A 102,417-nucleotide genomic window follows, 5' to 3' on the forward strand; every position below is an offset into this window, starting at 1 on the left:
CAAAGCTGGGTTTCACATTTGTGCAGAACTAGCAGCACAATATAGGCCAAGAGGCTTAACCTCTCCCTCTGTCCCAGATTCCTAACTACAAAATGAGGTAGATGTACTAAATGTTCCTAAAGTTACCTTCCCTTTTAACGATTTTCTCATTTCAGTGAATTTACAGTTAAGACTGGTTTGTGATCTAAATTCTAAACACATCAATTAGAACAAACTGGGTAATTGATTTGTATGCTTTTAAAAGAAGTAAATGAGAAATTAAAAATTATTTTAAAGTATGTTTGCATCTTAAAATACTGTCTCAGAGTTTCTCTATTATCTTATTTTATAGAAACTCTGAATATTTACTTGAAAATATGTGCAGAATTTGGCTACTTATACTTGGCTGTATTTCTACGGGGATTTGAGGTGACTTCAGTACCATTTAAGGCATTTTCTTTTTAAATTCTTTTGAGTTTTATATTTTTTCATTTTTTATATTTTCCATTTGGTTATGCAAATGCAAACCCAGTCCAGGTCTCAAGGCAACATTTTTTCTTTTCTTCATCAAAGAGTAAAGAATGGAGACCAGCTATATCAGTATTATTCAATGATAATAAAAGGTGTATCTTTCAAGCAGCAACTTCAGTGGGACCCCAGCAGGCATCATTTGCAAGGGTTTATGGACTTTAGTCTCGGCAAACTTGATGCTGATGAAATGCACTCGCCTCAGAAACTGTTTTGTTAACGGCAGTGGGTATTGGTGGTCATCGGAGAACACCTCTCGGTTATTTTTTTGTGAACAGGGTGTCTGGGTATTTGCAAGCTCAGTTGCTTCGTCTTACTATTGGCAAACTGAGTGACACAGGGATCACAGTTGTGGCTGTTACCTCTGATGCCACAGCTCAGTATTCAGGCGGCAAAAGCATTGGGGATACACATTGATGGAGACAAAATGAAGTGTACATTTCAGCATCCTTCTGGTCAACAGACAGCGTACTCCTTACATCCTTAACAGGAAATGCATTTCAGAATTTTCAAAGCTTTCAGTTTATTAACGACACAGCACATTGCCAGCACCTTGAGGAGTCTGTAGCACTGGTGTAACAGGAATTATCAAACATAGAAAGAATCCCAAGAAAACTTGCAAATTTGGAAAACCACATACTGAAAATGAACCTACCTGCCAACTCTTCAGTGAGGGCATGGCCAGCACCTCAGAATGTCTGCTGTCAGTAGGCCTGCCTCCTTTTCAAAACTGTGTGGGTACCATCCATTTTTTAGGCTTAATTAATAACCTGTCTGATATTTTTAATAGTAGGAACTATTATGGAAAGGGACTTAAAGGACCTCTAATGCCTGAAACTTAAAAAAAAAAAAAAATCATGTGTTAATTGAAGCCAAGATGATTTCTGTTACATTATCTGACACTAGCAATAATCAAATAATTAAAGGTAAGTGAAAACTAGGCTTCCTGGGATTTTTGCTTAATGCTGAGAGCTTAAAATGGCTGTTAAAATTATGTTTTCCCAAAATATATTGCCTTTTCCATATCTTCTGACTTACAAATTCAATCAAGACCATCTGGAATTATTTCTAAAGATGCTTAGACAGATATTAGCAACCAGTTCTAACCCCACCTGCACAGACATTCCGGGTACAGATTACAAGATGAAGCTTTTCTAAGTGACATGAGCATCCTTGATATTTCAGTTGCTCGAAAGACAGGGATGGCCCTTTGGACAGTTCAACATCAACATGGTGTGGATCCTATAAACACTTTTTCACAAAGAGGATATTTGCCAAGATAGGTTTGATTGTTCGCTGAAGTGAGGCACTGCTAGACCTGTCATAGCAACAGGCGAAATCTCACCTGTTGTGCTGGCTCTATTGCAGGGAAGTTACCAGCACTTTTAACGTGTGAGGACTTCATCAGTGCACTGTATGCACTGGATCTCAAAGCCGCTAAAAGTGGGTCACTGTTGTGTGTTAAAAAGAAGAATGTTTGCATTATCCCTTCAGAAAGCTTATGTTCAGTCATAAATATTGACGAGCAAGTTGTGAGAATAGTGTTTTGTTAAATAGGTCTTTCCACCTCATTATGGAATAGGTCTGAAGGACCATTATGGTATGATCACATCAGAGTTCATGGTGCTCTGCTTGACCTATCCTCTTGCTAGGTAGCAGTTAGGAATGAACGACCAGAGAGAAATGAAAACAGGGGTCCTGCCCACTGCAATCTAACAAAAAACTTAGGTGGCTAGAAACAAGGAGACACGTCGCACCAATTAACTCAGCAGTCCTGAGCCTGGTCCAATAAGATTGCCAGGTGTTGAAACATCACAGGAAAAATCATGATAGCACAGGAGGAGGGGAAGAAAGCCTTTGATACTGTCTATTAATCTCACGATCTGGAAAGGGAAGGAGGAGGAGAACCTAGAAGTTGGCGACAAGCATAAAACCCCAGCAGTCGCAGCACTTGGACTAGCTGGGTGCCCACTTGCGCTTTGTGCACAAGTGTATTTCATAAATCAACTTGCCATCTCATTTTCACTATATAAAAAAGAGATTGGAGTTTACGAATGACTTCCTAAACAGGGAGTTTTACCTTCAACAGGAAATACTGTGAGCTTTCTGGATATATTTATTTTTTTGTAGATTTAGATGAGCATCTCCTTGATGGAGAAGTGTGTGCCATCAATCACTTTGTAAAGTTAAGAAAGGATATAATAATCTGTTTCTTACAGTTTAAAGCTAAAGATATAGCTCATTTCCCTATAAAATGCCATTCAGAAAGAACTGACATAAAAATGTCAAGGAAACATTGGTCACCTCTACAGGATTACAAAAGTTCAAGTTTTGCTAATACCAATAAATTCAGGTTATCTGGTAAGTAACGATGGATATCCATTCAAATATGGACCTAAAATATACTAAAATTTATATTAAGAATAACTGGTCAACATTTATTTTAAAGTTCAACTTACCATATTTTCAAAATAGACCATTCTGCATAATGGACACATTTGCATTTCTGACTTAGAATCTGCAATTTGCGTATTATAAAATCTGCTTGGACTTTGGTATTGCTTGAAGCACTCAGTTACCCAAACTGTACAAAGTAGTTAACAGCTGGCTAGCCAAGAGGTACTGTCTTTCAATTTACTACTGTAAGACTGAATAATGTGACTGGACACACTTTAAACTTGTTTAATCTACTTTAAAAATGAGGGAATAACAACTAGGAGTCACCAACATATTGACTCCTTTTACAGACTACATTCCTTAGAAGAACTTTGGTTTACGGCTCTTAAGAATGTTGACAGACTATGAAACCTTGAATATAATTTTTACGTACATATGAATATTGAGGTGTGGTTTGAGAATTGGCTAAACTAAAATATTCAAATGCCACAAAAATCCCTTTGCAAGTGTACATGAAAATAGAAATACTTGCGCTTTATCAGGCAGAAGGTAAACACATGAGCCATGAGTTGGTTCCTGGTCCTGCAGTGAGGCTGGGAATCTAGTTTTGGGGAAGTGCACAGGTGATGTAATTTCCATCATTCATTGCTTCTGCACTTTGAAATACTACTTTAATAGAGCGGATACTTACTTGACTCCTATTGGAAAAGCTCAATGCTAATCAGTGAAGAAGAAGCCTTTACTTCAACTTCTGCTCCTTCTGAAGTCTACTTGTGTTTATAGGGAAGCTAAAATAATGAAACACATTTCAGTGTTGAATGAATAATGAAATTTCATAGCATGTGAGTAATAAATTGGAAAAAGATGGTCACATTGAGACAATAGGTAGGAAAAATTTGCCTTATATAATTTTTTCAGAAATTTAGAAGAAACTTGAAGATGGAAACCTGCTAAGGGCAATTTTCTCCATTCTCTCACCCCCGGACTTGAAAAGGTAAACAGAAAAGAGGCACATGTACTCTCATCAATGGGCATTTAATGAGTAGAAGAGACAAGCACTTCTGTCACCTCCGTTTGCGGGCTGCTCTGTCACTGAGTACAGTCAATATGAAAACTGAACATTGCAAAAGATTAATGACTAGGTACAAGTTGAGTTTCATTAATTGAAATTTACCCTAAATAGTATATTTTGATATATTTCTATATTGGTTCTACCTCAAAGGCTTATGTTTTGAAAGTAACCAGAATTATACTACATTTTACATAAGCTGTTGCTGAGAAGTATGAATATATGAATTTTGCTTGCAACAGAATGAGTTTAGATTCACCAGGATAAACTTTAAAGGAAAGTTGTTTGTCTAAGCCACCACCATAACTTATTACTTATATACTCCAAGGTTTGTACCTGAACTTTACTCAAAACTAGGTTCATATCTACAGTGTCTTATATGTTCTTTGCTGTTACATGACTAATGTACTAATATATTCTGTATTTTAAGAAATTGGTGTTTTGTATTATTTAAGTGCTGGATAAATTGGACAAATATGGAAGATAATAGTTCCATCACTGACTTTAGTACAGTTAATTGCTCTTGCCCTAGTGAAAGTGTGATATCAGATTTACATGGTATGATATGCTTCAAGTGAAATTTTTTTAAATATTCATATTTGATTAGGGTTATTTAGTTTATAAATTCTACTCAGTACCTTTGTCATTTTTTTGTTTGGAGAAAACTAACATTCCCTTCAGAAATTTATCCTTCCTACTTTTCAAAAAACAGTGCTGGAACAACTGAATATCACCTGCAAAACTGTTAACTCTAAATGGATCAAAAACCTACATGTAAAAGGGAAAACTATAAAACTTTCAGAAGAAAAGAGAGCTGGGACTTAGATTAAGTGACAGTTTGTTTCTTAGATATGGCCCCAAAAGCACCAGCAACAAAAAACTGGACTTTATCAAAATTAAAAACTCGTGTTTCAGAGGACACCATTAATAAAGTAAGACAACCTACAGAATGGGAGAAAATTTTTACAAATATTACCTGATAAAGGATTTGTATCTAGAATATACAAAGAACTCAATAACTCAATAATAAACAACCAAGAACCCAATTTTAAAAATAGGTAATGACTGTGAGTAGACATTCTTTAAAGGAGGTACAAAGGACCTATAGGCTCATGAATATATGTTTTACCATTATTGGCCATCTGGGAAATGCAAATCAAAACTACAATGAGATACCATTTTATGCCCACTAGGAGGATGGCTATAGTAAAAAAGATAAATGTTGGTAAGAATGTGGAGAAACTGGAACCCTTATACACTGTTGGTGGGAATGCAGACACTGGAAACCAGCCTGGTAGTTCTTCAGAAGGTTAAACAGAGTTACCATATGACCAGGCACTTCACCTGACAGGCATATATACCCAAGAGAAATAAAAACACGACCATGTAAAAACTTGCATACAATTAGGTAAATAGTAGCTACATAATAGCTAATAGTAACATAATAGCTACAAAGTGAAAAAGATTAAATGTCCCACTAATAAGAAGTAAAAATGTGCTGTATTCATACAATAGGTCACAAGGTTAATATATTTTACTTTATAACAGGCAGAACTGTTTTTCCCCCCAAGTGACTGTATCACTTTGCATTTCATCTGTATGGAAGTTCTAGTTGCTCTACTCACTCCCCAGTACTTGGTTTTGTTTTCAGTTAGCCATTGAAACAGGTGTGCAGTGATATTTCATTGTGGCTTTCATTTTCCCTAATAGCTAATGATGATGAGTACCTTTTTGTAGGCTTATTTGCCATCCACATAATTTTAGGTGAAATGTTTGCTCAAGTCTTCTGCCCATATTTTGGAACATTGGTTTTATTCTTCCTGACCATTAGTTACATATTCTGGACAAAAGCGCAGTATCAGATGTTTTGCAAATTATTTTCTCCTCATCTGGCTTTTCTTATTTCTTAGTGTGCTTTGAAGAGCATACATTATTTTGTTAGTCTAATTTATTGATTTATTTTTCTTTTAGGGATCATATTTCTTAGTTTTATATCTAAGAAATCTTTGCCTAATTCAAGGTCACAGAGACTTTTTTTCCCTTTCTTCTAGGTATTTTGTAGTGTTAAGTTTTGCACTTACGCCATGATCCATTTTCAGTTAATTTTGGTATGTGGTGTAAGTTATTCATATTTTTACATACAGATTTCCTAGCACCATTTGCTAAAAAGACTACTCTTTCTTTCTCCAGTGAATTACCTTTGAACCCGTCAAAAATTGAAATATATGTATATTTCTGACTCTATTGTGTTCTATTGATCCTTGAGTTTAACTTTCACCAATACCACAGCTTTGATTAGCCTTAATGTCTTGAAGTCAGGTTGGAGTCCTCCAACTTCATTAATGATTTTTTCAAAAATGTTTGGCTGTTCTAGTTGTACCTTTCCATATAAATTGTATAATCAACTTGTTGAATTTTACAAAAATTCCCTCTGGGATTTTGACAAGTTATGTTGAACTTATAGATTAATTTGGGGAGAAATGACAGCTTAATGACATTGAATGTTCCAATCTATGAACATGTTATCTTTTGAAGGTCTTTGACTTTTTTTTAAGTCAATTTTCTACTTATACATATCTTTTGTTACATTTTATGCTTTGTGGTGCTGCTAAAATGGTAATTTTAAAATCTCAACATCTAAATGTTGACTGCTACTATGTACAAATGATGGTTTTGCATACTGACCTTGGTAAACTCACTTGTTAGCCCTAGTAGGTTTTTTTAAAAAAAAGATCCTGTGACTTTCCTATATAAGTATTCACAGCATCCACAAATATTGTCTTATTTCCAATCTATGGCCTTTTTTCTCCTTACTGTAGAGTGACCTCCAACACAATGTTGAAGAGGAATGCCTTGTTCCCAATCTTAGGGGAAAAACAATGTATTCACCATTCATATGCTAGCTGTAGGCTTTTTCATAAAAGCTCTTTATCAGGTTAAGGATCCCTGTTATTTCCAGTTTGCTGAAGAGTTGTGTTTTTATAATCATAAATGGATGTTGACTTTTGTTTGATGATTTTCCTGCACCTTTTTTTGGGAAAAATCTTGAGATATAATCGACATACCATAATATCACCCCTTTAAATAAGCATACAATTCAGTAGTTTTTAAAATATACTCAAAATTTGTTTTTTGCAACTTTTGAGATGATCAGTTTTTCTTCTTATGCATGTTGATATATAACATTGATTTTTTTTTTTTTTGAATGTTGGGTCAACCTTTTATTCCTGGGATAAACCCATCCTGGTCATGATGTGTTGTTTTTATATATTGCCAGATTTTATTTGCTAATATAATAAATTACAGAGTTACATTAAAGTCTGTGACCTTATAATAAACATTACCCTGAATATACATATTTTTATTGCTTTTGAGTAAAAACTAAAAATACCTTAAATGCTTTCATAAAACTATTCAGAACTACATTTTTAATTTAAAAAGCTTTAAAAACTTTGTAACTTACATTTAATAATAAAACTACTTGGATCATAAAAATTCACATTTGGTCTATAAAGAGAATAACAAAATGAGCATTAAAGAAGCCTCACAAAAAAATGAAAAGACCTGAGTAATTTACATAAAACTGCATAATGAGAAAAAATAACTGTAACAGTGAAGGCTTTCTAGTGACTGGCTTCCCTCTCTGGGTTGCTGCTACAAAATTCCTATGTGAAATGCTTAAAGGGATGCAGTATGATCACAGGTAGGGCTGGAGGTCCTGGTTTCAAGTTGTATTTACATAACAAGTACTCATTTTCTTAGCTATTTGTGTTACAAAATAAAATAGAAGACTTTTCTAAAGGTATTTTTATTTACACATTACATAGAAATTGAGAAAAATGTCAGTTGTCCATATCAAAGAATGGGGAGGCTAAGGCAGTAGTCTCTCTCAGAAGTTGCTGCTCTGCTTGTTTTATTACCTCTAACCTTAAGATTCTGGTTCCCACATAGTAAAGACGAGACCTACAAGTTGCTTTTAGTTCTTGTAAGTAGCTGTTTACCATAGGAACATCAAACATTATAAGAAAGGAAAAAGTAAGGAAAATGGAAGGAAAGTAGAAGGAAAAGTTTCTGCCCTTAAAAGCTGACACTGGAGCTCTGGCTGGTGTGGCTCAGTGCACTGAGTGTTGGCCTACCGACCCAAAGGTTGCCAGTCACTGGTTCAATTCCCAGCCTGAGTTATAGGCCAGGTCCCCAGTTGGAGCCTTGTGAGAGGCAACCGATAGACATTCCTCTCACACACTGATGTTTATCTCCCTCTCTTCCCCTCTCTCTAAAAATAAATAAATATTAAAAAAAAAAAGAATCAGTGGAAAAAGTGTCTCATTTCAAAACAATTTATGTTAATGATATTTGGGCAAAATGACAGATTTTTTTTTTTTAGTTGTGTGCTTTCAAAGGTAATGTTAAATTTACCTAAAATCAGGTATGTTAAAAGGTTTCTTGCATGTTAAGTGGTTAAAAGTGTTATTAAAGAAAAAGTGCAAAATCTTTTGTTACAGAATAGTATAAATGTTTATTTTTTTGTATGATTTATTTTGCTGTCTTGTTTTTACAATATAGAAAAGTGTATTCTTTGAATAGCTCTAGTAAATATAAATTTAATCTTTCTACTTTGGGATGTAAATAGAGCTAAAAAATTATATACCCAACCCTCCCCAAATAGTCTTTTAAAATCGTTGAATTAATGTGGATGTTAATTTTGTTCAGCAATTTGATGCAAATGCCTAAGTACAAAAAGTTGTTTAGTAAGTACTACACACAAAGGAAAAGACTTAATACTTTAGCTTCTTGAAAATCATAAAAACTAGTAGCATTTGATTGCACCTTGAAATTTTTACAAGCAAAACATTCTCAAGCAATGCCATCATACGTAATCTATAATTGTAATCCAAATTTAACAGACATTTTCTGCACACTGTATATAAATACACATCACAAAGGTGCAATTAGAATTGAACACAGAATATGTACAAAATGAACAAAGTTTAGGTTTAGACCAAAAAGGTATTGTAATCTTTTGAAAAATAACTTGATTAGATATTATTTTATCCTCTTACACTAATTTACATTTATACAGATTTTAATTAAACATACTAGACTGAGGTGTAAGAATGTTTGCACTATCTACATTTAAAGTTTACTGCACTATAGTTTTATAAATCCAAATTTCAAAAGGAAGATACTTTAATGAATAACGGAACCTTCTTTTGGATTACTTAATTTCTATTGCCTATATCTTGTGTGTTCATATGAACATATATACACAATACATACAACTATAGATTACTTATAGGAAATGTAATATTCATATACTAATAATTGTTGAGGATTAAGGTACCTAACAAAATGCCTGAATTCCAACATGGTTTTTCTTGTCATAAAATCTACAGTCCTATTATAACAGGCTCATAAATTCATAAAGCTTTTAAATTTCCAAAAATGATTTAGGTTATTTTAGTAATTATATGAAAACATTCATACCTTCTGCTTACCAAATCACTGGCTAAAAATGCCATATTAAGCTTCTCTTATATAAAAAAAATCCCACTACAATCCTGAAAGCTTTATTAGTAGGCCCATTTCAGTAAATCAAGTCATATATTGGTTTGAAAATTCTTAGTTCAAAATTCTATAGAGAGAACTGTTTGTATGGATGAAAAATCCTTTCCTAAATTCATCTCTTAGAGCTTCAATATTCTTTATTTCTCCATCCAAGTCAACTTTTATACCTGATAATTATATATAAAATTCTATTTTACCACTACCTAATAATATGTTTAGCTTCTCTTTATAGGAACCTTTCATTTTAATAGTACCCATTAATTACTGACAATTAACCATTTCAAATACCTACCACTTCCTTGAAAGAAAATGGAAACATCCCAGAGCATTTCTTAATCACTTAGTATAAAAACACACTGCCCATCCCTTGAGAATTATCTACTATCCCTTAATGTTTTATGTTTCTTTAAAAAAATAACTTTTATTTTAAATGTGTGCCTATGGATTAATTCCCCTTCTGACATTCCCAAAGTGACAATAGGATATTATTCCAGAATCCATCCTAAAAAGTCGATTTTTCTTTAAAAAGCACTGTTCTAAACGCAACGTCACTGCAGTATGTTTCATAAGATTTGTTTATGTAGACGTACTATCTGCTTATATTCTAGGTCTAGTACCAGAGAATGACTGGGTGACATCAATGCTGCTTTGGCTTTTTCTACTGAACAAAGTCATACAACGCCATACATTATAAATTATAGTAATTTATAAATGTTCTTTGTCAATAGAATCAGAAGGATAGAACATCTATTCCTTAAGAAACCCAAGCAAATTAAAAATATATATAATACAATAAAGAAAAATTCAATTTTAGAAGGGGCATAAGCAGATTTAACTAAGATTTAAAATGTACTAATTTCCTCATTTAAAATTTCTTCTCTCTCAATATTATAATTTCAGGTCTCACAAGGACTGAATTAACTATACAATAATTGTTAAACTATCTTCCGGAAAATCAAGTGTCCCTGCACCTTCAATTTTCTGTACAGTTCCACTTAACCAGTCTCATGTGCAAGAGTTAGCAATTCATAGCACAAGCGTCACTTTTTGCTTTTCCTGCAGAGTTGATGACGCTCATCAAACATCGTCCGAATTCCTCAAGTATCATCCGCTCAGCTGCTGCCTTTGATTTTCCCTTCTTGTCTGCCTGCTCTGCCTGGGCAAGAAGGCAATTACACGTGGCTTCAGCTACTTCCTTAGTTACAAATGTGAATGGCAATCTGAAATGATTTTTGAGAAAGAGAGAGAGAGAGATGATGATGGTGCTGAGTAACTGCAACAGTGGATGACATTTTTTCATTTGGGAATCTGCTGACATTTTCACGATTCACCAGCACACTGAGCACCACAGTTTATGCACTGAGTACAAGCACATCCAAAAAGGCTTTAAACACTTAGACCTGGTTTGAAGATTGAGCATATTTAAAAAATATTGTTCAGAAAACAACATTTTACATAAAATATATGTCTTCTTACCTACACAGTTATCTAATTAACTAAAAGATGTAATTCTGTATGTTGAATTGATATTTCTATAACAAAAGTCCTCCTGATTCATGAATGTAAGCTTCACGAGTGCAGTCTTTGTTTTATTTACTGCTCTTTCTTCAGTGTCTAAAACAGTGCCTGACACAGAGACACTCCATGAATATTTGCTGAATAAATGAATGAATTATTGCGAATTGAAAGCAGTATCTCCTGGTCAACACTGAAAATAAAGCACTTTCCCATATTTCCATTTATTTGTAAAAAAAAAAAAATTCAAGCACACCAAAATTTTGCATTGTTCCATCACAACAAACAAAGCAATGGGGAAACCCAATGTTGTTCTGTATTTCGTGTTTCATTCATAAAGACCTGAACTATTAAGTACTGAATTACAACAGTCCATCCTGGGGCTGGCAATACACAGCCAACTGTAAAAAGCCTTCGAGAGACAAAATTGGGCAACGTAAATCTAACCACTAACTCAACAACTTTTAAGCAGGAAACTACAAAACAAAAATAAATGAAGCCTTATGATAAAAGAGGTTAACTCAGGATTTAGCCTGCTATACAGTTTTATAGAAATCTTTAAAATACAAAAAGCACTTTAAATTAGAAAATGTAATATTGTAATCATGTTAATATTGCAATAATATTGTATAATTAAGAATACTGTATAATAGCAGGGCTCCTATTGCATTTGGAAATCAGAAAGGTAAAAGGAAAGAAAAAATTCAAAATTCTGCCATTCAAAGACAAATGTTATATGCTGGTATAACATTTTAAATAATTTTTACATAGTTTTCATTATAGTATATAATTTTGGGTTATCTTACATTTCTTAATATAAACATTTCCTCATGAAAATGAATTGAAAAATTAATTATAAATATTTGAGTGTAACAATACCTTTCATCTCCACATGGAGAGTAGATTTAATATCCCGATGGCTTACTGAAAGCAGATGACCAGAAAGGGATCCCTTATTAAGGTGCCTACCCATTTCCACTTTATTCAGTCAAGAATCGTTTGCTGGTGACAGTGCTCTTGGTAAGAGCTCTGTAGAACTAATATCTGAGATATTTTGTACAAAACAAGCCTTACTTTTTATAAGCATTGGGTCTTAGTTTCAACTTAGGCATTTTAAATGATACACATTTGCAAGGCTCCATTTAATAATTCCTCAAATTAACCTCAACTACTGCAGAGCACAGATAGTAGCCTGACTTTAAAGGAATCTCCACCTTTTCTACTCCAGAGCTCAGCTGTCTACGAAATACAGAGCTACAATAATGTAGTGTATGACTGGTGCTTCCACAGGGTGGAGAAAGTGCTACGAGGGGATGGAAAAGGCAAGAGAAGGAAAGAAAGTACAAAAATGTGGATGACACAATTAATAAGACGTATGAAAAATCTGGTTTTCTTAGAGGTTTGTCAAATTACATAATTGCTCCACTTAGTAGGGAGAAAGCCAATGAAATAAAGCAGAGGACACTGAAGTGTTGCTATGCATTTTCGAACTGCAATGTGTGTGTGACAGTGGTTTTTCTGTTGCCTTTGAATTTCTTCATAACAAATAACTAAAGATAATGCAAAGAAAATGCAAAAATCAGATTTTCAACAACCAAAAGCAACAATTCAATTTTTTTCCGAAAAGAGAAACTTTACCAAAAACGAATATTCATGTCATACTATAAAAAGAGATGAAACTACTGACTTACTTTCCTCCTCCACTGTTCAAAGCCGGTGTCGGCCTAGTAAGCAAATCCGAAATTTGAGAAGACAACTTGGTCTTTGCTGCTGTTTGTTGTTGTACCCTTACTTCAGCCGCATCTGCCAAGTGCATCAATGTCTTTCTTTCTGGGCTTTCTTCAAAATTTTTACAGCCAATACATTTGCATATTGAGGAACACATTATTTTTGCCTAAAAGATTTATAGAAGAAAAACTTTCAAATCAAAATCAAACACATTAATATAGGCTCCATGATCAAATCAACTGATAATAAAGTTAACTGGTCAAGTGACATAAGATTAGAGGGAAACATCTCTTGCTGACAAACACTAAATGGGGTTAACTTTCCATGTGGACAGGTAGGTATTCTTAAGTCTGAGAGTGGCTATGCAATGTTTTGTGTTTGAGCCCTTCCACGTCAACTCCCCTACCCCTCACTATAGATTTTCTATAAACTATAGATTTTCCTTCTGGTATGAAAAACATCTTCTGGAAGTACCTACTGTGTTCATGGATAGGAAGAATTAACATCATTAAAATGTCCACACTACCCAAAGCTATCTATAAATTCAATGCAATTCCTATCAAGATACCAATGGTGTATTTCACAGAACAAGAACTAATATTCCAAAAATGTACATGGAACTACAAAACAATCTGAACAGCCACAGCAACCTTGAGAAAGAACAAAGTTTGAGGAATCATACTACCTGACATAAAACTATACTACAAGGTACTGGCATAAAAACAGACATATAGATCAAGGGAACAGAATAGAGAGCCCAGAAATAAACCCACACCTTTACGTCAATTAATATTTGACAAAGGAGGCAAAAACATACTGTAAGGTAGAGAGAGTCTACTCAGTAAATGATGTTGAGAAAATTGGATAGATACACACAAAATAATGAAATCAGACCACCTTTTTTTACACCATACACGAAAATAAACTCAAATTGGATTAAAGACATAAATGTTAGACTCAAAACCATAAAAATCCCAGAAGAAACGTATGCAGTAAAATCTCAGACATTTCTCACAGCAATATTTTTTTCATTTATTGCCTCAAACAAGGGAACCAAAAGAAAAAAAAAACAAATGGGACCATATCAAAGTAAAAAGGTTTTGAAAAGGAAACCATCAACAAAATGATAACGTATTTGCAAATTATACATCTGATAAGAGGTTAATATCCAAAATTAATAAAGAACTTAATAAAACTCAACACCAAAAAACCCAAACAATCCAATTAAAAAATGGTCAAAGGACCTGAACAGACACTTCTCCAAAGAGGACATACAGATAGAGGGCCAATAGACATATGAAAAGATGCTCAATGTCACTAAGCATTGGAGAAATGCAAATTGAAACCACAATAAGATACCATCTCACACTTGTCAGAATAGCTGTCATTAACATAGCAACAAACAACAATTGCTGGCGAGGATGTGGAGAAAGGGGAACCCTCAAGCGCTGTTGGTGGGAATGCAGACTGGTGCACCCACTGTGGAAAGCAGTATAGAGTTACCTCAAAAAATTAAAAATGAACTGCTTCATGACCCAGCAATCCCACTCTTGGGAATATATCTGAAGAAACCCAAAACACTAATTTGAAAGAATATATGCACCCTTATATTCACTGCAGCTTTACAGTAGCCAAGATTTAGGAACAGCTCAAGTGTCCATCAGTAGATGAGTGTATAAAAAAATACTGTGGTACATTTACACAATGGTATACTACTTGGCCATAAAAATAAAAAATATATAAAAAAGAAGGAAATCTTACCCTCTGCAACAGTATGGATGGACATGGAGAGCATCATGCTAAGTGAAATAAGTCACTCAGAGAATGGCAAGTATCATATGATTTCACTCATATATGGAATCTAATGGACAACGTAAACAAACAAACAAAATAGACTCATAGATACAGAGAACAGACTGACAGCTGTCAGAGGGGAGGGGAGGTTGTAGAGCTGGGGGAAAAAAGTGAAGGGTTTAAGAATAAAAAAACAAAAAATAAAAAAACCTAATAGACACAGACAACAGTACAGTGATTACCAGAAGAAATGGGTGAGGAGGATAGAAGGGAGTTTAGGGGGGATAAATGATGATGGAAGGGGACTTGGAGTGGTGAACATAATACAATAAACATGATGAATTAATTATAGAATTGTACATCTGAAGCCTATATAATTTTTAATCCTAACCTGAGGATATGTTTATTGATTTTAGAGAGAGAGGAAGGGGGAGAGAGTGGGAGAGAAAGAGAGAGTATCTGGGAGAGAAACACTGATGTGAGAGATAAATCGACCAGTTGTCTCCTGGATGCCCCCAATCAACCTAGAATCAAACCCACAACCTAGGTATGGGCCCTGACCAGGAATCAAATCGGCAACCTTTTGGTGTACAGGACAACTTTGTTAGATTGTATTGTGATGACTGTCATAGCAGCATGCATTAAAAACAAAACATCAGAATTGGTAAATTTTTGAGTAGTCATTTTAATATTGATGGAAGAAAATATGCAACATTTTCAGCATATTGTACTTTCATATTTCAAGAAAGGTAAAAACGCAACTGAAATGCAAAAAAGAAGATTTGTGCAGTGTATGGAGAAGGTGCTGTAACAGATTGAAAGTGTCAAAAGTGGTTTGCAAAGTTTCGTGCTGGAGATTCCTCACTGGATGAGGCTCCATGGTCAGGTAGACCAGTTGAAGTTGACAGCGATCAAACCAAGACATTGAGAACAGTCAACATTATAGAGGGAGATAGCCAACATGATCAAAATATCCAAATCAAAAGTTATTGGTGAAAATGAAAAATGTGTCTTTTATTTTATAGAAAAAAGCATATGGACTTTTTGGCCAACCCAGTAGTTTGCTTTATAAAATCATATTCCTACTTTTCTGCATCTTCCTTTTCTCACACCATGCCTCAAGAAATCCCTTTTTCCACGTCACCTGACACAGACTGAATTCACTCGATTTAATGGGGGGCATTAATTCCTGGCATTGATGGGCCACATCTTATTTGGTCATTCCCCTGCTGATGGGCATTTATTTCCAGCTTTTGAGCAGCACAAACAATTCATAAAAATATTTTTGTATATATAATTTATGTATAAAATGGTTTTTATTTCTATGAGCTACATTTCTAGAATTGGGCTCACTGGTCAAAGGGTACATATATTTTAATTTTAATAGAAGTAGCTAGACTGTTCTTTCAAGAGGCTGTGACACCACATCTCATCAGCAATGTATAAGGGAATCCTACATTACACCCAACAATGTATATTATAGCTCTTTTTAATGTTTACCAATCTAATTGGGAGAAAATAAAGTGAGATGCACTGTCCTTTCATTTACATTTTGCACACTCCTAGTAAATTTGAGTATCTTTTATTGGCTGCATTTTCTTCAGTGAACCCATGCGAATTTAAATAAACTCTGTAACACCTAGCAAAATAAACAGATCATATTATGAACACATTTACCCTATTCCTTTCTTACAATACACTCATAAATTCCATTTATTAAGGGGAAAGATGAATCTACATTGTGAGTTAAGTAGGTTACTAACAGCCAATCTGGGACTCCTTACCTAAAGCAAGATTAAGAAGAACCTAATGATGAAGAGATAAAATCACTGAATGAATAACATAAATTTAGACTAAGTTTTAAGAACCATAAGAAAGGTAATAATATCTAACAGGAACTCAGGAGGGAGAAATTAGAATGACCAGGCATCCGTTTGGCTTTGTAATTCAACTCCTTTTGTGGCCAAAAATTGGGGGAGATGGGGAGAAAAAGGTCACATGAAAAGGCATAGCCATTTAAATAATATGAACAGTCACAAATTTAATCTACAAGCTCTGTGAATAGAACATAAAGACGCTATCCAGAATGCAGACCAACTGGACCGAAAAAGCCAATCAATTCAAGACCAACAATTCAACACAAACTGTCAGACAACATCGCAGGTAATTCATTGTGAGCCAATTAGCCACTACTAGTCACAGTTCAGTATATTCCAAGTTTTTCTATTTCTTGGTCTTTTAGAACAATAGATTAATTAGACATTGTATATGTCTGGAATGTCAAGGACTTTATTGCAACAGATAGGGAGGCTCTCTCTTTTAACATATTCAACCAATCTACTGCCATTTCTACTTCTACTGATCCAGAGATTTGTTAACCAGTTCAATTAAATTATTAGTTCACATATGTTTGAATTTCATATGCCTAGCATGCATTGATTGTTTACTGCCATATGCACGGAAGGGTTTCTTCAACATTTTCACCCAGCTTGACATCAGTTTCCATTTTTGCTCTTTTTGTGGACTTGGTTTTATGGCTTACATTTTTACATATACAGGACAACTTTTGTGTGATATTGGTTACAAACAGAAGCCCCCTATTTGATCAGAAGTTCAAACAAAAAGGTCAATCTCTTCCAACACTAGATGAAAAATGGCTTATGGGACTCTGAGACATTATTTAAGAGACTTTCAAAAATAATACTGATTATATGCAATCTTCACTCATACTGGCTTTAGGACTAACAAGATGTTACTATACTTCTTGAGTGGAGTATTTGACCTACACAATATATAAATGAAGACTTCACTACACAGGGAATTCAGTACACAAATCTTTACTCTGTCAAGTTTTGTACGAGAGAAGCCCTGAACTGCAGGTGCACACTCCTGGAGCAGAGTAAATCTCACCAGGGGAGAGTGCAGTCCTTCGTGGTATTACCTTACCAAATGCAAGGCTGGGCCTTCTGCCAACACTAAAAAGAAGGTCTCTCGGTGAGTATGAAATTTGAAAGAAGAAAAATATACCAGATGGGAAGAGCCAACTGTAGAAATGACTTCGGGTGCACCAAGAAATCAATTACAGTAACCTAGGACTAATCTCAGGCATGACTAGATTCTTATACTTAAGTTTTGAAAATAAAAATAATAAACTATATAGTACTTTGTCTGAAGCAAGACAGGGGTGATTTACCATGGCATCTGTCAAAGGAGAGTTTCAACTACATTCTTCAGAAAAGATGCTTGACCCATAAATAAAAACAGCAGTTAAGTGGGTTGGTAAAACAGTAAAAACAGATGTAATCACCTCACAACTGACTAATAATAATAACTTCCTCCAGCAATATTCTACATTCCTCCTTTCCTACTTTTATGTTCACAAAGCAAACTGCTTAACATAATTTAATTTTCCACTGAGCAGTGTCCTTCAACAGTGCACTATTGGCATTTGGGAAAAATAAATCCTTACTTTCAGGACCATTTTGTATCCATATGTATTTCTCAAAAGCCCATGGGGGACAGAATGGGTAGGTAGCACTGACCCTCAGTTGAGAATCACTATAGTTTCCAATCCACTTTGCTGTTGTTATTTTTATTGAAAATCAATAAGCTGGTGCTCTGATTTCCATACTTCCAAATATAATGACCAAGAAGTTATGAACTGGCAAATCAGCTAGTAAGAACTCAAACTGTAATGACAAAACCAAGGCACAGGCATACCTGAGAGATATTGCGGGCATCACAATAAAGCAAGATGTAATTGTTTTACTTGTGCAGTGTCTTGCCTTTAATTAAAAAAAAAAAACCCTCAACATCTGTGACTCACAATAAACCAAGGTGCAATAAAATGAGATAGGCCTGTATTGCTCTCTGAGCCTTGCTTGAGAGGCCAGAGGGTCTTCCTCAAATGATGGCAGCCAACTATTCACATTTTCAAACTGTCACAGCAAAGCAATTCCCCAATTTTCAAGTAAATTTTTACAGTATGCCCTTTCTAATGCTCTTTTCAAAAAAATGGTTAGATTATTTTCCCCAACCAGCATCTCACCTCATAGCATTCACAGTAGTTTTTAAGACATCCCGATCGTTTGCAATTACATCCTTTGCTATGACGTCGATCTGATTCTCCTTCCTTTCCTTTCCCTATTTTAGGTTTAAAAGCTTCTGGATTTCTGTCAAGGCATGCCTATCAAAACAGATCAAATATCAAGTGAAGTTTAATCACAGGACATAAACTCTAAATACTGCAAAGGGAATTAATTTTCTTTGCACATCAAAAAGTTCTACATAAAAGAGGTGAAAACTGAAATTTTTATCAGTTAAATGAAATTTAAAAAATCACCTTGATTGCCTTTTGCCTTTCATTTTCATGTTCCAAATTATTGTAACAATTAGTACAATTGCAGTTGTTGCAAAATTCACCATTTGCAAAGCAATCGCAGTACCTGGAATATAAAAATCAGTGCAAGTTATGTACAAAAGACACTTAAAACAAACACAACTATGAATTTTCTGATCTAATAGCATTATATATGTGGTAAAGCATTTCAGAAATGTATTCAGAGCTACTTAGTAGTTAATGTATATTGTCAACCACATGATAAAGCTCAAAATTAAGGTCACCAGCTCCTAGAATTTTAATTTAGAAACTTAGTTCCAGTAGCAACAGCTGTCAACACATGAGCTACACAATTTTATGTGACCCCAAAGTAAGTCATTTCAAAATCATGAAAAAGGAGAAATATTGGCTATATTCTATTAGTGGAAGCTTCTCACTTGATGTACTATTGTGCTTCTTCGGAGTCTAAACTCCCATAAGACCAATGCTTTTCATTTAATTGTTTCATATTAGATCTCTTAGTTCAGTACTAATAAGCAAATTAATCATCCAACAATTTTAAAAACCACTCAGATTAATACTTCATTCAGGAGACCAAACTATAAAGGTCATACATAAGGTCAAATTTATTATTATTAAGGACAGAGACTATGTCTGTCTCCTGCTGCTGTGATCCTAACCCCACACACCTGTGCCTCATCTATTGTAAAGACTCTACAATTATTTCTTTCTGAACAAATGAAAACAGTATTTTCACACTGTCATGTTCCCATACACACTCGTATATCTATTTAAATTACTCAGGCTTATGGAAATGGTCTGTTAAGAAATTTTACTAAATTACATTTGTTTTTAAAAGAATTTTCAGGTATGTCAAATGAGGAAACAATAGCAAAAAGACTTACAACTTCAAACACAACGATTTCGTACAGTTACAGGGTTTTCTGGGCCGACTGGCAGACTCTGATGGGATTATGCTACACAGACACACACAAAAAGATACACATTTTAATCAATTAACAGTTCTCAAAATTGGAAAAGTCCCTAACCTGTAAATTGTTCCTAAGATAAAGCTTTAACAGATGTATCCATTTCTAATAAAAAGTTTGCTATATTGCTCCATTTACATTAAGTTCAAAAGCAAGTTGTAACATATAAAGGGAGGCAGAGAGCCAAGATATGTGAGTTGCGGGGCAGGGCGTTATCATTAACTTCAACATAAGATTCCAAAAAATACTCTTCCTTCAGAGAACTAAAGTTGCAATCTCCTCAAAACTTTTTAGATTCAAATATAAAAGGTAGTGAGAAGAAAAGGGTATGTGGGGCTGAATTATTTGGAAGGGGAGGGAGTGGTAGACTGGTTCCATCCAACACTGCAAATGCAAAAATTAAGAGATTAAAAAAACAAACAAAAGAAGCAAGGACCTAACATATCAACTTAAAAAGCAGTATCATTTGAAAAGTATATTCAGGATGAGAAAGGGAGGGGAGGGGAGAGGAGAGGGGAGGGAGGGGGAGGGGAGGAGGGGAAAGGACAGGACAGAGGAAGAAAGGAGTGGAGAGACAGAGAATAATAAAGCATGTGGAAAAATTGGTGAATTTAAGAAAAAGATATTTGGGAGTTATTTTCTTTGATGTGCTACTGATATATTTAATACATGAAAATAAATACAAGACTTAAAATTTAAAAAGTCTACCCACATATCACTAGATTTCCCCTACCCCCACGACTGGATCATGCCTGGGAAAACTCCAGAGGCCTCCAGACTCAGCTAGAAACTCATCCTGAAAACAAAGCTTAGCTTGAAGTGGGGAGGGGTAGAGGCAGAGAAAAACCCTCCCGGTTGGCAAAAATACAATTATTCACAATGTGTGGTGGAGGGCTCTTATGGGGAGGAGGGGTGGGAGGGGGGAGAGGAGAGCACCCCGGGTTTGGCACTGATACAGTGCTGGCTAAAAGGACTAAAATAGGCATCTCAAGGGATGGCCCTCAAATAAAATATATGGGAGTTCTTTTGACTATTCCTATAATTTTTCTGTTAACATATTTCAAGATAAAAAGTACCACAGAGGCATTGCTCACATAGCTTTGGGGAAAAAAGAAAAAAAAAATCAAATAAATGATTTAATTTTTATATATATATATTTCTTTTTTTTTTCCATGCTACATTTAACCTGATCCAACAACTTAACTGACATATTTTCTAAATACTCACCCATTGAATGGAAGCCTTGCCTGGGTCTGGATCCCTGGTGTACCAGTAAAGTTAGAGTTGCTTGCTATAGACACATATGAAGACTGTTGTAGCTACATGTAAGGAAAGACAATTTTAGACCATAATTACAAAAATGGACAATATTCTCAGATATAATGATCAGTAAGAAGCACAAATTCATCTACTAAAATAGGAAAGACAGAATGAAAAATTTCATGCAAACATGCTAACTCATGGAGATTTTCTGAAGATCCAAATTAATATTAACTGAGGTGAAAACAATGTGAAAGTTTTATTTTCTTAAAAGATTTTATTTTTAGACAGGGGAAGGGAGGGACAAAGAGAGGGAAACATCAATGTGTGGTTGCCTCTCATGAGCCCCGCACATGGGACCTGGCCAGGCATATGCCCTGACTGGGAATCAAACCAGAAATCCTTTGGTTCGCAAGCTGGTGCTCAATCCACTGAGCTACACCAGCCAGGGCCAATGTGAAATTTTAAAAATACAACGTTGTACAAATATAATAAGCTTTTTCATAGAGGAGTATGTTATCAGAATTGGAAACTTATAAATGCCCTAAAAGTATTGTAGTAACATGTATTGGCTAAAAAAATGCTGTTATCTGCTTGTAAATAAAACTTACTATATTGATCACTCATCACACTGCAAGTTATAGAAAATGAGAAGTTACATGCACAGTAATTAAGTTCCTACTTAACACTGATTTCTAAATATAAGAGATGCTAATAATAAAAATACTGAACATTAACTTTTAAAATCAGTACCACAGATTTACATACTCCAAAGTACATGTCATTCAGTTTCTCTCTCTTACATTCTGAGTAGATCAGTTCAACAGCTTAGAATATGGTGCTAATTTGCTTGGTTCTTACATGAAAAAGAAAACTTCTGCTTCCTAGAAGCAATACTCCTAATCCAAGCCAGTCAATTGGGTATCTGTAGCTTCGATCTGAAGATGACCAAATCGCCCTGACCAGGTAGCTCAGTTGGTTAGAGCATCGCCCCATGCACCAGGGCTTTGAGTTCCATCACAGTCAGGGCACACAGAAGAAGCAACCAATGAATGCACGAATAAGTGGAACAGCCAATCAGCATTTCTTTCTCCCTCTCTCCCCGCTTCCCTTTCTCTCAAATCAATTAAAAAAATAAAATACTGAGTTAGAGGGTTTGAATAGTTTTCAAAATGTGACAACACTAAATATCTTAGACCCAATTATCCTTTTGGAAATGCAATGACTTCATTTTTGCCTCATACCTGAGTAACATACTGAGCTGGAAGCACCGCATAACCCACATTCCCTGTCCCCGGAGCTGGTGCCAGCACAGTGCCTGGTGGCAGGTTAGTGAGGTTTGGCTGGATCTGTGGCAGTGGGGTGGCAGGCATAATGAGCCGTTGCTGTGGTTGGCTAGTAGTAACTATTTGTGAAGTTGGATTGATTGGTTTTGGAACAACCTACACAAAAGAAAGCATATCAATCATTACAAAAATAAATTTTATAGCTTCTCAATTTAGTATATATCTCTTATAATTAAATCTTAACTTCTGCCTGTGGCTACCTAGGTGGCTGCTCTTGGTTGGGGTCCATTCTGCACCTAAGGCAGGAGATGGTGGCTGCAAAGAAAATGAAATAGTCACTGGAGTTGATCAACTCTAGACTCCAACTTGTTAGGGAAAGTGGAAAATATGTGCTGGGGTACAAGAGGACTCTGAAAATGATCAGACAAAGCAAAGCGAAACTGGCCATCCTTGCCAACAACTGTCCAGCCTTGAGGAAATCTAAAACAGAGCCCTACGCCACAAGGGCTAAGACTAGTGTCCATTACTACAGTGGCAGTAATATTGAATTGGGCACAGGGGTGTGGAAAATACTAGAGTATGCACACTGCTATCCCTGATCCACGTGATTCTGGTATTATTAGAAGCATGCCAAAACAGACTGGCTTAAAATAATAATGCAAAATGTTTCTTTAATAAAACTGGCCAGAGCTTAATTAAAACAAACAAACAAACTTAACTTTTAATTTTAAAAGTAAATTGTCTGTCTGCGAGAGACTGAGAAAAAAGTTATGTGATACTCACCTGTTTGACAGTCTGCGCAGACACAAGTGGGACTGACATCCGCACTGGAGTAGTGCTGACAGCAGGCTTTGCTTTTTTAAAAAGGGGGAAAAAGGGACAATTTACTTTCAGAAAATAATATTTAAAGTATCTTAGTTCTCTCAAGACACCCTCATGAAAGAGCTTAACAAATTCTACCTGCTTCCTATTTGGAGCAATCTTTAATCATGATAGTTACCTTTCAAAATTCCTTAACCCATCTAGTAGGGAACTTATATCAAAATTCCTTAGCCCATCTACCAGGTAGTTATAGTCACTTTATGAGAGAATATTTTCATTTAAGACATTCTTCCAAAAGTACTTCAATCTGTATTCAGATGATTTATACAATCACTACTAAATACAGTCAGATGAAACGTTGCATAAATTTAAAAACCTGCCTTTGAGGAGCTTGGGTAACAATGCTGTTCTATACTATTTCTAATTGCTATGTTTGTATTCAAACCAGAGAAAATATCATTCTTGTGTAATTCATTATTTAGAGTACCTACTAAAAGGCAGCACAGCATGAAAGTTAAGAATATGTATGGGTTCTTATAAATCACCAAACCCTAGGGGTTCAAATCCTAATTCTGCTACTTTCTAACTGCTTAAATTCTCTTTGCCTGTATCTCCATCTGCAATATAGAGGTAGTATCTCCCTTAAAGAGTACAAGGATAAAATATGTTAATTCACAAAAATTTATTAGGCCCCGGCTGCTGTGGCTCAGTGGACTGAGTGCCAGCCTCCAATCAAAGGGTCACTGGCTCGATTCCCAGTTAGGGCACATGCCTGGGTTGCAGGCCAGGTCCCCAGTAGGGGGCGCAGGAGAGGCAACCACACATTGAGGTTTCTCTCCCTCTCTTTCTCCCTTCCCTCTGTCTAAAAAGAAAGAAAATCTGAAAGAAAATTTATTAGAATAGTGCCCAACAAACAGTAACTGCTCAATAAATGCCAGATGACATTATTGTCAGTTTTTATTACTACAACCATTATGGACAGAGATCCAGGGAAACTAAAGTACGAGGTACCTGCTCAAAGAGATAACATACAAGAAGAGCCGATTAGACAGTACCCAGATAAAATAAATACTGTTTAAAATAAAAAGAGAAAGTGCTGTGGCAGTTCAAAGGAGACAGAAAATACAGGTGACTGGCAGAGAGTGGGAGTATGGAAAGAACACATTGAGGGCATTGTGTCTGAGGAGGGTCCTGATCAGTGGACAGGTTACAGAGAGGGCACACAGACTGGAGGACATGCCTTGCTGAGGATGAAGCTTGAGAAGTGGAAGCTGGATGCTGGGAAGCTGCAAAACATTTCACAAAATGTTGGTGAACAGAGCAATTTGGTTAGAATCTAGGGTTAAAGTAGGCAAGCACAGGCACAAAGAAGGCAGATTGCAGCCATTCTGAAGACCTTGAATGTTAGGGTAGAAATGTCTCTCTTAAAGATTTTACTTATTTATTTTAGACAGAGGGTAAGGGAGGAAGGAAGAAAGAGAGAGGGAGAAACATCAATGTGTGGTTGCCTCTCACATGCCCCGCACGGGGGCCCTGACCTGGCCTGCAAACCAGGCATGTGCCCTGACTAAAAATCAAACCAACGACCCTTTGGTTCGCAGGCCGGCACTCAATACACTGAGCTACACCAGCCAGGGCAGAAACCTGTACTTTTAATTCAGTAGGCAATGAGAAGTTTCTAAGGGTTCTGAAGTACAGAAATACTATTGAAATAGCACAAAATGGAATTGTGTTTGGAAGCAGTGTGTAAAACAGAATGGAGTTGCAAGAAACAAGGAAAATTAGAAGAATGCAAAAAATGAGGGTCTCATCTGGGGTGACAGCACTGGGAATGGAAAGAAGAGATCAGCTGCAGAGACATGGTGGAGGTGAAAGGGCATGAATTATCAACCGTTTGGATTGTAGAAAATGTTAAGTATAAGGGAAGAAAAGTCATTGCTAAGCTTTCAAGTAGCTGAGAAAATGACAGCTATTAAAGCTAAAATTTCAGGGAAGAGCACATTTAAAGGGAAGATGAAACCTGACACAGAGAAAATGCCATGAAGAAATTCAGGAGACAGATCGGCACTACACCTGTCATGTCTGGACCAATAGAAGTATGTTTCATACTGCCTACTGCCACTTCCAGAGTCTAAAAAAGGGATTTAGAAAGACAGAAAGAAAATCCCTTCAGGTTTTATTTATGCAAACAGTGTACAGACTGGTCTGGAAGACAGAGGTTAAGAAAATGGGCTCTAAACTGCTCTGAACCATAAAATAAAACAAGCAAAAAAAAAAAAAAATCCAACAGTCTTCCTTTGATAGAAAGGCTGGGAGAGTTGATGGCCAAAGACCAAAAGGTGAGAGAGTCTTAGAACATTATAGAGTAATGTTCTACCTAAAAGGGAGAAGGCTCCTGTAGCAAGGTGACAACCTAGGGAGAAGGGGAAGGAAAGCAACCTCCAGAAAGTGTATGATTAGTGGTGATAAATGCCTATCTCTGAATACACATACAAAAAAACCCCCAAAACCCAAAAAACTAAATGGTACGCTTAATAAGGATGAAGTTTGCAATAGGTATGAATTATATCTCAATAAAGTTGCTATATAAAGAGTGTAAGACCATAAATTATAGAAGCAGTGACATCTGATACCTGATTTGAAAGTTTCCTGTTCTGTTTGATTTTCCTCAGTTGCTTTATCTTTACTAAAGTTACAATAACTATTATAGACTAGTCTCAGCAATACATAAGGAATTAAAAGGTAAATTAAAAACCTGAATTCATGTTTGGCACATAGATGAGTGGACTCCCTACACCATTAGCACATAGAACAGCAATTATGAAACTAGTTCAACTAGAAGAATGTTAAGAACTTCCTAATGGCCTGTGAAATAATGGGAAAGGAGTGTGTGGACTGTCCTCAGGCTCAGATGATTCTTATTTGGATAATAAAGAAAGGGTAACTGACCCTGTGCTGGAGTGCACACAAAGAGTTAGAAAATTTGGGAACTATAGGTTTACATTAGCTTGGCATCTGCATTCTGAGTTTTAACTGAAACCTGGGTAATGAAGAAAACAGAACACTATAAATTACCTGCGGTGGGGGAGTCATGTTAATGTTCTACAATAAGTTAGCAGTCCATATTTCTCATCCTCTTTAATATTACTACTATTAGAGTTTTCACAGAAGCTGGTATAATCTTTTATTTTTTAGTCTTTAACAGGAATTATGAACAATCCTTTTAGAATAGCCCCTTGCAAACTTCAGAAACCATACCTGAAAGTTCTTAAGACTTTTTAATTTCTTAAATTGATTTCCTCCCTCACCAAGATGGTAGATTATATTCTAAAAAGGTTAACCAAGTACTCTTCTGGGTCTTCCTGCCAACTAACAGATGTAGCCTTTGAATACTGATTTTTGTATGGCTTTAGTGGGAAAACGTATAAAATGAGCCCAATTCCCTTTGGCATATGTAAATTGCTCATAGAAAATTAAGCCCTTAGAAAGGCATAATGATACATTTGATAAATTAGAGCAACTATTTAGTATATCTCTTAATAAAAACTATAAATGTAACTCATTATTCCTGTGAAATAATATATATACCCAGATCTTTTACGGGTTAGGAGAGAAAGAGAAAAATACAGGTGGTTATAAGGGAAATCACATGAGTAGTAAGTGTATCTGAGTGTCTGAAAGAGGTTATATAAAGAGAAGGAGCCAGAGAGACGAGAGAACAGAGAGGGAAAGTTGAAGGTAGAAATCAAAAAAGGAAACGGCAAGGAAGTAGAAGAGGGAGGAGGGTGGAATAAGGAATTTCCAGGAGGCAAAGAGAATAGAGAGATAGAGAGAAGCAGAAAAACAGACATGAAGTCGGAAAAGAAGGCCCCAGTAAATACACTAGAATTATGAAACGTCTAACCCAACCCTCTGCTCTTCCTGAATCTTCAGCTCCCTTTTCTGCTTAGTATACCAAAGGTTTATTCTTGATAATGAGTAAATTAGTCTTAATATTACACTGGAAATGGACACTCAGTATGTTGTGTACATACAAATACACATATAAAATATAACCAATTGTATCTAATGACTGCTTTATGATATCTAAGGAAATTGAACTTGTAGCATTGGATTAGTCAAAAAGTCCTTGTATTTTTTTTCTGTAAAAAGACAGTTTTCATTTTCACCAATAACTTTATTGATTTGGATATTTTGAGTATGTTGGCTAGTTCCTAGGCGGTATAACATTGACTGCTCTCCATGTCTTGATTTGATCAATGTCAACGTCAACTGCTCTACCCGACCATGGGGCATCATCCAGTGAGGAATCTCCATCACGAAACTTCACAAACCATTTTTGACATGTTGGATCGGTCACAGCACCTTCTCCATACACTGCACAAATCTTTTTTTTTTTCTTTTGCATTTTAGTTGTGTTTTTACTTTTCTTGAAATAGTAAAGCATAGTATGCTGAAAATGTTACTTATTTTTCCTTCATCTTCAATATTAAAATGCCTACAAAAAATTCTCCAATTCTGATTTAAGTTTTTAATTTAAATGCACACTGATATGACAGCTGTCACAACACAGTCTAACAAAATTGTTTCCAATGAAGTTAAAGACAATTAAGCGCTACTAGAGCCATCTTACAGAAAAAAGCAAATGAACTTTTTGGCCAACCCAATACTTCTGTTAGTACCCTGCTAAGTTTAAGTAGTAAGAGAATATAAAATCTGATTTCCCTAGTCAGCAATATGTTTCATTTTCCCTCTCATTAAGAGTACTGATTGTGGATTTTCTTCCACAATCAGTTTAAAGAGGGATTTGAAAATATAATTACATGTCTAATTTTAATGGAATGTACACTAAAATAGTTTCCCTCACGCATCCTCCATATTTCTCCCATCTCTAATTTAAAAATAGATTTCCCCTTAGGTAAACTAGCTGTAAGTAATAGATAGCTCCAACCCTCTCATTCCTTAATGAAAAGGAAAGAATAGGTCTTCAATTCTATTTACAGCCAGTAAACAATAAATCATTCACTTGCCATCAACTGCTTTTTGATGTCACTAGAATATGCAGCAGTCTTCCAAGGGAAAAAATTAGGCCCCAAATTATCAACTGCCCTGATTCTTTCACAACATTCACTTTTTTAAGTAGATAAATATGGAGAAAGATTATATGCATGAGTCTGTGTTTCAAGTGGCAGAAAGGATTAAACATTATCAGAAAATGGAAGGAATATAAACATGAATACCTTCCAGGAAAAATACAAGTGAGCAAAATAACGGAACATTTCAATGGCTTTTTATTAGCAATTACGGATTCAAAATAAGAATATAAATGATACAAACTCCTACTTATCATTTACACCTTGCCTACTGGTCATTTCAACTCACCCAAACCTTATCAAGCATCTTCATAGTTTAGAAAATAAGATAAATAATTTGGTTCTATCTCAATTTATCCCACCGGCATAAATAGTAGGCTTTTAAACTAGCAATAAAATGGCCAACTGCAAACTGATGAGTAATTACGATTATCTGGTGGTATGGCACACTCTGTACCACCTTCTAACAGAATATATGAAACCACGATTCTATTTCACTGCCTTCTATAACAGCTGCTGACTCAAACTCTCAAGTGAAATGCCATGCTTAATCAGGATTTCAGCAAGGACTGATGTTCTTTAATAATGTTCAAAGCATTAATTACTATTTTTTAAAAAAATGGTTACTAACCTTGCTGAAGAGGCTGAGTATTTGTACTGGGATTCTGACTACCTGGCTGGGTTGAGCTACTGGCTGTTGTGGCAGTAACAAGTCGGACATAATGAAACTTGCTTCCAGGCACTTGGATCTGCTGGACATTGGGAGCAGTTGCCAGAGGAATAATTGTCTTAAATTGTGATGTGCTCACGCCTCCAACAGTAATGGTCTGCACAGCCGATTTCACTGCCTATTAAACAATACAACATAGCTATCATTAATCGGGTGTTTAACTTTCCTACACCTTTTAACTTAAGACAATTGCTCAAGTAAAAGTATGTTCCTGTGTTTCATCAAAAGCTGTTGAAAGGAATAACCTGTTCAAAGAGAAATGAAAAGAATAGTAATGAATACAGGTGTGAACCCACAGTTATTGAGGTCTGTCTTCCATTTCTAGTGGTTAACATCCTTGATAATCCAGGTCAGATGATTTGCTATGAAGAAATTATTACTTAAATTACAAAAACTCATACAGTTTTGTTAATAGCAGGTAGAATTTATGAGAAAAAGATTATTTTAAAATTCCCAGAATTAAGCCTCATATTCAATACATAAGAAAAGGATACAGATATTTGGCTTTATTACTATCCTCCAAGTTGACTATTTCCCATGTCCTAAAGGAGAAAGAAACCCCCCAAAAGCCCTCTTTAAGTCTAGTCATTTCTGAAAGGCTTAGAGCACTCCAAAGATACAATCGTACCCACTAACATATGGGTAGGAGACCAAATTCAGTCCAGAATTACACCAACTTGGTTGTCTAGGGAAACTAACTACTTTTGGGTGATTCAGATCTGAGATAGTAAGATTATTTTTAATTTTCTCCTCCACTTCGACTTCCTAAAAAACTAAATGAAACATCAGAGACAGAACAGAAGAAATGTCTCTTAAGTTTCTCTAATCAATGTTTAATCAATGTATAACAGACTATCATACAAAGCAAAAGTCCAGACAAAATTTTTAACTACTTCTATAGTATTATTTTATAAAGAATCACATCACCACCTATCCTTCAAAAAACCCTCATGCTAAAAGGTAACTAACATGATTGAGGATATCTATATTTGTTATGTGAATAATAATTTGTTAAAGAATAATTCTTAAGAATTTGAACATTTTTTTAAAAGCCTGGAAAATTTAAAAAAAAGAGAAAAATATAATTTAGTTTGGAAATTCTACAGGTAGTAGTCAAAGGAGATTACTTCAGCATAAAATAATTCACATATTATCATTAAGCAGAGGCACCACAAAGCAGATTTAAACTAAAGAGATTATAGCCATTACAGTCAGTGAGCTAAATGAAAATATAAAACTTAAAGAGATAAAATGCATACATAAAGAAGCTACTGAAAAATCAAGCAACCTGAGAGAAATACGTACAATGGTGCAGGACAGAGTCTTTTCTGTATGAGCTCAAAATGGGGGAAAAATACTGTCTTAAGAAACAAAGTGCCTTAAACCTAGCAGTTAAGTGTATTGGTTACTTAATATGTAGCCATGACAGTGCTTAAAAAAACTTTAAGTAAGATGATGTGATTTAAATCAAGCAACCACTCCACCCGCTCACTACAGCATGGCACAGCACGGGGCCGGTTTGGTTAAGTGTGTGCAGTGCTGTGTGTGCCTTTCCCCACTTCTTTACTTTCGACTTTTTTATACCCTAAACTTCAACCTACAATGCTTACAAGCTGCATATAATTGGGTCTTAAAAATATCAGATTTGACTATATTTTTAATCAGCATCTATTTGTTTACATCTAACATAGTTCCCTTAAATGTTTTAACTTAAATATTGTACTTCTTTTTATTTGAACCACTTCCTCTCTTCTGTTCCTTTTTTTCTCTCCTTTCTTGCCTTCTTTTTGGTTAAATATTTTATTATTTCATTTTCCCACTGTGATTTATGTAGTATATTTCCATTCTTTTAGTGGTTACTCTAGAGATTACAATGTAGGAATCAAGTAAGTACTTTACACATCATCCAGACAATGAAAGAACCATAGAACACTAACACCATTTACTCTTGTCCCATCTTTGTGCTGTTAACTATTTTAATTCTACATATAAGTTAAACCCCACAAGACATACATTTATATATACTGCACAAATTTACCTTTTCTGTCCTTTCCTTACGTGCAGGTCTGTTGATGAGAAATTTTCTCCACTTTCTCAAAATACCTAATCCTTTATCTGTATCTGATAAACTCATCTACTAAATTTTTAATCCCCATTTTAAGTTTGAAAATATTCACTATTTTTATAAAAATATTCATGATTCCTTTTCATAGTTTCTAATTCTCTGCTGAAGTTTTCCATCTTGTTAAAGAAATTTCTGAATATATTGCTCAGGTATTTTAAAAATCTGAGTCTGATAATTCTACTGCCTATATCTCTTGGTTTTCAATAATTTGGCCTGGTTGCCTGGTATGCCTGATGATTTGTGACTAAATGCCAGATATTGTTTATGAAAAATCAAGGAGATAATTTGAGGATCTGAATGTTACATTCCTCCAGAGAGAATTCATTTAGAATGCTGGAAGACAGTTAGGAGTGAGGGCAGATTATCTATACCAATCACAAACTGAGCTGATTTGATGCTGAGCTTCAATCTTCAAGAGGCCTTGTCTATTTCTGGTTCACTCTGGCCCCGTCATACTTCAATGGCACTAATCAGGGCTGGTGTGTTCACAGGATTCCTCATCCTTGTTGGGGCATGACCCCAAATTTTTGTCCATTAGATCTGTAAGATTAACAGATCATCTCAGTTCTTCCACTCTTTTGTGGCCACCTTTTGCTCACTTTCTTAGTGTCTCAGTCACAACTTAACAAACCAGCACAAACACTAAGTGGAAGTGTCATAATGAACATTGGGGTGGACTTCCCTAGGCTTCCCTTTACTTCAGGATGGTAGCCTCTGATGTTCTAGCTCCCTTGGTACTTTTCCAATGCCAAAAGGATTTTTAAAATACATTTTACTTTGCTTTTTAGTTGTTCTTGGCAGAATGAGTCTGCAACAAGCTAGTTCTATAGGCCAAACATAGAAAATCCAGAGTTCCTGGGTTTCAATCTAGACCACCTCACTTTCTAGTTGTGTGACCTCGTGTAACTAACTAAAACTTTTCTGTGTCTAAGTTTCCTCACCTGAAAATGTGAAAATGGTATTTTATCAAAGGATTGTTGTATAAAGTGCAAATAATAACTCATCACATATTACAATGCTCAATTAATGTAAACTGTTATTTGTACCATTATTATTATGCCATTTACAGAAGGAGAAACTGAAGCTCAGAAAAATTAAGTACCTTCCCCAAGGTCATACAGCTAACAAGTAGTAGAGCCAGGATTTGAACCAGATCCAATTCCAAAGCCGATTCTCTTAAGTTAGACATTATAATGCTTGCTGTTATAAACGCCTAACGAATAGTTACTAAATGACTGAACAACCCTGACCAGTGTGGCTCGGTTGGAGCATTGTCCTGTAAACCAAAAGGTCAATACCAGTCAGGACACATACTTAGGTTGCAGGTTTGGTCCCTGGTTGGGGCACCTACAAGAAGCACACTGATCAATGTTTCTCTCTTTCTCTCTCCCTTACCCTCTTTCTAAAATCAGCAAGCATGTCCTCAGGTGAGAATTTAAAAAAAAGCAACTATCTTAAATTCAAAATAGCTATATTTAACAGGTATTAATGGCTGCTGTCAAAAAACATGGTCTTGAAAGATTTTTTCTATTTGTTCAAGCCATTTCTATTTACAGATTAATGTAATTATATATTTAACATAAAATTTCTTTGTTCATTTTCCAATCAGCAAATTCCAAAATTCCTCACTCAACTGAAGGTTTATCTAAAAGAAAAAATAGAGTAAAACTCTTTTTGTTTTGCAAATGAGGATTCTTATTTTATCTGGCGATTTTGGAGACAGATATATAGATGTTTCAGCCAATATCCAAAAACAATGAATTTGTAGGGTTCCATATTAATGTGCTTGTTTTTTCCCCCCTTCTGTACAATTTGCAATTTGGTCTATTTGTAAACAGTTTATAAATCATTATTTAGACACATGGGCTTTGGTTCCAGTTTGTCTCAGTCCTGTATGTGTTCTGGCAAGCAACCTAATGCATCTTTATACCTTTGCTTCTCTAATTGTATAGGAGAGAACATTACCACTAAATGAAATTCAAATAATGCTTTGGGACACTGGGCATTATGCTGCTGGTGATTATCGGAGACAAAGGGGGTGGGGGAGGTAGAAGAGGGTACGGGGAAGATAGATGGTAACGGAAGGAGACTTGACTTGGGATTGTGAACACACAGTACAGTATATAGATGATATATTATGGAATTGTACACCTGAAACTTATGTGATTTTATTATCCAATGTCACCCCAATACATTTAATAAATTTTTTTTTAAAGACAGCATTTGGTCCTGGCTGGTGTGGCTCAGTGGATTAAGCACTGGCCTGCAAACTAAAGGTCGCTGGTTTGATTCCCAGTCAGGGAACACGCCTGGGTTGCAGGCCAGGTCCCCAGGTTTCTCTCACATGCCGATGTTTCTCTCCTAGTCTTTTTCCCTTCCTTCCACTCTCTCTGAAAATAAATAAAATCTTAAAAAAAAAAAAAAAAAGAAAAAGACAGCATTTGTTTAACCTACTTCAAAATCAGAACAACAGTTTCCTCAGTAATGGTTGGATAGTGTTTACTACAGTGTGTTTCACTAAACAGTAGCTTTGCAGGATTAGATATTGTATGAAATGGCCAACTTTTGTGAAATCAATTGGTAAAATCCTAAGGCAAACAAAGTTAAACAAAGGCCTTTGTTGTGGGACCTCTTAAAGACTTTAATATACTAATGAGCATTATAAATTTCCTAAAAGGATGTGGCATATGGTATTCCCCACACTTATTTATAAAAACAACAGCATTTTCTGGAGGAACTTCTCTCTTTTTAAAAATTTGTTTATACTATCTGGATGCTAAGAAGAAGGGTAGATAGAATTTATTCATGTAAAGACACCTTACAGGAAATACTTTTTCACAAAAGTTATAATAAATAACAACATAAGGAATCCTGAGCAACCGGAACCATAAAAGTAAAGTCTGATGTGTGAAATCTCTTAAAGTAGCAATTCATATACATGCATTTCTACCTAGAACATGACTTAAGACTCAGTTTTAAATCTAGATAACTGGCAGCTAATTTTGGCATAATTTTATGACAAAATTATGAGGAAAGAGCTTGTTTTCCTTTCCTTATTAAAATGTAATTGACATAAAACATTGTATTTGTTTTAGGTATACAATAAAATGACAATATGTGTATATAAACGTATATACTGCAAATTGTTACCACAATAAATTTAGCTGACATTCATCATTGCACATGATTACAAGTAATTTTTCTTGTGATAAGAACTTGAAAAATCTACTTAGCAACTTCCAAATATACAATACGGTATTGTTTTAGTATTTATTTTTTGAGTTTCTGCATGTTTTATAGTACTTTTTATAATATATATTAACTATAATCACCATGCTTTACACCCACAGAACGTATTTATCTTATAACTGAAAGTCTGTACTATTTGACGACCTTCACACATTTTGTCTACACCCCCTGCCTCTGGCAGACCACCAATCTGTTCTCTGTGTCTATGAGTCCCTTTTAATTTTTACAGATTCCACATATAAGTGAGAGCATATGGTATGTGTCCTTCTTTGTCTGACTAATTGCACTTAGCATAATGTCCTCTCAAGGTCCATCCATGATGTCGCAAATGGCAGGATTTCATTCCTTTTTATAGCTGAATAATATTGTGTGTGTGCATGTGTACGTACTCATAACCACCACATTTTCTACATCCATTCATCTGTTGATGGAGATGTAAGCTATTTCCATGCTTTGGCTATTGTAAATAATGCTGCAATGAACATGGAGGTGCAGATGCCGTTTCAACATGGTGATTTCATTTCCTTCAGATAAATATCCAGAAATGAAATTGTTGGATTATATGGTAGTTTTATTTTCAGTTTTTCTGGGAACCTCCATACTCTTTCTCCATAGTGGCTGCACCAATTTACATTCCCCATCAAGAATGTGCCAGGGTTCCCTTTTCTCCACATCCTCATCAACACTTATTTCTTTTCTTTCTGAAGATTTTATTTTTGGTAAGTCATTTGAACAGGTGTGAGGTGGTATCTCAATGTGGTTTTGATTTGCATTTCCCTGATGAGTAGTGATGTTGAGCACCTTTTCATGTGCCTGTTGTCCATCTGTCATCTGTATGGCTTCTCTGGAAAAGTGTCTCCAGTTCCTCTGCTCATTTTTTTAACTAGATTGTTTTTAATTCAGTTGTATGAGTTCTTTATCTATTTTAGATATTAACTCATTATCAGATACATGATTTGTAAATATTTCCGCCTACTTCATGCATTGCCTTTTCATTTTATTGATGGGTTCCTTTGCTATACAAAGGCTTTTTAGTTTAGTGTAGCCCCTCTTGTTTATTTTTGCTTCTGTTTCCTTTGCTTTTCATGTCTAATCCAAAAAATCATTGCCAAAACTGATGTCAAGGAGCTTATCCCCTACGTTTTCTTTTCAAAATTTTATTGTTTAAGGTCTTATGTTCAAGTTTTTAAACCATTTTGAGTTGATTCTTGTACATGGTTTAAATAGTGTCCAGTTTCATTCTTTTGCATGTGACTGTCTAATTTTCCCAACACCATTTATTGAAAAGACTATCCTTTCCCCATTTTCTTGGCTTCATCATAAACTAATTAACAATATATGCATGGATTTATTTCTGGGCTCTCCCTTCTGTTCATTGAACTACAGGGTCCGGCACAAATAATGCCCCCTTCTCACTGCAAAATCATTAGCATGTAATTCTGTAACATAACATTATCACACTCAAGCACACCATATGACATTTTAGGCGAAATGTTCAAATTAAAACTATAAATTATTACACCTATATTATTATCCTACCAACCACATTCAAGCAGGCATTATTTCTGCCGGACCCTGTATGTATTTGTGTTTATGCCAGTATCATACCTTTTTGATTACTATAGCTCTATAGTGTAGTTGAAACCAGGGATTTGTAGGGCTCCATAAAAATATACTTTTCAAAAATTTGTGACACAGTACTCATAGAGCTACCATCATGGAAAAACTGTTTAGGATAAACATTAGGATAATGTTTACATTATACTAATTCCCAAACTTTAGGTTATTAAAATAAATAAGCCTACTAAGAAGCAACTCTACAAGCTATAAAATGCTTTCAAGCCAGAAGAGAAAAATGAAAATAAAGAGATAAAGGTTATATGCATTATGTGACTAATGACAGTGACAAACAGAGATGGATACCAGAACTTTCACCGCCGATTTACTGACTGGTAAAATATTATTAAATAGATTTAAGGCATTTTTTGGGTCAATGGACATGATCCTTTTCCCCCACCCATGACTGCGGCTGATCAGGGGGCCCCCCCGCCAGAAGGAATGTGTATTGTTTTGGAAATGGATTGTAACTTCCTCTTCATCCCATTTTGGGAGTGGCTTCCCATCCTGTGACTGCTTCTTGACCTTTTCTTTACACTGAGGTAATATAATTTAGAGTCACAAGTAGGACAGGTGCCTCCTTAGTCTGGAACCCCTTAAAACAGCCTCGGACCCAGGGTGGGTACGGTCTCTCTTGCACCGACCTGCTGCCATTATTGTACTCCTCTGTGATATGAGTACTAAATGGCATGTCCACATCTGCTAGTCCATGCAGTGGGTTTTAAAAAAAATTTTTTAGGAATGTCACAAACACTTAAGGAGCTCTTGCGTTACAGCGTTTATTTGCTACTTTTTCATGGATGTTAACCCAACATGTTTTATTCATAGTTATGAATTATAGTGGCAAGGATGAATAGTTTAAACATGATGTACTAGATAAAAAGCACTTAAAGAAATGGTCAAATGACCCTCTCAGACAAAATTAGACAATCTGCTTTATAAGGCATAAGCCTTATAAAAATCAGAAACCTACCATACTAAGGATTAAAACATATTACCCAGATAGGGTAAATAAAATAGTATGGGATTGGCCTAGGAACAGAGTGCTAAAGATCAAAGGAATAGATAAAAGAAATCATATGGGGGGGGGGGACCCAAAAAGCTGAATTATCTTCTGGAGGGCAGGCCCCTTGTAGTACAGGCTTCCTCCACTAGGTGGGTGTTCTAGGAACCCATCTGTACCAGCAGCGTTGTTGCCAGAGGCTGTGTTCAGCTTCAGTAAACTTTTTTGGAAGACACTTCCAAAGTGTTTGTCCATTTCATGATGGGGGATTTACAAGGTCACCGGCCCACACCGCACTGAGTGTTCAGCAGTTTTTGATCCAAAACAGCATAACCTCCATGCCCTACCCTCCCTATTCACCCAATCTTGCCCTGAGTGATTTTTTTTTGTTTGCTTCCCTAGAAGAAAAAAGTCCCCAAAGGGACACATTTTGCCAATGTGGAAGAGGTGAAACGAAAAATGGCAGAAGCACTAAAAGGCTTCAAAATTGACGAGTTCAAAAACTCTTATAAGCAGTGGGAAAAAATGTCTCGATAGGTGTATTGCATCAAATGGAAAGTACTTTGAAGGTGGCTGAAGTTTAAACATGTAAGAATATACAATTTTTAATAAATAAATTCCATTTTTTTCAGGGGGGCGTCCCTCTTAGTAAAGAATAGTTCATGATGAAAGCTGTCATCTCAAATCAATGGAAAGTGATGAGCTAGTTCAATAAATTATATGGATTAGCCATTTAATCTGAGGAAAAACAGCTGCACCCCTAATAACCTAATCCTTGTAACAATTCCAAATAGATCAAAGATTTAATTGAAAAAATAAAACCAACAGTGGCATAAAGCCAGACACATATACAAAAGGAACAGAAAAGTCCAGATATAAACCCGCGCATATATGTTCAGATGATTTTCAACGTAAGTGCCGCTCTAGCCTAGTAGCTCAGTTGGTTGGAGTGTCGTCCTGATGCACCAAGGCTGCAGGTTCGATCTCTGGTCAGGGCACATACAAGAATCAACCAACGAATGCATGAATGTGGAACAACAAATTGATGTTTCTCTCTCTAAAATCAATTTTTAAAAATTTTAAAAAACAAACAGAAAAAGAAACATAGGTGCTAAGACCATTTACCATGGAAAAGAGTGTCTTTTTAACAAATGGTGATGGGAAAACTGGGAATCCACATGCAAAAGAATGAAGTTAGACCCTTTTCTAACATGAAATATAAAAGTTAACTCAAAAGTGTGAAGCTCCGTAACATTGAATTTGGGAATGATTTCTTGGATATGACAACATCAAAGGCATAGGCAATTAAAAAAAAATAGTACAAATTAGATTTCATGAAAATTTTAAAATTTTGTGCCTCAAAAGGTACTGTCCACTGAGTAAAACACCAACTCACAGAATGGAAGAAAATACTTGCAAATCACATATCTGATGAGAAATTAACATCCAGAATACATATGTATAGAGAGCTTCTAAAACTCAAATTAATTAAAAAACGGGCAAAGGACTTGAATAGGTATTTCTTCAAAGCAGATATACAATGGCCAATAAACACATGAAAAGATACACAAACATCACTAATAATTAGGGAAATGTAAATCAAAACTGCAGTGAGATACTACCTCGTACCCATAAGAATAGCTACTGTAGAAAAATTGTTAGCGAGGATATGGAGATATTGGAACCCTTGTACATTGTTAGTGGAACATAAAATGGCACAGCCATTTGTGGAAAACTGTATGGTGATTCCTCCAAATATTAAACAGAACATTATTATATGATCCAGAAATTCCAATTCTGGGTATACGCTCAAAATTATTGAAAGCAATGTCTCCAGGAGATATTTGTTCTTAGCAGCATTATTCACAAGCTAAAATTTGGAAGCAACTCAAGTATCCATAGACAGATGAATATACATACAATGGAATTAATCAGCCTTAAAAAGGAAGAAAATTCTGACATATGCTACACTGCTGTTGAACCCTGAGGACATTATGCCAAGTGAAATAAGCCAGTCACAAAAGAACATATACTGTATGATTCCACTAATTTGAGGTACTTAGAGACAGAAAGTATACTGGTTGTTGCCAAAGGCTGAAAGAAGTGAAGTAGGGTGTTACATGTATGAAGCTTTCTAATACGGCAAGAGTTCTGAAGATGGATGATGGAGATGATTGCAAAATAATATGAAAGCACTTAATAGTACTAAAGCATATACTTAAATATGGTTACAGGTACCTACCTAACAAGATGGGTTATGGAAATCAGTCAGAATTAAAATGATATAGATGCTAGTATTAACTTAACCATTTCATGAAGTTGAAAAAAACAAAAATAAAGCTTTCTGTTCTTGTACTTAGTTTGTAATAAAAAACTTTTTAGTAAAATAAGTAATATTAAAATCAAATAATGATTATAAAAATGGATAGTTTAAAATACCGAGGTAAATAAAACATCTAAGAATAGCTCAAAAACTCAAAATTCATATATGAAGACACTATACAATATTTTGAATAATTTATAGGATATAAATAATCCAATTTTGTTTTTGAAAGAAGGGGCAGGGGAAGGAAAAAAGGAAGATGAAGAAAATAAGAAAAATATCAATCATTCATAAACTTATCTGAATTCCCAATCCAAACATTGTGTAAAAACAAAAAAGATGATCCGTGAAATGTGAATTAAGTAGGTATTTAAAGGCATTAAAGGAATACGGGTAAGTTAAAAAAAAAGTGTCCGTATCTATTATAAAAGATTTGGCAAACAGGTTTACAGTTGTTCATATGGAAAATAATACAATAATTGTTAAACAATAAAAGAATAAACTGTTTCAAGTACTTGTAACAGTAAATCTACTTTTGCAACAACTTCTATACACAAAGAAACATCTTATAATGACATGATTTACTTTAAAAGAAAAGAGACTGAAGTACAGAGAAAGTCATAGATGAGAATAAGTAAGCTGATAATTTTAAAGTTGGATGAAGGGTACATGGAGTTAGTTGTACTATTGTAACTTTAGATATATTTTTAATTTCTCTAGTAAAAAGGTTTTAATAACATTACAACAGTACCCCACAGGTATTCAATCAACACAATTATAAAAGCATAAAACAAAACCAATATACTAACATAGAAAAAAAGATTATAGTCTCAATCATTTATTCCTTCTGCTCCTTTATCCTGGCTAATGGGTACTGGTATAACGAGCTATATACAAAATAACAATCTAGGTAACAAAATCAATGGAGCCTGCTACCTGGAGTTACCTCACCTCCAACTCATCCAACAATCTATGACAAAGTTTATTAAGAAAGCAGATTCCTTTCACTTCAAATTGTACTCATTACCACCATGACCACTGCCAACCCAAACATGTAAGAGCTTCACAGCAAAAGCTATCACCTTCTAAAATCTGTCCATAAAGTGTTTTCTCAATTTTTTGATACTGTCATTATTCATATCATTTCCTGCCTGGGTATTTGCAAAACAAATTCAAAATCAGCTTCATGATTCATCTTCCCCTACCTTGAATCCACCATACAAATACCACCTTTTTTGTAAACTTCAGTTTCCTATTTTTATTACATTCCTGTTGCCTCAGAAACATTCCATAAGTCTCCATTTGGAATTAATGACACATGTAAGCTTAAATTTGCTTTGTTTTGAAAATTATCATAATTGAACCCTGTCTTTATATGCTCTCCACTCCCTCCAAAGTATTAATAATTCCAATCATAGTAGCTGTTTTACTTCCCCATGTGTACATCTATTTTACTTCTAGTCCTTTACTCTTGTGGCCGACATCCACTCTAATTCAGATCTACCCAAAACTTTAGCTCAAGGATGCTAGCTCTACTAATCCCAACTGTGGTTGAATCCCCTTACATACAATCTTGTGCCATCACATCTTTTCTTGCTTTTGCAATTTTACATGTTTAATTAATTATTTGATTCATTTGTCACATTCCCTTCTACACCTCCATAGACTTTAGTTCCACTTGTTCATTTTTGCTCTCTACTGTTTCCCCCATAAGTACAACCCCATCCCATGGTAGGCATTCAATTAAGTATTTGCTGATGGGTGAAGGAAGGGATACCAGGACTTACCTCTTTCTCTTTAGTTTCATATCACCAGTCATTACTATCCAACTTAGCACTTGTTTCATTATTATTCATTATTGGCTTACTTCATTCAATTTTCAATGCCCAACCACTGTAAGCTTTTCTATAGTTCACAAAGCTTCAGCATGGGGCACACACAGAACTCAGTAAATATAGACAGACACCGTCAAACACAGAATGAAAGAGTATCTTTTTATCACAGGAAACCATTTTATTCCAGTTTCCTACCTCCCTAACGCCAATTACCTGTGTTAATATAGCACTATAATGCTATATAAGAATGATACAGTCTGATTGTTGCTAATAACCAAAACATCAATTCTTTTCTGCTTCATAGATATATTGCCAGATTCTACTTCCTAGCCTCCCATACAGTAAGGTAAGGAGGCTATGACTAGAATTTTATCTAGTGAAGTGAATGGATGCAATGTGCCCTTTCAGGTCCCACATGTGCTTTTCCATTCCAGCTGGCTGGAATGAAGACAACCTTCAGGGAGATTGATAACATCATTCAGCTTATTGTATTTCTAGCTTATTATAAATATTAGCATTTTATTTTATTATTATTTTTTTTATCCTCACCCAAGGACATTTTTTTCATTGCTTTTAGAGAGAGGGTGAGAGAGGGTGGGAGAGAGTGAGAGAGAGTGAGAGAGAGTGAGAAAGACAGAGGAATTCAATCAGTTGCCTCCTGTATGTACCCCGACCAGGGATCAAATCCCAACCTATGAATGTGCCCTGACTGGGAATTGAACCTGGAACCTTTCAGTGTATGGGATGATGCTCCAACCAACTGAGCTACACTGGCCAGAGCAATATTAGCACTTTAAAATAAAACTGTCATCATTTTCTGAAATGTATTCTATGGAATCAAATCAAATCAACATAATGATCTGATACTCAGTGGTATCTATTATATTTTTTAAAATACAAGAAACCATTCTTTAGTATTCAGAAATTTTTATTATTCCTTTTCCTCTGAAAACCTGTATATTTCAGTATAACATTTTATGCTTTTCCTTTATCATAATTCTACATAAATTGAAAATTTAAAAATATTATTTCATTTCCTGTTACCCTTATGTATAGTTCTAAATGTTAAATAATCCATCTGGATTGAGTTAATATAATTATTGTATACACTTAATCAAAGCAATATAACTATATTACAAATTGCAATTATTATAATACAAATTTTTTTGTAATGTATCTTCCAATAAGATGCATAAGACTAATTTTTAAAGACTGCTTCCTGTATCCATAGCTGAATATTAGTATTGCTAAAATGAGTTTTAGCACCAATTCTCTTCCTATTTTTTAAGAAATATAAATGCCAAAAAACACTTTCACAAATACACATATATTAACAGAAAGATGTTAATTGTAATAATATACATTAATATTTTGAATTCCTTCTGAATTTTATACCAAAAATCATACTATATTCTACCATCGAAAACTATTTATAATGATCTGAAACTCACTTAAGTCCTTCTTCAATTTAGTCGAAAGAAAAAATTAGAACCAAGGGCCTTCCAGTCAAGGTAGAGCCATAGGCAGACATGCTTCACCTCCTTGCGCAAACACAAGAAGGATCACAGCTAGCTTCAAAACTAAAAACACCCAGAACTGCCAGAAAATCGACCTGTGTGGAACTCCAACAACCAAGGATTTAAAGAAGCCATATTCATCCAGATGGGTAGGAGGGGTGGAGATAGGAAGCCGGGGTGGAGAGGATGCAGTGTTGGTGCTTGGTGCAGGAAAGGCAGCGGTGGTGACAAGGCAGCAGAGACCAGGGGAATGGGCAGTCCCACATTCATTCCCATGTGGTGGATAAAAATTGAGTGGGATACCTTGGGTGTGAAAAATCCCAGTGCCAGGCCAAACCACACAGCCCAGGGCTGCAGCACCAGGAAAATAAAGCCTTATACCTTCTGGCTGAAAAGACCAGTAGGGGTTGGGGTAGCAGAAGAGACTGCTGGTCTCTTAGGAGAGTCTTTTTAAAGGGCCTGTACAGCCCTAGACTGTAAGCAAATCCATCCGCTCTGGGAACCATCATCAGGGAAACAGCTAGAGGAGCACCGGTTGCATATAGGAAGTGGGTGAAGTGACTGGAAACCAGGCAAGCATCAAGCAAGCCTACAGCAGTAAGGCAGCAGCACTGTACCATCTCCAACCACCTCTGCCCCCCAACCACCCATACAACCACGAAGTAATGAAGCGGGTTGCCCCACCCTTGCAAATACTAAAGGCTCAGCCTCATACAACTTAACAGGTGCACAACAGGGAGTCAAAGCAGCTCTACCTAATACACAGAAACAAACACAGGGAGGCTGCCAAACTGAGGAGACAAAGAAATATGGCCCAAATGAAAGAACAAAACAAAACCCCAGAAAAAGAACCAAACAAAATGGAAATAACCACCCTATCAGATGCAGAGTTCAAAACACTGGTGATCAGGATGCTCAGAGAACTCACTGAGTACAGCACAGCATAAATGCAGAAATGGAGGCCACACTAAGTGAAATTAAAAAAATCCACAAGGAACCAACAGTAAAGGGAAGGAAGAAACAAATCAACGATTTGGAACATATGGAAGAAAGAAAAATTAAACCAGAACAGAATGAAGAAGAAAGAATTTTAAAAAATGAGGAGAGTATAAGAAGACTCTGGGACATCTCCAAAAGTGCCAACATCCAAATTATAGGGATGGCAGAAGAAGGGGAAGAGCAAGAAATTGAAAACTTATTTGAAAAAATAATGAAGGAAAACTTCCCCAATCTGGCAAAGGAAATAGACATACAAGTCCAGGAAGCACAGAGAATCCCAAACAAGTTGGACCCAAGGAGGAATGCACCAAGACACATCATAATTAAAATGTCAAAGGTTAAAGATAAAGACAGAATCTTAAAAACAGCAAGAGAAAAGGAGACAGTTACCTACAAAGGAGTTCCCATAAGACTGTCAGCTGATTTCTCAAAAGAAACTTCGCAGGCAAGAAGGGACTTACAAGAAGTATTCAAAGTGATGAAAAGCAAGGACCTACACCCAAGATGACTCTATCCAACAAAGTTCTCATTTAGAATGGGAGGACAGATAAAGTGCTTCCCAGAAAAGGAAAAGCTAAAGGAGTTTATCACCAAGCACTAATTACATGAAATGTTAAAGGGACTTACTTATGAAGAAGAAGATCGAAACTATGAACATTAAAATGATAACAAACTCACAACTATCAACAACTGAATCTAAAAAACCAAACTAAGCAAACAACAAGAACAGAACAGAATCATAGATAGGAGATCATTTGGAGGGCTGTCAGCTGGGAGGGGAAGGAGGAGAATCGGGGATAAGGTACAGGGAATAAGAAGCATAATTGGTAGGTACAAAATAGGGTAATGTTGAGAATAGTATAGATAATGGAGAAGCCAAAGAACTTATATGCATGACCCATGGACATGAACTAAGAGGGGAGGACTGCTGGAGGGAAGGGGCCTACTGGGTGGAGGGGGGCAAAGGGAGAAAAATGAGACAGCTGTAAGAGCAAAATCAAGAAAATATACTTAAAAAAACTTAGAACCTATCTGAACTATAAGGAAAAGTATTTTTAATAATCTGTAATCACTCATTTTTCAAGTTCAAAGATATACATCAGAAAGGCTTGTTACCAAAACCTATCAAATGATAGGTGTTTTTTTATCCTGATGCATTCAAAAATAGGAAAAAAAATGTTAACCTCCTGCGAAGATGATGTTCTTTATCTTAACAGAGTTTTGGATTGCACAGATGTCTGCATTTCATGTGAACTCATTCAATGGTATCTTTAACGTTTGGATATTTCAGTATATGTAATTTTACCTCAAAGAAAAAAAACAAATAGTGAATTCTAGTTAATGATATACTAGATGAAATATTTGGGGAGAAGTATATTGAACACGTGCAACTTTCTTTGAAATACATTTTAAAAATAAGATGTTTAATGGATAGAGATGGACAGATAATGATAAAGCAACTAGAATAAAATGTTGAATCTAGAATTTAATTATAGAAGCAACATAGAATTCTACCCAAGCTAAGAAGACCCAGAAGTAGGAAAAGTTCAAGATGTTATAGAAATTAGAAAAGTAAGAAACTTTCCTTAAACCACATATACATAGCTTATGCTTTGAAATTCCTCACATTGGAATCAAGTACATTCTGCATTCTGAATGGCTATGAGATGGTTCAATTACTTAGCACAGATGGGGCAAACAAGAAAATGTGTTTGCCAAATAATAGCAACACCACCACCACCACCACCACCACCAACAACAACAACAACAACAAACCCACTCCCCTAGACAGAAAAGCAAAACTGGCAAGAAGAGTGAGGTGAATTCAAGGATGTCCAGGGTAACTTGCATAACTCTCAAAAGTGAAGAGGAGGATATTTTGAAGATGTGTCCATGTTCATCATTGAGACATTAAGGGGAAAATTACACCTGAAACTAATATAAAATAATACTAAAGGCAAACTATAACTGAAAAATAAAATTTAAAAAAAAAAAGAAATTAAGGGGGATAAAAGTACCCATCAACATCACACATCAAATGTAACCAGGTCTTACATTTTAGGAATATTTACTAACCAAATTCATGAGAAAAAAGGAGTTTCAAGGTTTCTAACCATTGCTTCTTTGATCTAGTTTTCCAAGGTCTGCAGACCTTTACTTTCCTTTTGTCCCCTCTCTAATAATTAGAATTTTTTAAATTGAATTTACTGGGATGACATGGGTTAATACAATTATATAGGTTTTAGGTGTACAATTCTATAATATATCATCAGTATATTGCATTGTGTGTTCACTACCCCAAGTGACTTTATCTTTCCTGAACTTCAATTATCCAAAAGATCAACTCTTCTAAAGCTTGTCTGATCAGATTTGCAGTAAATCAATGCCCCAGCTTCACGTTTTGTGCTAAGTCACCTACCTTTAATAGAATACTTTCCCCACCCTAGTTGTGTAAGCTTAAAAATGCAAAAATTGTTTTAAAAAACCCAGATAATCATTCCAATATTAAAATGAGAGGCAATCTCAGAAATGGCCTAGAAGTAGTTGCGACCACCAGATAAAGACTTTAAAATAACTGTGATTAATATGTTCACAGATATGGTGGGAAAGGAAGAAAACACAAGGAACAGAGAGGAACTGTAGCGAGACAGAAGCTTTAAGAAAAAGTCACATGGAAATGCTAGAAATAAAGTAAGTACAATGACCAGAGATGAGAAAAAGTCCTTCAATGGGCCCACTAGCAAACTCCACACAACTAAGAAAAGAACTGCACTTCCAGACAAAATGGAGGTGTAGGTAGATACACTGTGTCTCCTTGCACAACAAAAAGAAGGACAAATTTAAAAACAAAACAAAACAAAAAAACAGAACTGCCAGAAAATCAAACTGTATGGAAGTCTGAAAACCAAGGAGTTAAAGAAGAAACATTCATCCAGACCAGTAGGAGGGGTGGAGGTGGGCAGCTGGGACGGAAAGGACTCAAGGCAAGTTGGTGGCTGGAGAGCCTGGGGCGGGGGGGTCAGGTGGTAGCTGGCGGACAGGGGGGTTCCACATTTGCGTGTGGATGAACTGGGAGGAACAATTGGAGAGCGAGACAGACTGCACAACCCAGGGTTCCAGTGTGGGGAAAGAAAGCCTCAAAACCTCTGACTATAAAAACCTATGGGGGTTGCAGCAGTGGGAGAAACTTGCAGCCTCACAGGAACTGGTGAGACCCACAGGATCCCAGAACGTACACAAACCCACACAAACTCGGGAATCAGCACCAGAAGGGCCCAATTTGCTTGTGGGTAGCGGGAGAAGTGACTGAAAGCCCGTGAGAGATGAGCAAGCAGCATTGTTCCCTCTCAGACCCATACCCCACAACATAGGTAAGTGGGTTGCCCTACCCTGGCAATACCTAAGGCTACCCTTTACTATATAACAGATAAGTGGAGAAAAAAAAATATGGCCCAAATGAAAGAACAGATCAAAACTTGAAAATAGAACCAAGAGATGCAGAGATAGCCAGCCTATCAGATGCACAGTTCAAAACACTAGTAATCAGGAAGCTCACAGAAATGGTTGAGTATGGTCGCAAAATACAGGAAGTGAAGGCTATGCAAAGTGAAATAAAGGAAAATACACAGGGAATGATCAGTGAAGGGAAGAAAACTGGGACTCAAATCAATGATTTGGAGCAGAAGAAAGAAATAAACATTCAACCAGAACAGAATGAAGAAATAAAAATTCAAAAAAATGAGGAGAGGCTTAGGAACCTCTGGGACAACTTTAAACATTCCAACATCTGAATCATAGGGGTGCCAGAAGAAGAGGAAGAGCAAGAAACTGAAAACTTACTTGAACAAATAATGATGGAGAACTTCCCCAACCTGGCAAAGGAAATAGACTTCCAGGTAGTCCGGGAAACTCAGAGAATCCCAAAGAAGTTGGACCCATGGAAGCACACACTAAGGCACATCATAATTACATTACATAATTAAGACTAAAGATAAGATGAGAATCTTAGCAGCAAGAAAAAAGGAGACAGTTACCTACAAAGGAGTTCCCATAAGATCATCAGCTGATTTCTCAAAAGAAACCTTGCAGGCAAGAAGGGGCTGGATAGAAGTGTTCAAGGTCATGAAAGGCATGACCTATATCCAAGATTACTCTATCCAGCAAAGCCATCATTTAGAATGGAAGGTCATTATCACCAAGCCCTTATTATATAAAATGTTAAAGGGACTTATCTAAGAAAAAGAAGATTATCAAAAGTATGAACAGTAAAATGATAACAAACTCACAACTGTCAACAATTGAACCTGAAAAACACACACAACAAAAACAAACTAAGCAGACAACTAGAAAAGGAAGAGAATCACAGAAATGGAGATTATATGGATGGTTAATAGTGGGGAAGGGGAGGGGGAAGAATGGGGGAAAAGGTACAGGAAATAAGAAGCATAAATAGTAGGTGCAAAATAGACAGGGGGAGGTTAAGAATCATATGGGAAATGGAGAAGCTAAAGAACTTACATGTATGACCCATGGACATGAACTAAGGATGGGAAATGCTAGTGGGAGGGCAGTGCAAGGCAGAGGGGAATAAAGGGGAAAAAAGAAATGGGACAACTATAATGGCATAATCAATAAAATACATGGAAAAGAAAGAACCAATGAATTTAAAGATACATCAACAGAAATTATCTAAACTAAAACACATAAACACAAAAAGGTGTGGGAGAAACACAGATTAGAATACTAAAAAGCTGTGGAACTCTCTCACCCTAACATCCTTGATAACTGAGTTCTAGAATGGGAACAGAGAATGATGAGGAAGAACTATTTGAAGAGATGATGGCCAAAAGTTTTCTAAAAATAAAAGACAATAAAGATCCAAGCAGCTTTAAAATCAAGATAAATTACATTTAAGAAGGAAAATAATAACATAACACATATCTGAACACATAAAAAAGTCTTGAAGGTAGCTAGGAAAAAAAAAACCACATTACATACAGATGGGAAAAAAAAGACAAAAAGTACAGCATTACTCCTTGTCCAGAATATATGCAATCTAGAAGTCAGTGGAGTGACATTTCAAAGTACTAGGGAGAAACTGTTATCCTGTAATATTTTACCCAATGAAAATACCTTTAAAAAATAATGGCAAAATAAGACTTTTTCAGGCAAACAAAAGCTCAGAATCTCGTCAGCAGATTTTCCTTCAAATAAATATTAAAGCTGTTTACAGAGGAGTTTGATGCCAGACTGAGATTGGAGCCCACACAAAGAAAGGAAGTGTGTAGGGTACAGTTAAATGGTAATAAAAGACTTGTTTTTCTTTTTTAAAAGAATTTTATGTAAAGCAAAAAAAGAAAAACGTATTATAAAGTTTATGACTTTATAAAAGTAAAAGTGAAACGTTTAACACAAAAGATAACAGGCAGGAATCTGAAGCACTCTACTGTAAGGTTCTTACCCTACATGAAGTGACATAAATTTGAAGCTAGAATAAGTCAAATGTGTATTTGACTCTAGAACAACCAATTTAAAAAATACAACTATAACTAGCCAATAGTGGAGATAAAATGGAATTATAAAAAATATTCAATTTGCCCAAGAGAAGGCAGAAAAAGAGTTAAAGAAGAATAGATAAGAGAAAAAGAAAATAACTAGTAAGATGCGAGATTTAAATCTAATTATACCACCAATTACATTAAATGTAAATGGTCTAGAAATACTGATTTTTAAAGTACTGACCATCTATGTAATCATCTTGCTAAATTTATACAATAATTCTAACAGATCAGTAACAGATTATTAAATTTTGTTTGTATATAGTAATGTAACATGTAGATTGTGACAACTTTCCTTTCTTTTGAAGCCCTATACCATTTATTTCTGTTACCGCATTAACTCAGACCTACAGTAGAACTGAACAAGTGTTGAAAGTGAGTATTCTCGTTCATAGCACCATTCAGATAATGTTTAATGCATTTTCACCCTTTTCAAATTATGAAAGTATCTATTTTTATTGATTCAAGTATTTTTAACCAAAATGGAAGTTGGCTACTATCAGGATTTTTCTGCCTGTAGTGAGATGGTTTGTATATTCATATAATTCTCCATTTTCCTATTTATGTCATATATTTGATGGATAGGTTTCTGAATGTTAAACCACACTATATTTCTGAAACAACCTCAGATACACTGTAAACCAGGGGTCCCCAACCTCCGGTCTGCGGCCTCTTAGGAACTAGGTGACTAGCAAAGCTCATCTGAGCTCCACCTCCTGAGTGCCCCCGACCCCTGTCTGTGTCTTCCACAGAAACTGGTCCCTGGTGCCAAAAGGTTGGGGACCGCTGCCACAGACAAAACAGTAGTAAAAGATACAAATAAGATTACAAGACAAAAAACACATCAGATGTCAAAAAATAGAAGGTAATAGCACTGCTAAAATCTAAAGCAAGAAGAAAGTAAACCATGAAGAAACACAGTTTCATTATTTTAATGCTTATCTGCATATCTAATAAATACTGAAAAATCCTGAGAGTTACTTTAGAAAATAAATGTAATGGAAGAAATCTGTCCTACAATAAAAGACAAATATAGTATCAAGTAAACGGAGAAAACATTAGACATGCTCTCAACTTCCCCAACAAACTTGGTAACATTAGTTTCAAAGATGGAGAAGAGAATGAGAATGGTCTGTAAATTTTAATGAGAAGCAGCAAGGAAGACACTTATTCTCTCCATCCCTCTTTCAAGCTCAGAGGCATAAGGGCCGAAAGAGAAAACAGACATCATTTAAGAGGTACAAGTGAAGAAACATTCAGGGAAGAGGTCGAAGATTTTAATTATGAACTCCAGAGAGGGTACAATGAAAGGATTTCAAGAGTTGGGGACAAATACAGAGGGGGACAAAAAACACTGACAGCCTTAGAAGAGACAGGATGTGGGAGATGAAAGGTGACCTATAAGTCTGGGCCTTTTCGTGGTGCCCAATATACACAGGGACAAATAATGAAAGAAATCCCGGCAGATTCAAGGCAGATAGATGGTGGTCAGATTGTGAGTGTTGGCAGATAGAGAAGAGTGGTTACTTGGGGTTTCCTCTGACCACTTCTGATCAATGAAAGCAAGGAGATCTGCAGCAAATCCTTACTTTTTAGGCTTTTTACTTGACTTTTCTATGACATTTGACATTGTAGCCCAGTATCATTCTGGAAATCATCTTTACTTCCTACTTTCTCTTACTACCTCTCTTACCATTCCTTGTCTTCCACTCGCTCAGTCATACTTTTCACTATACATATAACCTCATGTTCCCGTGTTGATTTCATCCATATGCATGTTTTTTTTAAGCCACTGCCTATATTCAGCTTAATAGACCTCCTCCTCTAGCTAATCAGTGGGTACTTCCATGACAACCATTTCCAAGAACGAAACAATACCTCTTTGCCCAAACCAGCCATTTCTTTTAGTATAAGAGGATAATGGGTTAGTTTCTACTATCTCAAAATTTGGCTGAAGTGAGGCCTCCAAAGATAAGAACTACAAAACATAAACTCTCACACTCTGAAACGGAGGACAAGACACCCATGCTAGATTTATAAAAGACAGCATCCCTATCATGTACCTCTTGCCTCTGAAAATAAAACAAAATAAACAGAAATGAATTAATAAACATAGAGAATGCTAGGTCTTTACACTTCAGTGAGAACAAAGGCAGGAGTTCTCCAAGAAAAGAGAGTTCTCAGTCTCCAAGAGAAGACTGACACCTGAATCTTTGGCTGGCAATGTATTGAGATAAATAAACTCTTAAGCCCATCCTAGTCTAGCCACCAGAATTAAATGCAATGTGGAAGTTCTTAGGAAAACGTGATGCAAATCCCCAGGAGTTTAGGACACATGTGAACACAGGAACTGGTCTCATCCTTGAGAATTCTGAAAGCAAGAGGTTGAACAGAGCTGTCAAAATGATAGAGCAAGGACGTCAGTTAGGCAAGCTGCACTTCTATCACTGTTCTACAGGTTTCCCGTTAGCCAAATAGATGCTGCAGAAGGCCAAATACACGCATTCTGAAGTAAGAGCACTCAGCAGTTAACAACAGGCTGTAGTGTACACTACAGGAGTAAGAAAAAGTGAGGAGGAAATGGCCAAAGGTAGCTGGAGTGTGCACCATACCCACAACAGAGAAGTAGGCCACGTGGACACACCCATGGGAGTCTCCAAAAACCTTCCTAAATACACAACTCTCAAAGTCCACACTTGGACACCCGCCACAAGAGAGCACCGGCAGCTGAATTACAATACAACAGTCCTAGTCATATAAAACTTTTCCCTTTTTCTTCTAAGCTTCCTTCTAATCGGAAGTCAAAAGCAGAAAGCAGGAGGAAAAATAAGAATGAAGAAACAGATCATACTCTTAAAACCAATCAATCAACCAATGAAAGAGGCAGGGAAGGAAGATCCAACATGGCATGGCTAAAGTCAAGGATGAGAGCAAATTTTTATGCTATCAGGTACAGTGAATGTATCAGTCGTATCAGTCCAGTGCTACCACCTACTCTGTTATTCAAGTAGGGAGTCTAGGAGTCATCACAGATTGATCCCCTTCCTAAGACCCTGATGTCCAGTCATTGTGTCTTAAGCCTCTTTCAACACATCTCTTCCTCCCTAGCCCTGTGGCTACCAATCTGGCTCACATCGGAGATACTACAATAATCTAACTTAGTGATTCTCTACCCTGGCCTATACTTTAGAGTTTTAAAATATTAAATCTAATTCCTAGGCCCCAGCCTAGAGACTTTGATTTAAATAGGGTCCAGGTAGAGCCCAGCATTAGCTGTTTCAAGAGGTCCCCAGGAGCTTAGAAAGCGCAGTCAAGGTTGAGAATGGCTAACATTAACTAGTCTCTCTCAGAATCCAGGCTTACCTCCCTCCAAACTATCTTTCACAATGTCATCATAGTCATCTTTTTAAAAATGCAAACCTCTTATTATCCTAGGCCAGTGGTTTAGGATTACTTGGAGAGCTTTCAAAAATTCTGAATCCAGGCCAAACTTTGGACCAATTAAAACAGAGTCTCTGGCCCTGGCCAAGTAGCTCAGTTGGTTAGAGCACAGTCCTGACACTTGAAAGTTGCAGGTTTGATCCCTGGTTAGATGCAACAACAAATTGATGTTTTTCCTCTCTCCCTCCCCCACTTCCTCTCTCTAAAATTAAAAAAAAAAAAAAAGAAAAAAAGAAAAAAAGAAAGGCCCTGGCTGACATAGCTTAGTGGATTGAGCATGGGCTGCAAACCAAAGGGTTGCTGGTTCGATTCCCACTCAGGGCACATGCCTGGGTTGTGGGCTGGGTGCCCAGTGGGGGCCACGTGAAACGCAACCATATACTGATGTTTCTCTCCCTCTCCCTCTCTCTAAAAATAAATAAATAAAATCTTTAAAAAAAAATGGAATTTCTGGTAGCTCAGTTGGTTAGAGCGTTGTCCTGATAAACTAGGGTTGCAGGTTCAATCCCTGGTCAGGGCACATACAAGAATCAATCAATGAATGCAGTAAGTGGAACAACAAATATATGTTTCTCTCTCTTCCCTCTGTCTCTAAAATCAATCAATTAAAAAAAAATTAAACAGAGTCTCTGGGGATAAAAACCAGGCAATGGTATTAAAGCTCCCTAGGTGATTCCAATGCGCAGACAAGGCTGAGAACCACTGTCCTAGCAGCAACGGGAAGGAACAGAAAGTCTTTAAGAACAATACTCCTCTGAAGACAATGAGACTTTCCATTAACTTTAGTACCCTCAGCTCTCACACTCCCAAAGCAACTTGGCTTCCTGAAAGGGCCACACTTGTAGACTTTTTTATAAAGTATTACCTCAATCCAAAAATCCTCCTCTGCTCACCTACAGTTAAGATCCAAACCACCTTTCAAGTTAGTATCTTTCAAGAATAGCCTCCCTTGTACAGACTTTCTCTGACGCACACAGCAAAGCTCATCAATCTACCTGTGAACGTTAATGATTCTGCACGGCAATTCTTAGTGTTTAAGCCTAACTTTCCTATTGAACTACTTGAAATTAAAAACTTATCTGATTTATGCTTTTATCCCCAGTACCTATCACCATGTATAGTATATATAAGCACTCAAGTATCTGTTGAATTCATTTAAGTAAATAATTATCTATATTATTATGCAAGTAGAATCCCACCTTAACAAACTCTAAGAGACATCATATTTATACATTATATTCAGGACTCATTAGAACTGAGACCAATAGCCGGATGATTGTTAATGTAAGGCAAATGTTTGTTCTATTTGCAAACAGTAACAAATTAAGGGAAAAGGCAAGTACAAAGGGCAGTATATTTCTGGAATCACAAGGGTGGTACCGTACAGAATAATGATACTTGGGTTTCCAACTGAGTGTGTCCTTTAAAACATACCTTTTTCAAAACGTTATGATGATATAATGACATCTGTATATTTTAAGAAAGTGAGCTAAGACTTCTTACTTAACCTAAGAGTAAAATGGTAGGTACTTTGCCACCTTAAAAACTCTAAAATATGATTACCAGCATCTGATGCCAATTTCTAGTATTCTGTGTACTCTGTTACCCAGCAAAAGTTCAGATCTCCCTAAAATCCAGGACAACCTAAGCAGAACACAGAGTATTTATCAAAAAGACTTACAATTAACATTTTAGGTTTATACAGTCAGTATACATGCATGTGACTTACACAAAGACAGTAATTTTGTACAAATATTAACTGAATAACTAAACACATAATATACTTAGTTCAAAAGAGTTTTGTTGTGCCCATATTCATATGGGCCATGAAAACCATCTTAGCATGTGAAATGATCACTAGGTTACTATGTGTTTTAGAGTAAGTTTTTTAATGTCATATACCCTTGATTACTAAATCAATTCAGTATTGACTGAATGCCTATTCAGTTGCCTGGGAATATATTCAGTATCTGGAGTGACTAATAAGAAAATAAAGGCATTAACCACAATACTTGGCACATATGGTTAATTTTTTTACCTTATTTGGCGATTTCAAAGGTGAGATGGCTATTTTATTTGGTGTCTGTGTTGTAGAATTTAAAGATGATCCAATCACACCACTTTCAGATATTGTTATGGTCTTTGATGGAGTCCCGGGAGTAGACTGTGAAAGAACCCTACCTGCAAACGAGAGGCAGCATATCAGTTTGACTTTAAAATAACAACAACAACAACAATAATAATAAAATGTATTATTGTGATGATGACCTACACTCACAAAGGCTATAGTATGTTTACTATTTTATAAGTATCTACATATGAACTTAAACACTCAAATGAGTCCCTGATGAATTATGAACATAAACGGAAAGAAACAAAAGTATTTCCTAGTAATACTTAGTAACTTATACCACTTTAAATAAAGCCTGAGAAAACACTTCTGCTAACATTTTCATCAATTTTGTTAAATCTATAGAAAATAGTCTCAGGATAACTAAGCAACACAGCCTATGTAACAGCTCCTGAAAGTCAGGACTTGAAGTCTTAAAACTTCAATCTCTGTTTTCACTATATTACTATAGCTGTCTTACTATTTGAACTTATGCCACAGGATACAGTTAAATCCACATCTATGAACATATAATTATGGGACTAACTTGAACACTATTTGGTTTAATACTGCCAAAAGGACAAAAAAAATTTCTTCCTGGCCAGTTTCCAACAAGAATAAAGAAATACTCTGTTCTCTTCTGGACAATACCCTTCAGGAACAACACAGAAAAACCACAGTGTGTCTGGATGGCTTAGAGAATTAGAAATTGTATCATGATGAGTTGAAATATCAGTAATTTTGATCCTAGGCAAGAAAGGAATAAAAAGATGATACACCTCCAAATTCTTAAAATACTGTGATAGTCATTACTGCCATTCATTAAGTATTCTGGTTCTCTCCCATTCTGGGCACTTGGTAGAACTGTACTTCCTAACCCTCCCTACTCTGGGTGGTTGACTAGTTCTAGCCAATGAATTATGGATAGAAGTGAGGTGTGTCATTTCTGTGCCAGAATATTTATCACCTATGGAAGGCTTTACAAAGCACTTTCTCTCTGCCACATCTGAGATGATGGCTCCTCTGTCAGCCTGAGACCTTGAGAGACTCACAAGAACAACCTCCTTCTAATCCACAATGGACAGGGAGATAATCATTAAGTATGAATTTAAAAACATTGGGGGATTTTTTTAAAAACTTCTGAATTTAGAGATTCTTTGTTGTGGCCAGAAAGCAAATATTATCCTGATCGATCCAGGCTATCAAGTTGAAAGATTAGAACAATCAGTTGCATAGCACTAAAGCATAGAAATAAAAAATGTTCAGTTCAGCACTAAGAAAAAACTAACAAAAATTAGAAATTTTTGTTAGAATGACGGTTTCACTTCTAGCCAAGATGGAAGCATAGGTAGATATACTTTGCTTCCTTACACAACCAAAAGAAGGACAACCACCAATGAAAAAACAAAAAATAACCAGAACTGACAGAAAATCAAACTGTATGGAAGTCCAACCACCAAGGAGCTAAAGAAGAAACATTCATCCAGACCTGTAGAAGGGGCAGAGACGGGCAGCTGGCGCAGACAGGATGCATGGCAAGGCGACGGCTGGCATACTGGGCAGGCAAGGCTGTGGCCAGCAGACCAGGCAGTCCCACAGGTCCCACATTTGCATGCGGATAAACTGGGAGGAACAACTGGGGAGTGAGACAGACTGTGCAACCCAAGGTTCCAGCACAGGGAAATAAAGCCTCAAAACCTCTGGTGGTAAAAACCTGTGTGGGGGATGCGGTAGCAGGAGAAACTGTCAGTCTCACAGGACAGTCTGTTGGAAGGGTCCACAGGGTCCTAGAATGTACACAAGCCACCGACCCGGGGTTAAGCACCAGAAGGGCCCAGTTTGCTTGTGGATAGTGGGGAAGTGACTGAAAGCCAGCCCAGAGCCAAGGAAGCAGCACTGTTCCCTGTCTGACTCCTCCCCAACATACAGTGCCACAACACAGTGATGTGGGTTACCACGCCCTAGGCGAATACCTAAGGCTCTGCCCTTTACAATGTAACAGGTGTGCCAAGACAAAGAAATACGGCCCAAATGAAAGCACAGATCAAAACCCCAGAGAAAGAGCTAAGTGACAAGAAGACAGCCGACCAATCAAATGCAGAGTTCAACAAAACACTGGTAATCAGGATGCTCACAGAAATGGCTGAGTAGGGATGCAAAATGGAGGAAGAATTGAAGGCTATGCAAAGTGAAACAGAGAAAAATATACAGGGGACCAAGAGTGAAGAGAAGGAAACCAGGACTCCTATCAACAATATGGAGCAAAAGGAAGAAATAAACATCCAACCAGAACAGAATGAAGAAGCAAAAATTCAAAAAAATGAGGAGAGGCTTAGGAACCTCTGCGACAACTTGAAATGTTTCATCATTTGAATCATAAGGGTTCCAGAAGAGGATGAGCAAGGAATTGAAAACGTAATTGAAAACATAATGAAGGAGAACTTCATTCTGGTGAAGGAAATAGACATGGAAGTCCGGGAAGCTCAGAGAATCTCAAAGAAGATGAACCCAAGGAGGAACAAACCAAGGCACATCATAATTAAATTACCCAAGAGTAAAGATAAGGAGAGAATCTTAGAAGCAGCAAGAGAAAAGGACACAGTTACCTACAAAGGAGTTCCCATAAGACTGTCAGCTGATTTCTCCAAAGAGACCTTACAGGCAAGAAGGGGCTGGAAAGAAGTATTCCAAGTCATGAAAGGCAAGGACCTACATCCAAGATTGCTCTATCCAGCAAAGCTGTCATTTAGAATGGAAGGGCAGATAAAGTGCTTCTCAGATAAGGTCAAGTTAAAGGAGTTCATCATCACCAAGCCCTTAGTATAGGAAATGTTAAAGGGACTTATCTAAGAAAAAGATCATCATCAAAACTGTGAACAGTGAAATGACAAAAAAGTCACAACTGTCAACAACTGAACCTAAAATAACAAAAACAAAAATAAACTAAGCAAATAACTAGAACAGGAAGAGAATCACAGAAATGGAGATCACATGGAGGGTTATCAGTGGGGAGGGGGAGGGGGACAGAGGGGTAAAGGTACAGGGAATAAGTAGCATAAATGCTAGATATAAAATAGACAGGGGGAAGTTAAGAATAGTTTAGAAATGGAGAAGCCATACACCTTATATGTACAATCCGCGTACATGAATTAAGGGGTGGGAATGCTGGAGGAAAGGAGATAAAGGGGAGAATAAAAATGGAACAACTGTAACAGCATAATCAATAAAATATACTTAAAAAAAAAAAAAGAAATGACTGTTTCAACACAATTGAGTTTCTATTCACTGAAGAATGTTCCAAGCAGATGCTGGATAATCAAGTCCAAGGAGGGGCCTGCTTCTGATTATCTAACATCCAAATCCCTTTTTATCCTTAGCTTTGTAGACAAATTCAAGCAAGTACATAAGTAATACAGTTTCACCTTGAAATCAATTTGCAAGGCATTTACATTCTACTGTCAGGTGTTCTCCACCTGAATCAAGAGACATATTCCAGAAAGCTACAGATGGGGCAGTTTGGGGCAGGGAGCCAGCATATCTGAGCAAGGACTAATTCTATAAGAGATTAATTCATTAGTGAATATTTTCACATTAATGAAGTTTGCTCCACTGAGGCAACTTTGTAATTTGGGAGTTCTAATAACAAGGACCTCTTGTGTCTCACTTAACCATCTCAAAAATCTTGTACAGTGGTTTGTATTAGCATCTTACAGAAATAAGTAAAATGAACAGACAATGTATTTACCCAAGATCAAAGAGAAGATCAATGGAAGAGCCATGACTAACAAGTCTCCCAATAGCTTCTTCCATCCACTACACTGCTTCCATGAAATACACATTCACTCAACAAGAAACTGAACTCAACGCATTGACTGAACCGTATCTATGTGCCAGAAACGGTGCCAGGTAGTGGAAAGATAACGATGAAGCAACTACCATCACTGTGCTACATACACATGCTCTATCACATAGATGGACCATGAGGAAATCAGCTAGTCATAAAAGGACGAAGTTCAAGTGACAGAGACAGAAAGCCTCTGCTGGGGCTGGGAGGAGGGAAGAATGGGGAGTTATTATTTATTGGGTATAGAGATTCAGTTTTGCAAGATGAAAAAAGCTCTGGAGATGGACAGTGGTGAGGGCTGCACAACAATGTGAACGTATTTAATGCCACTGGATTATCCACTTAAAAATGATTTAAATGGGCAGCTTTATGCTATACAGGGTTCGGCAGAAGTAACGCCTACTTGAGTGTGGTTGGTAAGGCAATAACATGGGTGTAATAATTTACAGTTGTAATTTGAGCATTTCATGTATAATGTCATAGAGTGTGCTTGAGTGTGATATTGTTATGTTACAGAATTACATGCTTATGATTTTGTAATAAATATTTTGTAATAAAAAGGGCATTATTTGTGCCAGACCCTGTATATATTTTATCACAATTTTCTCAAAATTAATTTTTAAAAAGTAGATGGGAAACAAAACAAAAATACCATTAAGAAAAACAATGAGTTTAGTGGGGAGACAAGACAGACAGTCTTACAACACAGTATGAGTAAAAGAAAATTTAAAAGCCAGTGTGAAATTTAATGAAGTCTAATTAAAGTTAAGTATTTGGTAGGTATAATTAAGTTTTATGAAAATATATAGGAGATGGTCAGAAGAAGGGAACCTGACTAAATCTAGGGGTAAAAACCTTTCAAGATAGACAGAGGTAATTCCGACACAAAATGCAGGAGTTAGCTAAGAACGGCATTTCAGGGGCAAGAAACAGTGCCAAGATCCTAAGTTCTGAGAGAACATGGTCCATCTGTTAATCTCTTAAAATAAGTTAAATCAGTAGGTCTGGATCTGATGGGAGGTGAAGTGAAGAAGGTATGTATAGATAGCAGATGTCTTTAATGCTAAGAAAGCACTAGCTTTCGAACTTAATCCTAATGACCTGAAGCCCAGAAATGAACACAGCTGAGAAAATTTTAAGCAAGGGTGTGACAAGATCAGATTTCCATTTTAGAAAATCATTTATATACAAACAAATTTATCTTGACTTAGAGGCAAAAAAAGAAAAATACATCTTCAATGAAGAAATGTCATTAAGAAATAATCTAAATGTACTTTAAAGATCATTAGCTGCAATATAAAGATGATGGAACCTCCTGTGATAAGAGAATTCAACAGGAGAGCTACTTTGGTGGTTTAAAATTTGGTTCACATGAATTTAAAAGGCTATAAAGCACTGGTTAACAGTAAAAATTATCCCTCCAAACTGAACTTAATGCCAACAATTCTAGTGAAATTTTATAGAAGTTTATGCATTTTGGTAGGGCAAATAAATCTGTAATTAAAGGGTGAAGCAGCCCTGGCTGGTGTGGTTCAGTGGATTGAGTGCTGGCCTGCAAACCAAAGGGTCACCAGTTCAATTCCCAGTCAGGGCACATGCCTGGGTTGCAGGCCAGGTCCCCAGTATGGAGGCACACGAGTGCAACCACATATTGATGTTTATCTCTCTCTCTCTCTCTCTTTCTCTCTCTCTTTGTCCTTCCCTTCCCCCATCTCTAAAAATAAATAAATAAAATCCCAAAAGGTGAAGCTATGATTAGTGTACAACACATTATAAATGATCCAAAGAGTCAGCAATGACATCTATTATAGTAAATTGTAAGAGATGAAATCTGGACATTAACCAAAAATGCATTCAGATACTTCGGCAAACACCACAACTGTTTAGCATACAATTTCCCCATGTAATTAAAAAAATTTTAAGGGACTCTGTTTCAAACTCAAAACCAGTATAGAACATTACACTGAGACATTCCTCTTGGTTAACTCTTTCCACCTACTCAAAACCTCCCAGGCAACTGGCAGCCCCCTTTTCCTCAACACGTCCAAACCTTGCTCACTTTCAGCCACCTGAAGCCCACTTCTGAAACCACCTCCAAATCCCAACCCTTTCCCAATCTTTCCTCTGGGGCTATACCTGTCTCCCATCAAGTCCTCAAGACACCAGTTTCCTATAGCCATAACAAAATCTCTACTGAGAACCAAAGAGAAAGAGAACATTCATTCACCCAACACAGTCCTCAGATCACAACCTTTTCATGCTTTCTCTGATTTGCTAAAATGAGAAGCCTCCCTACATATACAATTCCAAACCTCATAAAAATGGCAAATTACGCCACTGACTTCAGAATTGCCTACTGTTATGCTGTCTGTACATTTAACGACGACAGTAGTAGGTGGTTTTAATATATACCTCCTCCCCCACCCATAGTTATTTAACATCCGAAGCACACTCATCAAGAATACACATTGGAGCCCTGGTCAGGTATCTCAGTGATTAGAGCATTATCCCAATACACCAAGGATGCAGGTTCAATCCCCGGTCAGGACACATCAGGAATCAACCAATGAATTCATCAATAACTGGAACAACATATTGATGTTTCTCTTTCTCTCTCTACCCTCCTTCCTCTCTCTCTAAAATCAATAAATAAAACATAAAAAAATACATATAGCAATCAGTAATTAGCATATGAAATTCTCTAGTCAAAGTATATCACCCAGAGGTACTTCCTTATAGTACAATGGAAAAAAATGAGCTCTAAATTGGTGGAAAGAGAAATGTCAATTTAACTCTGAATTAAAGACCAGTCACCACAGCTACATGATTTTTCTCTAGAAATATTGAGCTGCTTGCCAGGCAAGGAGTAAGAAGAGAGACGGACTTAACCAAGCTATTATAGAAATAGAGAAAAGGTAATCAGTGGCGTTTACAAGGAAGCGATAATGATGGGCTATGGACTCCATGTTTAGTAAGGAAGAGTGCGAGGACAGAAGAGGGTAATTATTAACGAGAAAGTGAGAGGGTTAATAGATCTGAGATTTCAAAGTCAAAGAACTGCCAGATTGGGAGTACAAAGGCTGATAATCTAAAATAAAGAGAATGAAATACTAAAATTAAGATTTCTGAGTCTTACAGTTATTGGGTGATAATAAACTTTATATAATAAAAGAGAACTGGGTCACACTAAGGAATTTGATGGTAAAAACAGCTAAAATTCTGTTATCACTTTAGTAATTACACCATTGTGACAATCTGCTATTCATAGAAAACTGCATAGAGCTCTGGCCAGATAGCTCAGTTGTTTGGAGCACTGTCCTGATATACTAGGGTTGAGGGTTTGATCTCCAGTCAGGGCACATACAGGAATCACCAATGAATGCGTAAGCGAGCGGAACAACAAACTCATGTTTCTCTCCCTCTCTCTCTTCCTTATTCTCCCCAAAATCAACTTAAAAATATTTTTTAAAAAACCCCTGCATATAGAGCATATTAAAATACTGAAACCAAGAATTCAAAGAGAAACCATGAAATACTATACTCCCACATGTATTAATTTAAAACTATTAGACTTAGCACATGTGCTTTAGAGATACACTGCTGGGGATCAAGTTCCAGCTGGGCCATTTACTAGATGAGTACCTCCATTTCCAGACTGGCAAAAAGGGGCTGGTATTAGTGCCCACCTCATGGAATTGCCAGAAGATTATAGAAGTCACTATATGTAAAGAGCTAAGAATAGTGAGAGGTACCTAGTAAATACTACATTAACTAGTATTATTAGAGTTTAAGACTTTGTACTACTTTCATGGTAAAATTCTACCCAAAACTAAGGAAACTACAGTAATGGACTGATTGAGACAAGGCATTTTGCTTGAGGCACATATTTAATAAGTGTAACATTTCTTATTAACGAGTTTGGTTTATAATAACCTATACTTGTTTCACTAATACATTTCAGAGAGGCAGGAATAGCCTTGTTTTAAACCTAAAAGGAGGGTAAATATATAGCTTAATAAACTATAAAGAAATATAACCTGCAATGACTGGTGGTGATACTTGAGTTGTCTGTCCTGTAACTGCTTTACTATTAATTGGTTTTGCAAAGATCAGCTTCGTGATTACAGGACCAGAGGTTGGTGTTCGAGGCTTCTTAGCAATCTGAAATATATAAATAACTATGAAGACCATTTGTTTGTATAAAATACCTATGCAATCAAAATCAGACAAAAGACTGATATACAGGAGTACATATGAAGTTAGCTCATTTAACAAAATATATCAAGTATTAATGTTAAAAACATTAAAAATGTAGCCATTCATCAAAATATTAATATAATAACATCTTTAGGCCAATATATAGTAATACCTTTGCATTTCATTGTAAATCCTTATTTTAGTCTCTGGTATATAAACATATGATGAAAATCAAATTAATGTTAATAATAAAGTTTATTTAATAAACATTTAATAGTAATAAAATGCACAGCAATAGTCTTTTTCAAAATAAAAAATTATTCAATAATAAAAAGATGGAATAGAGTAAGGTAAGAAAAAATAGTGCAAATGATGAAGCCACCTGTAAATACAATTACATTGACCCCTGGAAGCAAAACATAAATACATATGAAAGATGGGCTTATGATTAGATGTTTAGCTTTAGATCTATACATCAGGGGTAGGTAAACAAAGAACTGAACAAGTTAACGCCCTAGGATACAAAGAGACAATTTTGGCAAAACAAAAATTATTCTAAAGGGAAAACCTCTCAAATATTATTTACTAAGATACTATTTACTAGACTACAAATTCCTTGAAGGGAGAGTATTTTACACATCTCTGATCTTGGGTTATATACTGGCACACTGTTGACTTGAACTAAAATTCTCCACCAGTCAAAAAGGGGAGAATCAGCAATGTTTTGATAAAGAAATTATCAATGCATACAAAGACATAGCTTCCTCTAGACGTTTAAAGCAGAAATTTAGGTATGATAAAAATCAGACTTTTTTTGCCCTGCCTAGTGTAGCTCAGTTGGTTGGAGCGTTGTCCCATAGACCAAAAGGTTGTGGGTTCGATTCCTGGTCAGGGCACACATACAGGTTGCAGGTTCGAGCCCTGGTTGTGGCACATATGATCCCTGGTCTGGGCACACACAGGAGGGAACGAATCAATGTCTCTCACATTAATGTTTCTCTCTCTCTCTCTGGTTCCCTGCTCCTCTCTCTAAAAACAACGGAAAACATCCTTGAGTGAGGATGAAAAAAAAAATATCAGAGACTTTTAGAGCACAAAGGACATTAAATATTAATTTTATCTTTGGGCAGATATTGAGGCCTTGAAAGTACTATTTATTATTGGAAATAATATCTCAAAATGAATAAACATGACTAACTTGAATGACAGAAATATACCAGATCACAGACCTAGATAAATGTCAACTTTGTGCTCAACTTATAAATTAAACTAAATAACACATTTTGTTACACTTAGCATATATTGCTTTCTTACACTCAGAATATATTACAGACAAAATAAAATGTAAATGAAATATAAATTACTTTTTAGATAACAAGAGAATCCATTACTACATTAAAAAATACTCAACTTGCAAACTCTGATACGTCCAAATATAGTCATAATTGTACTTTGAAAAAACTGATGCAATTGGGGAGACATAAAGAGGATATATTCCTCAACTGTTTTTGCAGGCCTAAGACTCCAAAGTACGTCAGAATATGTCATCTCTTGATTTAGTATTAATAATCTCAAGAGATCAAAGTCCTGATATTCTTAAAATCCATTTCTCAAAATAAACAATGTTAGCTACAAAGTAAAGATTAGGAATTTGAAGTATTTATCCATTTTTAACTGATTTTCACAATCATATGACTATATGAATACTTACAATCAGAAAAAATAATGTAAACAGTACAACCAAAATCACAGTAATCTGTCAAATGAACAATCTCAACCTGCCCTCTTTTATGTTTCTTTAATGGAGATTTGCTCAAAAACAATGATTTAAGGTCCTATTAAGAAACCATGATTTTTGCATTATGAATTCCAAACTACCCTAGAACAAAATTACTTTATTAAGTAAAGCAAAGCATAAAGGATCACTTTATAATAAATTTATCCAATCAGCAGATTAAGACAAAAAGAATCAAAAAGGTAATTTACAAATAAAATAGCTAAATATTTGATCAAATAATACATGCAGATAATTTTTGGCACTGCATTGTATAGATAGATACAAGAAGTAGTTAGGAGTTATGCTGTTCCAGACAGCTAGTTATCACTCTTAAATACTATACAGAAGAAACATGGGAAAGTGTTTATATATCTGTAATTAAGTATAACTATACCTCTTTGTTACTGCCTCTGGCCTCAACTGTCACCTCTTTCCTTCATTTTTCAAGATGGGTCTCCTTCTTCCACCCTTACCTGCTGTCCATACCCTAACAGTTTCAATACTCATTAAACTTAAGACAACGCTGAAGACTGTCTAGGAAAAAAACCAGAGAATCATATACACCGTGTAATAATAAACCAAATATTCTGGTGCCTAAAAAGGAAACATATAGATGTGTAGCTTATTTGCTTTTTTCTGTGCTTCCGAGCTTTGTAGATTACTTCTGAGTTAGAAAGATTAGGGCTGCCTAAAAGTAACTAGACAAGTAGAACAATATCCTAAGTGGAGTTTCTTTTGTTTTGTTTATCGTTTTTTTTTTAAACCAAAGTTCTTTTTAATAAACAGAATCAGGGTTTATAAAAGTAACACAATAAAAGAAGTTGTAAGAATTAAGTTTCAGTCTTTTTTTTTTGGTCAGTAGTTAGGTGATCAGAGTAGAACATTAGTGGAAACAAATTGGTCATTAAAACAGTATGTATACATTGCTCTTATAAATGAAAAAAATGACATTCTGATTCACACTATCAGTTTCTTGTGACATGGTTATGATCTACATCTCCAAAGCTGGACATACTCTGGTAAACCAATAAAAAATAAATTTCAAGACTGATTTAACAAACTAACTTAAGGACGGGATGCTTGATGATAGAGGATATCTCATTGAAGACACCCTGATCAAATGAAATAAAAAGGCCCTGAATGGTGTGGCTCAGTGGGTTGGGCATCATCCCACAAACCGAAAGGTCACCAGTTCGATTCCTGGTCAGGGCACATGCCTGGGTTGTAGGCCAGGTCCCCTGTTGGGGGCGTGCCAGGGACAACCTATCGATCGATGTTTCCCTTGCACACCCATGTGTCTCTTCCTCTCTTTCTCCCCTCCCTTCTGCTCTCCCTAAAAATAAATAAGTAAATACTTTTAAAAAATAAAGTAAAAGGAAGTCAGAGATAAGTGAGATAATGAACAAAAAAAAAAGAACACAATGTTTAACAGTAGCAGAAGGGACATGGGCAAATTATAAGGTTTAAGAAATCTTACAAAGTTCTTAAACAAAAGCCCATGAAAGGTAAGTTTCTAATATTTTGCCAAACATTATTTCTAATATTAGCTGAGAGTGGATAGTTCCCCAAACCTTCCTATTTCCTTATACAACTGCTTTAGTTCTCTAACTCATGCCTTCTCCTTTTTTCCTAAAAGGTGACTCTTTCAAACAGAGAATGTATTTGTGTTCCCTGGTCTTAAGTGAATCATTGTATTTCTAAGGGTAGTGGTGACTAAAAAAGGGCTATCTGAGCATGAAAAATGTGAAACCACCTAATAAATGTTCTGTTAACCTTCTATGTTAAGGTCTTATTCATACTAACAATAGGTACCATTTTGGAGGATCCTCTAACTTTTGAGAACTACATCAAGTACTTTTTGTTGCTATGTATGGCATCGTGATCAAATAGCCACTCTAGCTGAAGTCAAAAACTCAAAGATGATAAGTAACCTATACAAAGTTCCACAGGTGGTAGGGTAGCAGAGACGACTCAAATCTAGTTTGTCTGACTCTAAAGCCTATACGTTACCTTCCATCACATTGTACTGCCTTTTCCAAAAGGCAAACATGAGTGATGGCAATGGACAGTAAACTCTAAAGCACAAACTGGACAGTATATACTATTTCTGGCTCCAAGAGTTTCTCAGAGCAGCAAGTTTTCCTAGACTTTGGCCATCTGTTAACTGAAAAAATGTCTGAATGATTTTTTGACAGCCCACCAGAAATTCTGACGTCTTTATACCAGCAGAACATCCTTGTAATCAAACTATTATTAAGAATAAAATGCATTTAAAAAGGAGCAAAAAGCTATAAATACACTCATCTGAAATTTAACCAAAATTATATTTGCTCGAAGTTCTCTAGCAAAAAAATATTCAAAGGATTAGATATATCAAACTTTACAAAAAAATAACCAAAAGAAACCCAAAAACTTGACACAATTCCTAAATGCAACATTCAAAAGAAATCAGTAACAACTAAGCATTTAATCACCCTATAAACACAACTACCAGTCAATTTAATTTTTAACATGCATTTTAATTTATAAGCCCCCTTTTTTTTTTACCTGTACTGTTTTTAACTGTTGGGTCTGTAACACAGAGGGCTGAGTTGTTGTATTAATCAGTTGATTTCCTGGGGTCAGTGCTGAGACACCAATGACAGGTTTCACCTCTGGCCTCCCTCCAATGGTAACTACTTTAATTTGCTGCGGTGGTAACTTAGCATCTCCTGACTGGGCCTGAGTTGTAACTTTCTGAGCCTGGGGTAGTTGGCTATGGGGTAGTGCTAAAACAATTGGTGAACCAGACTTGCCCAAAGTTGTTAAAATTAACTTCTGTCCATCTGGTTTAAGGGTCTGATTGCCAAGTTTAAGATCAGATGTCTGTGATACTTTGTTTAAAATAATCTGATTGGCAGATATAGTCACAGGAGTCTGAGCACCAAGTTTTTGAAGGCCACTTGGAAAAGCTGGTTTCACTGTGGTATTAGAATCTGCTTTAATAATTGTATTCACTGCAACTTGGTTAGTGTGGTTACTGTACACTGTGATTGGTTCCGTGGAAATGGGCGTGGCTGTAGAGTCACCAGTAGAATTTATGTTGACAATTTCTTCCAGTTCTGTCTCCATGGGAATTGGGGATGAAACAATAACAGCCTCAATACTATCATCATCCACTAAAGTTATACCAGTGTCCATTATTTCCTCTGGAAGCAAACTATTCACCTCAGCTGGCACCACCTCCATGATCGTTCTCCTGCTAGAAGTTGACCAGGCACTGCAATAAAAGTTGAAAAATAAAAAAAATTACTAGATTTCAGAACAGATTTAAGAGAAAGAAAAAAAAATTGAGAAAAATGCAAAATGACAAAATAAAAAATGACTTTTTTAATTGATGTATAATTGAATGAAGAATACTCCTGATGCGGATATGGGTTAAACCATTTTAACATATCTTCAACTTTGAAGAATCTGAACTATAAGTCATATGAGACACAATACTAGAACCAAACAGCCTCATTCACCATGTCTCAATCCAAAAGTACACTGCATTCAGGCAACACTAAGTCACTTAATTACAGGAAACTCCTTTCCAATGCCCACTCATAAAACTTAAATCTTTACATGTCTAATCATCTTCTTTCTTCCCAGCTTTTCCCCCGCAATTGACAGACCTGGGAAGTACTTATGCACGCAAAGAAATAAAGATTTTTAATATATAACCAGGGTACATTTCCAGCCAAATGGCAGCATAGGAAAACACAGCTTGCCTCCTCACACACCCACATCTAAATTAAAACTAAATTATAGAACCATTACTCAGAACTGTCAGATATTGAGTTGAATGGAAATTTGACCACTATTGAATTAAAGAAACCACAACTATCAACTGGTCAGAGGGCAAGCGCAGAATGGGCTGGTCCAACAACCACCTGTGGTGAATAAAAATTTGGGAGTGATATCTGGGGGAGAGGAGTTCCAGTGCCAGGAAGGTTCCCACAACTTCTGGCTACAAAAACCAGCAGGGGTTGAGTTGGCTGAAGAAAATTCTGGAGCCCCAAGTAGTTCCTCTTAAAGAATCCACACATGGATTACTCAGACTCACTCCTTCTGAGCTCCAGCAACAGGGTAGCAGCTTGAAAGGCACCAGCGGCATATGGGGAGGAACTGAAGTGTCTGGCATCAAGGCAAGAGCTGGGGGACAGCATTCTCCCAGACACAAAGGCAGGCAGAGGCCACTGTCCCTTTTCTGAATCCTCCCCCAAAGGAGCCACAGAGTGGGCAGGTGGGTGCCATATCTTGAGACTCCATCCCACCCAATTTACAGCAGTTAATAGAGCTTTTCCATAAAAATGGCTGGTCTTTGCTCATACGTCATAACTTCCTAAACCCTCTCAAACAAGCAACAGCTGGCCCTATGAGCCCATAGCCCCTGTACCACTTGCTAAGTGATCCCAGATCCAGCACTAGCAGCAGCCAGCCTAGGTTCACAGCTTGGCTTTACCTGGGAACCTCCAAGCCCAGCACAGTCTGCAGATTGTTTTGTAACTCATGCATGGTGGTCCTGGGCAAAACACTGTTGGGGGCTGACCTTGGCCTACACCACTTGGGACACCCTAGAGCTTTCACCCTCAGTGAACTGCTACAGACCACTTCAGAGCACTCCCACCCTGCCCCTGCACAGCTGATCCTCCACGGAGGGCAGAGGTTGGTGGTCAGTGGTCACAGCCAATCCTTGCAGCTGACTGGCATGGGTAAATCACTCTCAATGACCTGACAACAGCAATCAATTCTCAATGACAAGAGGAGGGTGTACTCAGCCCACACAAAGGGTGCAGTTCGAGTACCCAGTTTCGGTGATAGGGAAAGCTGTGCCACTGGACCCTACACATCTACTACACTGGGCTATACTACCAAGACATGGAGTCCTAACAGCTCTATCTAACACAGGGAGTCTGCCAAAATGAAGAGACGAAGAAACATGGCCCTAATTAAAGAACAGATCAAAAACCAAAAAAAGAACAAAACAAAAGTGATCTATGAGATACAGAATTCAAAACACTGGTTATAAGGATGCTCAAGGAACTTAGCGAGGACCTCAATAACATACAAAAGATCCAGTCAGAAACGAAGGATTCACTACTTGAAATAAAGAACAATTTACAGGGAAACAAAAGAAAAGTGAATGGAGCCGAGAATCAAATCAATGATTTGGAACATAAGGAAGCAAAAAACAACCAATCAGAACAAGAAGAAGAAAAAAATAATAATAAAAAAATGAGGATAGTAAAAAAGATAGTAAAAAAATAAGAAGCCTCTGGGACAACTTCAAGAGGTCCAAGATTTGCATCATAGGTATGCTAGAGAAGAGGAAGAACAAGAAATTGGAAATCTATTTGAAAAATTAATGAAAAAAAACTTCCCTAATTTGGTGAAGGAAATAGACATGCAAGGCCAGGAAGCACAGAGTCCCAAGGAAGACAGATACAAAGAGGCCCTCTCCAAGACACATCATAATTAAAATGCCAAAGGTTAAAGATAAAGACAGAATCTTAAAAGCAGCAAGAGAAAAGAAGTTAGTTACTTACAGGGGAGTTGCAATAAGACTATCAGCTGATTTCTCAAAAGAACCTTTGCAGGCTAGAAGGGGCTGCAAAGAAGTATTCCAAGCCAAGAAAAGCAGGGACCTACAGCCAAGATTGTTATCCAGCAAAGATATCATTTAGAATCACAGGGCAGATAAAGAGCTTCCCAGACAAGAAAAAACTAAAGGAGTTCATCATCATGAAGCCATTATTATATGAAATGTCAAAGGGACTCATTTAAGAAAAAGAAGATGAAAACTATGAACAATAAAATGACATAAAAAAATACACATCTATCAACAATTGAATCTAAAAACCAAACTAAGCAAACAAGATGAACAGAGACACAATCATGGATACGGAAAGTGTTTTGATGGCTGCCAGATGGGAGGGGGATGTCGGGGATGTCGGGTGAAGAGGTGAGGGGATTAAGAAGTACAAATTAGTAGTTCCAGAATAGCCATGGCGATGTAAAGTATAATATAGGAATGAAAGCAGCCAAAGAACTTATACACATGATCTATGGACATGAACAACAGTGTGGGGATTGCCTGAGGGAGTGTAGGGTTCTGGGTGGAGAGTGGGAGGGGGAAAAATTGGGACAACTGTAATAGAAAAATCAATAAAATATAATTAAAATAAAATAAAATATAAACAGATATTGGAAAAGTAACTTCAAATCTCCAGGGAGCTAGGTCTTAAAATGATGGCACATCATTCATAAAATCGATTAAATTCCCCGGCCAGGTAGCTCAGTTGGTTAGAGCATTGTCCAGATGCACCAACGTTGTGGGTGCCCCAGTCAGGTCACATACAAGAATCAAACAATGAATGCATAAATAAGCAGAACAACAAATCGGTTTCTCTCTCTCTCCCCCACCCCTCTCTCTCTCTAATCAATAAAATAAAAATAAGTATATATGTTTTAAATCCATTAAGTACTCAAATTAATGTCAAAAGTTTCCAGATTAACCTATCTCAGCAACAGAACATCAAAAGCCTTATCTGGCCCAAGTACGATCAATTAGTCATACCAAAGAAACCTTTATTTGGAAAAAAGATTCTCAAATCCCTCTCAGCCACTTAAAATATCAAAACGGCACAATTTGAGAGGTACACAGTGGGTCCCCCCCCCAAATGGTAATAATTATAAAGCAGATCCCTGATCAGTGTGGCTCAGTTGGTTGGGTGTCATTCTGCAAGGTGAAAGGTCACCCGTCTGATTCCTGGTCAGGGCACATGCCTGGGTTGTGGGTTCAGTCGGTCAGGGTGCATGCAAGAGGCAACTAATGATATTTCTCTTACAATGATGTTTCTCTTTCCCTCTCCTTCTCTACCTCCCTCTCTCTCTCTCTCCCCCCTTCTCTAAAGTAAATAAATAAAATATTTAAAAAAATAATAATAATGCAGATTATGAACAAATCAGAACTGTGATGTTTCTAGCCAAAGGTCCTGCAAAACTTACAATGAAAGAGTCAGTATCATTATCACTACTTATTAAAGAAAGTACATCATGTTTATGACTGACTGAATAGCAGTAAGTTAGAATATCAAATGTCTGTAGAATATGAAAGATCCATAGGAATCTAAACAACAATTCTTCTTCCCTCTTTTTAAAATATAACAATGTAATACCTGTTCCAATATCAAGAGTAACAGAGAGGAGTTGCAAATTATAATGATTAGCATTGACAAACATTAATACTGCCAAAATTGATCATCATTATTAAGCACTTACTATCTAACAGTGATGGCAATTTAATTTACCCTCACTACAACTCTGAGATGGTATCATCATCACCCCCATCTTTCAGATGAAGGAATTTAGGTAACATAATTTGACCAAGGCCACATAGTTAGTAAATGGAAGAGCCAGGACTCAAAACTCAGGATATGTTTTATTATCGTTTCATAATTTTAATAACAAAATTGTATTGCCTTAAGTTTTACCATGGCTATTTTTTAAATTTCTTTAAATTTTCATTTACGTTATTCTTTTTTTAAAAAATATATTTATTGATAATGCTATTACAGTTGTCCCATTTCCCCCCTTCACTCCACTCCATTCTGCACACCCCTTCCCTCCCACATTCCCCTCCTATAGTTCATGTCCATGGGTCATACATATAATTTCTTTGGCTTCTACATTTCCCATACTATTCTTACCCTCCCCCTGTCTATTTTCCACCTACCATTTATGCTACTTATTCTCTGTACCATTCCCCCCTCTCTCCCCCTCCCACTCCCCTGTTGATAACCCTTCATGTGATCTCCATTTCTGTGGTTCTATTCCTGCTCTAGTTGTTTGCTTAGTTTGCTTTTGTTTCTGTTTTAGGTGCGGTTGTTAATAACTGTGAGTTTGCTGTCATTTTACTGTTCATATTTTTGATCTTCTTTTTCTTAGATAAATCCCTTTAACATTTCCTATAATAAGGGCTTGGTGATGATGAACTCCTTGAACTTGACCTTATCTGAGAAGCACTTTCTCTGCCCTTCCATTCTAAATGATAGCTTTGCTGGATACAGTAATCTTGGATGTAGGTCCTTGCCTTTCATGACTTGGAATACTTCTTGCCAGCCCCTTCTTGCCTGTAAGGTCTCTTTGGAGAAATCAGCTGACAGTCTTATGGGAACCCCTTTGTAGGTAATTGTGTCCTTTTCTCTTGCTGCTTCTAATATTCTCTCCTTCTGTTTCATCTTGGGTAATGTAATTATGATGTGCCTTGGTGTGTTCCTCCTTGGGTCCAGCTTCTTTGGGACTCTCTCTCTGAGCTTCCTGGACTTCCTGGAAGTCTATTTCCTTTGCCAGATTAGGGAAGTTCTCCTTCATTATTTGTTCAAATAAGTTTTCAGTTTTTTGCTCTTCCTCTTCTCCTTCTGGCACCCCTATAATTCGGATGTTGGAATGTTTAAAGATGTCTTGGAGGTTCCTAAGCCTCTCCTCGTTTTTCCGAATTCTTGTTTCTTCATTCTTTTCTGGTTGGATGTTTCTTTCTTCCTTCTGGTCCACACTGTTGATCTGAGTCCCAGTTTCCTTCCCGTCACTATTGGTTCCCTGTACATTTTCCTTTGTTTCTCTTAGTATAGCCTTCATTTTTCCATCTAACTTGCGATCAAATTCAACCATTTCTGTGAGCATCCTCATTACCAGTGTTTTGAACTGTGCATCTGGTAGGTTGGATATCTCTTCGTTGCTTAGTTGTATTTTTTCTGGAGCTTTGATCTGACCTTTCATTTGGGCCATTTTTTTTTGTCTTTGCGCACCTGTTACATAAAGGGGCGGAGCCTAAGGTGTTCACTGGGGAGGGGCAATGCTGGTTGCTGCACTGTGATGCTGTATATGGGGGAGGGGTCCAATAAGGAGCAATGGCGCTTGCTCCACTCTCTGCAGGATTTCAGTCACTCCCTCCTCTACCCACAATCAAACTGGGCCCCTCTAGTGCTGATTCCCAAGTGAGTGGGCTTGTGCACACTCTAGGCCCCTGTGGGTCTCTCCAACGAACTCTCCTGTGAGCCTGGGAGTTTCTCCTGCTGCCGCCTCAACCTCCACAGCTGTTTTCAACCAGAGGTTTCAGCCTTTATTTCCCCAAGCTGGAGCCCTGGGTTGCACGATCTGGTCTGTTTTGCTCCCCCTCCATTCCTCCCAGTTTATCTATGTGCAAATATGGGGCCGCGGGGTCTGCTAGCTGTCTCACTGCTTGTCCCGCTCCACAATCCGCCACCTCGCCAGGTCTGCCAGCCGCTGCCTTGCCACGAGTCCTCTCCACCGTGACTACCCCTCTCTGCCCCTCCTACAGGTCTGGATGAATGTTTCTTCTTTATCTCCTTGGCTGTCGGACTTCCATGCAGTTTGATTTTCTGTCAGTTCTGGTTGTTTTTTGTTTTTAAATTGTTGTTGTCCTTCTTTTGGTTGTGCGAGGAGGCACAGTGTGTCTACCTATGCCTCCATCTTGGCCAGAACGCATTGCTATTTTTAAATGGACAAAAAATAAGCCTACTGTTTTACAGTCAATCCCACCCTACCCAACCACTGATCTGTTCTATCACTACAGATGAGTTCTGCCTTTGCCCAGTCTAGAATTTCACATAAATGGAATCATGTTATTTACTCCTGACACAAAGGGATCATATGTGGCATGAATTTTCCCCCTCAGCATATTGATATTTATCTTTATTCTTGCACTTAGTAGTAGTTCTGTTCCTTTTTATGATTGAGTAATATTTCACTGTAAGAATCTACCATGATTTGGTTATCCATTCACTTACTGATGGATATTTTATTTGTTTTCCAGTTTGGGACTCTTAGGAATAATACTGCTATGAACATTCAAGTTCTATTACTATGAACACTCAAGTTCCAGTTTTTTATGGACGCATAATTTCTTTTCTTTTGAAAAATACCTAGAAGTAAACTTGTAGATCATAAGGTAAGTTTATTTTTAACTTCACATGAAACTGCCGAACAATTTCCCAACTTGGCTGTACCATTTTATACATACACGGGAAATGTACAACAGTTTCAGCTCTTCTACATCTTCACCAACAATTGGTATTATCAGTCTTTTTAACTTTAGCCATTCCAGTGGATATGAAGTAATATTTCATTGTGGTTTTAATTTGCAATTCCCAACGACTAATGATGTTGAGCATCTTTTCATATGGGTATTGTCTTTGCATATTTTCTTTTGAAAAGTGTGTGTTAAAATATTTGGCATTCTTAAAATACTGTTTTGTTTTTTTTTGTCTTCTTATTGAGTTGGATGAGTTATATACACACACACTGCAAAATCATCAGTCACAATAATTTGTAGCTCAAAGGGATCTATAAGGTTTTGGGACCCCAAAGTACTAGCAACTTTTCTACATGTGGCTCTTCCTGATGAGAAGAATACACTCCGGCACTTAGTACAGACATGTACAATCAACACCAGTTACATCTTAGCAATAGAAGCTACAGCAGCACACAACAATTCCCACCCCCTGGAAAGTGTCACCTTGTCTTTCCTTCCCTACTGCAAACCTTGCCCAAGCGCTATCGGTTGTATCTGAACACTCCATGCAATAAACTCCACAGAATAAAGTATAACAATGACTTGAGTGCCAGTATCCAACAGAGCCGTACAAAGTTAACTCCCACTTCTCCCTGAATTTCCCCCAGTATATTTAGACATGTTAGTTTGGCCTTTGATTTCCCCTTAAGGGTTGGGAGACTTCAACCCAACCCTATTCATCTTTCTCCTTAAAGCCAACATGTATGAAGAGGGAAAGGTCAGGCCATGAGGGAGATAGTGGCCTAATAGTGCATTTACTTTAAGTTTCAAGCACTCACACTTGCAGCTCAACTAAACAAACATCTCATGTTTTCAATCCACCTAAACCCCTCTATCCTCATTTCTGACACTACTTTCTCACCTTTGGAGACTCCTCAATTCAGCTACTGCAGTCATACTGTCTTTCATGTGAGGCCATGCAGTTGAGTGTACAACAGCTGCAAAGTACCATCCTGGCTACCTCTCAACTCAGCCCCTAAAAGTTCATTAAGAGGTAGAACACTGGAGGACTCTTACTCTCCCTGCCCCTGTTCACCCTTGCCCACCACTTGGGTAAGAACAATTGCTACCAGATGTGAGAGAGTCTTTTCCTATACCTTAACTCAGCAGGCACAGGCCTCATCCTTCCTCTTTCAGAAAGCCATGTATGCCTCTGTCAGCACTCCCAAGAGCTGACAAGAACTGGGAGGGGTCAGATTTTTGATCCTCCAAGTAAGCTAACAAAGCAGCCTGTTACTGTTTCATGGACACTGGCAGACCACACAGTAGTCCTAGGTCAGAGAGACAGGACTCACAGCATAGCAAGGAACAAAAGCATCATGTGTGTATCAGTTCCCTCACTGCCCACAAGTCCCATTGAGCAGATCTGGAGAGGCCCACGTAGATGCTGCGAAGGAACAGGATTTGCATCCCAACTGACATATTATCGCCAACTTCTATTTGCTAATATTTTCTTAAGCATTTCTGTCTATACTCATGAGGGATATTGGTCTGTAGGATTTTTTTCTTGTAGTGGCTGTCTCAGGATAATGCTACCCAAATAAAATGAGTTAGGGCATGTTCCTTCCTCTTCAATTTTCAGAATTCTGCATACAATTGCTACTGTTTCTTCCTGAAATGCATGTTAAACTTCACCAGTAAAGCTATTTAGATGTAGTATTTTCTTGTGGGAAGGGTTTTAACTACATATTCAATTTCTTCAATAAATGTAGGGCTATTTAGGTTATCTGTTTCTTCCGGGGAGTGACTTTTGATATTTGCAAGTTTGTGTCCTTCAAGGAATTTGTCTATTTCCTCTAAGTTGTTGAACTAATTAGCATAAAGTTATACACAATACTCTTTTATTTTAATGTCTGTCAAAATTTCAGCTCTCCATTCCTCATTTTGGTAATTTCTGTCTTCTCATTTTTTCCTGATCATTCTGGCTGGAGATTTAGCAATTTATTGATGTTTTCAAAGAAGTATTTTGGCTTTATTGATAGTCTCAATTGTCAATTTTTTATTTAATTCACTGTTATATTTATCTTCTTCCTTCTACTTACGTTAGGTTTAATTTGTTCTTTGAAGCTTAAAATGGAAGAATAAATCAGGGTTCAGCAAACTACAGCCCACAGACCAAATCAGGTCCATGGTCTGTTTATATATTACTCTCCAACAAAGAATGTAACTTGGGAGGATATATATATATATAATTTTAATATATATATATATGAAATTAAATAAGTTTTTTAGCATGGTCTGCAAAGCCTAAAATATTTTCTATCTGGCCCTTTATAGAAAAAGTTTGTCAACCCTTTCTTCTTTTCTAAAATAAGCAGTTAACGTTAAGAATTTTCTCCAATGCTGCTTTAGCTGCTTTCTATTTTAATACGTTTTTATTATCATTAATTTCAAATGTGTTCTAATATTCCTTATGATTTCATCTTTGACACTGGAAAATTAAGAAGTGTGCTACTTAATTTCCAAATACTTGGTGATTTTCTATCACATTAATTGATTTCTACATTACTCCTATTATTATCAGAGAACATAACACTCTACAACATTCCCATCATTTGAAATTAGAGACTTGTTTTATGGCTCAGTATATGGTCTATCTTGAACACTGCATGTGCATTTGAAAAGAATGTGTGTTCTGTAGTTACGGAGAGTAGTGTTCTATAAATGTCAATTAGGTCAAGTGGGTTGATAGTGTTGTTCATATATTCTATATACTTATTTTTCCTCTTCTATCAATTACTGTGAAAGGCTGTTAAAATCCACAATGCAATTATGGATTTGTCTATTTCTCCTCTTCTGTGCATTTTTACTTTGTGTATTTCGAAGCTATATTATTAGGAAGAACATTTCTTTTTATTTGTCTTATTAAAAGAGACTAGGAGTTACAGGACCGAATCTTCCTTTGAACTAGGAATAAAGTTCAAACTTCTAACAAGAAAAGGTCTGATTGGTTTAGCCAGTCTTTGTAGTATGGGGCTGTGCAAAGTTCTGGAGTCAGGACACCTCATGAGTCCCTGAGCAGACTACAATAATAGCTTTATGATTAGACATTCATATCTGTTTCAATCATTGTCACAGGCAGAGCAGCCCATGCTAAAAGAAATTCTCAAAAGGAGCTTGTGGGCATGGCTAGAAAGGGAATGGCCATCTAGTTAAATGAATCATCACTCTAATTTTATCCCTTAGGAATGGAAGATATGTAATAGCACATGCAACTTCATCATCACTGTGTGGACCACTCCAAGAAAACAAAGAGTATCATCACAAACCAACAGGACTGAGGAGCTTTAGCTTACCTCGGCTATACAAAGGATTGCTTGTGAAGGAATGACAGGAAGAGAATACAGAGTATACAATGCATTCTCCATGCCTCCAACGTTTTTGCTTATAAAACAAAGTTCTAAAGGCAAAGTATGATCTGAAAGTCAGTACACTGAGGTTCCGCCCTCACAGTTGAACATGGTTGAATAATATAAGTCTAATGAGACTTAAAATATTTACTCATTTCAGAAGGTCTACTGATTTCTAAATTTGTCTAACTGTATTACATTTTTAAGATCTATCTACAATAGTACTCCCACTCTCATCTCCACTGCCCTAGGCATTCTATTGCATTATCCGGTATTTTCATCACAGCATCTATAACAATGAGAATCTACCTTTGTTTCTAGTCTGATTCTTCCTCCCCCACTTTTTAGAATGCTCCACGCAGACAGGGAGTTGTCTGTCTTCATCACCACTGTACTTCCTTTCCCCAATGTCTAGAACAGAGCTGGCAAATGATAACCTCTCAATACAAATCTGAAGGATGAATAAATTAATCATGGAAAATGGGTATCATCTAAAACTCAAGCGTTATTTACAATGGGCTCTGAAAGATAACTTTGGTTTGTGTATTTGAGCAGGATACGTTTTTATAATGCTCTGAATCTCCACAACATTTAAAATAACAAACATACTGTCATAACAAACTCCCTTTCAAATGTTTTTAGTACTTAGATTTAGTTTTTAACCAGTATCTTCTCCAATCACATTCCATCTGAAAATCTACAAGGTTCTCCTAACTTTCAACAAGCTTATGATTTTTATCAGTCATTTAATTAACAAATACTAACTGCTTCCCAACTTTGTGGAGGGCATTATGGGAAATTAACCAAACACCCTGCCTTCACAGAGCTTAGAAATTAATAGAGGAATGGCTTGACCACAGCAGTACTTTGAAAAGATTAGCTTCATCTCAGTATTTTATTGCACTGGAGGCAGGAACACCAATTAGGAGGTAATTATAGTAATTAGTTCAAGACAGAGACAAATGGAGGGTCTGATTTAGAACAGTAACAATGAAAACAAATGAAAAATAACTTAAGATAGCCCTGGCCAGTATGGTTCAGTGGGTTGGAGCATCATCTTTAAACCAAAAGGTTGCCAGTTCAATACCTGGTCAGGGCACATACCTAGCTTTCTGGTTTGGTCCCCAGTCAGGGTGTGTGCAAGAGGCAGCAGATGTTTGTCTCCTACATCGATGTTTGTCTCTCTCTCTCTCTCTCTCCCTCCCTTCCCCTTTTTCTAAAATCAATAAACATGTCCTTGGGTAAGAATTAAAAAAATAACATTAAGACAGAAATGACAAATGCTTTAAGAGTTTCGCATAGAATATTACCAGTGTTGAAATACTGTTCTTTTCTTAGTTACAGGTGGAGGACAACCTGGTGAACAACTTTCATTCTGCACATAATATGAAGTGATGACCTATCACCTATACAGATAAGTAATTTGCAGATGTTTAGACAGAAATATCTGAGCATTTAAGAACTATACTTTCAACACTAACTGGTTCACTATACCATTTGGATTTTAGCTTTGATTTCTAAAAGCAAGTATCAACAACTCAAAAACTAGATACAGAACATTTCTCAAACTTAACTGAGAGCAGTAGATGCTAAGCCATGAGTCCTGACAAAGACTTTAAAAGTTTATATTTTCATCTTGATAATATATTTTTAAAAATATATTCTTAATCATCTGGGTAACAACCTCATATCCATAATCAATGGTACACTAGAATTAGGGGGAGCTAAGGAAAAAGGCACAGAAGAGTCTTACAGGGTAAATGATACATTTATGCAAGTGAAAGTCCAACCACCTAATCTTGCGCATTTAAATACAGAAAAGTGGTATAGGAATTATTATAGGATGTACAGTATATAGAAAACCCCACACTGCGCTAAGGTAGACAATAGTATATTCACTGTGCAAAGAAAGATTTCATCTCAGCAAACACCATCCACCACCCTAAATTTAATTTGTTTTACTGGTTTAATAATTTTGCTTGTATTTCATTTATAAATTTACTTTGCATACAAGTAATAAGCATAAGAATTTTATACCTATATATACCTAAAATTAAGTTTTTTCAAAATTATTTTGTTATTTTGTTTAAATCCCTTTCAGATTAGTTGCAACTCTTAAGAGTGTGGATTCTGCTGCTATTTGGTCTGCTGCTTCTTATTACAGTTTTTCATTTCTTCTGTGATTTACAATTTTTAAAAAGATTTTATTTTTATTTATTTTTATAGAGAGAGGAAGGGAGGGAGAAAGAAATGGAGAGAAACATGGATGTGCAAGAGAAAGATCCATTGGTTGCCTCTCACAGGTCCCCAGTTGGGGACCTGGCCTGCAACCCAGACATGTGCCCTGATTGGGAATCAAACCAGTGACCTTTCAGTTTGCAGGCCGGCACTCAATCCACTGAGCTGCACTAGCCAAGCCTAGTAAGTATTTTAACAAAATTATTTAGTCCAACACTGGGGATTCACAATATATGTTCCCCCTTTAAAGGGGAACTGAATTCATGCTTAAGACTAACATAGTAGGAAAAACCTTGGAGATTCAAATCAGAAATATCCACACACACACACACACACACACACACACACACACACACACACACACACAAGACCTCCTCCCCCACCATATCCATTTCTGAATCTTGGCTCTCCTAGTAGCTTAATGTGTAAAAACCTAAGCAGTAATTTCTAAGCCTCCTTTATTTGTGGGGTAAATATGAAGACAGTTATGTGGTACACTATAACTCAAATGAAGAGTCTTTTCCTCTATCTAAATTAGCTTCTTCTGATTTCTCTTTTTTTTTCTATAGCATTCAATATTCTATAACTCTTCCTGCATTTCCAACACACTTCTAATTATTAATAGACAACTGTACTATCTACAACAATCTAAGACTAACAGAAAGAATCACAAAAAGACAACAGCCTTCTTTGATTCAAAGTAAAAGAAAGCCAATGGAAAAAAACATTTAAATCTCCCTCCATAAGCATTTTTAAAATTCTTAGTCTCACTACTAACTTAGCAGCTGGGCTGGCATGGACTAAATAATTGCAACATAAAATCTCAAAAAACAAACAAACAAACAAAAAACCCCACAAAAAAAAAAATCAATTTCCTACTAGATACAAGGACATCAGACAAATGATTTTTAAAAATTCATTAGGGTTTAACGTCTTGTCATCTTTGATGTCTCTGTATAGAACTAGTAATACATCACAATGTGGAACCAAGAATTTTCAAATTTCCAAAGCTTTTAGCCTAAAAGTCCGTTATGTTTTTTTCCATAAGATAAAAGACACATTTTTCATTTTCACCAATACCTTTATTGATTTGGATATTTTGAGTATGCCAGCAACCTGCTGCTATTGGCTTCTAGTGGGTAGAGGCTAGGGTTCTGCTAAACATCTTCAAATGCCCCACAGCAAAGAATTATTTGGCCAAAATGTCAATAGTACCAAGAAACTTCGTAAACCGCTTTTGACACGTTTGATCAGTCACAGCACCTTTTCCATGTACTGAACAAATCTTTTTTTTGTATTTCAGTTGCGTTTTACCTTTCTTGAAATAATAAAGCATTATACGTCAACAATGCTGCTTAGCTTCTTCCATCTTCAATATTATAATGGCTGCACAAAAATTCAATCATCTTGGTAAGTTTTTAAAATGCACGCAGATGTGACAGAGGTCACAATACAATCTAACAAAATTGTTTTGAATGAAGTTAAAGACAGTTAAGTGCTATAGAGCCATCGTATGGAAAAAAGTGTAACAGACTTTTTGTCCAACCCAATATTTTACCTCCATATCCTTTAAACTACAACATATCCTACATAAAAGCTACAGGATTCATTTTCCTCAAGTGCATCTCTGAGGCTGTCACTGTCTTATTTAAATTTTTATTTATTGTCTTTACTGTCTTATTTTAAATTTTTCTGTAATTCTCAAGGCCTTCTGCATTAAGGCCCTACTGAACCTCGTCCTTCCAACTTACCTCCAACAATTGCTAAACCAAAAGTTTCATGAGGCAATGATATTGAGGTATCCCCTATCCCTAGAGTAGTATGTAAATACAATAGATAGCATAACCAATAGTAATACTTGAAAGAAGTAATGGAAATGTGTAATGCTCCTCTCCCACCAAAAAGCCACTGGACATAGTCTTCCTTCATTTCTAACAAACACACTTCTAATCATTAATACACAACTGTACTAACCGCAACAATCTAACACTAACAAAAGAATCACAAAAAGACAACAGCATTCTGTGATCCAAAGGAAAAGAAAGCCAATGGAAGAAAACATTTTAATCCCCCTCCTTGATCATTTTTAAAATTCTTAGTCTTACTAACTTAGCAGCTGGGTTGGCATAGACCAAATAATTGCAACATGACATCTCTAAGAAAAACAAAAGAATCAATTTCCTACTAGATACAAGGACATCAGACAAATGATTTTTAAAAATTCATGAACTAGCCCTGGCTGGTGTGGCTCAGTGGATTGAGCATGGGTCTGTGAACCAAAGGGTTGCTGGTTCAATTCCCAGTCAGGGCACATGCCTGGATTGCAGGCCAGGACACACAAGAGGCATACACATACTGATGTTTGTCTTTCTCCCACCCTTTCCCTCTCTCTAAAAATAAATAAATGAAATAATCTTTAAAAAAATAAAGAAAAAGAAAATAAAGACTTTAAATAAATAAAATAAAAATCCATTAACTAAACCTTTTGAGTACCTCTCAGTTCCCCTAACGTCTTCTAATGAACAAAAACCAAATGTCCAAAATACACATACACACATACATACACACACACACACACAAAATACTTCCCCTCTGAATAAAATACATGTATGATGTTTATGATAATTACTGCTAATCATGAAATTACCAGCAGGGATTTCTTAAATATTCATCTCTCCATTCCCTCTTACATACTCAATGGCACTGACCCAATCCTCCACTACAAAATCTGGAAAAAAACAGGGCTTGAAATTAATATATAAACATTTAATTCACCTCTAACTTTCCTATAACATTACTGTTTTGTGCAGAGACAGACTCCTTAGGGATCTGCAGCACAATCTAAAACACACGTGGATCTTTAGGTAACCTAACAAAATTAAATTATAGCTGTCATAAAGTCAATCCAATTCTCCAGTTCTTTAAACAACAGGGTTCAGTATTTTTTAATATAAAAATTCACAATTCATCTTTACCAACTTAATGACTCATATCAGATACATGCATCAGGCTATCACAACTTCTTTAACAATGAAGGCAAAACTTGCGAACCAAACTAGAGTTCCCAGAGGTGTAATTCACTTGGATTATAAAATCTACTGCAAAATCCTTCATAAATTTACTCTCTGAATTGATGAAATGGATGGAGGGGCAGAGAAAAATATAAACATAAAATATGCGTGACAGTATCTCAATTGTTATTTGCTAATGGCAGGGGCAAAGGGGATCACTCTGTGGACGACAGAGCCATAAAAAAAAAAAAAGACAACATTTTTAATTGTTACTAAACTAGTCTATATGCTCAAAAAATGTGACCATCCAACACCCCAATAAGTTAATAGACTATGATCTAAATTAAAAGCTTAATTAAATGCAAAATAAAATGCTAATGTTCTGCTTCCCTAAAGAAACATACAACCCCATAAACTGCTGAACATGATCCTACCAATAACGGCCAGAGTGGATATTTTGAATATTAAATCAAGAAATCATGATAAGTGCTAGCGGTTCCTCTAGGCCTCAGCAGCAGCCTTAGGTATCAGAGCAAACTCGAGCCCTCTTAACACTCAAAGAATAATGTTGATGTCATTCCGAGGCTACTGTTTCTTTGCACTACGTACTAGTCATTCCTTGATCCACAATGCAATTTTTACCTCCCACCCCCAAAATAAAGAGATCTCAAGATAGAGAAGCCCTCGGGTACCCCTTCTCTACCTCCAGCGGCTGCTGCTTTCTCCTCCCTCCAGCTTCAAGGTGGGGGCTCCAGAAGATCCCAGGCAATTCCGAGCCCGGGTGCTGTTTGTTTTGCCTGTGCACGGTAGCTCTGGCCAGATGCTTCCTTTCCCAGTTTGCCCGAAGTGGAGCGCTACAGGGAACCCGGGGGCTGAGGAGGGAGCCCGGGTGGCAGCGACGCCGCCGCTGCCGCCGCCTCTGGTATGTCAGGGGCCGGGATTGTATTTCGAAAGATCCGCCATTTTCACCTCGTCATCACCATCACAGCTCAGCAGCTTCCCCGACAGCCCAAGCCCCAGCAGCCGCAGCCGCCGCCAGTAACCTCCCCCTTCCTCCTCCTCCCCTCCTTGACCCTCCCCTCCAGAGAGGCGCACACCCACATATCCCGGGAAGCCTCCCGCCGGCCCCGCCAACCTTCAAATGCACAGGGGGATATAAATGTACACACAGCCCAAGCTGAGACCTCCCACCCCACAACGAAAAATGGTGCTCCTGCGGCCCGCAGCCACGCCAAAGGAAGTCGCGACACCTGCGGGGTCCCCAGTCCGGCCTATTTTTGTTTAGAAGAGCAAAAGCCGTAGGGAAGGCGACATAAGGACAATAAGGAATCCAATTACTTCATTTTCAAAATAGCAACTTGAAGTGATGGAATGCACTGTATTCACTGTGCCCATCTCAGCAATAAAAACAAGATCAAGACCTTCAGTGTTACGCACCAATTCTGACATTTTCCTCCACTGTCAGCACTACTTTAACAGAATGAGCTGTTTCCATAGTCACATCTGACCTTTCTGGCACATTTGCAAATTACAGGCATTGATTTTTATGCAGATACTGCAGTCAAAACAAAGTTCTGAACTATTTTCCTCTCCACTTGATTTCATCTGATCATTTCTGTCCCTGAACACTGTAACTTCCAATTTGTCACTGGTTTAAGACGTCAAAGCGCAACTACATTTAAAATGTATTGGTCCTATTCATGGGTGAACAGTTTCTAAAATATAGAAAATATACCTTTAAGTTAATATTCTTTGCTACATTTTTAAGATCTGTTACCAAATTAAAAAAAAATCTACTGCTGTTCAATACAGTGAAAATAAAACAGCTTGCTTTAGAATAAGACCCCAGTTACCCATCCACCCCCACCAGCCCCTCTCATCATGAACTTCAACAAATATGTAAAACAGAACATAGGCATTTTTTTAATCATCAAAGAAATAACAAGAAAACATAAGCTTCAAGGCTTCTGACAAAACCAGAATTTTTTAAAAGACTAAATTTGCTACCTTTGTTAATTTCAGAAAGATTTGATAATCACCTATTCAAAGTCTGAATTCTATACCTAATATAACCTGAGCTCTAAAAGACCAATCTGAAAAGAGCAAACTGAATTTCAAGGTTTCGAATAGGGCCACTATATTGCCTTGTTTAACAGTCTAAGAAGAGGCAGAAGTTGAAAAAGCCATTTCATTTCCTTACCTTGCTTGAATGACAACTCCATATAAACGTCGGTAGATGCAGGCTTAAACTAGTGTTATCTACCACCAGCCTAATCGCCGTGTCTATACGCAGCGTGCTAGAGCCTTGAAAGTATCAAGTCTTCCCAGCGTCTTCATCTTTAAACTTTATTTTCCCACCGCCAGCCGCGCACACCAGCACCCTGCTTGGTGTTTACCGTTGCTTGGCCAAGCTAAGTCCCGGCCCGCTCCCTTCCCCCGTGCACCTCGGGGACATTATGACATTTGGCTGGTGGGCTTCGCGAGGAAAACGGACACACACGAAGATACCATACAAAGGGGCGTAGGAAGAACGGGACGGCAGGCAGCAGGGAAAGGAGGGGCTGGTACAAAATGACACAGCAGCAAAACCGGTTCCCAGAAACCCAGGGCCGACACGGCCGACTTCTCCGGCCACGCAGTCTGCGTGTCAACAGCCGCGGGAGCCCTTCCTCCAGACCGCCAGGAAGGGCGGGCTGCCGGGTGACAGACGCCCTCCCGAGTGCAGGCGGGAAGAGGCAGAACCCGGAGGATCCTCCCGCCTACCGCGGGCCGGGGTGGGGCGCGGCGACCCCCAGCCTGCAGGTTCCCGCTCTCCGCCACGACCCACCAGCCCCGGTTCCCGGAGGGGGCGGTCCGGCGCCCTCCGCCCGCGCCACCACTCTCAGCGCCCCTTCCCGCCCGCCTGCCCATATGCCCCACCCCAGGTCTGACACTCACCAAAGCCGGCGGCGCCGCCGCCTCCTTCTCGCGGCCGCGCTCCTTGGGCTCCAGCAGCCGCGGTAGCGGCGGCGCCTCCGAGACACAGACCCGGGTTTGTTCAAAATCACGCGCCCAGCGCCATTCCGCCGCCGCATCCCATAATACGCTAGGCCCTCCCCGCCTGCGCGCCCCTCTCAGCCCGCCCCTCCATTCCGCCCGCCCCGCCTCTCCGCTGGCTTTCTCCGCCCCGCCCTTTTGGCGCCGCCGGTCCCCCCGCCCCTTGGCAACCCGGTCTTGCGTCATTCCGCAAGGCGCCGTAAGTACGCTCCAGCTTCACGTGACTCTGAGTGGGATATCTGTCAAAGCTTTCGCACCAATGTTCCAACCTGCGGAGGCTGGGAGGGGGAAGGGCGGGATCGCGTTTGCAATGGGGAGGGCCTCCCTAATCCAGAGTTCTTGGCGATTTCCAGTGTCCTGCCACTGTTTGATGTGCTTGCGTGGAAATGCCAAATTTTGTCGTTTTTTAGGCACTAATTTTGTAGGGGTAGTTGAAAAGCCCCTGGAGACCACTCAAAGTTACATTTATTTTGAAAGGGATATTTTTTTTTCAGTATACTGCTAAGACTAACAATCAAAATTCCATGTATTTAGTCATCTATTTTTATTTCCCCCTATCCTTTATTATACAATAAGAAAAGATGCCTACATTTGGAGTTGGATAAACAGTCACTGAGAGATTATTCAGTTAACTACTCCGTGTGAGACAAGAATTAAACAGGAGAAACAATAGAAATTACAAAAGAGCGTAATGCATAATAGTGTGGTACAGTCTGTAATTGCTAATGAAGCCCGGAGAACATACAGGCCAACGTGTGAACATACCGTAGTCCTGGAACAATGGAGGAGGTGAGATGCAGTGGAAGCAGCACTCACTTTGGAATCAAGCAGTCCTGGTTTTAAATTCTGGCTACTCCACTTATTAGTGTACAAGACTTAGCGTTACTTTTCTCACCTACAGAACAAAAATAAAGCTTCCCAGGGTTCTGAGAGTTAAATGAAGACAGGAGTATCAAGCTGCTACACAGTCTCTGCCTCAAATATTTGTTCTATTATGCCATAATCAACAGCACCCCATACCTCTCACCTCAAATTCAGTGGTTAGGATTTAGCATGGCAAGTGACATGAAATTAGCACAGGCTTGGAATTGGTGAAGTCTGTGGGTCAGTTTACATACCTTGGTTTCCTGCTCCATTCCCATTGGGCATATACAGGAAGTGACCCATTGATTTTTCTCTTTCACATGAATGTTTCTCTTTCTCTCTCTCTCTCCTCCTCCCTCTCTGTCTAAAATCAATAAACATATCCTCAAGGAAGGAGTAAAAAAAATAAAACCTGAACAAAACGAATGTATTACTGGGTACCTATTATGTGCCAGGTATACTGCTAGGTACTAAAAGTATATAGTAGTTGACCAAATTTTCTCAAACTAGATTAGTTTCCAGATTATTTATAAGTTCCTTTGTTCATGAGTCCATTTGTCATAAGTCCACTTTAGACCTTCTGTGTTCCTGCCACTCAAAGAGGATCCATCTAAGCTTATCCCCTTTTTCCAGCAGTAAACTGCTTGTTACTTGGTGCTGCTAGACTGATTGCAGGGGTGAAGATAAGGAAAACAGCTTCTCTTTGATCCTGTTCCAACTTCATTCTTACCCAGGCTTTGGATCCATTGGTCTCTGTGATCCTGATCCTCCCCAGCATAATGACCTCTAATGATCTTGGCCCAGGACAATTTCCAGTCCTCTCTCAGGAATAGGGGTTTGTTGCTGGGTTTTGTTGTTTGTTTTCCCTTTTCCTTCAGGTGCAATGGGCCTACACCTGGCCCTTGAGGAACAACAAGTTTGCTGCCTTTCTCCATCAGTTTAAGCCTTTTGTTCCTTACAAGAGAAGGGTCTGGGCTTCATGCTACCGTTCCTGCAATGGCAGCCAGTCCTCTCCTCAATGCCTGTCTGCCACCCAGCCCCCAGTCTTTGTCCTGGGTGCCCAGTGGAGATCCCTGGAGAAAAGCCTGGGAATGGATGCAAACTCCCCTTATGATTGTGGCTCCTATGAGGTTCCCATGCCAGCCCACACTCAGTCTTTGGGAATGTATTTAAAAATTTAGCAGAATTCTTTTTTGTAAGGCTGCATCACCTTCCTTTCCATGCTCTGCCACAGGTGACCCAGTTTTTGCACCTCTTCTGTTGTTTAGAAGCACTAGTCTTTCCTTATATTTCAGGCTCGATGTTGCCCTGTGACCTCAATTTTCTGATTGGCTCAGTAAAAGTAATGATTTTGTAGATTATCTAGCTTATTGTTGAAATGGTGGGAATAATACTTTCTCTAGCTTTCTACACTGAGGCAGAAGCTGGAACTCCTCCAGGTATTATTTTTATTAAGAGAACTTGAGGATCTCTGTTGTTGGACCACAACTTTCATCAGTTTTTATCCAGGAGAGTCCTTCAACTTAACTCTCTTAACCCATTCCTTCCTACTTGTCTTTCTATCTCTTAGAGTTCTTGCTTTACAGTCCAAGTTTCACTATCTGCTTCTGGTTTTTGCCACAGTTGGTGGCATATTCAGACCATATTCCCCACCTTACTGACATTAGTTCCTAATCAATCTTTGGATTTGTGTACTCCTTGATTTTATGCCACCTCTGGAAAAGTGAGATTTAGATGGACACAACATCACATTCAATGATGCTGGGATTTTCTAGGTTTCCTCTTTACCCAACTATGTTCTTTAACAAACTTAACAAATATTTTTTGAGCAATTAACTACAAAGTGCACATGTCTGGGTACAAGGTAGTTCACAAAAATGAATCAGTCTATCATAACTCTCTCACAATTATCCCCACTTACAGTTCAACTATATGACCCCATTTAAAACATGACTGTGTTTTAATGGGGTGAACCAGCAGACAGATGCAGTGGGCACTAGATGGCATGAATGAAATGTAAGGTTATAATGAGTCTAGAGATAGAAAGGGAAGAGGATCACAACACACTAGATAATGGAGAGAGTATAGCTTGTAAAGATTCATGCACCTCCAGGAGGAGGGATAGGACCTGACCGAGCATCGTTCTTAAGAGTGTTACAGAATCCTGCCAATGCTGTTCAGGAACAGCTGTGAGGTTCAATTGCCTGCCACCAAGAAGCATGATTCCCAATGCCAGAGTTTGGTGAAAAAAGGAAAGGGGTTATTTATTTAAAGGTTATACAGATTTAGAATAATGGCAGATTTCTGCCATTAAGTCCCACGCCCTTTAAAACCACCCCAAAACACACTGTCCGGCCTCCTTTTGTCAAACCAGGCCAGTTTCGAGATATGCCAGTCAGACATACTGTCTTTCAGGAAAGCGTAAGTCTGCTGCTCAGCATTCCCGGTCACAGTTCGGCTCCAAGCATCCCTCATGAATCTGGGTGTTTAGGCCGGTTCCACGCAGCTCCATCAGCTCTGCCGCCATCTTCACCAGGCAGACCCGAATCTGGGTGGCTGGGCAGGTATACCACCCCCCCTCCCCCCTTACTCCCTCCCCGCCCCCATACCGCACCGCCAGCTCCTGCAATTCACCAAACTTCTGACTTTCAGACCTTCTCTGTCTTACTCCAGACCACGTGGCTTCTCCCCTTTTTCAGCCCACCCTGATTTGAATGCTTGGCCTGGAACTTCCTGCCTGACTTCATATCCAGCCCTTCCTTTGGTGTGTTAGTGTCCACTATTTCTGCCATTTTCCCCTTATTCTTTACCTTCTTTTGGCTGCCATCTTTAGTCGGGGCAAAAGTTCCCAGAAATGCAGACCATGCTGAGTGGGCATCCGCCCCCTGCCATTCGCACAGGCACTGTATCCCAACTTGTCAGGAGCCCCTGAAGGTTTTTGCAGTCATGTACACAATTCAGTTTGCCCTACGCTGCAGCCCTCTTTTCTTTAGAAAGGCACGGCTATTACCTTGCCGTTGTTATGCAATGTATCTTAAACACTGTGACATCCATTCTCCCCCTTCACCCAGTCAAGGATTATGGGGGTTGTTCTCCTATTTTCAGGAGACTTATGCTCTGCACCCCATTACAAGAGGACCTGCTGATCATCCTGACACTTGTGGAGCTTTGGGGAAGCAGAAAAATTGTGCTGAAACTTCTCTTCCTCTGAGGCTGGATAAGCACTAGCCTTTGAAACTGCTACAGAAGACGGAAGACAATCTAAACTATAAATAAATACATTAAAGCACAAATAAACACCTCAAAAGACTAAATTCAATACATACACACAAGATTATGAAACAAAAAGCATGATTTTGTTCCCTTTTAAAATTTAGGTGTTACATTCAGTAAATGCACAGATCTTAAGGGTACAGTTTGATGAATTTTCATAAATCGTATACACCCATAAAACCTACACCGCTACCAACACATAAAATATTTCTATGACCTCCTACTACTTCCCAGTAATTCCCATCCTACGCATTCTCCCCTCCCCTGACAATTTCTGACTTTCAATCACCATAGATTAGTTTTGTCTGATTTAGAACATGTAGATGAAACCATAATGTCAATCTCAAAAATAAAATAGCCAGTTATTTTGCCAGCAAAATGAGTTTATTTGAGAGTAACAGAGAATGCAACTTGAGACAATCAAGCTATGATAATCCATAGGCAAGTCCAAAAATACTACAAGGAAAATTCCAGAAATAAACAATTCATAAATTTTATTTTATTTTCAATTGTTATATGGAATTATTATAAGCATTTATTTGAGCCAAACCGCTGACATGCCTGGAAGAAAGATCTCTAATGCTCTGGCAATTCTTAAATTTTAAATTGCATGCCCTTCTCAGTACCAGATGAAATCTTGTGCTGTCATCTGCTCCATCCTGTCCAGGACATGAATCATCCCTTTGTCCAGCTCCTTTAACCTGTACATGCTACTGCCCATGAGTCACTTAGATGTCTGGATTACCTGTTTGACTGAGATGGGACCAGAGTGCTTGTGATCAAGGAACTTTTTAAAAAAAAATTTATTGGGGTGACATTGGTTAATAAAATTATATAGGTTTTAAGTGTTCAATTCTGTAACACATCATCTGTATATTGTGGTGTGTGTTCACTTCCCCAAGTCAAGTCTCCCCATCACCATTTATCCACCTTTACCCTGTCTTACCTTCCCTTGTGCCCCTTTCTCTCTGGTAATCACCATACTATTTTTCTGTGTATGAGTTTTTGGTTTGGGTTTGTTCTTGTTTTGTTTTGTTTCTTTTGCATAATTCTTTCAAGGTAACTCTTATTTTACTTAATAATGACCCTGAAGCACAAGTGTAGTGACACTGGCAATTTGGATATGCCAAAAAGTAGCTGTAAAATGCTTCCTTTAAGTGAAAAGGTGAGTACAGTGCAATAAGGTATTATGAAAAGAGAGAGACCACATTCACATAACTTTTATTACAGTATATTGTTATAATTGTTCTACTGTAGTATTTGTTATTATTGTTAATCTCTTTTTAAAAATATATGTTATTGATTATGCTATTACAGTTGTCCAAATTTTTCCCCCTTATGGCCCCCTCTGCCCAGTACCCCCCTTCCCTCCAGCAGTTCTCCTTAGTTCATGTCCATGAATTGTATATATAAGTTCTTTGGCTTCTCCATTTCTTATACTATTCTTAACTTCCCTCTGTCTATATTGTAGCTACCAGTTATGCTTCTTAATGCCTGCACATTTTCCGTCATTTCCAATCCCTCCCCCCAGCTGATAACCCTCCAAATGATCTCCATATCTATGATTCTGTTTCTGTTCTGGCTGCTTATTTAGTTTGTTTTTTTAGATTCAGTTGTTGATAGTTGTGCATTTCTTGCCCTTTCAATGTTCATAGTTTTGATCTTCTTTTTCTTAAATAAGTCCCTTTAACATTCCATGTAATAATGGCTTGGTGAATGATGAACTCCTTTAGCTTTAACTTGTCTGGGAAGCACTTTATCTGCCCTTTGATTCTAAGTGATAGCTTTGCTGGATAGAGTAATATAGGTTGTAGGTCCTTGCTTTTTGTCACTTTGAATACTTCTTGCCAGTCCCTTCTTGCCTGCAGAGTTTCTTTTGAGAAGTCAGCTGACAGTTTTATGGAAACTCCTTTGTAGGTAACTCTTTGCTTTTCTCTTGCTGCTTTTAAGATTCTCTATCTTTAACCTTTTGGCATTTTAATTATGATTTGTCTTGGTGTGGTCCTCTTTGGGTCCAACTTGTTTAGGACTCTCTGTGCTTCCTGGACTTGTATGTCTATTTCCTTCACCAAATTAGGGAAGTTTTAATTCATTATTTTTTTCAAGTAAGTTTTCTATTTTTTGCTGTTTCCCTTCTCCTTCTGGCAACCCTGATTCAGATGTTGGTATGTTTGGAAATGTCCCACAGGCTCCTTATGCTATCGTCATTTTTTTTTTAATTCTTTTTTCTTCTTGCTGTTCTGGTTGAATGCTTATTTCTTCCTCATGATCCAAATCGTTGATTTGAATCCTGTCTTCCTCCCCTCCACTGAGGGTTCCCTATAGATTTTTATTTCATTTAGCGTAACCTTTGTTTCTTCCTTTATGTCATTGCCATACTCCGTGAGTTCTTTGAGCTTCCTGATCACCAGTGTTTTGAACTCTGCATATAATAGGTTGTTGTCTCTGTTTCATTTAGTTCTTTTCTGGGGTTTTGTTCTGTTCTCTTATTTGGGCCATATTTCTTTGTCTCCTCAATTTGGCAGCCTCCTTGTGTTTGTTTCTGTGTTTAGGTAGAGTTGCTTTGACTCCCTGTCCTAACAGGGGGGCCTATTGTAGATAAGGCACCTATAAATTGTGTGGGGCAGAGGCTTAGGTAATTGCCAGGGTGGGGCAACCTACTTCACTGTTTTGTGGCTTTGTGTTGGGAGAGGGCTTGGATGGGGGCAATGCCGCTGCCTAGCTTCTGGAGGTTTCCCTGGCACTGGCCCCATTTCCAGTCACTTTACCCATTTCCTATATGCTACTGGCACCCTTCTAGCTGTTGCCGTGGTGGTGAATGTCAGAGTTGGTGGGTTTACATACATTCTAAGTCCACGTGCTCTTTAAATGGAGTGTCCTGAAAATCTGGAAGTTCCTTCTGCTGCCCCAAGCCCCTCTCATTTTTACAGTCAGAAGTTATGGGGATTTATCTTCCTGGCACTGGAAAACTGGGCTATATGGTCTGGCCTGGGCTGGGCTCCCTCACTCCCAAGGTATCCCTCCCAGTTTTTATCCACCATATGTGAATGTGGGACCATATGTTCCAATACTGGCACCACCTCTTTGTGCCACACTGTGCATCAACACCTCTTTACCTGTCTCTGTGACTCTTCCCCTCCTACCTGTCAGACTGATGTGGCTTCTTTAAGTCCTTAGTTGTGGGACTTACATATAGCTCAGTTTTCTGACAGTGTTGGATGTTAATTTGTTTTGAGATCTAGTTGTAATTCTTTTTTATGGTTGTGCAAGGAGGCAAAGTGTGTCTGTCTATGCCTCCATCTTGACTGGAAGTCTATTGTTAATATTATTTAATAAAAACTCAGATGTTATTGCTAAGAATGTTAGGCACAACTCCACAAAGTCAGTTTGAGAGAATTTTATTGCTCAGAAAAATTAAGATCTATTTATTTTTTTAAAGATTATATTTATTTATTTTTAGAGAGAAGGGAAGGAAGGTAGAAAGAGAAGCATCCATGTGTGAAAGATACAATGATCAGTCACCTCTCGCATGGCCCCAGCCAGGGACCCAGCCTGCAAGTGCCCTGACTGGGAGTCGAACCAGCGACCTTTTGGTTCACAGGCTGGTACTGAATTCACTGAGCCCCATCAGTCAGGGCAGAAAAATTAAGATCTAAATATCTTCAGGAAACTAATGCTCTGCTCCAACCTTTAGAACAAGATATAGAATCTATATTTCCTCTCTGATTGCTCCTCCCTGATTTGAAAAGCACAGGTAATCAAGAAGAAAGCCAAATCTTGCAACTTGCTAAAACCTGGACTGGGCATTTTCCTGCCCTCCCCAGATCACTCGGCTTGGCCATGTTCACAGTGCTTCTAGAGCTGTCACACTGCCTGAGTGCTCATAGCATCTTCCTCATTTGCAGGCCCAGCTCCCTGAAATCCTGTGCATTCTGCTGTCCCAGGAAGAAAGTGCTTCTTTCTGTTGTTAATCTCTTAATGTGCCTAACTTACAAATTAAACTTTATCATAGGTATATATGGTAAGAAAAAAAATAGCATATTTAGCGTACAGTACTATCCACTGTTTCAGGCATCCATTGGGTGTCTTGGGCTATATCTCCTAGGGATAAGGGGATACTACTGTATGCATTTTTTAATGCCTGGCTTCTTTCACTCTATATTATTTTTGAGATTCATTCATGTTATTACATATCTTCAAAAGAAACAACAAACCCAAAATGGAGTCACCAGTGCCAAGCCCCGCAAATACTTAATAGCTAACCAAATTGCAGTTTCACCCTGTCCCAGGAGTAGAATTTTAAACCAATCAGTCTATAATTTCCTGGTCAGCATTAGTAAAGTCATCTGCTTGTTAAGATTTCCCCTAAAGGAAGGTGACATTGCTCACAATAATCCACTATTTTTAACTTTCCTCTCCTACCCTCTTTCTGCCTATTAAAATATTCCTTTTTTTTCTTTTTTATACAACTCCTTGGAGTGCCCTTTTAGTTGCTAGTTGAGATGCTGCCTGATTCATGAATCACCTAATAAAGTCAATTAGATCTTCGTATGTACTAAGTTGAATTTTGTTCTTTAACACATGTGTCTGTAGTTTTTTCTTTTTAATGCTGAGTAATATTCTATTTAATGAAGATACCACACCTTGATTATCCAGTTTCCTGATGATGAGTATTTGGGGTGTTTTCACTTGAGGCTGTTATAAATAAAGCAGCTATAACATTTTTACACAGGTAAACATGAAAATCATGATTTTAGAAACATGACATTAAAGATATATTGAAGGAGAATGAATCTTCTAAATGGCCTGAGACATGTAAAAGACATCTCAAAGCACAGAACAAAACATATAAAGAGAGCTGATGTATGACTAGTTGGAGTTCCAGAAGAAGAGAAAGAAACATATAAAATAGAGGTTGGTTGGCTGGTGCATATCTCCACACCTAGCCCTTTCCCTCTCTTGGAAAAGTAAAATAAAAACATTATTCTCTGCACTTTCTTCTCTTTGTGAATTCTTTTACAGCCTGTGTCACTGAGCACCCTAATATTTTGGTGGCCTGTACACAGACATTCTCTATTTCTCCCTCTTCTCTGCTTTCTGAGACTTGTGACTAGGGGAGCCGTGGGCTGTGGAAGCTTGACCCAGGCTAATCCTCTAACTCTGCCTCTGAGAGGTTCAGAGAGAGGATTCTAATCCTTTTCCATCTCTTCAGACTCTGTGGACAGCCTCCTCTTCACCAAGCTACACAGCTAGAGACTAAACTCAGCAACTCTTAATGAAGTCATACCTGGAATCTGGATGTCACCAAAAACCTTTAAGGAATTAAGATTGACTTTCAAAGCCAACAAGAGACCTTTGGAGGAATGGCCCAATATCTTGCTTTGTCACGGTTCATGGTAATCTTTCCAGGAAATATTTACAGCACAGCTGGCAGAGAAAGACAGTAGCCTTCAAAAATGGTGAGAAGAATGGGATCAACTGCTTGTAGCTTTAGAAATACAGCTGAAAGCACTGATCTCCAGTAACTTACAGAAAGATAATGAAATTGAACAATTAAAAAGACGATCACACTACAGGCTTCTAAAACAGAAAAAGAAACCATGGATATCAATCAAGCCCAGATCTATGAGTTCAACAGATCTTGGTGGAGTTAAAATTCAGTATCAATCAACAAGTTTTGAAATTTCCAGCAATGAAGTAGAGGATGAATATGTAATCCTTAACTCTTGTGAAGTGTGAACAGAAACTAATCAAAGCACTTGATTTCCAAAACCTAAATTCAGTTTCTACCTTTTAATTTACGGCCAAACAAAATGGTAGTGAAACACCTTTGTTGTACCTTACCAGTAATGGTTAAGATTTCTGAGGCTCAAAAGGGGAAGAATAATGAAATGGAGAAGGACTTGGTAAAAATGAAACCAGAAAAGACATGGGAGTTCAGGCTGCCTGTCACTACCAAACCCAATAAGCAGAGACAGGGATTGAATCTTTATGGGAGCTTTATTCAGATGGCTGGTGATCTGAGAAGATGGAGGGTTCATACCCTAACAGACTATCTTGTCTTTTCTTTCCAGGACAACGTTTTTATAGCAGGGGATAAACAAGATGTGGTGAGGGGTTTTGAAAATCAGGGAAAAGTTAATTGGATTAGGAAAAAAACAACTTCAGTATTCTTGTACTGGGCAGTGGTCTTAAGCTGTGCCCCAGGCAGTGGTCTTTAGCTGTGTCCTGGGCTGTGGTCATCTCACCCTGGAGTACAATGGCTCAGATACCATCTTGAGTTGCTTGCAGTCCTTCTGAGGAACAAAGGTGGAACTGCTTCTGTTCTCCTGGAGTCAGTATGGGTCATACCTTCAGTTCCTGGAACAAAAGCTTTTACATGCATTGATTACTAAGCTTATCAGCTACTACTTAAACTAAAATTTTCCAACTCTTAAGTCCAGTATCAAAAATAAGAAGAATACTGCACCCAGAATTAATTTGAAGCCCCCTGTTTCTGAGCATAGAGATTCTTCTGACAAAAGGAACAGAAGATTTCCACATGATCATCATCTCAGAAAATGTATTCTTTATGGAGTCAGGCATCTGCAATTAATGTACACTTGGACACTAAGAAGAAAAGAAGGAATGCTACAGAAATTTGGAGACTTTTTACAATGTTCTCCAAAATGTCTTCAATCAAAAGCAAAGAAGGTAATTGAAACAATGAGCTCTTCAAAGCTCTCAGATATAGAAGTAAGTAAAGAGAATGTATCTCAACCAAAATGGGCCAAACGGAAATTAGACACAAATGAAACTTCATGTCCTATTGATATATATGGTCAAGTGATTTTGAGGGACCAAAGAGTGAAGGAAAGTGATCATCTGATTCTCAAATGATGATTTCAAACTAGAACAGACAAATGATTCACTATGGAGAATGTATTAATGTAAATTTTATATTCATAATCATTGTAACTTGCATCCTGACTTTAATTGTATGTATTATGGTGTTTAATCCCTATGTATATACATTGTTCTTTTATACATAGTATAATTTTAATTCAGTAAAGAATATTAGTCAACAATAAGTTTACTTCTCTATTTTTCAAAGAAAGAAAGAGATAGACAACAATTAAACAAATAATAATAGAAAGTTTTCCTGACCTAAAGACTTGCTTTTGCAGATGAAAGGGGTCACTGAGTTTCAGGTAAGATCAATGAGAAGAGACACACCTAAGCATACTCAAGGAAAACCTCTGTAAAGAACTCTTAAAGATTTCAAGGTGGGGAAGAACAAGTTACTTATAAAAAGAAGAAAAGCAAGAGGAACAAGGAGTATGGGAAGCTGGGGGAAGGAGAGGAAAAGGGAAGGGAGAGGGAATGAACAGGAAAGGCAGAGGGGTAGGTGTGGAAATAAACCTGAAGATCAACCAGGCAAAGGCTATTCATACAGAGTTTTGTATAGCAATGGACTCGGCCACCATTACTGTGTTGACCGGGAGTCTAAGGCAGGCATGGAATGGAAAAAATTTATAGTTTTATAGAAAAAGGAATTCAGGTATGCTCTGATTAGAGGCTCTTTGCCTCTAATTGATTGGTTGCCTCTTATACACCCCTAACTGGGGACCTGGCCTGCAACCCAGGCATGTGCCCTGATTGGGAATCAAACCAGCAACTTGTCAATGTGCAGGTTGGTTCTCAATCCACTGAGACACACCAGTCAGGGCTAAAGCTGATTTTTAAGCATTAAAAAACAACAACAAGATGTCACTAACATACAAGAGCATGCAAGAATATGATTTCCATGAGCCCTTCCATAGAAACCTGTTAAGGAACTAGTTTCAGGCTACTAAGATGGTTGGAGAGATATCAGTATAAGAGCTGATGGTTACCATTAAATATGTATTACTTATAGAGCTAAGATTAAATGAGGATTGAGATGAATTCAGCATTGTTTGTAATGGCTATATGTGCTCACAATATAGATACAATACAATTAAAAATGGGAGGAAATGAGGAGAGGAATAGCAGGGAAATATTGAACTCTTTTCAGCAATCATCTTGGGGGTGGTAGTATTAGCATTGTTATACTGAGGCTGTTGTGTGCATAACATGGGATGAATGAAATGAATAATTATGGAATATGCTGATTCTATAATCCCCTATGTACTTGTGAACCAGGACTCCAGATGTGGAAGGAGATAGAGATGTAATACGGAAGATGTTAAGTAATATTCCCTAAACTGAATATGGAAGTATCAGTATGAACTCATGAGTGATTTTATCCTTCAAATATGTAGACATTTCCTAGTTCTATCCTATGAAGAGTTTCCTAAATGACCAACACAGTACCAATGAGAATCCTTAGCACTCATATTGGTATCTGTAAATGTCTTTTTAGGAAATGGAAACAGGGCTGTTTGAAAAGGTGGCTGCTGATTCTGGGTCTAGGTGAGGAAACACACAAGATCACTCTAAAACAATTTTGTCACACAGCACACATACTTGTTGGGAAATTGAGGGCATAGAGACTACCTAGTTGAGTATGTAAAAATGAGGTGTCCGGGCCAGGGAAATGGCTTTATCCAGTAAGAGTTTAGAGAAAAGAGATCCTACACCAGTAGTGTTGACATCTACTACAGCAGGGCTACTCAAACTTTAATGTGAAGAAATTGCTAGATGGATTTTGTTAAAATAACAATTTTTACTCAGTAGGTCAGGGCTGGGACCTGGTTTTGCATAGTGAAAAAGAAATAGGATTTGTGCACTTCTCTTGAGTTAATTAAGATGCACTTGGCTAACTTCTTGCTAAGCAACTGAAAAGAGGGTGAGAATAAGCTTTGAGTGCCATGCAAGTTTCTGTTCTTCACTGCTATAAGCAAAACCTAAAAATATGTAGCCTTCTCTCAGAGGTTGTAAAACCAGAGGACAACCAATTCCGGGGCTTGTACCATCTGTCACTGCTCATCAAAAAAACCCAACGGAGATTATCGGATTATAATTGTGCTTTTATTAATATCAGAGGCCAGCAATCTAAGAAGGTGGTTGGTAAAAACCCTACATCTACCTTACCTTGAGTTTTCAGAAGCAAGTTTATATAAGGGAAACGTAGGGATTTGGAAGGGAGAAATTCCTAGGGGGAGCACAGACATGCTGTTTCTCTTGAGAGGGGGAGCTGAAAGGGGAGTCACACAGCTTCTTCCCAAGCTGGCTTCCTTTGTCCCCGTGTTATTTCTCCTGTTGCATTAGCATTCCCCTCCTCCCCAGACACCATGGTTTATGACCAGGGAGGTTATGTATTGCCTGAGTAGGGAGGAGAGGTATAAACCATTTGCTCTCAAGTGTCCCTCCTTAGGGGAGATACGGTCTTGCGATTCACCAGCTGGCTGTACATTGTTCAAAGTGTTTGGCCTTGTTTAATTTTCTTGTCTCAGTTTCCCCATTCCACTTGCCCAGGAATTTTCCTAGCTTCTTAGTATCCTGTCTCAATTGGGCAGTGATAATTAGCAGTCTGGAAAGGGGAGGCCTTGTTATATCAAAAAATTTAGTGAAACTGCTGCCTACAATAATTAGGATGACTGACAACCTCCCTCCCTAGCTTGTATAGCTCTAGTGGAGATATCTGGAAGAGTCAATTTTGTGTCTCACTGCTTCTTCTTGCTTTCAGCAATGTATTACAAGTAAAGTTTGAAGTCATGGTAATAAGGTGATAAAATGTGCACAAACTCTTGAGCTTCACTAAGTTGAAAAAGCCAAATGCTTATGTATCCCTAAATAGCAGACAGGAAGGCTTGGCTTAGAGATTTCTCATAGCCCATTAAGACACTTTCTGGCATGCCCGTGCGTTCGCGCGCACACACACACACACACAGCAGAAAACAAAGATAAGGTGAAACAAAAACTAAATAATAGAGTTCTCTTCTCAAAAGAGAAAAAAAAATAAAGTTCTCTTCTCATGTAAGTCTATTGTTTCAGATGATTTCAAGGCTGCAATCACTGAAAAGATGGCAAGAATGGTTTGATGCCTGGCTGGTGTGGCTCAGTGTATTTAGTACTGGCCCGAGGACCAAAAAGTTGTCAGTTTGATTCCCAGTCAGAGCACAAGCCTGGGTTGCAGGCCAGCTCCCTAGTAGGGTGTGCTTGAGAGGCAACCACACATTGATGTTTCTCTCTCTCTTTTCCTCCCATCCTTCCCCTCTCTTTAAACATAAATAAATAAAATCTTTAAAAATATACTTAAAAAAGAATGGTTTGAAAACCACAAAAAATAACAGAAGAAAGAGAATAGGTTGAGTATGGAAGCAGGGAATAGGGCTAGTTTAACAACTACTTCTAGAAGCAACTTTGGGTGTGGTTACTGACACCTGAAACTGGAAGCAAACAAAGTTTACTGAATGTTCAATGAAATTGTATTTTTGAAAAAAATAAAAACACTGCCTTGACTGGTATGGCTCAGTTGGTTGGGCATTGTCCTGCAAAGCAAAGTGTCATCCGTTCAATTCCCAGTCAGGGTACATGCCTGGGTTGTGGGTTCAGTCCCCAGTTGGGGTGCATTGAGAGAGGCAACAAATTGATGTTTCTCTCTCACATCACTATTTTTATCCCTCTCTATCTCTCTCCCTACCCCTATCTCAAATAAATAAATAAATAAATAAATAAATAAATAAATAAATAAATAAGATAAATAAAAATCAAAACCTTGAAAAACCTGGCCTACAGAAGCCTCCAATTGTTTAAGCTCCAAGGCACTCCCCCAAAGAGGGAATACTCTCCAACATCCAGTTAATCTGTATTCAGAGGTCAAAGGTTGGGTCCACAGAATGTAATTAATAGACAATAGAGATCCCCTCAAAGAGCAGAACTAGGGTTTAACCAAGGAACTTAATCCATTGCCAGGGTAGTGGCTATTCATAATTCCTACCTGGGATTCTACCATTGCTATTGACAAGTAACTGCTTTATTTCCCATTCTTACTTTTTCAGAGTTTTAACTGTGATTATCATGTTCCTGGTCCACTGTCATTTTGTATTACATGTATGGGGCATGAGGCAGATAATTTGTTTTATAGTCTATATGTCTCTGGACCATGAAAATCTACAACATGACCTGATAGAGAAGATTGTGCATAATCAGACATACTGGATTTTGAGCTGATATAGAAACTAAATGAGAACTTGAACTCTCTTCTTTAGAGGTGAGAGTATCCTCCTGTACAAAGAAGGATACACACAGATATTTAGGTGTCAGAGGGACAGAGTAGTAGAGATTGCTGGTGATCTCCCTAAAACCATCTTTTCCTTTTTCCTGGGTAAAATCTTGCCCAGTTGGACACGAAACTTCCAGTTTCACGGATGCTAGGCTTGATCATTTGACAAAGTTCTTGCCAATGCAGTGAGATCTAAATTGATGTGGGCAATCTCCACTTCACTTTCTTAAAGTATTTCCTTGTTCTGGTCTTCTCTTCCCAATAGAGAGAACATGCTATTTTTTGATATCAAGAAGGAAAAATTAAAGTTTGACGTCCTTTGTGGCCAAGGCTGTAGAAAATTGCACTCCTACATATTGCTGGTAGAAAGGCAAAATTGTACCATTCTTATAAAATGCAATTTGGTGAAATCTTTAAAAATTGTAAGTAAATCTCCCCTTTGACTTTCTTCTTGGAATGTATTCTACCTATACACATATAAAATGATGTATGTACAAGGTTACTCATTGAGTATTTGGTTGATTGATTAAAAACAACCAAAATGTCTATAGCTGTAAGGATTAAATAAACGATGGCATCCTTCCATTTTAGGTAATACTCTCCAGCTCTAAATCAGAATGAGGAAGCTCTCTGCACTTACATGGTAAAATA

At 37.4% G+C, this 102,417-nt stretch overlaps 1 protein-coding gene and 1 pseudogene across 6 annotated transcripts; one reads left to right on the forward strand and one right to left on the reverse strand.

Moving 5' to 3' along the window:
• Positions 1-7,030: 7,030 nt before the first annotated feature.
• Positions 7,031-86,515, reverse strand: LIN54 (lin-54 DREAM MuvB core complex component). Of its 6 annotated transcripts, none has more exons than XM_053922686.2 (13): positions 86,343-86,515; positions 67,237-67,948; positions 62,753-62,876; positions 54,800-54,942; positions 28,996-29,212; positions 23,233-23,303; positions 22,408-22,605; positions 21,131-21,222; positions 19,820-19,891; positions 18,918-19,020; positions 18,624-18,761; positions 12,745-12,947; positions 7,031-10,758 (listed from the first exon to the last, which is right to left on the reverse strand). In XM_053922686.2, the coding sequence occupies exons 1-13, from the start codon at positions 86,477-86,479 to the stop codon at positions 10,557-10,559; spliced, it is 2,412 nt and encodes an 803-aa protein (XP_053778661.1). In that variant the 5' UTR covers positions 86,480-86,515; the 3' UTR covers positions 7,031-10,556. The 6 variants fall into 6 exon arrangements, with proteins under 6 accessions (XP_053778661.1, XP_024430604.1, XP_024430603.1 ...); XM_024574836.4 differs by lacking the exon at positions 86,343-86,515 and adding an exon at positions 85,606-86,254; XM_024574835.4 differs by lacking the exon at positions 86,343-86,515 and adding an exon at positions 84,109-84,449.
• On the forward strand, positions 22,758-23,103 carry LOC112317762 (large ribosomal subunit protein eL30 pseudogene; annotated as a pseudogene).
• Positions 86,516-102,417: the final 15,902 nt, after the last annotated feature.

The sequence above is a fragment of the Desmodus rotundus genome, chromosome 4 (assembly GCF_022682495.2).
Source record: "Desmodus rotundus isolate HL8 chromosome 4, HLdesRot8A.1, whole genome shotgun sequence".
Classification (NCBI taxonomy): domain Eukaryota; kingdom Metazoa; phylum Chordata; class Mammalia; order Chiroptera; family Phyllostomidae; genus Desmodus; species Desmodus rotundus.

Coding starts and splice junctions, on each gene's coding strand:
- LIN54 (XM_053922686.2), bottom strand. CDS start 86,479: ATGCGGCGGCGGAATGGCGCTGGGCGCGTGATTTTGAACAAACCCGGG. Junction 18,762..18,917: donor AAAGGCAAAAGGCAATCAAG/GTGATTTTTTAA, acceptor CTGTTTTGATAG/GCATGCCTTGACAGAAATCC. Junction 10,759..12,744: donor TTGAACAGTGGAGGAGGAAA/GTAAGTCAGTAG, acceptor AAATCATTTCAG/ATTGCCATTCACATTTGTAA.